Raw genomic sequence first — 126,332 nt, forward strand, 5'->3', positions numbered from 1 at the left:
GAGAATCCACCACGTTCTTTGGAATGCTAATAAGCCAGTTCAGGCACTGAACAATCTGATCCTGCTAAGGAAGCAGAAGCCACGGAGTGCCTGGGTGTGAGAGCACATCAATGGCATTGAGTTGATGGCTGCTATCATTGACACTGTAGTTGGACCCACTCCTGGGTGTCAGAGAGGCAGGCCTGCAGCTGAGACTAGATCTTGTTGCCTCCATGAAAAGGAGTTTTTTTCTGGGCTGCGTCTGTCACCACTCCCAAGTGTTGGAGATGTTGACTGAGGGACAGCAGACTCTTGGCCCTGTTGATGATGAAGCCATGACTTTTGATAATGGATGGTGGTCTCCAGATCTCATCTGGCTCCTGAGGTCATGGAAATGCACACCAGAAGGTCATCTAGATGAGGTAGATGTGCACCTCCCCAGGTGCAGAGGTGTGCTACTATTGCCACCATGAGCTTGGTAAACACCTGGGGGGCTCAGGACAGACCCAAAGGCATGGCCTCGTACTGGTACAGTTCCTGCTGTGCGCAAAGCAAATGGCTGTGCTGAGGTAGTATGGGGACATGCTACTACATCTCTGTAAGATCTATGGACCCCCAGGAGTCCCCTGGCTAGATAGCTTCTACAATGGATCTGAGCATCTCGACCTTGAACTTCCTGGTCAGGATGAATCGATTTGGGAGCTTTACATCCAAGTTGGCACAGAAATCGCCATTGCATTTGGGCACTGGTGAAGAAGATGCCAGAGAACCACTGATGTTCTGGTACACATATGGAGCCTCTCTCAAGAAGATGATAGAATAGTGTCCAGAGTCATTTGGAGCTTTTCCAGTCAACGTGACAGTGGGGCTGCCTGCCACCTCTCCTATGGCATAGGGGTAAATTCCAGAGAGTAGCCCAACAAGATGGTGTTCAAGAACCATCTGAAGTGGTGGCCATCCAGGCATGGGCAAAATGTTGAATGCTGTTCTCCACCTGGATGCCTCTGGCATCAGACCTGAGGCTGCTTGGTATTGGATCCTTGACAGTGCTTGGTGAAACTGCCTCCTGAGGAGGTAGGTCTGTTCTGTTCACCTGAAAAGTTCTTGGAGGAAATTCCAGGAGCCACGGAACTGACAAGTGATCCTGTACTTAGATGGGTATCCCTTGGAATGAAAAGACTTCTTGTGGGACTTGTCCTTGGGTGTGGAAGGAAGAGCTTTCTTTTTATCTTTGGTCTCCACCAGGTGTCAATCTAGAGACTTGCAGAAAAGTTGACTGCCAGTGTATGGCAGAACTGAAAGGATGGCTGTGGAATGATGGTCCATTTCTCACTGTTTCAGGCAGATGTTGCACCTCACTACTACAGAATATCCCACATGCCAAGTACTGTAGGCTATGCATTGATAAATCTGTCAGGAACTCAAGACATTTTTGTCAGTTTGTTCAACCCCTCTGTCATGTGTCTGGCATCTGGTGGAATTTCAGCTATGAGGGCCCTAGCCCATTTGACTGAGGCCTGGGACAGGAATGAATTGGCTGCAGAAGCTCTCATAGCTGATAGCTGAGGCTTCCTGGGTACACTTCAAGGCTGCCTTGCTGTCTGTCACTTTCATTAGACAAGATGTCCGCCTGCCCCCCCCCCGGGAATAACAGTTTTGGCCCCAAGAGCAGAAACCGTCTCATCAATGGCTAGGACCTTGAAACTGTCCATTACAGTAGCAGACAAGCCATTAGACCTTCTTGGAGAGTGAGAAGTGGGAGGGGGGACTTTAGTTGGTTGTTCCCACTCCTTAACAATATCCTTAAAGAACTTTGGCAATGGAATGTTTACATCTTGGTCACCAGATGTCGGAAGGCAGAGCTGGGGTCCCAATCCCGGGGAGCTGGATCCCGGAGAGTTGGGAAAAGAATATTTGGATGGATGGCAGAGGGAAGGGGGAGGAACTTCCCCCCTTTGGAGCGAAGATGAAACAGAGGAACTGCCAGTGATAAGGTCGCTTAGCAACGGCGAGCCTGAGCCCTCCCTGGACATTCTCACGCCTCCCCCTCTTTCAGGCTCAGAGCAAGAGGGGAAAGAGGGAGGGCTGCTCACAGCCGAAAAGCGGGGAGGCAGTTTACCATCAGCCCCTCCCCTATCCCCCATCCTGGAATCGGAAACTTCAGAAGAGGAGGGGGTGATGCTTCCCCCCTCACCGCGCACACGCAGACAGCTGAAAAGACAGGAGAGAAGGGGGGAAGGCGGGCAGTACCTGAGGGGCAGTTAAGGAGGAGCGAAAGATTGCGCGCCCGTTTGGCCCCTTCTTAAAGAACAGGCGGGAAGAAGTCCCTTGCTCTGTCAACTTTCTCCCAATGCCGCAGGACCTGTATCCCTGTATTGCTTCATGAGAAAACGCAGTCTTTGTTTGGACATTACCCTAATAAAACACGAATTAACTACAGCCGTTGGTCTGGTTCCTGAGTCACATCCTGGGCCTGACAGCTTGACAGAGCCACCTAAATCACCCTCAACGCTCTCTTCACTTGACTGGGACAAGATGTCAAAGGGAGCAGCGGGGGGGACGAACCCCACTTCTGAGACGGAAGAAGTGGAACTCTTGAGGACTAAGGTAGCTGATTTGCAGACGGATGTTCAAGCCCTGCTAGCAGCAGTCAAGGCGCTGAAGACGGATAATCAAACCTTGAAGGCCACGATAGACCAGATGCGAACTGCCCCTCCAGCTGCCGTAGTAAAGGTTCCCATTGGATTGCCCCCAAAATACGCAGGACAAAGTGATCAGTTGGCAACCTTCGTGACTCAATGTGAGTTATATCTGAATGTCAGGCACACGGAATTTCCAGACGATGGGGCTAAAGTAGCTTTCGTGATTAGCCTCCTGGAGGGAGAAGCTGCAAAATGGGTGACTCTGTATCTCGTGAGAAAGGATACTGTCTTAGGAAGGTACAGAGGATTTATACAGGAGATGACCGAGATGTTTCAAGACCCACAAAGGGCTGAAACAGTAGCGCGGCAACTAGGCGCTCTGAAGCAAGCTAAAGGGACTGTTTCCGAGTACACTAATGCTTTTAAAATTCTGTCCCAGGAAACTGGTTACAATGACGCCGCCCTGATGTTTATGTACCGGAGTGGATTAAATGCTGAAATCCTGGATGAGTTGGCCAGGACCTCCCCCCCCGCTGACCTACCAGGGCTCATCCGGCTATGCCTACAGATAGATCACCGGATGGAAGGAAGGTGCCTGGAAAGGAAGCAGGAGGTCCCGAGATACTCAGCCTCGGCATCCCACAACAAGACCCTTCCCACTGCAGGGATGGCAGGTAATGCAACTGAGGGACAGGGAGGGGCTAGGCCAAGACTGTCGGAAGAAGAAAAGGAAAGACGACGCCGGGAACGTTTATGCTTTTATTGTTCAAAGCCGGGCCATGTGGCCAGAGACTGTGGACTGAAAGGGGGGAAAGCCGAGCCGTCGGGAAACTAGAACACCCAGTCCACGTACAGGCCGGTGGACTGGGGGCAGCGTTGTATAAAGGCCCCCCAACGATCCAACCTCCCTCAAAGGGGGTGTTGGTCTTGCCTATTCGGATTACAACTTCCAGAGGAGTGGTGTTTAATTCCACTGCCTTAATTGACAGTGGAGCCTCCACAAATTTTATTGATGCAAAGTTAGTCAAGCGTCATGGAATTTCCTGGTGGAAACTGGACGCTCCCCTAGCTGTGGAGACTATCGATGGGAGACCCCTGAAGTCAGGAGGGGTGACACAAGTCACGGAGGAAGTGAAACTTCAAATCCCTGGTCACGAAGAGTTCATTTCGCTATACGTGTCAGATCTCTCGAACTTTGAGGTGATTCTGGGAATGCCCTGGCTAGCAAAGCATGAACCCAAAATAAGTTGGAAGGAGGCGGTGGTGTGGTTCACCTCACAGTATTGCCAGGAGAACTGTCAACCTGAAGGAATCAAGAACACCCTAGCGGGGGCAGTGCAAGGGATCGAGCAAGTGACCCTGCCGCCAAAGTATGAAGAATTCAAAGATGTGTTTGATGAAAAAGAGGCAGAGACTTTACCCCCCCACCGCCCTTACGACTGTGCAATTGACCTAGTGCCAGGAGCCAGCATCCCATCAGGGAGAATCTACTCTCTCACAGAGAATGAGAGGGAGGCCCTGAAGGAATTCCTGGATAAAAACCTGAGGCGAGGATTCATACGCCCCTCACAATCCCCTGCTGGAGCGCCACTATTGTTTGTGAAAAAGAAGGGGGGGGGACTCAGACCCTGTAACGACTATCGCGCATTGAACCAGATCACCATCCCCAACAGCTACCCCTGATCTCAGAGTTGCTGGACCGACTGCGCTCTGCAAAAATCTTCACGAAGTTGGATTTGAGAGGAGCGTACAATCTGATCAGAATGAAGGAGGGAGATGAATGGAAAACAGGATTCTTGACCGCTTACGGACAGTATGAATACCTGGTCATGCCGTTCGGGCTTTGTGGAAGCCCAGGAATTTTTCAAAAATTCATGAACGACGTGTTTAGAGACTTGTTGGACACGTATGTAATCTGTTACTTAGATATCCTGGTGTTCTCAAAGAACCAGGAAGACCACGACCAGCATGTGAAGACGGTGTTGAAGAGACTGAGAGAAAATCACCTGTATGCTAAATTAGAGAAATGTGGATTTGACCTCAAGTCTCTAGACTTCCTTGGATATCGAATCTCAGCGGAAGGCGTGGAGATGGACCCAGGGAAAGTAAGCTGCATATTGGACTGGGGCCAACCTGTCACCAAAAAGGATGTACAACGGTTTTTGGGGTTTGCCAATTATTACAGAAAGTTCATTCCAGGGTTTTCCAAATTAACAGCTCCTCTGACTGACTGTTTAAGGGGGAAGAAGAAGTTTCAATGGACAGAGAACGCCACCGAGGCCTTTGAGGAGCTGAAGAGAAGGTTTGCTACTGAGCCCATTCTGCGCTTTGCTGATCCGAACCGCCCTTTCGTAGTGGAAGCAGATGCTTCAGATTTTGCCATCGGGGGGGTCCTGCTACAATTAGACCAAGAAGGGAAGGAGCTGCATCCCTGTGCGTACTTCTCTCGGAAGTTAAAGCCTGCAGAGAAGAACTACACAGTTTGGGAGAAGGAGCTGCTGGCCATCAAGGACTCTTTTGAAAACTGGAGACAATACCTAGAGGGGATCTCTCATCGAATTGAAGTGCGCTCTGACCACAAGAATCTTGAAAGCCTCCAAACCGCCAGAAAGCTGAACCAGAGACAGATAAGATGGTCCCAGTTCTTCACTAGGTTTAACTTCCAGATTACTTACCATGCCCAAGCCAAAAACCAGAGAGCGGATGCCTTATCCAGACAGCCACAATACAAAGACAGTGAATCCGAGGACCAGCCTCAGTACGTAATCCCGCCAGAGAAATTAACGTTGGGAGTATGCCAGCCTTCATGGGAAGAGGAACTCAAAAAGGCACAACAAGAAGATGCAGACATGCTAAAATATCAGCAGGAGACGGGACAAGGTCAAGACTCAGAAGTAACCTTTCACTGGAGAAATGGACTGTTATGGTTCAAAACCGCCAGATATGTGCCAGAAGGGGAATTAAGGCTCAGAATCCTACGCCAGTGTCATGATTCCATCACAGCGGGACACTTTGGGATTTACAAGACCATTCAGAACGTGGCCAAGGACTTCTGGTGGCCTAAAATGCGTCGGGATATTGAGAGTTATGTAAAGTCCTGCTCTGTCTGTCTGAGGACAAAAACACAAACAGGGACACCAGCAGGACTGTTACAACCGTTGCCTGTCCCACACGAACCCTGGAAGGACCTCTCCATGGATTTTATAACTGATCTACCCAAGTCCCAAGGAATGACAGCCATCTTAGTAGTGGTGGATCTACTTACCAAAATGGCACACTTTCTTCCTTGTGCAGGGGCCTTAGAGGCTAAAGAAACGGCCAAGTTATTCATAAAAGAAGTCTACCGGCTGCATGGATTGCCAAACAGCGTAGTCTCAGACCGAGGAACTCAGTTCATAGCCAAATTTTGGAGAGCAATGTGGAAACAGTTGCAGACGGAATTAAAACTCTCCTCCGCCCATCACCCCCAGACAGATGGGCAGACGGAACGCTTGAACGCCGTTTTGGAAAGATATTTACGAAGTTATGTGTCCTATCAACAGACTGACTGGGTATCATATTTGCATTTTGCAGAGTTCGCCTACAACAATTCTCTGCACTCCAGCACTCAACAAACCCCGTTCTTCGCTAATTATGGATTCCATCCTAAAGTCTTTCCAAGCAGCTCAGAAGGAATGCTGGTACCGGCAGCTGAGAACTTCCTTAAGGAATTGCAAGCGGCGCAACAGACACTGAAACAGCAGTTAAACGAAGCCAAAACGGAGTACAAGTGAGTTGCTGACCTGCACAGGAAGGAGGGCCCCCCCCTTCAACCGGGAGACCAGGTATGGCTGTCCACCCGCTTCCTCCAGATGCCGGGCAAATGTAGAAAATTACAAGACAAGAGGGTGGGTCCTTTCGAAATAGAAACTCAAATCAATCCCGTGGCGTACCGACTGAAGCTGCGTGACACGTTTAAAATACATCCTGTGTTCCATCGATCCCTCTTAACGAAAGCCGCCCCTCCCAGTGAGTTACGGCCAGAGGAACCTCCCGGAGCTCCACTCCTGGTAAATGAGCAGCTTGAGTTTGAAGTTGAGGAGATCTTAGATTCCAGGATCAGACGCCACAAGCTGCAGTACTTGATTCACTGGAAAGGCTATGGGGTGGCTGACAGATCATGGGAAGATGCAGCTGATGCTCCAGAATTGGTAAAACTTTTCCATCAACGTTTTCACCACCGTCCCAAGCCAGACAAGGGGAGGGGGGCACAGCCTGGGAGGGGGGATGGTGTCGGAAGGCAGAGCTGGGGTCCCAATCCCGGGGAGCTGGATCCCGGAGAGTTGGGAGAAGATTATTCGGATGGATGGCAGAGGGAAGGAGGAGGAACTTCCCCCCTTTGGAGCGAAGATGAAACAGAGGAACTGCCAGTGATAAGGTCGCTTAGCAACGGGGAGCCTGAGCCCTCCCTGGACATTCTCACGCCTCCCCCTCTTTCAGGCTCAGAGCAAGAGGGGAAAGAGGGAGGGCTGCTCACAGCCGAAAAGCGGGGAGGCAGTTTACCATCAGCCCCTCCCCTATCCCCCATCCTGGAATCGGAAACTTCAGAAGAGGAGGGGGTGATGCTTCCCCCCTCACCGCGCACACGCAGACAGCTGAAAAGACAGGAGAGAAGGGGGGAAGGCGGGCAGTACCTGAGGGGCAGTTAAGGAGGAGCGAAAGATTGCGCGCCCATTTGGCCCCTTCTTAAAGAACAGGCGGGAAGAAGTCCCTTGCTCTGTCAACTTTCTCCCAATGCCGCAGGACCTGTATCCCTGTATTGCTTCATGAGAAAACGCAGTCTTTGTTTGGACATTACCCTAATAAAACACGAATTAACTACAGCTGTTGGTCTGGTTCCTGAGTCACATCCTGGGCCTGACACCAGACCTGGGAAAAACATCTGAGGATCACTGCTCCCCCTCCTATTTCCTCTGTTTGGATAGCAGTCTCTTTGGGGAGTTTTAACTATAGACAAGTCATGGCTTTGATGACCAAAACTGAATAAGACTCAGGTGAGTGCAATCTTTTATGCATGGGAGGGGGGCAGAGGGGAGTCTTCCTCCCATACGTCTCCCTCCTCCCTTTCTAGGCCCAAGGAACCAGATGACAACGGGGTGCCCTCCCCAACTGAATAAGTAAGGACTGAGGGAGAAGTTGGCAGGAACATCTCTTCCGTTTTTCCTTAAGAGAGACTTTAGACTTGTGGGGAATGGAATTCCTCTGCTTGCTCTACCCCCTCCCCCTATCCAGGCTGGAAGCCGAATCTTGAGCAGAAAAACTAGCCGTGGAGTGTTTGGAGCCCTTCTTCGTATTGGCATGGGGCCAATGCTTGGCTCGGGAAACTCCCACCTCCCGCATCCTTTCCTTGTTAAGCCAGGCCCACATGGCTGCTGAGGAAGAGGAGGATTCAAAACTGGGTTTGGGTGCACTTCCCCCCCCCCCGAGGATCCCCCCTTCCAGCTGTAGGGAGGGGAGCTGTGAAACCTCAGGTGGAAAATCTGAAATGGCACCTGCCACAGGCCCCAGCTTGACTAGGATTTTCCCGCTTGGTAGCTAGCCTCCTCTCCAGTTAGAGAGCCACTGTCTTCTTTGGCTGCAGAGCAGGGCAAGGAGTCTCTCCTGCAGTCCATTAAATACTACTGGTGGCAGGCGAGAGAGCGGTTAGGAGTACATCCGCCTTCTCCAAATAAGGGGATTGGAACCTGAAAGGCAAGGCAGCTGCTACTGGAAGCAGAGACACGTTTCCCCAAAGCCTGGCTGTGCCTCAAGTCCCAGAGGTCAAGGGCCTGTTCCCCACTACTCGGGCAGCCTCTGCGTTGCTCTGCTCCCTTCTGGGAGCTTCCCCTCCACAGATGAGACTGGACTGACAAAGAGGATCACAGGAGGGGCCCCCAATCCCGGTTATCTCCAACAAAGAGCTCCCCCCCACCTTCTTGCTTCCCCTTTCATCTGCCTAATCACTGAAGGGGAGGAGAAAGGGAAGCGAAAGAGAGCCTGCCTGCTGCTCCACCGAGAAAGGAATCAAAAAAATCCAGTGGAGAGAAAACCATTTTTTCCATTTGGAAAGAGCTGACTGTTACTTGCTGGAGGCAGAGACAAGGATTGAAAGTAGGGAGAAGGTCACCTCCCCTTGCAGCTGGCCACTGGCAATTTTTTCTAGGAATTAACCCACACCCGTATGCTTCACTCCTGCTGCCCAAGGATGTGCTTTTCAACAGGGATGGGGAACCCTTTTCAGTTAAAAGGGTCACATTCCATCATGGGTAGCCTTGGTCACATGACAGTGGGGAGGTGGGGTGAGAGAGAGAAGTGGGTAGAGCAAGAGCTTTGTTGGCTTTTGTACACACTACATTCCAACCATGCAAAATCCAGTTTTTTCCAGAGACTTGCTCGTTCACACCCATCCAACTCAGCAAGAAGTGTTGTCACTATTCACACATAACACTCGAGGCACCCAGAAGCACTCGTAGAGCAGAGCTGGCAGGCGGATGGAATGGACTGAAAGCCGCAAGGAGGCAGTTCCCCACCCCATGCGTCAACACGCTGGCCAGTTTAAACAAGCCAGCTGGTCTTCATGACACAGGGGGAGGTGGAGCTGCTGAAGTCCCCCCAGAGAGAGCACAGGGCAAGAACCCACAACTGATGCCAGCTCATTCTTTTTCATGCACGTCTGGCTAAATTAGCAGGGCATGCAAACTGGCCTGTTTGCCCTTTCCTGCTGGCTTAAAGCCACCACGGCCTGGTTTGAACATGACAGCCAGACCATGCCTTACTGTGGCCATGCAAATGTGTTTGCACCCAGAGGCGCATGCACCCACTTTGCTCCTCCCCAGGCTTTTTAGCTCAGCACAGCAGTTAAGCCAAGATTTGGTTTAATGAGTCATCTAAACTCAACTTGGGGCTGCAGTCAAGGTCTGTCTGCCTTAACCATGACCTGTTACCAAGGTTTGTTCTATGGTTACAGGTTGTGGTTAAGGAGAAGAGACCTTAACCACAATTCTGGGTTTGATTACATGCTAAGCCAATGGTTGGCTCCGCTGCCACACTAACTTAAAACCCCAGGAAGGAGCAAAGTAGCTGTGATCTCAAGAACCAGTGCATTTGTGCCAAGCCGTGGTTTGGCTTACAATGAGGTCAGCGTTTCTACTGGTGTCAGCTCCATGATGGGCTGACGCATGGTTTGAAAGAATGTTTTCTTTGTCTTAAACTGATCAGGTTTATAGGAGCCCCGGGATTTGTTTCTCTCTCAGCAAGAAAAATGTTTCTTTCCCCAGGCAGGCCATGCAAGATGGCAAAGAGGTTGCTTTTGGATCACTGAGGCACAAGTTGTGCTGTCTTTATGACCTCAAAATGAAGGGCTCTACCATCACATCTCATGAAGACTTCAACAAACCACTTGTGGCATCAAGCAAAATTCTATATAAATCACCTTTTTGAAAAACAGTTAAGGTTCAGAGTCTGCTTTGAGTGGCGGGCAAAGGAGAAAGGTTCTTACTGGGAAGCAAGTATTAAACATTTGGGAATGCAAGAGGCCACTGAAGTTGCTTTCTCCTTAACCGTACATGCTTTTTTTTGTTAAAAGTTAGCAAAACTTTTTTACTTTCCGCACACCAAGGATGGGTGAGATTAGTCCCCGCATGTCACCAAATATGTAGTTTTGCATCCACAGACATGATAATCAACTGAAACACTGGTGTGGATAAAGCTTTGTTCAAGCAATTTAATACAATAAGTAGTGGAGCTAAAAACAATTTTCCAGTTGACACTAACTAGACTTGCCTGTAGGTGGGGATACCTCTTTTCTGATGCAATTCTATTGTGTTCCAACGAGGTACAACTGCTTTACAGTCAAGGTGGTCCTTATAACAGGCATTGTTTACATTATTAGAGCAACAGCCAATTAAGGATGATTACCAAGTGGCTAAATTGGTGTCCAGAGGCATAGTTGACCATATCACCACAGGAGAGTTTCATCGCCACTTGGTCGTAAAAAGGTTCTATAACACACAGGGTGCATGTTCACTTTGCCCTTTTGGCTAGTAACTGATGGGTTGTTATGTGCCTTCAAGTCGATTATGACTTATGGCGACCCTATGAATCAGAGACCTCCAGTAGCATGTGTCATGAACCACCCTGTTCACATCTTGTAAGTTCAGGTCTGTGGCTTCCTTTATGGAATCAATCCATCTCTTGTTTGGTCTTCCTCTTTTTCTATTCCCTTCTGTTTTTCCCGGAGTTATTGTCTTCTAGGGAATCATGTCTTCTCATTATGTGTCCAAAGTATGATAACCTCAGTTTCATCATTTTAGCTTCTAGTGACAGTTCTAGTTTAATTTGTTCTGACACCCAATTATTTGTCTTTTTCGCAGTCCGTGGTATGCACAAAGCTCTCCTCCAACACCACATTTCAAAGGCGATTATTTTTTTTTACAGGGCCACACACCATATTTATCTGGAAAAGCAGTAAATGATCAGGTGGTCTGGAAGGCATTGACGTTAAGCCAAGGGTTTGTTATTAACACTGGCCCCTGGTGTATAGAGTATTTGTCATGCACATCTCAGCTTTCAACTGCCTGCTCATGACATAAGAATTGCTATCATGTAGTATTAGCTAACAGCAAAAACAAAGCCAAATCCTCTACTTTTTTCCCCAGCTAATCAGGAAGCATCTTTAGGCAAATGTTCCATTTCCTCTTTCCAAGGACAAAGAGTTGCCTTGGTTTTTCAGCTGAGGCTGTCCCCTAAGGCACCCAGCACTACTCCTCCAGCTGTTGCTGCACCTGGCACCCCTGCTGCACCTGGGATGAAAGGAGCCAGAGAAAAACAATGAGAGAAAGGAAGTCATAAAGGATAAAGCCAATCACTGCATCACACACATACCCCAGAATGGTAGACATACCAATTGATTGCAGTGTGGTAACAACACCCCCAGGGCCCACTCCTCCTCCATTTACAACAGCAGCTGCAGACCTCAGTTTTGCAGCCATGGATCCAGCTGCAATTCCGGCTGGGGTGTAACCCAGGGCTCCAACTACTACAGGGATACCAACTGCGCAAGAACAACTGCCATTTACAAGAACAACCAACTTATGTGCAGTCTTTTACTGGTAATATATTTGTAGACCATCTTTCAAGAAAAGTCCAGGGTAGTGGAAAAACGAACAAAACCTCAGCAATAAAATTCAGAATAATCAGCAGCAGACTACAGAATCACAAGACGCCATCGTCTTATTAACCCTCGTATGTCAAATAGAACAGACACGTTTTCAGTAGGTGATGAAAACATGTCAATGTAGCATCACCACCCAACAGGAAGGAATTCCCTAAGCAGGGAGCCATGTTATAGAAGGCTCTACCATGGGTGACGATGGCACATACAGTTAAGAATGGCACTACCAGTAGGGTATCCTGCATAGTTCTTTACAGGCTGGCATATACAGGGCGAGGTGGTATCTCTAGGTACCCAGACCCCAAGCTGCATAGAGCTTTATATACCAAAGTGAGCACCTTAAATTGGACCTGGTAGCTAACCAGCGGCCAGTGCACTTGTTTTTCACAATGGAGTCATGAATCAAACTTAGTTCTGCTGCCCAGTAGTCTAGTGGTAGCATTTTGCACCAGCAGAAACTTTTGAACTGTCTTCAAGGACAGCCCCATGTAGAACACACTGCAGTATTTTTTTTTACTCCATTTTTTACTCCAACTTACTAATCTTCCAAATAGTCATTTTTGGCCTAAGAAGAAGAGAACTATCTTTTGTCAAGCTGTCTGCTACTGACAAGTAGGCAATTCCTCCATGTCAGAGGCAGAACACAAAAAGCCAGAAATGGTCCAGCTGATAAATCTTGTTCACAATGACATTACGACCATGTATTCAGAAACCATTTAGAGGGACGAGCTACTCACGACTTATCAAAGCCAACGACAGCACCAAGTATGCTATCTATGGGAAGACAGACATGTGTTACATCCAAAACCTGAATACATAGGAAGTAATGGGTGCCCCAGCACAGAGCAGGGAATCTCTGGCCCATGGGCCTAAGTAGACCTACAAGGCCTCCTTATTTGACCCACGAGGCCATTTCGGTCAAATTACACTCACCTGTTGCATCTCTGACATCATATATGACATCAAGAGTAGGTCAGGTAAAAAGCTGGCTCAGCCAAGAGGAGATTTGCAGGCACAATCCTTGGGCGGATGGGCAGTGCCTGCTACATCCTATGTAGCACTCTGCAAGATAGTGCTTTGTCAGGACTTCGGTCAGCACAAATGTGCCTTGGCCATCCCCTACCACTGGCATGCAGCCCTCAGGGGGGTGGGCAGCCCTCAATATGACCTTCAGGGCAAAAAGGATTAGCCATCCCTGCAGTAACTCATGCAGAGATGTAACAAATGGCAACCCCATTCAAAGGTGGGAAATAAAGAGGAATTCTTGGAATGACTAGGTCAGAAGAACTCCATCCCATATGGAGACTCAAGGGGAAGCTACCTGCAGCCCTCTCTGGCCATCGCTGGGTGGAGCTGAGAACATCTAGAGGGCACCAGGTTCCCCAGACCCAGCTTAAGAGCTACTAGTCAAGAGACCCTCCAATCCCAAGCTACCATCTTTTGGGGTCCATGTACTCCATTTCTGGCACCATCCTTGTTTGAATTTTTGTTGCCCAGATTTGTGGTTGCTAGAGACAAATTTTGAGATGGCCACTCAAGTGAAAATGCTCCTGGCCTGTTCTAGTCCAATGATCTGGTTCTGGCAGTGGTCTGCGTCAGATGATCCACATATCTTCTACCTAGACAAGAGACGCCTTGCGTGCAAAACATCCCAAGATCAATAATGTAAATTTCCAAGTAGGCCTGAAGTGTCCCTGTAGGCCTGGGTTTCAGGCAATAGTCTTTTCCAGAAATGCGTCTGTCCATCAATGTAAACAAGCTTCTCCAATCTGGTATCCTCCAGATGTTGCCGGACTCCCACCTCCCATCAGCCTCTGCCAGAATGGCCAATAGTCAAGGAGGACAGGACTTCTAGTCTGCCCAACAGCATCTAGAGGACACCAAGTTGGGGAAGCCCAGTGTAGACAAAGCTAGACAGAAAATATTGGCTTGGATAAAGCAGCTTTTTATGTACCTACATCCTGGCTGGGTGTGGGAATGGGCAGAGGAATTATCCAAAGTGGCTGACCACAGAGCAATGCTCCTGGGAGAGGAAAAAGTGTTCCTACAAGCCCAGTTGAAGCTGGTGTGGGGACTATTATGCACCAGCCCCTATGATGTGAGCTGGCAAAGCAGAGCTGAGTAGAGCTTCCACTGGCTGGATGCCAACCAACCAACCACCTTACGAATGTAGGAAGCTGCTTTGTATCAAGCCATATGACACTGGAACCAATTACCTAGAGAAGTAGTGTGCTCTCCGACACTGGAGGCATTCAAGAGGCAGCTGGACAGCCATCTGTCAGGAATGCTTTGATTTGGATTCCTGCATTGAGCAGGGGTTGGACTTGATGGCCTTATAGGCCCCTTCCAACTCTACTATTCTATGAAGCCAGACCCTTGACCCATCTCAGTCAGTATTGTCTGTGCTAGGGGAACCTTTTTGGCCCAGTGGGCTGGATCACTATCCATTCCTACCCCTACACGGGCCAACTTTGGTTGCTGTAAACCGCCCAGAGAGCTTCAGCTATGGGGTGGTATACAAGTGCAATAAATAAATAAATAAATAAACGTTGTCAGCTGGGCAGGAAAACTCACTTGTCCATCATCTGACTGACAATCATCCATCATCCCTTGCACAGTGCTTCCCAAGCACCCAACAGCCGGCCAGCTGCAACCGGGAACCACAGCAGAAGGGGCTTTGCCAGCCCAATGCCCAGCAAAGGTGCTTTCGGTAGGGATCGGCTGCACTATTGAGTTCCTTTCTGGCAATTCAGTCGTGCAGCCAATCCAGCCACAGCTCTACCTGCCCCACACCTGTCATTAAGTGTGGGGCAGGTGGCTATGGCTTGGAGAAAGTGGCCTGCATGCTAAATAGGGGCCTGCGCTGGGCCACATCTGTCCTCACCCTGGTATTTACTGATTGCCAGTGGCTCTTCAGGATTTCAGACAAGGGCCTCTCCCAGCCCAACCTGAATATTAAACCTGGGACCTTCTGCATGCAAAGCAACTGCTCTGCTGCAGAGCGACAGTCTTTCCCAGACAGGAGCATAGGCAGCTGCCTTATATTGAGACAGTCTACCCAGCACAGTATTGTTGATGCTGGGGGTTGAACCGGGGACCTTTTGCATACAAAGCAATGGCATATTGGGACAGTCCCATGGTTGGCATGGAGACCATGAAATCCTGAGCCGCCCCGGATAAGGTGGCCTCAGCATGGATGTTGACATCCCTCAGAACCAACAGTCTGGGGGATCTCAACTGTACACCCGTGACCACCTCCATCAGCTCAGCTAGGGAGTCTGTTGGGCAGCGGGGTGGGCGGTACGCCAACAGAATCTCCAGTCTGTCCCGCTGACCCAACATAAGGTGCAAACACTCCAGACCAGTAGTCACATGGACAGGGAGTTTGCAGAGCGAGATGGAGCTCCTATAGACCACAGCAAAAAAAAAAAACCCCGACCCTCAGGTCTGTCCTGATGCTGAACCAGGTACCCTGGCGGGCATAGCTGGGAGAGACTGACTCCTCCCTGCTCACCCACCCAGGTCTTGGGTATACATGTCAGATCTGCTGCCTCATCCACAATTAAATCATGAATGAGGGAGATCTTATTATGCACCCATCTGGCATTTAGGAGCAGCATCCAGAGGGCCGAGAGCTGGCTGATAGGGCAACCAACAAACCTGCAGGTGTGGGGAGAACCAGAACAAGGCATAGCCATTAACTGCCTGGGCCACGCTCCCCTTACCTGGCAAGTCCTCCTCACAATGCTATACAAATTGGGGGGCCCTCAAGTCCCCCCACTTGGCTCTGAGTCCTCTCTCCCAGGCACATAACTCAAGACCCACAAAAAGCCAGGCAGTCTGCAAAGCAGAAGTCCTGGATACCTGGGGGCCTGGTCCTGCAGGGCGTGACAGCCTGCAAAGCAGAAGTCCAACAGGGAGAGGGCGATGGTGGTAGCCAAGCAGCAGCAACAAGCCAGCAAGCTGGCCGGCTGGCCAGTAGGCCAGCAGCAGCATACAGCTCTTCTTCCCTGGGCGGTGGTGGTCCCCTTCTTCCTGCAGGCACTGGGTCTCCCAAACCACCTCAGCCAGCCAGCTTATGTATCCCCTCCAGGGAAGAGACAGGTGGATGATATCAGCATCAGCTGGCTGAGTACCTGGGGGCCTGGTCCTGCAAGGCGTGACATTTACATTCATTGCCCCACCCACTTTTGCCTCTGCCCCTACCCACTACCAGCACGTGGCCCTCAGAAGGTTGCCCAGAAGGGAATGTGGCCCTCATGCTGAAAAAGGTTTCCCACCGCTGTTGCACCATGTCAGAATAATGCATCTAGTTATACCTGGAGAGGGAATCAGTGTGGTGGACCAGAGGTTGCCAAACCAGAGGTTCTCTGGACTACCAGTGGGCTGTGAGCTTCATTTGGGTGATCTGCAATATGTCCACATTAAATATACTATTTTTTAATTGCATTTTTATTGATTCTTTTATAGGCTATAGGCAGAGCTTGGCAAAGTTACTTTTTTGAACTACAACTCCCATCAGCCCAATCCAGTGGCCATGCCCTGATGCAGATTAGTGGGGGAGGGGCTTTTGTTGGCCTCGCTTCCTGTCAACTTCCCATCACTTGGCTCCATCACCAATGGAGGCAATGTCCATGATGGGAAGCCAGCCCTCCTCATCAAGTCTCCCTGTGCACCTGAGGACCTTTTCACCAGGGCTGTGGAGTCAGAGTTGGAAGCAATTTTGGGTGGAGTCGGAATCGAAAGAAATGTACCGACTCCGACTTCAAAATAAATTTTGATTGACAATTTTTTAAAATATAAATTCAAAATGTCAAAGAACATTCCCATGAAGTCAGCTGTAGTTGAGCATTTCACCATAACTCAAGATGGAAAACATTTTGTGTGTCAGTGTATGACACAGGACCCAGATGAAGACAAATGCTGTGATGCCAAGATCAGCGCATATTCAGGCAGCGATAAAAATGCTCCTATGAGAGCTTCCAATTTAAAAAGACATTTACAGCCCTTTCCAGGGCTGTGGAGTTGGAAGCAATTTTGGGTGGTCGGAGTCGGACAGTAGAAAAATAGAGGAGTCGGAGTCGAAGGTTTGGCGTACCGACTCCACAGCCCTGCTTTTCACAACCTTCCTCTGTCATTGAGCAGGCTTATTTTTCCAGGTGGGAGGCAATTTGATTGCTGTACTTTCATAAACTGGAATCAAGTGACATCCCCTGTGTGTTGTGGGATTGCACCTAATAGAGAGAAGATCAATAGCTGGAAAGGCTTTGAGCCGAGCACAAGGGACAAAGGGAGGCCCGTAGGTCAATGGTAGAGCATCCACTTTGTACACAAAAGGTCCCAGGTTCAATCCCTTGCATCTTCAGGCAGAGCTGGGAGAGAACGCTGCCTGAAAACCTAGAGAGCCGCTGCCAGTCAGTGCAGACAAAACTGAGCTAGATGGACCACTGGTCTGATTCAACATAAGGCAGCCTCCTATGTTCCTATGGTAGCTTCAGCACTGGTCCCTCTCTGCATAATAAAGGACCTTCCACAGATAAACAAGCTGAATTGCCCTACTTTCAGAACAGCAGAGTTTTCTTCCAGACTGGATCAGAGTTCCTTCAGTGGCAGAGAGTTTAAGACACAGTAACAGAAATATCATTAATTTAAGATATGCAGACAATACCATACTACTAGCAGAAACCAGTAATGATTTGAAACAAAAGCTGATGAAAGTTAAAGAGGAAAGCACAAAAGCATTAAAGAGGAAAGCACAAAAGCAGGACTACAGCTGAACGTCAAAAAGACAAAATGACAACAGAAGAGTTATATACCTTTAAAGTTGACAACAAGGACATTGAACTTCTCAAGGACTATCAATACCGTGGCACAGTCATTAACCAAAAAGGAGACAATAGTCAAGAAATCAGAAGAAGGCTAGGACTGGGGAGGGCGGCTATGAGAGAACTAGAAAAGGTCCTCAAATGCAAAGATGTATCACATAACATTAAAGTCAGGATCATTCAGACCATGGTATTCCCCATCTCTATGTATGGATGTGAAAGTTGGACAATGAAAAAAGCAGATAAGAGAAAAATCTACTCATTTGAAATGTGGTGCTGGAGGAGAGCTTTGCACATACCATGGACTGCAAAAAAGACAAATAATTGGGTGTTAGAACAAATTAAACCAGAACTGTCACTAGAAGCTAAAATAATGAAACTGAGATTATCATACTTTGAACACATCATGAGAAGACCTGATTCACTAGAAAAGACAATAATGCTGGGAAAAACAGAAGGGAGTAGAAAAAGAGGAAGGCCAAACAAGAGATGGATTGACTCCATAAAGGAAGCCACAGACCTGAACTTACAAGATCTGAACAGGGTGGTTCACGACAGATGCTCTTGGAGGTCACTGATTTATAAGGTCACCGTAAGTCATAACCGACTTGAAGGCACATAACAACAACAAAAACAGTTCTCCACAGTTCAGAAAATGCAATGTTGCCGTTCAAACCCATGCTAGTGAGCGCATAATGCAGACATATTGCCTGCAAAGACAGTGCTTTTTCTTGTCAGTGTTGATGATCTTGAACAAGATCATGTCCAGTATCCTGTCCTCACAGTGGCCAACCAGATGCCTGAGAGAAACTCACAAGCAGGACCTGAGCGCAAGAGCACTCTTCCCACTTGTCATTCCTACTCATTGGTATTGAATAGAAACATACCACCTTGTGACAGTAGAGACAGTATGTAGCCATTGAAAGCAAAACATAGCATGGTGTTTATGTTGGACTCACCAAGCTTGGCGTGTGTGTGTGGTGTTGGGAAGACAATTGGGAGGAGCAGGAAGCAAGAATTGGGGCCAGGCTTACTTTTCAGAAACTGAGTCCTTTCCCCCAAGCTGCTGTCCTCTAGGCCTCAAGGAGAGGCATGCTCCTTGACTCTCAACCTAGGAGCTCTCCTCTGCATTCATACCCATGCCCTTCTCCTCCATAATAACCTCAGAGCTGTCTTCCCGAAGGAGGGAGGACATTGTTTTTCCCCACCGTACGACACTCCTGGCAGTGAAGGGAACATTATTACCCTCCAGTTCATTGCTTTATTAGACATTGTTCCAGCCATTTCACTCATATAGGAGGAAATATGGGGTGCAGAGGGGGTTGCTTGCTGGTGAGCCCAGCCATGAAGAGATGGCCTGTTCCTTTGCATAGCCCCATCCTAGACTCCTGATTCTTGGTCATATGCAGGGGCAGGGGCTGCCTTCTATATTTAGTACTCCCACACACAGAAAACTCCTTACACAGAGAAAAAGGAAGTCGCAAGCAGAATGGTTTCAGCCTCCCCCTCTCTTTATCTTGCAGTGGTACAGTCCAGGAAAGCTTTGCCACTTGATTCTGATGATTGTCTAAATTGGTCATCAGAGTGAAAAATTAACCAAGGATCCTGGGAATCTCACAGAGCTACAATTCCCAGCGCCCTTAAAAAACAACATTTAGTTCCCAGGATTCTTCGTGGGATATCATTTGCTTTAAATGGATGGTGTGTACACAGCTCAAGATTTTTCTTTTTCGTCATTTCTGAATTGTGCCCACTCTTGTTTCACAGTGGCTCTCCTATTTCACCACTTCAGATTCCCATCTGCCTCTCCTCCATTTTGTCCCCCCAGCACTTGGCTATCCCCACCCACCTCCAGCATCTGAATTCCTCACGTCCAAAGGGCTACACTGGTGCACAGTGGCCTGGGACAGGGCACAGAAGTACTGCCCCATAGCCCCAAATGGTAGGAGTTAAACTGTATTGGAGGTCAAAGAGCTGGTGGCATGAGACTGCTTAATACATCCCAATCCCTCCAGTGGGTAAACCCAACACAGTTTGCAAACATCCAGCCAAAAGAAAATAAGAAAACGGTCATTTCTCCATTTTATTGTCCACAAAAGTTTGTTCAGATGCATAATACTGTCATAATGACTCTGAGCGCAACACAGCCCCAGCCATCGCACACACGCACACACAGAAACAGCAGCACCCCAAAAAAACCACAGGGTGTAGAACAACGGCAGTTGTTGAGTGGCTAACCGTGGCACGCACGCACGCACGCGCGCACACACACACACACACACACACACACAAATCCTGCAGGTATCCTGGCTGGGACCAATGATGAGAGTTTAAATTAGAAATCTAGACACTTTCCATTGGCTGTAACAGACACACACTTGCACACAGACCCCAACTGCGTGCAGAGATCCAATCGCCCCTGTTGTGACTCAGTGCACCTTAAAAGTAAAAAATAAAGAAAGAAACCCACCAAAAGCGTCTCCCACCAATACATGTTTGGGAGCAGCAGTGGCACAAAGGCAGCTGCTTGCGCCATCCCGTGCTAACACTGACGTTTTATGTACATTATTCACATCCTTTGTACCCAGCCAGTTAAATAACTATGTGATTATACAGTCTGTGGGATGAGCTATGGGTAGAGGGTCAGTCTGATAAGGTGCATATTAAAAAAATGATCATAATCATAAAATGAGAACAGTAAGAGGAAGAGGAGAGTCCGTGGCTCCCTACGCCTCCTCGATCCTTGCAGGGTGGGAGGCATCTGGCTGTTATCTTCTGGTTAGAGCTAGCCTGGAGTTGGCACATTGTCGCACCCGTCCTTTGGGGTGGGGGAGGGTGGCATCACTGCTTTACAGAACCTCTGGAACAGAAAGAAGTAAGACAAAACCCCCAAAGATCAGAGACTTGAAGGGCTGCAGAGGGTCCTTTCGCCTGCCTCGTTCTCCGAAAGATAAGTTGGCCCCCAAACCACTTTAACTCCCACCTGCCCTTTTCTAGGTGTGGATGGTGGCTTCTCAGAAGCTTGGGTTGCTGGAGTCAAGGTAGCAGGCAGTGGGGGCTGGTCTGTTAGGGCAAGTGGGGCACTGCTCCACCACCATCAGTCGGCTTTCAGACATCCCCCACCTGCTTGCCTTCTTACTCCTCCTCAGTTTCAGTGTTGCCCTCGTAGAACTCGGCAGGAAGGGAGGTGGAGGCAAAACTAGAATTAGTTTGCTCCGTCTACACCTATTGTTGGCCTTCCTGCCTTCTGCCCTACCAATCCCTATGGGCACCAGGCCCTACTGGCAGTGGGCAATACTGAGCTAGACAGATCATGGTTGCTACTGGTAGCTTCAAGGTTCTTGTGCTAATTCACAAAGCCCTCAACAACTTGGGCCCAAAGTACCTCGTCTGATCCCTTACACTCCACTCCAGGTCCGTCTGATGGGGCACTTCTCATGCCCCTGAGGTTTGGATGGTTTATTTCCTTGCAAGACAATCGGTGGCTGGCCCTACAAAACACCTATACGCCGCTTTTGTTGATCTTGTGGCGGCGTTTGACTCTGTTGATACAGATCGTTTATGGGCCAAGCTGTTGGGTACTAATATCAACAAACGTCTACTATACCTAATTAAAGAATTATATTCTAATAACACCCTTAAAATTAGAGTGGGTAACAACCTGACTGACCCAATAACAGTGGGGAAAGGTGTTAGACAAGGCTGCCTGCTGGCGCCTACTCTATTTAATCTATATCTGAATGATATAGTACATGAAATGGAGGGTTTAAAATTTTTTCCACCCTCTGCAGGTAACAGAAAGATCACCACTCTTTTATATGCAGATGATATGATCCTCCTTTCTCTTACTCCTATAGGTTTGAGAAGGCTATTGTCAAAGTTAGACTGCTATTGTAACAACGAAGGCCTGCAAATCAATTATAGGAAAACAAAAATAATGGTTTTCGGCAAGAGATATCAAAAGCATAAATGGTCTATTGGGAACCATCCAATAGACCAATGCAGATCATTTAAGTATCTTGGAATTAACTTTCAAGACACCTTAGCTTGGAAAACTCATTTGTCGGCCATTAAATTGTCGGCCGCTAAAGCGATAGGTTCCTTACTAAAATTTTATAGGACGGAAGGGGGGCATATGGTGGCCCCAGCTCTAAAAATTTTTCAAAATAAGATTTTGCCCCAGATTACATATGGGGCACCAATTTGGGGTTGGTCAGTACCTTCCTTTTCTGTGTTAGATGCTATCCAAAATAATTTCATTAGACGTCTTTTAAATCTTCCGCCGGGTACCCCATCTGCGTTTTTGAGAGCCGAAACTGGTTTACTCCCAGTTAGCGCTTATATACATAAATCTTTATTACGCTACTGGGCTATCTTAGCAAACTCGTCTTTAAGGATATTGGTGAGATCTTGTTTTGATGTGGCAGTAGTAAGTAACTACTGGTCCTCCAAATTTCGGTTGATCCTTTCACAATATCATATTCCCATACATACAATTTCTGAGCTTTATAGGTATAATATACATGACCATATAGTGAATCATTGCGTGTGGCTGGATGGCTTGTCAATTTTAAACTCGAAGTTTTCTAGATGGTACAGTTCATTTAAATTTGATCATAAACTGGCAAATTATTTAACATATCAATTCCCGGTAAAATTAAGATATTCATTTACTGCGTTGAGATTTCAAATTATGACAACTGCATGGTTAGCAGGGCGTTATCAACATACCTCATATGAACAATGCTTATGTATATATCAAACTGGGAATGTGGAAGATCTATCTCATTATTTATTTGATTGCCCGATCTACTCCCATCCTAGAGCTGTGTTCCTTAATATCTGAATAAATCACCAAGGGCCTGGCTTGGATGATCATTTTATTCCATTTCTTTTAGGAGATAATGATTATAGGGTTTCTTATTATGTGGCTAGATTTGCCTTCGCTGCTCAAAACCCTCAAAACCTGAGGGCTAAATACTTAACTACAATGGATTTACAGGCTGCTTAAGGCTTATTGGTTTTAATGTCCTATTTGGGTTTTATTTTCCATTGCAAATTTTAATTGTGTTGTTATTGCTCCGTTGATGTTTTAACTTTGTATGCACGTTGCGATGGCCTAAGGCCAGCAATAAAGTGATGATGATGATGATGATGGATGGTTTTTACTAGGGACCGGGACCGTTGTGTGGCAGGCCCCGCCCTGTGGAACTCCTGCCGTCTTTTAGATGTCTCCTAAAAATGGGTGTTATTCAGACAGGCCTTTAAAATGTGCATTTCTTTTTACCAGCTATTTATGGATGTTTTCATTGTTGCAATTTTGTATGCTGTATATCACCTTGTATGTTTACAAAACAGGGTGGTTTATAAATATTTTAACTAAATAAAATAAAAATGTTCCTACTCTCTGCACTGACTTCCAGGCCATTTGCCTGCTGCTGCTCCTTTTGTTCAAGGCACTTGCTGGGCCTGTTTTCGACACAGAAAGCATGGGCTTTACTTGCTGATGGTTCGAGGTGCCAGCTATTGAGGCCCTGAACTATGCCAGCTCTCAAGATGTGGACGGAGAAGGGGCAGTATCTTACCTGTGATCTGTGGGGCCTTGGCTACCGCTTTGCTGAGGAAGGGCTCCTTGTTGGTGAAAGGCAGGATGGGCTCGTCAGTCATGCTCAGTCCAGGGCTTCCAGAGTGCTCTCGCCCACTGGGCTCCTTGGGGGAGGAAAAGCCATTCTCATGTTTGCCGGGCTGCAGGCCGTTCACCAGGGACAGGGCAGCAGTCACAGGGGAGCTGCAACGGAACGAGGGTGGAGCATGTCAAACTGAGGTGTGACAAGCAAGCCCATGTCAAAGAGGGCAGAAAAAGCCAAGATAGGAAGAATTAAAAACCCTGTATAGTGGAGAGCTGAACTCTGCAATCATTATCAACCCCTCCACAAGTTACATACACTCTGCATAATCATTCTGCTCCTGGGAGTCACACTCGAAATCTTCCTCTGTGTTCTGAGATCCCACCAGGTATTGCCCACTCACTTTCCAGCCTATCTGCAGACTCCCTTGTCCCCACTAGAATAAAACCGCTTTCCAATGTTCATCAACAAGTATACCAGAATTATTCATCTTCTCTTTACAAGATAGAATCATAGAATAGTAGAGTTGGAAGGGGCCTATAAGGAAATCAAGTCCAACCCCCTGCTCAATGCAGGAATCCAAATCAAAGCATTCCTGACAGATGGCTGTCCAGCTGCCTCTTGAATGCCTCCAGTGTCAGAGAGCCCACTACCTCTCTAGGTAATTGGTTCCATTGTCGTATGGCTCTAACAGTTAGGAAGTTTTTCCTGATGTCCAGTGGAAATCTGGCTTCCTGCAACTTGAGCCCATTATTCCGTGTCCTGTACTCTGGGACGATCGAGAAGAGATCCCGGCCCTCCTCTGTGTGACAACCTTTCATGTACTTGAAGAGTGCTATCATATCTCCCCTCAGTCTTCTCTTCTCCAGGCTAAACATGCCCAGTTCTTTCAGTCTCTCCTCATAGGGCTTTGTTTCCAGTCCCCTGATCATCCTTGTTGGACTCCTCTGAACTGTTCCAGTTTGTCTGCATCCTAATTAGAAACTGTAATACAGATGAATCTTAAAAATAAAAATCTGTATGCTTATTCCGCAATCACCCCCCCAAAAAACCCAGTTTCTTTGTCCCCCTAAACTCTCAGGCAAGACACCCACCCCCCTGCCATATTCTGCTCACCCACGTATCTATCAGCCAGATGGCCTCTTATCTATTTTTTTTAACCATCTTCACTGTGGGTTGTATTCAGCTGAGACTTCCTCAGCACAGACCCATTGAAGTCATGAACTTAAGTTAGTCCTGTTCAGTGAGTCTGCTCTGAGTAGAACTAGTGATGACTATCACCCTGTGATTTCACAAAGGGGTTTAAAGCACGTTACGGGTATCTAAGGGCAGATTTGTATACTTCAGGGATGACGTGGCGGCTGAACTCAAGCTTGATAAGCTAGAAATTCTGTAGAGAGGGAAGTGGCTGACCCCCTTCCTCCAAGGACAATGCTAGCATCCACTTCTGCCCCAAGGTCATGTCACTGATGCCAAGGAGACTGCCTGACCTTGCAAGGGAGTCAAGGCTTAAGCTGAGTTGTCCCTTACAGAGCCCCAGGGAAGTGGCAACCGTGGCCACTCCTGCAGTGCGGGAGCTGGGGCTGATTTGAGCTGAGAACATTGCATTCCCACGGGAAGTTAGTTGTACCTGTGCTGTGTCCCCTCAGGGGCTGGCCTTTGGTGACTGGCTGGACTCGACCCCTGCATTTCAGGCAGTTCCTCTTCCTTGGGAAGGTTTCCAGGGCGTTTTTCTCCATCTAGGAAATGTAGGAAAGGGCTTTGTTATGGGCCATGAGTGGCCTTAGAGACCAGGGCCAGAGACGTTGGCCTTGAGGTTCAACAAAACCTTTCTGTCTTTCTCATGCAACAACTCATTTGCCACGTAGCCTTTCAACTGGCTTGCAAGTGCTACAAAGACTTCCCTCTGCAACCTGTGATTTCAGCTCCCACCTTTCCCTGGCTACTTGTTATTGACACAACCTAGAGAAAAGTACGGCTGACTAGAAAGCAACATCATTTTCTTGGAGTTAGGTCCTGATAACTTCTGAACCCAGAACTGCAGGTGGCCATGTTCCAAAAACATCCTTTGATCTTGCCCTTTCAGTGTTAGCAGAGCATCAGTTCCAAGAGGGGCAGTTCTCACCTGTGCCCATCTCAGCCTCTTGTTTCCCTTCCTTCCCATTCACAAGTTTCTTGTTCTCTTTCTTCTGCAAAAAAAACCAAATGCCACTGGTTAAGTATGCCTGATTCTCCAGAGTGCTTCCTTTTTGAATAATGGGGAGAAAATGTGTAGCTTGCCCATGGATGGGGACAAATACACTACATATGAGGTGTCTAGGATTTCCTTAGCAGCCCAGTGGATCAGACATGGGGTATGTTGTGCTGGGGACCACCTGGGCTAAAATGCACTTCTATGCTGCTTGTATTTTGTGATGGCCAATGGTTTCCAACAATTAAACCTGACTGACTGACCTATCTAGCATCCACCTGCAGAGGGCATGGAGTGAGCAAGTCTGGAATAAGCCCACAGGAGAAGTCAGGCTTGGTTTACGTTTTTTATTTTTAAATATATATTTGATTTCTTACCTGCCCTTCATCATAAGGTCCCAGGGCAAGTTACAACAATTTAAAATTCAGTATTAAAAACAGTTTAAAACAAATGACAATCGCAGGAACAGGGTGGGTTCTAAAAATGAATTATCTCAGGATTCAAAAGCCAGGGCAAAGAGGTGCATTTTCGGCATACGACAGAAACTATGCAATGAAGGTACCAGACGCACCTCTGTGGCAACGCCCCCTCCCCATACTTCTAAGGGCAGTGGAAACACCAAGCGGGCCCAAGAGGGTCTGTGGGGAAGGAGGTTGTCTTTCAGATATTTGGGGCCGAAGTGATTTAGGCAGTGGTTCCCAAACTTGTTTCCCCATGGACCGCTTCAGAATTGCTGAGGGTCTTGGTGGACCACTTCACTGTAATGCACTGTGCCAGCTGCTGTATGATTTTTAATTGTATTTTTATTGCTTTTTTTACATCTTATATTTTATTGTATTACAATTTGCTTTCCATAGAAGTATAAGAAACAAGGGAAGCTACACAAATACAATTTAAAAATCAGTATGCATATTTAATGTGGGCATGCCATAGACCACCTGAACGAAGCTCAAGGACTACTGGTGATCCACAGACCACAGTTTGGGAACCCATGGTTTAGGGCTTTAAACACTGTTTCCTTGGGGGGGGGGGCTTTGTTTGTGGGAAGTCCTGCAAAAATCCCTGAGATGAAGAGCTCAGGGGCCGAGAGGCAGTCCTACCATGAGATGGCAGATTATAGGTGGCATTAAATGGGGCATAAGAAGAGCCTGCTGGATCAGGCCAGTGGCCCATCTAGTCCAGCATTCTGTTCTCACAGTGGCCAACCAGGGCCTGGGGGAAGCCCGCAAGCAGGACCCGAGTGCAAGAACACTCTCCCCTCCTGAGGCTTCCGGCAACTGGTTTTCAGAAGCATGCTGCCTCTGACTAGGGTGGCAGAGCACAGCCATCACGGCTAGTAGCCACTGATAGCCCTGTCCTCCATGAATTTGTCTAATCTTCTTTTAAAGCCATCCAAGCTGGTGGCCATCACTGTGTCTTGTGGAAGCAAATTCCATAGTTTAACTATGCGCTGAGTAAAGAAGTACTTCCTTTGGTCTGTCCTGAATCTTCCTACATTCAGCTTCTTTGAATGTCCAGGAGTTCTAGTATTATGAGAGAGAGAGAGAAAAATTTCTCTATCCACTTTCTCAATGCCATGCAGAGTGGGAGGCAGCCAGCTGAGGTCCAAAAGGCCCTCCTGCAAACCCCCCATAGAAAAGCACAGAAGGTGTGCAAGGCCACTGGGTGAGTCATACCCCTGTTCGTTAACAATGAGGGCTGCCAACTGCTACCTCAGGCCCCAAAGAGTCTTTGTTGGCCCAGCAAACTGTGGCTCACCACCCGCTTAAGGGAAAGCCAGTCCCCGGATGCGTGGTCTGAAGGCACAAGAGGCCACTGCCTTTGTGAAGCTAAGCAGGTCTGGGTCTGGACGGTGCCTGGATGGGGGACCACTTGGGAACCACATCTATGCCACCACCGCCTTGGGTTCCAGAATGGAAGAAAAGAGAGATACAAATGTAAGTAAATAAAGTAAAACAAAACGTTGGCCCTGTCCCACTTCCTGGGGGAGCTGCTCACCTTGGGATCAGTTCCATCTGCTTTTCGGGTCCTCTTCATGATCTCCTCCAGCCGCTGCAGAGAGAAAGAGAGGAGGAAGGAAGCCATCAGGCATCTCCCTGTTCACGTATGCCACCTTCTTAGCCACAGCTGCGGATTGGGAGCGGGAGGAAGCTCCAAGATGCAGCCAGTGCAATCCTTTGCTAGTGGTTTGTAAATGGCCACTTTGTATTTTGCTGGCGCCAGACCACACACACACTTTAATACACCTTGCCACATCAGTGCATATGCCTGCCATCAATCAAAATGGTGGTGGCAGTCTCAACATGTCCCCAATGCCATTATGGGTGATGGCAGGCATGCAACAACACCAAAGGCGGTGCAACGCCCCAGCTGCACGTGTGTGGGGATGTAACCTGGGAGAGTCAGGTTGTGACCTGATGCTGGTGGGGATTGCGGAGCAGTAGCTCCATCCTCCCAGCTACAGGGGCCCTTGGCCAACAGGGGCCCAGGGCCAGTGCCCAACCTGGCCGCCCACTGGCGCCAGGCCTGTGCGCAGGGCTGACCCTACTGTTATGAGGTAAACGTTTGTGTGAGGCAGCCACCTGAGGCAGTAAATGGTGAGAGGCAGTTAGCAAGGGGAAGATGGAAAAGGACAGAGCTGTGTGTGCCATGTGGTCTTCCCTAAGCTAGCCTACTGCCTTCAGGGCCAGGAGAGGACACTGCCTTGCCTGCATTGTTGAAGCAAGATTCAATTATCAGCCCAGCTGTCTTTTGTAGAAGGAACATGGAGATCCACCATCTTATCCTTTGCTCAGACAGCAAAAGGCTTGGGCTGGCCCTGCAATTGGGCATGGATACCAGAGGACCCAACATACACATTTCTTGTTAAGCCTGAAGGGTAAGTGCAGGGAAAAATTGAATTTTGTTTCTCTTTGAAACACTAGGGAGTCGGGACCTGAAGAAGTATTAGACCCCTAATACAAAAGCATTTCACTGTTATGAAACTGGAAGCAGCAAGCCATAGCAAAGGTGTGGGCGGCATCCTCGCACATTCACTGCAGCCTCACAAAAGACAGCAGGTGGGAGAGGGCGATGGAAGGAGCAAACCACAGAGAGAAGACGAGGAGGAAAAGAGAGATAAGGAGGCAAGAGGGGGAGAACTTCTGGCCCAGTAACGCTGCTGGAGCAGAGTATCGAAAGGGAGAGGGACAGAGGGAGGACAGAGAGAGAACACTGGCAGTTACAGAGGCCAAGCAGGGCTGGAGAGCAAGACAGCTGCGAGAGGAACAGCTGTGAGAGAGAAAAAGGCAGGTTGGGATGAAGGTCTGAGGTTACAGCCTCAGTGGCAAGTCAGAGACAACAAAGGGAATTAACAAGGGCTGAGTATCATGGAAGGGACCCTGTGATAAGAAGAGCCCTTTCCTCCCTGGGGTGTTGAGGACCCACCAGGTGGAAACTGGTGTAATGAACCGTTTTGCAGCTCTGAAGTTCTGCCTAGGGAGTGTTACTGGGAACAATAAATCTCCCAAAGGCCTTCTCAGTGGTGGCACAGCTTTTGAATACTCTTCTTGTGAAGGCCTGCTAGTCTCTCTTTCTGCCTTCCTTTCATTGTAAGTTGAAACTTACAGAAAGCTCTTAGCTTTTTAAATCAGTAGACTAATTTTTATCTGCTGCTCCTGTGAATTGCTAGATTTATAATTTGTTTATTGCTTTGAATGGTTGCTGTAAACCACTTTGAGTACTATGGCAAAAAGGTGGGTATAAATTGATTAAATAAATAAGTGCAAGATTATCTATCCCACAGACAAACTGGTTTAATAGTTATTCCTTCTCCCCATGGAACTCTGTGAATTGTAGGCTTGGAGGGGGTAGGATCTCTGACAGATCACTTAGTATCTCAATTCCCAGGATGCTTTTGGGGATGCCTGGACAGTTAAAAGTGTACAAAACATGTTATTCATTATTAATTAATAGCTAATATGATTTTGGCAGCCACAATGCTTATTACTGACAACCAGCGATCTATAAAGTCACCTTCTTTACGTAATTGGCTTTATAAAAGACAGGTTGTCAACTTATTCAGCCAGGGCAATGGGAGGGGGAGAATAATTTGAATCACTCAGAGTAGAATGGAAACTCTGAACGCTAGAGATACATTTAGTGAAAGTCTGTAATACTTGTATTCCATATTTTGAATGTTATTAGGACATAATACTGACAGAATGCAGGTACTGAATTTGTTGTAATGCTTGTATTGCCCTCAAAGAAATCATTTTAGTCAATTTTGTATTGCATGATATGGCTGTCAGGGTATTTATGGTTTTTTTATATTGTTGCAGATCCTATTTGAATGTGTGTAAATATGTATGTTTGTGTGTGTGATGTTTGTGTCCTTTACTGCACGGGTCTTCAACTAGTGGGTAGGGACCCACTGATGGGTTGCAGCCTGACCTAAGGTGAGTCACAGCAGCAACACTAGCCCCCTACAGATATATGGCATAAAATTAGAGAGTGGGTCCCCAAATGTATGTTTGGACTAAAGGCGATCCTTGGTCTGAAAAGGTTGGGAAATTGCTTTAGTGTATCTATATATTATGAGATGTACTCAACTAAATTCTGCTCAGAGCAGACCCTCTGAAATTAATGAACCTAAGTTAGTCATATCTATTAAATGGGCTTGCTCTGAGTAGGACTAGCATTCAATACCACCCTGTGCTACAACAAGGGCTGTAGCTCAGTAGTAGAGTATCTGTCTTACTTGCAGAAAGTGCTGGGTTCAATCTCCAGCATCTCTAGGTAGGGCTGGGACAGAACCTTGCCTGAAACCATGAAGAGCTGCTGCCAGTCAGTGTAGACAATACTGAGCTAGACAGATCAATGGACTGACTCAACATAAGGCAGCCTCCCATGTTCCTAAGCCTTTTCAGTAGAGATCTTTCCCAGTCTACATCTGTATTGGAATTGTTTCTGAGATGTTTTTATTGTTTCATCCCTTGTTGTTTGCCCCTCTGGACTCCTTTGGGAGGAAGAGCAAGATATAAATTTAATAAATAATAATATACCATCCCCTGCCAGTCTCTGGTTTGCTGTGTCCCCATATGGGTGGCTATCTATCTCCTGTCACCTGCCCATCTTCTGTTCCATCAGCCTTGTTCTTTCTTCCGCACTTCCGCTCGCCCAGCCAGCCAGCCAGCCAGCCAGCCAGCCAGCCAGCCAGCGTTGTCCTTCTTCCAGCCACCCCATGAAATCCTCTGCAACATATGGAGCACTCACCTTCTTCCGCTCCAGTCGCTCTTGCTCCTCCCGCTGGAAATGCTTCTCACGCTCCACCCGCTGGCGCTCAGCCTCCTCACGCACACGGGCCTCAGTCTCCTCCCTCTGCAACCGACAGGAGGAGAAGTTAATATATTGCCATTTGGGTGAAGTTACCTGCTCCGCCACAAGGCAAGAGGGAAAAGGGGAGACTGAGGACTTTGTAGGTCTGACCCCCGTGGGGATGGAGGGCCACCACTACTCCTTGGTCCAATGCTGAACATTCTAGTCCGGGCTCAGTGATTTGTGTGCTAAATTGGGGGAGGAGGAGGGGTTGTTCTACCTCAGGGATAGCCAATATGGTACCCTTCAGATGTTACTGGATTATAACTCCACCCCTGACCATTGGTTGTGCTTTCTGGAGCTGAAGTCCAGCGATGTTTGGAGGCCACCATGTTGGCTATCCTGACTTTTAGAATTTCTGCCTCCCACAGCAGAAGGCAACAGTACATAAACAAAACCCGGTGAAAGCCTCCATTAACACAGATGTGGTTTAAACAGTAATAAGTTGTACAGACTAATAGAGGCGAATTGTTCTATAGGCATAGCTAGATATATTTGCTCATCAGAATCAAACATATGTCTACCAAAGCGAAGGAAAGGACAAAGTAGCCTCAGCCGCTGGCTAAAGGATCAAGAGCTGCTAGGACACAGCAGCTTCTCTCTCACAACGCTGCCAGCTTCTTTCTTTGGTCGCTTCCAGATGTCCTGTTTATGGAGCAGCAGTAGTAGTCGTCGTCGTAAAGTTTAATACGGTCACAGACCAAACAGGTTTATGGAGCAATTCATCTTGATCTGTTTGCACAAAGTCCGTGGGAAGGTTAGACAATATTGGCTAATTTATTGAGTGTTCATTCAGGTTTGTTTGTGGAGAAGTTCTACAACATTGCATTTAGCAACTCTTGGCCCACACTTCCCAGTGCAGTTTTCTGTCACGTTCCTTACTGCAAAAAGTCTGATATTTGGGGGTTTGTTGCGCAAAAGCACCAAATCAACTTTAATTGTGCAACCTGAATTTGCAGGCATGTTGTTAACTCGCAATGAGTTTTTTTTAATTTTTTTGATCACAGCTGTCCTTTTTTGCTTGCAGAGGACACAGGGATTAACACAGTAATCATCAGGAGAAGTTTCAGGGACCCCCCCCCAAATTTGTAGGGATTCAGACACTATTTCCACTGAAGGAAACAAAACCAGTTGCCACCACTAGATGTCAGTGCTTCTCCATCCTGTCTGGAGCCCTCCAGTCACTAACACTGGCCTGGAAAAGAGTCCCATGACCCACAAAGCACCCTCTTCCCCCGAAAGCACATCAACCCTGTATTGCAGGACCAGGCTAAGACATTTGATTGCTTCAGGCAAAATCCTCAGCCCCATCTCAATTTCTTGTACCAAAGCTAATCAGACTATTTTGCAGGAGGGATTCAAGCACATACCATAAAATTTAGGTTTGTGCAATTAAAGTGAATTATAGCACTCTGTTGCCCTAGCACAACAAGCCCACCTAAAAAAAAGAAAAGAAACAAACCTTTTGCATTTAGGAAAGTGACAGAGAAACACACTGAAAAGCGTGGAACGAAGAAATGATTAAACAGGAAGAGGTTTAAACACCCTGCAAGCGATTAATAAATGAGGATGAATGGCCTTTGTCATATGATCTCTCCAGAAACAAATCGGAACAAATGCAAAGACCGGATTTAATCTAATTTCCGAGTAAACTTTGTGCAAACTAATCAGGATGAATCTTTAATAGAGAAGTTGTCTGGAGGAGCCTTTACTTAAACATTAGCAATGGGACAACATAAGAAGCTGCCGTATCGAATCAGACTGCTGGTCCAGCTAGCTTGGTAGTGTCTACACTAAATGGTAGCGGCTGTCCAGGGTTTCAGGCAGGGGACATTCCCAGCCCTACCGGCAGATACCAGAGACTTAACCGGGGACTTCCTGCATGCAAAGCAGATGCTCTATGGCTTCCCCCTTGCCTGGAACTGACGGCAGCAGGCTGGTTTACGGGGTGCAGAGCAGGGGGTGCAGCAAATGGAGCATTGCCAGCACCTTGCTGCCACTGCCTGTCCCCAAGCATCAGCCACCAGAGGCAGCCGTCTCACTTTGCCCAATGATAGGGCCAACCCTGCTACATTGTAGCCTGCTGGGTACTTGACAGCCCCCTGTTACTTGCACTCCCTGACAGGCAGCCCCAAACCGGGAGCTCTGCCAAGCTTAGGGTACACAATCAAACCTGGCCGCCCCTGCACTTTCTCCTGCTGCAGTCCACCCAGCCCTCCCTCTCCACTTCCGCTCCCTCCATCCCCAGCAAAACACACTTGTTTCTGCAGCCGCTCTTGCTCTTCCTGCTCGGCCCGGGCCCGCTCCTGGGCCTCGTGCTCCTCCTGCTGGGCCCGCTCCTCCTCCTGCCTCCGCCGCTCCTCTTCCAACCTGGCCAGCTCGGCCTGTTGCTGCAGGCGTTCTTTGGCTTCCTGGTGGGCCCGCTCTTCCGCTAGGCGCCTGTGGGTACCAAATGCCCCCATCACACAAGCTGCTTCAGACCACCAGCCCCCTTCCAGGATGTGAGAAAGGAGAAGAAGGGAGCAGAGGGAGCTGCCTTACACAGAGAGAATCAGGCCACTGGTCCATCGAGCTCAGTACTGTACACTGCGCCGACGGGCAGTTTGGTCTCCAGGGTTTCAGAGCAGGGGTCTCTCCCAGCCTTGCGTGGAGATGCTGTCAGGGATTGAACCTGGGACCTTCTGCATGCAAAGCAGGTGCTCTGCAGGTGCTACGGCCTTCCCCTCATGGCAGTGGGGAGAGTGCAAAAGATGGGATTTGCTAGGATGGTAGCGCATCTGGGCTGCCTGGAAGCCACATTCCCTGTTCTGAAAAGATTTTGCCCCAGTTCTGCTATGCACATGCTTTTATTTACATGTTGTACACTGGGAAAAACAGAAGGGAGTAGAAAAAGAGGAAGGCCCAACAAGAGATGGATTGACTCCATAAAGGAAGCCACAGACCTGAACTTACAAGATCTGAACAGGGTGGTTCACGGCAGATGCTCTTGGAGGTCACTGATTCATAGGGTCGCCGTAAGTCATAATCGACTTGAAGGCACATAACAACAACACTATGGGGCTTGATAACAGGTTCACGAGCTAAACCCTGGTGAAGCCAACCTCAGAATTCTCTGTGTGCTCCCTCTGAGAGATGTCTGGGGGATGGCAACAAAAGAAAAATTCTTTTCTGCAGTAGCCCCTCCCCATGACCGTGGAATGCTCTCCCCGGGGAGCTTTGCCTGGCAGCAAACTTGTCATATTTTTGACACAAGGCAAAGACATATTTATTTAACCCCAGGCATTTGGAGAATGACTATCAGTCTAGAATTCAGTGGGTATTTTGTGATGTTCGCATTTGTGCTGGGTAGGTATGGATATCTTTGTTCTTAAGTCGTTTTTTTGGATGAAAACTTTAAATCTATTTATATTGTTTTACTAGATATATCGCCATAGGTGGTACTTTATGGTTTTCTCTTTCTGTGCCTTGCTTTGGGACTTCCTTTGGTTGTGGGAAGCAATGAATAAACCTAATAAAACTTAACTAAGCCCTCGGCTAAATTGCATGTGCCCTGCACATAAAATAAGTCCAAATTCTCCTCTGAAAACCTCCCAAATGATATGCCAAGGTAGCACACATTTTTGCAATCTCACGAAGATGTCTGCATTCATTTATTCTGGTAAAACATACACATTCCCCCCACCCTCGTCAAAAGAATCTGGAACCATTGGAAAAGAACTGAGTGGAGACTGGGAAATGGGCAGGTTGTGGGGGCAACACATCCACAAGCCACTGGCTCCAAGGGAAAAGGGGGGGGAACAACCCTAATAACTGGAAATCTTACTCCATCTGATTTGGGATTGTGTCATTTCACCAGGCACCAGGTATACGTTTTCAAAGGGTTCCACCCTCACAGACAATGCCATTAGGTCTAGAAACTTGAAGGTCTAGACACCTGCTTCACCTTTGCCGGAGGACTCACCGCTCTTGCTCCTCTTGCTCTCTGCGCTCTTGCTCCTCTCGCTCCCGCTGCTCCCGCGCCTGGCGCCGTTTCTCAGCCAAGAGCCGGGCAGCTTCCTCCCGGTCGGTGGTGCCTGCCATGGGTTTGCCCGGAGTTGCAGGCGGAGCTGGCACTGGGCTTGCAGCACCGGAGGGAGTGGCAGCATCTGCAGAATCCCAAACATATGATGATGACGATTAATTAATATGCCACTTAATGCCAAAGCAGTCTGCAAAGCATAAAAAACAGCTATACAAGGATTAAAATATATCCATCCATAATTAAAATACATAGTAAAACAATCCCATGAAAATAAACATCCATAATGAAACAATCCCATTTAAAATGATACAGCAGTTAGCACAGGGGACTCAGGTGGAGATGCTTGTGGGAAGAGATGTGTACTCAAAAGCCGGGAGAATGTCAATACTTGGTTTGACCACCTTACCAAGGAGAGGAGAAAGCCTGGGCGCAGCATTCCTCCACAACGGAGTCCAGGATATAGCCTGGGAATGCTAACACATTTTGCAGCCTACTTGAGGCCACTCTCCTAAAGAGACACAAGGCTTGACCCGTACTGTAGCCTGTAAGGCCTCACCTTGTGTCATTTCGCTGCTCCCCATGATCTTGGGGGTATCACTTGGAGCTGGGGAGGCCGACCCTCGTCCCTTCTGCTCAGCCTTGCGCTCATGGACCTTGGCCTGCCTGTCATGCTCCCTCCGAGGTCGCACCTTGGGTGAGGACTGGGCGCTGCGGTTCAGGCCAGGACGATGTGGAGAACCAGGGCTCGTGCTAGGTGAGGCTGGGCGTTGCTTGGCAACAGCTGGAGATGCAGGCCTGGGCTTGGGGCCTGGGCTGCCGAGAAACAAATACATATAGGAGTTAGATGGAGACGGAAAAGCGGATGGGCCTTTCCAGCCAACCAGCCCTGTCCTGACGCCAGCCTAGGCCAAGATGACTGAGAACCACTGACAGCAAAACTGTGATGAATCCCAGTTTGTTGAGCATGTGGTCATTGGCTAAAAGCAGGAGTGGTGAACCTTCTTCAGCCTGGGGGCTGCATGCCTTCACGGGCAACATTCTAGGGGCCTCACGCCAGTGGTGTGTGGGGAAACACATGCGGCTCCAAGGAGGCCACACAGAAAAGTCTTCTACACTTTTCATCCAGGTAAGCAAGAGGCTTGATTACAGTTGAAGGACACATTCCAGCAAGGCAAAAGAATTGCAGGAGGGTGTGGAGCACAGCCAGTGAGGGGCGTGGCCAGGGAAAAGGGGGTGTGCCCTGTGTTGTGGTGCTAAATTTGTTAAGCAGAGATTTACAGCGGTCTGAAATGCGAGTGTGCCAGCGTGTGCGCGCGTTTACCTAAGAAAGCAGGCTTTTACTCTGCATCAGGATCACTGAGACTTGAGACTTAGTGAAATAAGAAAAGCTACTTTATTTAGAGAAATACATAGTAGATAGAAAGGCATACCTAGTTCTAACTAAGTTGGAGGCGCAACACCCAGGCTTGGAAATTGCCCTCATGGCTAGGCGAGAGAGAGCAGAGACAAAGGCGTCTCCTCTCTCTCGGACAGTAGAGAAGAGGGGAAAGGGCGGAAGGAGGAGGGGCAGATAAGCTTCCTTAAGATGTATCAGTCTACAACGGGAAGGAAGTCAGTCAGAGCATCACAGGTAAAGGTATGTAAGCCTAGCCATCTGGAGGACCCTAACTCTATCTCCCTTCTGGAACATAAACAAACGAACAAAACAGGAGTTGCTCTTGCCCCACTTCCAACAGCCTGGGGAGAGTCCTGAAGACCAGAGAGAGATGCCTGGAGGGCCACATTTAGCCGGTCCCCATCGCTGGTAAAAGGGCCACCACAGTTACTGTCCTGGTGGAACTGTTCCTGAAGATAGACGGGGAACAGGACCACTGCAAAGCTGAATGCACAGAGCCCAGCTTGACTATACTAAACTAAGATCTAGCAGATCTCAAGTGAAGATGGGGCGGTAGAGAAGCCGCCAGGCACTCAGCCCCCAAGCCCCTACCTGCTTTCAGGTGCGTGCAGCTGACGAGCCTGGCTGGGAGGCATAGACTGGCGCTTGCGAAGGGCTAGGGCGTTTTTCTCTTGGGCGTTTTCCCGATCCTTATCCTTCTTCTCCTTCTTTTTCTGAGGTTGCGAAGTAGAGGGATAGAGCGGGTGGGGGATTGGTAGAATCAGCGAGAAAGAAAATGGAAGTCAGACTCAGACACAAAGAGATTTTTGTAGTCCAAAACATCTGGAGGACACCAGATTGGGGAAGGCTTGTCTACGCGGTCATCCAGAAGGGCTCTCCTTATGTGCTTATTTATTTTACTTTATTCGTATGCTGCCTCTTCCCAAGTGGTGTAAATGGGGTTCTCAGGCAGTCTCTCCTCCAGGAACTGATCAGACCCTTAAAATGTTTGACATCAAGGAGGCTCTATGCAGCTAAGAGGACTGTAGAAATGGAGAACAGATGGGCCTAACAGTTTACACTTGTGCTAGCCTTGTTAGTTTTTGGTTTCCATGGACTCCAGTTGCTGGGTCTACATCCCACTCTTCGCCCTGACTTGAACTCTGGATCCACCCATGTTCTCTTCTTCCTAGCCTTTCACTGTGCTACAGTTCAGCCTGGGCTGCTAAGCTCTTGTTGGCATCCAAACGTCTGCTGGCCCATCCATTGCCCTGTGGTGCTAGACAACTGTAAAATATTTGCTCTTCACCTATTCCCTAAGACCTGTAGTCAGTACTGAAGCACGTTTTAATACAGCCACAGACAAAGTTGGAATATAGCAGTGACTGCACAGTGCTCTAGAATCATAGAACTAGAAGGGGCCTATAAGGTCATCAAGTCCAATTCCTTGCTCAATGCAGGAATCCAAATTAAAGCATCCCCAACAGGTCCAGCAGCCTCTTGAATGCCTCCTGTGTTGGAGAGCCCACCACCTCCCTAGGGAATTGGTTCCACTGTCATACTACTCTAACAGTTAGGACGTTTTTCCTGATGTTCAGCCCAAATCTGGCTTCCTGTAACTTGAGCCCATTATCCTGTGTCCTGCACTGGGATGATCAAGAAGAGATCCTGGCCCTCCTCTGTGTGACAACCTTTCAAGTACTTGAAGAGTGCTATCCTATCTCCCCTCAGTCTTCTCTTCTCTTCTCAAGGCTGACATGCCCAGTTCTTTCAGTCTCTCCTCATAAGGCTTTGTTTCCAGTCCCTTGATCATTCTCCTTGCCGTCCTCTGAACCTGTTCCAGTTTGTCTGCATCCTTGTTAAAGGTGCAGTGTCCAGAACTGGACACAGTACTTAAGATGAAGCCTAACTAGTGCTAAATAGAAGAGAATTAGTGCTTCACACAATGTGAAAACTATACTTCTGTTAATGCAGCCTAAAATAGCACGTGCCTTTTTTGCAGCCACATCGCACTGTTGGCTCATATTCAGCTTGTGATCAACAACAATTCCAAGATCCCCACCAGCAGAGGGAGAGGCTCTGATGAATATGGCCTTGGGTATAGGCATCCTATTAGTGGCTGTGATGGGAAGAGAGAGCATTAGCCACTTACAGGGGAGGCCTCGGTCTTGCGCTGGGGCGTCACATCAGGGCTGCTGGTTGCTGGCCGCCGTCGCTCTGAGCAGCGGTGGTGCAAGCGCTGGTTGTTGCAAGGGCTGAGGGGACTGGCAGAGGCTGAGCGGGGGCACACAGGTACTGCTGTGGGGGCAAAAAAGAGAGAGGAGGTGTCAGCAGGCTGTCCAGCGAGCTGGGCCCTTATTGCTGAGGCCCAATAGCATATTTATTTATTTATTTAGAAAGATTATGAATCTTTCACAGAGCTGTCTGCGCAGTATAAATAATAACACTGTAGATAAAGCACAGCTAAAATCCACATAAATGTGTGTGTATATAAATACATTAAAATGCATAAAAGAGTTATCATTAAAACACAGATAAAATCAGTAAAAACTTTTAAATGAATATGGGTAGCAAAATAACGTGTCTGTATAGGGTTGCTGAAAGAAATTTTCAGCAGGCATCTGAAACAATGTAAAACGAGGGTGCCTGCCTAATGTAAATAAGCCAGGCATTACTATTCTATAGGAGCTCCTACAGGTGCTCTCCCACTAAAAGGTGAGACTCCTCACGCTTTACTTATTTATTATATATATTTATATATCACTTAATCCTTGAAGACAATCTCTAAGTGGCTTACCAAAAAACAAAACAAATACAACATACGTAACCAACAATGAAACTGAGAAACTACAATATAACAATGAAATGCAATATTAAACACATAGAACGCACAGAAGAAATAAAGAAATTTAGGCCCCATCTGCACTATACACTGAAAGCAGTATCATACCCCTTGAAGCAGGCATGGTTTCTCCCAAGGAATCCTGGGAACTGTTGTTTGTTAAGGAAACTGAGAGGCGACAGAGCTACAATTTCCAGAGTTTTGGGGAAGAGAGATTGATTGTTACACCACTCTGAGAACTGTAGCTCTGTGAGAGGAATAGGGGTCTCCAAACAACTCTCAGCGCTCTTAACCATCTACAATTCCCAGGATTCTTTAGGGGAGGAAGCCAAGATTGTTAAAGTTGTATCATAGTGTTTTAAATGTAGAGTAGATGGGGCCAAAGTCTGGGAATGAAACCCAACAAAAGCATAAACTAGACTGATCCCTCCCACAACTCTCACTGTTCTAACAGCAGAGGGCAGGTTAAGTGTAATGTTCAGAGGCAGTGGGTCTCCTTGTGATGTCGTTTGGATTAATCTTCCTTCAAAAATATTTCATTCTGAAAAATGAAGTGCTAATGAACCAGGATAACTGCATTAGAAACACCACTGAGCAAACATGCTAAACACACTTGGCCGATGTCACTCTGCATGCTACTCTTTCATCCTTGTCACACTGTAGCAGTGATTCATTAATTTTTTAAAAAAATATTAAGTTGGGATACAAGTTTCTTAAATAAATATAGGCGAGAGCTCAGTGAAAACTAACTCCTACAGTCCTTCATACTCACAACCTACTGGGAGAAAGGGCAGGATATAAATCTAATAAATAAATAATAACCACAGTGGTTAATAGTAAAAGGGTGCCTCTTAAATGGGGGTGGAAGATCTATATGGGTAGAGTGGGGAGGACTTAACGTGTGGGACTTATGGAAGAGGTAGCAGAGCAGCAAGGGGGCTGCAGTGGGGCCAGCTCTACCATTAGGCAGAGAAAGGCAGCGGCCTCAGGGGTCTGATTTTGGGTGTAATAAAAAGGGGCAAATCATTCAATTACATAATTTATCATTGTCCTTTTTGTACTGGCAGGGTAAAAAGAGGCTCTTCTGTCTCAGGTGCCAGAACAACTTGGTGGTCTTGGGGGTAGACTTCACCTTGATGTGGGTGGGTGGACGGGTGAGCGAGTGGCACCATTTGCTCTTCCACCTCAGGCAGCAAAATGTTGCAGGCCAGGCCGGTCAGAGTGTGGGGTATAGGCAGAACTTGGAAAAGTTACTTTTTTGAACTACAACTCCCATCAGCCCAATCCAGTGGCCATGCTGGCTGGGGTTGATGGGAGTTGTAGTTCAAAAAAGTAACTTTTCCAAGCTTTGGGCAGAAGAGGCCTGTGTACAAATCCATGACCAGTCATGCTAGCATTGACCCAGAGATGGGAAGAAGCCCTCCCTCTCATCATTTCCATTCCCCCCATGCTCCCACTTACCCTGGTCCTTGCCGTTGCCAGCAAGTGTCACAGCACTCCGGCTGCGTGCCAAGAAGGACAGCGTCGGTGTCATGAGCCGGTCCACAATGCTGCTCTCCCAAGGGCTGAGCTGCAGACTGCGATCTGGTGGGGGAAAGGGAGACAAGAAGCTTCTTGTTAGGCCAAGACCTGGTACTCTCAGGCCACATTCACACCTTACATTTATTCCATTATCATTCCACTTTAAACAGTCATGGCTCCCCGCAAAGAATCCTGGGAAGGGTAGTTTGTGAGAGTTATTAGGAGACTCCTATTCCGCCCACCGAACTACAATTCCCAGAGTTCTTGGAAGAGGAACTGACAGATAACCACTCTGGGAATTGTAACTCTGTGAGAATAGGAGTCTCCTAACCGCTCTCAGCACCCTTCACAAACGACACTTCCCAGGATTCTTTTGGGGAAGCCATGGCTGTTTAAAGTGGAATAATAGTGAAATAAATATGTAGTGTGAATGTGGCCTCCGTTTCAAGTTAGGCCTTGACCAACCCTCCAGCTCTCAGGCCCCATCTGCACTTTGCGCTTAAAAGCGGTATCATGCCATTTTAGACAATCATAGCTTGGTAAATGCTGATGAAAGTTAGAGAGGAAAGCACAAAAGCAGGACTACAGCTGAATGTCAAGAAGACTAAAGTAATGACAACAGAAGAGTTATGTAACTTTAAAGTTGACAGTGAGGACATTGAACTTCTCAAGGATTATTAATACCTTGGCACAGTCTTTAACCAAAATGGAGACAATAGTCAAGAAATTGTAAGCCGCCCAGAGTGCCCTATTATAGGGTAGAAGGGTGGGATAGTAATATTTCAAATAAATAAATAAATAAATAAAGAAAGAAAGAAAGAAAGAAAGAAAGAAAGAAAGAAAGAAAGAAAGAAAGAAAGAAAGAAAGAAAGAAAGAAGGCTAGGACTGGGGAGGGCAGCTATGAGAGAACTCGAAAAGGTCCTCAAATGCAAAGATGTATCACTGAACACTAAAGTCAGGATCATTCAGACCATGGTATTTCCAGTCTCGATGTATGGCTGTGAAAGTTGGACAGTGAAAAAGGTGGATAAGAGAAAAATCAACTCATTTGAAATGTGGTGTTGGAGGAGAGCTTTGCACATACCATGGACTGTGAAAAAGACAAATAATTAATTGGGTGCTAGAACAAATTAAACCAGAACTGTAAATAGAAGCTAAAATGATGAAACTGAGGTTATCATACTTTGGACACATCATGAGAAAACATGATTCACTAGAAAAGACAATAATGCAAAAATAAAAAAAGACAAAAACAGAAGGGAATAGAAAAAGAGGAAGGCCAAACAAGAGATGGATTGATTCCATAAAGGAAGCCACAGACCTAAACTCACAAGATCTGAACAGGGTTGTTCATGACAGATGCTATTGGAGGTCGCTGATTCATAGGGTCGCCATAAGTTGTAATCGACTTGAAGGCACATAACAACAACAAAAGCTTGGGAAGTGTTGTTAAGAGTGCTGAGAGTTGTTAGGTGACCCCTATTCCCGTCACAAAACTACAGTTCCCAGATTGGTTCAACAATCAATCTGTCTTCCCTCTCTGGGAACGTAGCCTTGTGAGGGGAATAGGGGGTCTCCTAACAACTCTCAGCACCCTTAACAAACTTCAGTTCCCAAGATGCTTTGGGGGAAGCCATGACTGTTTAAAGTGGTATAATACTGTTGAAAATGTATAGCGCAGATGGGAGCCTCAGTTATGGCAAATCTCAGTGCTATTTGGGTTTTTATTCCCCACTGACTTTGAAATGGGATACTAACTCCAGAGCCACATTCGCTTTAAAGGTAGGCCAGGTACCAAGCCTACTTTCTACAAAGTATTTTGTCCCCTAAGCAACACACGAGGCCAGCTGCAAACGAATGGGCTCAGAGTGGCCTCAAGGGAGGAGGAGGCTGTCAAGTGCAGGGCCTGTGCTTAAGCCCACTTGGTTGAACTAACAAGAGCCATTTCTTCCAGAAGATTAAAAAGCCTCTGCAGTGGTTATGGGGTAAACAGCAAGTTAGCTTTCTGGGCAGGGCAGACAATTTTGCAAATGATGTTGACACACCCCGAGAGTCAGACTAGCGGTTGTGATGCTCGTGTATGTCAAAGGGTTGGTGATATGGAAATCCAATAAAAGGTATGTAAGCTGAGCATGATCAGGATCTGACTCACAACAGTAGTATTCCATTCTCTTGGGAGGTTTTCCAGAGCAAAAGCATTTTCCATAAAGAAATCCTTGTATTCAGTGGCCACAGTTAAGCAGATAGGAGGAGATTTTAATTTACTTGAATACTGCAGGCTGCAATTTCATTTTTGTAGGCTATTTTTATATCTTCATTTTATCAGATGTAAGAATTGCTTCCTGGCCCACAATATCATATTAAAAAAGAGAGAAGATTACATTAAATTAGCTAAAGTAGGCAGACTTCCCAACTATCAGTTGGGACAAAAGAAATCAGGGGTCAGGTTAGAAGGGAGCACAAGTGTCAGAAATAATGCAAATATATCTTTCTATATATTTAGTAAGGGGTAAAGCCCCTTCTGTGGGTGTGGGGGGCACCACTCAATCTCACATGCCACATGAACAATCCTGCTGCGGATAATGACACTCCCCACAAGCTCTGCTCGGCTCAGACCCAGGCCTCTCCTCACTCCGCCACTCACTTAGCCTCTTCCGCCGTCTTGTTCAGATGCCCAGGGTATTTTTAATCATCACTAAGCAACCAGGAAACAAAACAGCTGGGGCAGAAATACTATCCTTTGCAGCAGAGAGAGAGAGAGAGATTTGGGGAAAGGCATGAAGAGAGCAGCAACTGGAGCCAGTAGATCCCAGCATTGCTGGAGCAATTTGCAAAAGTCAAGGCCCAAGATCCCAGTTCAGTGAATAAGCTGGGCAGGTGTAGATGCCTTTGCAGAGGGCGCTGGTGGCCATGTACGCTTGTTCTGCATGTGGAAAGTCCTGAGATTGTTCCCAACATTCTGGCTCAGGAAACGAACAAACCTCTAGCTGAGAACTTGAGGAATCGCTGGCAGTCATAGTTGGCATTATTGGGATAAAACAGACCAGCCTTCTCACCTCCTGGAGCCCTCCAGATGTTTTGGACCACAACTCCTATCAGACCCAGCTGTGTGCTGGCTGGGGCTGATGTGAGTTGTGGTCCAAAACATCTGGAGGGCTCCAGGTTGGAGAAGGCTGAAATAAACCAATGAGCTTGATTTACTAGAATTTTATTTATATATTTATTTAAAGTTTGGGAAGCTCCATCTTGACATGGCTCGGTGCCTGCCGCCCCTTCATCTTAGCATCATCCACACCCAGGATGGAAGAAGTGCGTCTTTGTAGCAGCAACACGGATGCTCTTCTGCACTAGCATGCTGGCGTGGTTAAGAGACTGAGCTGTGAACAGGAATGGACACACCCTGCTTCACACCTTTTGTGCCGTGAACTAATTTGCGTGGCTATCGACAAGCCCTAATTTCTTAGCCTCAGCCCAACTCCTCTGATCCGAAATAGTGAGACAATCATGCCAATATGGGATCAGGCCAGTGGCCCATCTAGTCCAGCATCCTGTTCTCACAGTGGCCAACCAGGTACCACTGGGAAGCCCACAAGCATGACTTGAGTGCAAGAGCACTCTCCTCTCCTGCGGTTTCCAACAAGTGGTACCCAGAAGCATAGTGCCTCTGACTGTGGAGGGAGAGCATAGCCAGGCTCGTAACCACCGACAGCCTTCTTCCATGATTCCGTCTAATCCTCTCTGAAAGCCATCCAAGTTGGTGGCCATCACTGTCTTTTGTGGGAGCAAATTCCAGAGTTTAACTTTGAGCTGCATGAAGAAGTACTTTCTTTTGACCGTCTACCAACACTCAACTTCACTGGAAGTCCCCAACTTCTAATGTTATGTGTGAGGAAGAAAATCCTCACTCTAGCCACTTTCTCCACACCATGCATAATTCTATATACTTCCGTCATGTTACTTCTTACTCACCTTTTCTCTAAACCAAAAACCCCCAAATGCTGCAACCTTTCTTCACAGGAGTTGCTCCATCCCCTTGATCATTTTGGTTGCCCTTTTCTGAACCTTTTTTGAATGCTCAGAAAGCACTAATTTGAATGCCAAGGTTGTTACTATTTTCCTTTCCAACAAGCAAAAGCTGGATGGCTTGATGCCACAGGTGTCCCAGCACCTGGTCAGCACCTCCACCTCCATCCGCACTACCCATCATCAATCCCGACCTCTTCCACCCTCAATCCACTTTCCCCCCAATATGACACAAGACTGTGTGGACGGTCACACTTTTGAGTTGCATTCAACGTTAGGCACATACACTAGGAGTGAAAACACTTGTTATTCACGTCCATTAATGTCAGTGTGTTTGCTCTGAATAAGCCAGGTGGATACAGCCCTTTTTCTTTCTTTGAACAGCACCTGCCAGCTAAAGATGATGAAAAGCGGCACAGCTAACTCAGAAGAGAGATAGCTTCATCCATTCATCGTAGGAGCAGCAAATGTTGCAATATGTGTCCCCCTCACCACCCACCCTGACAAGAACAGGGAAGCAAAAATGGTTGGAGCACCTCTTAGGGAATCGGGGTGGGGGGGGAGAGAATGCAAAGGCCTCCTCCCATATGAATTTGCCTCAGCCATAAATTCAGCAACAAAAATTTTGTTATTCCTCTCATTGGCATCAGATGTATATGGCTAAGCACAAGAAACAGGCCCTTGGATGGGGAACCTATAGTCCTCCAGATGTTGTTGGACTATAGCTCTCATCACCCTTGACCACTGGCCAACGACATCTGGAGGGCCACAGGTTCTCCATGCCTTCTGTAAGAACAGCTACCTTGTGGAACGCTCTTCCCTGGGACACCTGCCTGGCTCTGTCCCTCCTTACTGGCTTTTCAAAGGATGGAATTTAAACAGATGTATTGCTCTTTGAATGAATTTGATGCTTTTGAGTTCTGTGGATCTTGTCTCATTTCTTTTAAGTGCTTCTGTTCCTTCTTGCTTGTTTTTTTTTTTAATGATTTTGATACATTTTGGGGTATCTTTGTTTTTCAAACAACCTTGTCAGCCACTCAGAACTTTTTACACAGAAAAGCAGGGTACAAATCTAAAGAAAGATAGAAAACACAGAGGGGATATTGGGACCAGGACAGGACGTTTGGGCAGCAGTCAAACCTAGGACTGACTATAGAAAAAGAGCAAAACAAACTTATCCCGCTCTAAGGAAAAGGAGTTGAGTTACTAATGTGGCAAGAATTAAGCTGAAAAGCAGTGTTCAAGTAACAGCCCTGGAATGTAGTCCAGTGTTAATACTGCAGGTTGGGGGTCAGGCTGAGGCGAAGAGCATTTTAGAACAACCTTGCAGAGTGCTCCAGCGTTAACATTGCAGGTAAATATGTACTGGATTTCAGACGAGATCCATTAACAGACCCGCTGAAATCAATGAGCGTTAAGCCATGTCTAACTTGTCTCATGTAATTCAATGGGACTGAAGCATAACTAGTTTAGTCTGGATGCAAATCGCAGCAATCTCTCAAGCAATATTTTAAAATCAAACTCACACTTTGCCATTCATGCAGGGCCAATGCCTATTCCTCCCAAGGGAACAGCCTACTGGATCTATTCCTGTGACACGGGGGTATGCAGGGGTGAAAATGGCTCAGTGGGAGAGCATCTGCTTTGCATGCAGAAGGTCCCAGGTTCAATCCTTGGCATCAACAGGTGGGGCTGCAAGGCCTGTCCAAAATCCCGGACAGCCCCTGTCAGTCAGTGAAGACAATACTGAGGCAGATGGGCCAATGGTCTGACTCAGTATAAAACAGCCTTCTAACGCTGGGGGTGGTAGGGGAGAGGCTTTGCATGCATCTGTGTTGAAACGGTTGTGACTTGCTTTGGGCTTTCATGGTCACGGTGGGCTAGATCTAATGAAGTAATTAATACAACTTCTTATGGCATGTTTCCTTAGAATCAAAGTTGGAAGGTCGTTGTAGAGCAGCCTTTCCCAACCTTTCGGACTACAGTTCCCATCATTCCCTGACCATTGTCCATGCTGGCTGGGGCTGATGGGAGTTGTAATTCAGCAACAGCTGAAAAGGCTGTTGTAGAGCATCAACTCCTCCTTGGTGCAGGAGACCTAAAGCATCCCCAGCAGATGGCTGTCCAGCCCCCTGCTTGAAGACCTCCAGTGAGGGAGAGCCCACCATCCACTCGTCTAGATAAGTGGTTCTATCATCAAACTGCTCTTACTACCCTATTTATATTTAACAGAGAGTGCTCTCTTCTCAATGCTGTTCAGCATCCATCTTCACAGGTAGCAGAGGGCACGCAGAGAGGGATAGAAACTTGCTTTTTTAAAAAAGATTAGAGGTTCTTACAATGCTGAATTCCCCACCAAATTCTGTGCTTGTATGGAATTGCTGCCCAAATTCTTAAGGCGTTATCTCTCTCTCTCTCTGTATTGTTTTAAACACATTACCCAGCCCTGAGCCGGTGGGATTAGGAATGGATACAGGTTTTAGATCAGTATCGGCCCCTGCCCTCCCTCGCCCTAGCACTGCTGGGTGCTCCCCCAGGGGTCTCTTACTTCTACTGGGCGAGTTCCAGAGGGTGGCAGAAGATTTGGAGAGGCGCTTGTTGATTATAGAGTCCACATGTTTGGGGAGATTTACGGCAGAGAGGGAGCATCTGCCCGCACCTACGAGAGGGAAAAGACACACGGGTGTTAAGGGCAGCGGGGGCAGGATCTGGAAGTCATGCAAGCATGCAGCAGCGGCAGAGGTTATGCAACGGAGGGAGCAGGAAAGGAATGGAGATATTTGGTGGAAGGAGTGTTTGGATGTGGCGGTTGGTTTGCCAGCTTGCACCAGCTTGTGTCATGTCTGCAGGGGTATAAAACGACGGACCCTGTTAACATGCTGATCCACAGCCCAACTGCACTCGCTCAGCAACCACAATTGGTTCAACAGCACACTACCCACACCTGAAGCACAGCCCAACCTGAAGTGGGCACATTCACGGTCTGCAGGTCTATACAGGAGAGCCATTGGCTCTGAGTTTTGCCACACAGCGCCTCGATTAGTGATACAGGCCCCCATCTAAACTATAAATTCAAAGCAGTATCACACCCCTTTAAACAGTCGTGGCTAACCACAAAGAATCCCAGGAATTGTCATTTGTTAAGGGTGCTAAGAGTTGTTAGGAGTCCTCTATTCCTTGTAAAGAACAACAGTTCCCATAGTTCCCTGGGAAGACAGACTGACTGTTAAACCACTCTGGGAATTGTAGCTCTGTGAAGGGAATAGGGGTCTCCTAACAACTCTCAGCACCCTTGACCAACTACAGTTCCCAGGATGCTTTGGGGGAAGCCATGACTGTAAAGAGTGCTTTAAATGTATAGTGCCTTGGAAACTTTCTTTCTGCATCCAGGCAGCAGTAGCAGAAGGTGCAGGCACCAACTAACAGCCTGATTCTGCTGCACATTTACTCAGAATCAGGTTCCACCAAACGGAACAGCACTGACTCCCATGACAAGCGTGCATATGGTGGCAGCCTTAGTAGGAGATGGTAAATATCATTGTCATGGTTTATTTGCATGCCACCTTTCTACAGTAATCTATGCTCAAGGTGGCTCACAACATGAAGAAGTTGCATAATTCAATCAGAATACAAGATGGAGACAAGACTGTAGGACAGGAAACCGACATGTCCACTCACAAGTATGTCCCTCTTTAGTCTCAGAAACCACATAACCACACAATGTGGATTGAAAATGCACAAGACTTTTCACACCAAAATGGCAAGATTTGTGGTTTCCATGGCAGGAATCTCCATTCTCAAGCAGCAGCGATGAAATTCAGGCCTGGATTAGGGTTGCCAGGCTGGGCCTAGCAACCAAGAGGTCTTTTGTATCTTTAAACGTTGTACAGGGGGAAGGGAGAATTTCACCTTGTGGTTTTTCCCATTACAGTGTTGCAAGAAACCCTGCACTTGGCTGAATTTTCCCTTCTCTTAAAGATACAGAATCATTCTCAGGCCCTGAGCCCGGCAACCCTAATTGGGCAGGACAGCATTGACCAGGGGGTTGGACTTGATGGTCTTATAGGCCCCTTCCAATTCTACTATTCTATGATCATCTGAAGGACAGCAGGGTGCTCTATATTTGGCCTTGCGTAAAAAGACCCTTCATGCTGTGGCTCAAACACCAGGGTGGGGGGTGGGGTGTCACACAGAAATAAGAAAGAAAAGACAGAGAGTGGAGCAACATTGACTGGATGTGCGATTCCTAGGGTTGCAGCCAAGTAACTTCTAGTCAGAGCAGACTCATTGAATTAATGAACCTAAATTAACCCTGCCCATTAATTTCAATAGGTCTACTCTGAGTAGACTACTACTGGAAACAACCCCAAGGATTTTCTCTCAGGTGGAGGAACTCTATGCACATACATTGATATGGCCCCTTGACATGCACAGCCAGCAGGCGATGCGACGGGGACACATACCACTGTGTATGCTGCATGGCCAGAGGGCATTATCTACCTCCCCCTCAAATGTGTGTGTCTGTGGGTGGGGAGTCATGCGAATACCCCCCCCCCCTTGTGTGAGTCTATCAGTTAAGTCTATGGTTGAGAGCAGTTGTGACATGGTGTCAGTTAAGTGGGAGGGATGTTTTAGAGGGCACATTTTTCAGCAGGCATGAGCCCCAGTACCTATCATTTCAGAAATTTACTATTTTTAGTATTTATTTTGAAAAATGACATATCCTTTCCTTATTTCCAAAAAGTTTTTAAAAATCCAACACTACTAAAACTTTTAAAACTTTAAACATTCAAACTACAATAATCAAAGGAAAGCAATTAAATAAATACACAATATCAATCCAAAAGTACTTAAAGCCCCACAAGAGATTCATAACCAGTTCAATACCTGTGGAAATATTGGAGGGTTTGTGACTTTTTCGGAAAAGCAGGAATGTTTGGGAACTCATGACATTTCTTACCCAATCTTTACCATAAGGTCCCAGGGCAAGTTACAACAATAAAATATACAATTATAAAAGCAAATAAAATGAGTTACAGTCATAAAACAATAAAAGTGTAAAATCAGTTAAAAACAGTTTCGTATATAAAAACAAGGCAACGATTGTTTTTCTTAAAAAAGAATCCATATACACTGTTTTGAAATGTTTGCATTGCTTGGGGATCCATTCTTGGGAGCAGAGTTTTAAGACTTATGGCTCCGGTCCTTCCCTGCAGGAGTGATGGACAGATTAAGATGGTCTGCCTCCGGAGATTAATGGAATCCACTGGATTCCTGAATGTCCTGGGGGAGTTCCCAGTAGATAGAGCAGGTGACCCTGTTGAAGCCCTTGTCACGCTGTGGAACAGCTAGGCACATCAGGCTCCTGACACAGTTGACCCCGAGCACTCTCTCCTGCATTGTGGAGCCCGGTTTGCACCTTGGTACACCAGTGAGCTAAGGGCAAAGAAACAGCTGGACGATGGCTAGAGTGCAAGTGGCAAAAGACATGCTGTGAGGTTCATCGGCCACGAGTAAAACATCATAACCATGCCTACTGTGTGGCAGTGAGGGCGGTGAAGAAGGCCCACTTCTCTGCCTCCATCGCATCCACAAGTGGAGCTTTTCCATATTGTCAGGGGTCTGTTGACATCAGCTCCAGGAAATGGAGTTTTAGACCCTTCGGAGGCCCATTGTGAATTGTTTGCAAGGCACTTTGGTAAAGTTTCTCGCCTCCGCAGCAGTCTTGATGCCCCATCCACATCTACTGTAGTTCCCAATGAGGTGTCCAGTGCAATGTCTGCTGCAACTTCTTGGGAATGGTTTCATTTTTTTTTTTTTTTCAATAATTTTTATTCAAATTTTCATAAAACATACAAAACAAAATCATAAAACATTCAAAGACAAAAAACAAAATCAAAAATAGTTAAACAAAAAGAAAAAAAGAAAAAAAAAACAAAAATAAAAAATAAAGAGTAAAATATTGACTTCCCATTTGTCAAAGATCAAATCAGTTATAAGTCTATAATATATAGCAATCCTGTCTCTTAAGTCATATTATAAAATCACTTTCCTCCAGTAGTTATCTTACTTAATCATCAAATCTCATAAACATTACTTTATTCTTTCCACAAAAAGTCAAAGAGAGATTTCAATTCTTTAAGAAATATATCTATCAATTTTTTTTTCCAGATAAGCATATCGATTAATCCATCTCATTACTAATTATGATAATCTTATTGTCATAACCATAGTCAAAATAAACATTTCAATTAATCCATCACATCAGAATCTGTTAGGTTCAGTAATTTCAGTAGCCATTGTTCTATTATCTCTATTAGTTCCATTTTCCATCTTCCATCTTCAGTAGTCTTGTTAAGTCCAGTAATTTCAATATCCAATCTTCCATTATCAGTATTCCATAATAATCTTGCTGTCAAAGCCATAGTCATATAGTAAGAGTCTGATGGGAATTACCTCTATCCCAAATATTTTCTTGCCATCCATTCTGAATAGGTTGCTGAAATACTGCTGTAAAATCATATCTCTGTTCTTTTTTTCAAAACACACTGGGTCATCTCTTAAAAGTTTTTCCATTGTCACATGGCTGCAGTTAATTCCATAGATTTTCTCTATATTGGGCTCCATCACATCATTCCAGTCCAGAAGATAATCCATGCCATTGATAACTTTATCTCTAGAATCTTCATTAATTTCTTCAGAGATAACATTGAGTTCCAAACAATAGATTTTATTTCTAAAGTCCATAGACTCCAAATCTTGTTCCTGTTCCACGTTTGTTCCAATCTCCGGGATCTCCTCTCTCACAGGGACCCCTATTCCAGTCTCCAGGGTCTCCTCTCTCACAGGGACCCCTGTTCCAATCTCCGGGGTCTCCTCTCTCACAGGGACCCCTTCCAGGGTCACCTCTCTCACAGGGACCCTTATATCTTTAATCTCCTGCTTCATTTTACTCAATTCAATTTTCGTTATCTCAATCTCATCCATTATTTTCTGAAACATAGTTATTTCCAGATTCTCAGCCACTTTCTTAATTGCCATTTTAAAAGAAAAATATAGGAAAACCACTTCTTATTTCAGCAACAATTGGGTTAATACTCCAAACTTGGTGACATCACAGTATAAACAGAGCAGACAGCCTTATCTCTCCAATAGTTAAGTAAACAAAATGCAGTTCCCAGGATCGAAACAATTAATGGCAATCGTCAAGAAACAGATTCGTCAAAATAAAATAAACCAAAAAGAGAGTAGTCTCAAAACAGTATAATATTTTTCAAAATAAAAATCTGGAATAGAAATCCCTCTTCTGTGTGTATCTTTAGAATGCAAATCCAGGACAGCTTTTTGCAACAAAAACAGAGATAAGCTATTAATTAGTGCGTAGCAGAGAGAAGTTACGGCTCCCCAGTGAGATGTCAAAAACCGATCAATCTGGCAAATCTCTTTTAAACAGCAACAATTTAAGTCAAGTAAAAGAAAAATATAGAAAGAAGGGTGCTTGCCTGTTAGTGCGTTCTCTCTTAGAAGATAAGATGAACGTTCGCTTTAACAGATAGAGCTTGCTGTTGAAAATCCGTCCCACCTTCGTCGGCTGGACCTCGTCCCATAAATTAATGAGATCTGGTCGTCCCAACAAAAATAGGCTTTGAGGTTAATCTCTTCGTTTCTCCCTACCCGGGAGAAGTTTAATCAGTCAAAAAAAAAAGAAAAAACTGACTGATATATCTGAATAAGCTTCTTTTGAGGCAGGAGCCCGTCTCAAAAGCAGGCACAGGCTAAGTCACCCTTCCCGGAAGTCCCTTGGGAATGGTTTCAGTTGATGCGGCCTGATGACATAGACAAGGTGCTTGCAATGATGCAGCCAGCAATGTGTCCTCTCGACCCTTGCCCTTCTTGGCTTATTAAAGCTTGCCGAGGGGGTTTGACCGAGTGGATCCAGAGTATGGTCAACGCATAATTGCAGGAGGGAGTGGTTCCAGCCACCCTGAAAGAGGCGGTGATCCGACTGCTCCTGAAAAAGCCCACCCTGGACCCATTAGTCTGCGACAATTACCGACCGGTCGCAAATACCCCCTTCTTAGGGACGGTGATTGAGAGGGTTGTGGCGCAGCAACTGCAAGTACTCTTGGATGAAACAGATTATCCTGACCCATTCCAGTCTAGGTTCAGGCCCAGTTATGGGACTGAATCGGCCTTGGTCGCCCTGATAGATGACTTTTATCAGGAGAAGGACAGGGGGAGTGCGATCCTGTTACTCTTACTTGATCTCTCAGTGGCTTTTGATACCATTCACCATGGTAACTTTCTGGGCCGACTTGGTGAGATGGGTATTGGAAGCACAGTTTTAGAGTGGTTCTGATCCTATCTCCAAGGTTGTTTTCAGAGAATAGCATTGGGTGATTGTCTTTCGGCTCCCTGGCAGTTGTGCTGTGGAGTGCCACAGAGTACCATCTTGTCCCCCATGCTGTTTAACATCTAGATGAAGCCCTTGGCAGCGGTCAAGAGATTTGGGACGAGGTGTTAGCAGCATGCTGACGATACCCAGCTCTATTTTTTTTTAACATCTGAATCGGGAGAAGCCGTGCAAGCCCTGGACTGCTGCCCGGACTCAGTGGTGGGCTGCATAAGGGCCAATAAACTGACTCTGAATCCTAGCAAGATGGAAGTGCTGTGGGTTAGTGGTTTCCGAGTTCCGATAATTGGTCAGCTGCCTGCTTTGGATGGGGGTCATACTCCCTCTGAAAGAGCAGATCCATAGTCTGGGGGTGCTCCTGGATCCATCTTTGTTGCTAGAGGCCCAGGTGACCTCACTGGTTAGGAGTGCCTTTTACCAGCTTCAGCTGGTAATACAGGTGCAGCCGTTTCTGGACTGGGATAGCCTGGCCACTGTTGTCCATGAACTGGTAACCTCCAGTCTGTCTTACCGTAATGCGCTCTATGTGGGGCTGCCTTTGAGGTTGGTTCAAAACCTGCAGCTGGTGCAAAATGTGGCAGCAAGACTGCTCACTGGGGCAGGGTATCGCCAGCATGTCACCCAGCTGATGAAAGAATTGCACTGGCTTCCCATTTGCTACCAGGCCAAGTTCAAGTTTCAGTGTACAAAGCCTTATACAGCTTGGGACCAGGATACCTGAAAGACCATCTTACCCCTTATATACCCAGTCAATCACTGCGCTCTGCAGGTGAGGGCCTCCTGCAGATACCATCTTATCAGGAGGTCTGTTCTGCACAACAAAGGAAATGGACCTTTAGTGTGGCAGCACCTACCCTGTGGAATTCCCTACCCTTAAATATTAGACAGGCGCCATCTGTGTTATCTTTTCAGCGCCTATTGAAGACCTTCCTCTTTAAACAAGCCTTTTAAGTAGAGATCTTATTTCAGTCTGCATCTGTGTTGGAATTGCTTTTTAGTATGTTTTTTTAAACCTTTTAAAAAAACACCTATTTTTTTTTAACTTTTTTTTCTTTTTTAAGATGTCTTTCAAAGTTTTTAAAAAAATGTTTTTAAAGATGTTTTGTTTTAATGTATTTTAAAGTCTGTTTTTATGATGTTTTAAAGTGTTCTGGTACTTTTGTTTGCCACACTGGGCTCCTGCTGGGAGGAAGGACAGGATATAAATAAAATAATAAATAAATAAGAGGCAGAACCAAACAGGGTAGGCCTGTAACCTGTGCCCTGTAACCCAGTGAAAACATGGGAGGAAAACATGGTACTCACTGGTATAGTGCCCCTGATCATGGAGGTTCCATTTAACAGCTATTATAGGGAACACACCTACATTACAAGATTTTTATAAGGATACTAGAAAGATTAAGTATGTGAAATGTGTTGAACATTCCAAAATGCTTATAATAATGCTAATAACGATGGTAATTACGATTAGAAAGTCCCAGTCCCTCAGGACTTCAAACATCAAAATCCAACTGGGCATTGCAACCTTATTAATAAAACCTTATGAATAAATCCACAGACATTAGTAGCCCACAAGCATTTTTACTTGCTTGCCTGTCCACACATAGCCAGAGCTTGGAAAAGTTACTTTTTTGAACTATAACTCCCATCAGCCCCAGCCAGCATGGCCACAGTTCTAGCTAGATTATTATGTGGACCCGGTTTTAGCCTTTTAGCTTTCTCACTGTGCTACACTGTATTGTATTCTACCTCCACTCTGACATTCAGAGGATCTGTAACTATACCGCTGGTCTTGGACTGTAATAAAGATTTTACAGCATGGCCACTGGATTGGGCTGATGGGAGTTGTAGTTCAAAAAAGTAACTTTTCCAAGCTCTGCACATAGCTATGCTAATCATTTCTGGCCTGGAAGAACACAAGAAGCAACTTTTGTAAAGCTTCCTTGCCTGGTTGCCTGGAGGGAATCATTATTCAACATAGGTGACCAGACAGGTTTTGGTTACTGCCCTGTCCACTGTCTGCAGGAAGCCCTGCTAGCCTACATAAGAAACTGCACACTCTTTCCCAAGCTCTTCAACACAACATGAGGGCTAGAAACCTTAGAAAAAAAATAAAAGTTACAACACTTGTGATGGAAAATTCCATAGCGGATACTTAGCCCTTCTGTGTTTGTGCACAGAATTACTCAAAAGCCTTGCATCTAGCTTGTGCTGCCAGTGCTCATGAACATCTGTTTGGCCCCATCAGCATCATGTGACTCACTGCCCAATTCTAGCCATGCCTACGTTGTGTCACTCTCTTGCAAACCTTAATGTGTCTCTCACACCAGAAGCTGCAAACAGGTGAGATAATAGATGTGGGAGGTTCTGAGTTAGCACCCAGGCAGGAAAGGGGAACACCATAGAGTCACCATGCCAGAGCATCCAATGGCCAGTCACTGAATATTGGAGTACACACCCCATCAACAAAGGAAATTGCAAAGAAAAGCCCAGCTGCCCCCATGTGAACAAGGCTGGTTTGCAATTGATCTCTGTAATTACAAATCAGGATGCAAAGGACCCTTCTCAGTCAAGCACATGCACGTGCAAAATAGCCCAGCCGTGCAAAAGCATTGATCCCACCCCATGCTGTCAAGCGTGACCCTACTAAGCTTACCCTGGGCAGTCTACACGTGCTTATTGGCTCTCCTTCCAATGTACGCATGTGTGTGCCCACACAGACCCAAACTTGTGCCAGAGAGACTCTGTGCAGATGTCTCCACTCACCATCTTTGTGAGCTGGGGAGCCCTGGTGCAATGCACCAGCCCACGACCATCGGTGCTGCCGGATTTCAGCCCAGGTTTTCTTAGCTGAGCGCTGGATGACAGCTTCATAGCGCTCCTGATGAGGAAGGAGAAAGGGGAGAAGTCAGGAAGGACACCATTTCTGTTTGAAACCCTGGAAAGCCTCTGCCAGTCAGTGTAGGTAACACTGAGCTAGAAAGATGTGTGGCCTGACTCAAGATAAGGCAGATCTGCTTCCATTCCATATTTTTCTCAAATCACAAAATAAACAGAAAGAGGACTCCTTCGGAGAAAGGGCAGGGTATACATTTAATAAATAAATAAAACATCACCTGCTCCCTGATCCTTTAATTGGACATGCCAGGAAAGGGATCTTAATGCAGAGCTACAAGAAAATTGAAGGATTTTCCTTGTGGAAATATAAATAAGGATCGTATAAAGAAAATGACACAAATTTATATAAGGAATATGTTTGGGGTGGGCACAGAGGCAGTAGCCTATCCACATGCTGTGCGAGAAGAAATTCCTGCTCCCAAATTCATGGGTTCTAAAATTAAACTAAAATTAAATAACTTTAAATGCATCCCCCATGATCTCATGAGCACAGGAAGCTGCCTTCCATCAAGTCAGACTATTGGTCCTTTGAGCCCAGAGCCGCATCTATTGACTGGCAAAGGCTCTCCAGGTTTTCAGACGGGGGTCCTTCTCAAGCCTTCCTGGAGATGCCAGGGATTGGTCCACCCACACTGCAATGCAGGAGTACTACTACTGAGCTGCACCCCTTCCCCTTAAACATAGTGCCTGGTTTGCATGTCATAATGAGCCATAGTCTGAAACAAACCATGGCCTATCGCTACTGCATGCTGCTCAAATTGCACCCACTCTGCTTCTCCTTCCGTTTCTAAGAGGAAACAAACCACAGCACTGGGGGATGGTGGCCCAAGAGGGGCTTTCTTGGTGGCAGCCCCTAAGTTGTACAACTCCCTCCCCAAAAGATGCATCGGGCATATCTGCTGTACAGTTTCTGGTGAATGCTAAAGACGCACCTCTTTATTCTGGCCTTCAACACCCGAGATGTATATTTTCAGGACCCACCCTATTCCTGTGAGTGTAAGGTGTTTTCATTGTTTTTAATACTGTATTTTAAATTTCTGTAACCGCCCTGGGACCTAATGGTGAAGGGCGGGTGATGATGATGATAATAATGATAATGATAATAATCATCCAGGATCAAAGCCTTGGTAACTTGAAAAACAAATTGTGAGTGCTGGTTCATGCATAACGCTAAGCAAAGTGCTGTGCTTTGCTTCCTCCTGGGTCAGCAAAGGGAGAAGCTGCATGGGCCTGATTTGAGCAGCATGAACCATTGCGCTGCTCATTCACCATAAGCCATAGTTTGCTTCAGATGTGCAAAGATTACCAATGACTTGCCCGTAGCTGAGCAACAACTGAAGTAAAATCTCCAAAGATTTGCTGTGTGCCACAAGAATAAGGGCTAGGAATGTGAAAAACTGAAAACTTTTGATGCTCAAGAATCCAAATTTGTTACCAGACACCAGACTCCATGAGACATCACTACAGACAAATAACTTTGCCTATCCCCCTATGCCAGGGGTAGCCAAAGTGGAGGAAAGGTTGCAACATTTGGGGATTTTCAGTTTAGAGAAAAGGTGAATAAGAGGAGACATGATAGAGTAGGGTTGCCAGGTCCATGGCCTGAGACTGATCCTGTATCTTTAGGAGAAGAGAAAGTCACCCAAGTGCAGGTGTTCTTGCTACTCTCTAATGGGAACAACCACAAGGTGGAATTCTCCCTTCGCTCTGCACAACTTTTAAAGATACAGAAGACCTCCTGGTTGCCAGGCCCGGCCTCCAAGAGGTCTTCTGTATCTTTAAAAGCTGTGCAGGCGGAAGGGAGAATTCCACCTTGTGGTTTTTCCTGTTACAGGGTTGCAAGAACACCTGCACTTGGGTGACTTTCTCTTCTCCTAAAGATACAGGATCAGTCTCAGGCCATGAACCTGGCAACCCTATGATAAAGGTGTATAAAATTAGGCACGGTGTGGAGAAAGTGGATAGAGAAAAGTTTTTCTCCCTCTTGCATAACACTAGAACTCGTGGGCATCCAATGAAGCTGTATGTTGGAAGATTCAGAACAGACAAAAGAATTGAGCAAGGGGTTGGATTCATTGGCCTTATAGGCCCCTTCCAATTCTACAATTCTATGATAAGTACTTCACACAATGCATAGTTAAACTATGGAATTCACTCCCACAAGAGGCAGTGATGGCCACCAACTTGGATGGCTTTAAAAGGGGCTTAGACAAACTCATGGAGGATTAGGCTATCAATGGCTACTAGCCATGACAGCTATGTACTACCTACAGTATGCCTCTCAATACCTTTGCTCAGAATCACAAGGAGGACAGAATGCTTTTCTGCTCGAGTCCTGCTTGTGGGCTTCCCATAGGGATCTGGGTTGGCCACAGTGAGAACAGGTTGCTGGACCAGATGGGCCACTGGCCTGAGCCGGCTCTTCTGACATTCTTCTGTTCTACAACTCGCAACAGCCCCAGCCAGCATGACCAACAGTTAAGATGATAGGAGCTATAGTCTAGCAACATCCGCAGAGCACCACATTGGCTACCTCTGCCCTATGCAACCCCATTTCCTGCTGCCTGGCATTTGCTTGCCCACCTGGCTCAGCGATTTACAGCCAGCCTCTTTACACGCCTTCCTGCCAGCCCTCCTCCCTTTCTGCCATCCCACACCCACCTTATTCTTCTCCAGCTTTTGACGCTGACGTTCCTCCAGTGCAGCTCGCCTCTTCTCGGCGCGGACCCGCTGCTCCTCGAGTCGCCGCCGCCGCTCTTCCAGCTGCTTTTCACGCAATACCCGCGCCTTCTCCTCCTTCTCCAGCCACAGGGCCCTCTTGGCAGCTACCAGGGAGAAGACCAAGGGGGAGGGGGGGAGACAGACGCAAATGAGATAAAGCAATGAAGCACTTAGTCGGCCCTACAAACACACACACTCATGCCGTTCAGTCACTCCTGGGACAGATTGTATTACAATGAAACAGTGTGGTTTTCATTTTATGCAACAAGTCCCCCAGGAAGAGAGGAGGATAGTATTTTGTGGAAGTCTTGCAAATTGATCATACATCTGAAAGAAGAGCCTGGACAGTTCAGGCCAAAGATTTGTCTCTGCCACCATCCTGTTTATAGACAGATGTTTCTAGGAATCCCACAAGCACAGCATGAAGGCAACATCCTCCCTCATCACTTGCCCCTCAGCAAATTGTATTCAGAGGTATACTGCCTCTGCAGCTGGAGGTCCCATCATCATGTGTAACAGTCGCCAATAGACCTTTTCCTACATAAATCAGTCTGAAACTGTCTCAGCCAGTGGCCGTCACCCACATCTGGCTGAAAAGACTGGCTGCTTGGCTTTTTAAAATGGTTTTAATTAATTTGTTTTATTACTGCTATTAGCTGGTGTATGCCACCAAGGGAACTCATAACATGCTAGATATAGAAGGATAAATGTTCTAACATATAATACAATGGTCTTTGCCAACCTGATGCCCTCCAGATGGTTTGGACTACAATTCCCATCAACCTTTAGAGCAGAGGTGGGGAACTTCATAGCAGGGTCTCTCTACCTGGCCATTGGGCCTTCCTCCCCTCCCCAACCACACCCTCTCACCACAGGTCACACTCCCCACTGGCCTGGCTGTTTTTGCCCAGATGGAAGGCTTCCTTCCACTCCGATAATGGCTTTTGCTTTCCTGGATGGAGAATAGAGAGGAGTGTGTAGAAACTAGCCTATTGTACAATGGCAAAATTTAAATTTATTGCTCTGCCCACTTTGCCACTGCTGGCATGTGGCCTCCGGAATGTTGCCCAGAAGGGAATGTGGCCCCCAGGCTGAAAAATATTCCCCACCCCTGCCTAGGGGTTGACTGGAGTTGTGTTCCAAAATACCTGGAGAGCGCCGGGATGGCAAAGGCTGCAATAAGCTTAAAATTCCATCCCATATTTTCTCATGGCACAAAATAAACAGAAACAGGGCCAAGTTATTGGGGAAAAAATTGAGCTACTAACTGGGAAAGTTCTTGGTTCGAGTCTCGATTTGTGGCAAGCACAGCAAGTTGCTTGGGCTCGGTAATTTCTCTGTATTTCCCAGCTTCTGCCCCTCTTTCTACAGTATGGAATTAATAATACTGACCTACCTTACAGGGTTGTTGTCACAGCACATCAAGGTTATGTTTACATGAAGTGCTTTGAACATTGTAAAGGGCAATAATAATTATAATAGCACATTTATAAACTCTGAAGACTCCACAGCCAGTGCAAGATTTCCAGCAGAATGTCAGGGATGTGGAATCATTAGAGGCAAGCCCGCCAACAGTACCTGTGAGACTACCTTCCTTGGGTATTCCTCAAGGAGGAGATTGCTCCCTCTTGAATCTGGTTTCCCTCTGTGCTATTTGTGAAGAGCAACTCACCAGCTGAGCCTGGTATGCTAAATTAATTCTTCTCGCCTGCTGAGCACCAGACATGACAATCAGTCTCAGTTTCTGTGCTACACCAACAGGGCCAGTGTCAAGGGTTGGCTTGGTTGGGCATCTGATAAGGGACCACACTCCAGAAGAAGGGCTCTCTCTCTGGATCTGCTCCTCTTCTTCAGTATAAGAAGGTGTCTTCTACTGAGTCAGACCACTGGTCTATCTAGTGCAGTATTGTCTGCACTGACTGGCAACAACTCTTCGAGATTCCAGTTTAGGTACATTCCCAGCTCTATTGACTGCCCATTAGCTACCGGGCAAGTTCAAGGTTCTGGTTTTGGTGTACAAAGCCCTATACAGCCTGGGACCAGGATACCTGAAAGATTGTCTTACCCCTTATATACCCAGTCTATCACTGGGCTCTGTACGTGAGGGTCTGTCATCAGGAGATCCATTCCGCACAACATAGGAAACGGACCTTTAGTGTGGTGGCACCTACCCTGTGGAATTCCCTCCCCTTAAATATTAGTCAGGTGCCATCTCTTTTATCTTTTAGGCACCTACTGAAGACCTTCCTCTTTCAACAAGCCTTTTAAGCAGAGACCTTATCCTAGTCTGCATCTGTGTCAGAATTGCTTTTAAGGTGTTTTTAAAGCTCTTTTAAAAAGATGTTTTCAAAGATGTTTTGTTTTAATGTTTTTAAATAATGTGTTTTTAAAGATTAAAGCATATATTTGCTTTAATATATTTTAAAGTCTGTTCTTAAGACGTTTTAGAGTGTTTTTAGTGTGTTTGTTTGCTGCCCTGGGCTCCTACTGGGAAGAAGGGCAGGATATAAATTTAATATAATAATTACAACAACAATGCCTGGAAATGCTGGCAATTGAACCTGGGACCTTCTGCGTGCAAAGCAAATGCTCTACCACTGGGGTACAGCCCATCCTCTTCAACCTGCTTGCTTACCTCCCTCTTGCTCTAGTCCAGGCAAAGGAGGGTTAGTGGATGCTATTACCTCCTTGCTCACTGGCTTTCTGCCTGCCTGGCAGACAAGCAAGAAAGTGGTACTAATGATGATGATGAGGAGGAGGAGCTAACAATGGCAGTGAGAATGTTCTGCCCAGGACCCTCCATAGCCTGGAGTCAGCACCGTACACCGAACTCAAGAAAGTGTCTCCTAATAGGAGCTCACCTAACACTAATGTCATCTTTAAGGGCCTTGGCTCCAGGCTCCCGTAGTTTGGGAGGACGGACTGATGGAGGCAGAAGGCAGAAGTACCCAGGAAGCTGCCATATACTATTGGTCCACCTAGCTCAGTATTGTCTACACTGACTGGCAGTAGCTCTCTGGGTTTTCGGGAAGGGGACACTGCCAACCAATGCCAGGAGATACTAGGGACTGAACCCGGGACCTTCTGCATGGAAAACAGATTCTCTACCACTGATCTACAGTCCTTCCCCAAGCAATTAAGCTACCTCATGCTGAGCCAGGCCATTGGCCCATGTAGTTCAACTTGACTGGCAGTGGCTCTCCAGGGTTTCAGGCAGGGGACGTTCCCAGCCCTACCTGGAGATGCCGGGGATTGAACCTGGGATCTTCTGCATGCCGAAGCAGATGCTTTGCCACTGAGCCATGGTCCTTCCCTACAACTGCAGCCATTGCTTCCGCCATCATCTTCCTGATCCCCACTGCCTCTGGGCCCCATCCTGGGTGTGTCCCCCAGGAGCAAGGTCCAGCATCACTGGGGAGAAGGAAGAGATCAGCAGTTGCAACCTTGCCCAGTGCTGCTTCACTTCACAGCACCGGGTCATCAAACAAGTAAATATTAAGAGGAGGAGTAAGAGTAAACAGTAAGAGGAGGCTGGCATCAATCATAATAGGCTCCTGGCATTTAACCCACCACACTGGGAGCTGGTGCCAGGCTTGGGTAGAGTCCAGATTACAGGCTGACTGCTTCATCTGATGCTTCTGACAACTAGACTGCCTTTGCAGTACGGCCTTTGAACAAAAGGAAGAGGTATGTGTGGGAGGAGGTTTGAAGAGGTCTTAATATGAAAAGGAAAAGAAACAGAGAGCCAGTGTGGCGTAGTGATTACAGTGTTGGACTATGACCTGGGAGACCAAGGTTCAAATCCCCACAAAGCCATGAAGCTCACTGGGTGACCTTGGGCCAGTCACTGCCTCTCAGCCTCAGAGGAAGGCAATGGTAAACCTTCTCTGAATACTGCTTCCCATGAAAACCCTATTCATAGGGTCAGCATAAGTTGGGATCGACTTGAAGGTAGTCCATTTCTGTCCATTGCCCTCAATATAAGGAGGGAGAATGTCTACATTTTTAACCTAATTAACTTAAGGTTAATTTTACAGATGATACAAAATTGGGAGGGATAGCTAATGCCCTGGAAGACAAAAACAAAATTCAAAGGGATCTTGATAGGCTGGAATTTTGGGCTGAAAACAACAGAATGAAATTTAACAGAGATACGTGCAAAGTTCTACACTTAGGGAAAAGAAACTAAGTGCACAGTTATAAGACAGGGGATACTTGGCTCAGCAATACAACATGCGAGAAGGATCTTGGAATTGTTGCTGATCACAAGCTGAATATGAGCCAGCAGTGTGATGTGGCTGCAAAAAAGGCAAATGCTATTTTAGGCTGCATTAAAAGAAGTATAATTTCCATACTGAGTGATAGTTTCCCTCTATTTGGCACTGGTAAGGCCTCATCTTGAGTACTGCTTCCAGTTCTGGATACTGAGGAGAGACTGAAAGAACTGGGCATGTTTAGCCTGGAGAAGAGAAGACTGAGGGGAGATATGATAGTACTCTTCAAGTACGTGAAAGGTTGTCACACAGAGGAGGGCCGGGATCTCTTCTCGATCGTCCCTGAGCGCAGGACATGGAATAATGGGCTGAAGTGGAAACCAGATTTCGGCTGAACATCAGGAAAGACTTCCTGTTAGAGTCATATGACAATGGAAACAATTCCCTAGGGAGGTGGTGGGCTCTCTGACACTGGAGGCATCCAAGACGTAGCTGGACAGCCACCTATCAGGGATGCTTTAATTTGGATTCCTGTACTGTGCAGGAGGTTGGACTTGATGGCTTTATAGGCCCCTTCCAACTCTACGATTCTATGATTCTAAGGTGAGGGGAGAGGGGCTCTGACTTGCCACTAGGGCAGGGTTTCCCAACCTTTGAGCCGCAGATGTTGCTGGACTGCAACTCCCATCAGCCCCATTCAGCATGGCCAATGGTCAGGAATTATGGGAACTGTAGTCCAGCAACATCTGTGGCCCAAAGGTTTGGAAACCCTGCACTAGGGGATGTTGACTGTTTCCACCTGCCTTTTGGCCCAAGCCCTGGGAGTTCTCATAAAGAAGCTTCTTCCAGAGGGGAATTTCTGGTCTTTGTAGCTGAGGCATACAAGGTGGGTTTGTATGTGTTTGCTAGGTACTAAGGTTACCAGCTTTGGGGCTACTTTTGGATGTGAAGTTGTTGGACATTTTCATTTTATCTATTGCTAAGCTTTATGCTGATGGTACATTTTGATGTTAAATGAACGGTTAACTGTTTATTTATTTATTTAAGTGTTCTGTTGCAGTGATATTACGCTTTTTATTATTTGCCATTATTGTCCTGCTGTATTTAGACCATTTCAGGGGGGGGGGTTATGTGAACCACTTTGAGCACCAATGTATTTTGTGAAGAAGGCAGTACATAAATAAGCTATGATTTAAGGTTGTCATTTCATTATTTTTTATGCACTTTGCATGCATGATGCTTTAAATGCATGCGACCCACCTTGAAGCAAACTCTGAAAAGGCAGAGCATGAATATTTTAAACAGGGAAATAAAAACAGGAGCCTTCTGCAGTTGAGTGTTGAGTTGGCAGGCCTCGGCTTAGGAGGGAAGAAACAAGGGAAAATCCTGTTAGAATTCACTGGAGCAAGGCGTTGGTTGCAGTCAATGAATCCCCAGCTTCAGGAACGAAACCCAAAGCTGGTGACAGCAGGCTTATGGGCTGGAGGGTGGGTGGGGGAAGACCCCCAAACAACAAAGTGGATGAACATACTAGGAGGAGAGAAGGGGAGGGGAGGTGAATGCACAAAGGGAAGGGGAAGCGGGCCTGAAAAACACATTCAGCCCAGACAATGGGAGAATGAGGGTGGAAAGAGATTTAGACTGGAGTGGCCACAGTATGGGGCAGGCAGGGGAGGGAGTGACGTTGGGGAGGGGGTGCCGAGAGAAAGCAGGAGAGAGGCTGCTGGAACAGAGAGCAGCACCCAGCCAAATGACTAGAAATCTACTGCCTGGGAAAGGGCTGTTCTTTGCCAAGACATTACCTACATGACGGCAGGCGGGAGTGCATAATGGACTAAAGTCTGTGTGGTCGTCTGGACTTGTTAGAAGGATGGAAGCAATGAAAGAAGGAAGGAGTATGATGATTTCTCTGCCACTCATAGTTCTGTGCAGATGAAAGGAATTATTTCAAATTCTATCAGCTGTACACAGCCGTTCCCCAGGACCCCGTGCACACATGCACGCCACTACTGCTACAAGAAGCAGAGAGTGGGGATGAGTCCAACGGACTCGCCTCACTATGGCACATTCCTGTTGCCACACCTGGAGCCATCCGCATGTTGGGGGCTGTCTGTCTGCAACAGGAATCCTGCTTCGTTCATTCAGAGAGGCTCCTTGTGTGACTTAGAATCCTGGAGGTTCAGGGTCCTAAATCGTGCAGGAAGCCTACGAGACTGCAGCAGGGTCCCTGCTGCAAAAGGTTCAGTTACAAACATCTGGGGTGCTAAATGGATGGGATGGGGCTGCGCAGGAAGGGGCAAAGTTAATGAGTTTGTGCGGACTCTCCCCCTGGTGTGCTGGTAATTATGTGGGGATGGGGGACAAGACTGAATAGGGCACTTGTGTGCAAAAAAAGCATATTAAGTAAATCCACAGCAAAGAGGGGTGGAAAGATCTACTTATTCTGTTAAAATTTAGTTACTTGGCTATCCTTTTCCATGTTTCCAAACATTTATACTAGCCTGTTAAGAAGCTAGCAGCCTGCACTTCCATGCTGATGGAAGAGGAAGGAAAGCCCCCTGCTCCGATGGCTTGCAGAGGAAGGAAGAAGCAACATGTCCCTCTTTCAGCAGCCTATTTGGTTTTTGTGCTGGCTGCGAAGGAAACGGCTTTCCTTCCTCCACAACCAGCACAGGAACCAAGTCGACTGGTGGAGGAAGAACAGAGAGCGATCTCTTCTTTACCTGCCCGCTCACTCGCCTACATGGAATTCCAAGTCACCTATGGCAATGAGACAAGTTGCTAAGTACAAGGCTGGCCCGGGACATGTCAGGCCCAGAGGGAAAAGAGAGGCATGGGATAAGCAGCTTCTGTGACCATGAAACTGGGCAACAGACCTTTTCGAGGAACAGAGCGTGGTGTTTTGCCCCCATCCCCTGTAACTAATTTGTCAAAACTGACCCTCCATCATTTTGCAGTTTTAAAATCTCTCTCGCACACAAATACACGCACAATTTCATGAGTAAAACAGGACATTTTTAAAAACCACACTTTAACTAAAATGCTAGAGGGCTGCCTGTGTATACAGGTAAAAGTAGCTTCGGAGAGACCCAATTGTCCATTCCTGCCTAAACACTGGAGGCAGAAAAATAAATAAACCTTAGCTTCTCAGCTGCCCAAGTAAGGAAAATATTTAAGAGCCAACAAGTTCCTGCCCTTTAAGGATGCCCTGAAAATCTGCCACCTAAGGAAACTGCCTGATTCTACCTAGAGACAGCCGGCCTTGTCCTCTCTCTGACACAACAAGGTCCGAAAGCAGGTCCTTCAGCGGCACCTCCTTGAGGCAGAGCAAGGAGAAGAGAAAGAAGAGGCATCCTCCAGGCATACTCCCAACTTTTCCCAGCTTCTTTGCGGGATACATGGTCTTGCAGAGACTGGGTTGAGGTTTCTCGTTCCCTCAGGTTTAGCTTTATTAAATTTGTATATTGCTTCACAGAAAAAGCCCTAAAGCGATTTACAAACAAGTAAAAATACAATAATAAAATTACATTAAAAGCAGATTTAACAATCTAGTATCACATTGTACATTCTTCCATACAGGGGAATGCCCCTCTGCCACATGTGAAGCAGCAACCATCAGTTGCTTCAGATGTCTTGTAAAGGAAGACACACTGGTTTTCCCCCAGACTTTCCCGGATCCGTAAGACTAGATCTTAATTTACATGTTTGAATCCTCTGGTTTTCTGTTTTATTTACCACTGATTGCTTTTGTGTGTTTTTATGTTGCTGTTTGATTGGTTTTCGGTTGGGTTTTTGTTCTTGTTTTAAAGATCTATTGTTTGCTTTTTTGGACTGTACACCGCTTAGAGATTTTTGAAACGTTAAGTGGTTTATAAATGCTTTAAAATGAAATAAAGAAATAAATGTAATTGGTGCTGCCCAAATGTCCAGGAAAATAAAAAGATCTGGTGCTGAAACAACAACAAGGTAGTACCAGGCAGACCTCTCTGGGGAGAGCATTTCATGCCTGCTACAGAGAAGGGCCTCAGATGATGATCTCAGGATCTGGGCAGGTGCATATTGAGAAAGGCGGTCTTTAGGTATAGTGGTCCTGAGCCATTAATTGTTTAAAGGTTCTCTCAGAGGAACAAAGACAGATTCAGGGATGGCAATGGCAGGACACCATATCAGCACTAGTGCTGAGGGTTCTGGGACTTTGGTTGTGGCTTCTGTGCACCAGCATCCAACAAGTACATGGCACACAAGGAAGGGATTTAGCTCCTCTGCTTTGCATGCAGAAGGTCCCAGGTTCAATTCCTGGCAGCTCCAGGTAGGGCTGGGAGAGAACTGTCTGAAATCCTGAAGAGTTACAGGCTAGTTAGTGTAGACAAAACTGAGCTATATGGAACAATGATCATTCATTCATTCATTCATTATATTTATATCCCACCTTTCCTCCAAGGAGCTCAAGGTGGAGTACATGGTTCTCCTCCCTCTCCTCATTCTATCCTCACAACAGCTCTGTGATGTAGGTTAGCCTGAGAGATAGTGGTCACCCAAGAATCTTCATGGCTGAGTGGGGACTTGAACCCCGATCTCCCAGGTCTTATTCCAACAGTCTAGTCATTACACCACACTGACTGTCATCTCATCAGTATAATGGTCTCACCAGTATAAGGCAGTGGGCGGTATTGAATGAACTTCTTCCGTTACTGAAAGGATTGATGCTTGCGCAATGGAACTTTCTCCCCTCTCCTCCCTGCCCTGGGTGTGCCCGCACCCTCCTCAAAACTGCTCTGGAGGGCTGGGAGAGCCTCCTGAAAAGATTTAGAGGGTGCATCGGGGGAGGTGATGGGAGGAAGTTCTTTTGCACAAATGCAATCCTTGCGCTAACGGAATGAGTTAGCGCTATGCTGGATACAAGCCAGTGTCCTAAGGGAAGGGCCATAGTTCAGTGGCAGAACATATGCTCTGCTTACAGAAAGACCCAGGTTCAATCCCCATCATCTCAAGGTAGGGCTAGGAATGTTTCCTGCCTGAAACCCCAGAGAGCCATTGTCAGTGTGAGCTAGAGGAACCAATGGTCTGACTCTGTCTAAGGTAGTTGCCTATGTTCCTACGTTCCATAAACATACACATGGGCTTGCTTCTTACCTAGGTATTTGGCTCGCTCTTCTCGCCGCTCTCTGGCCTGTTTGTGCCTGGCTTGAGCCTTCTGGGCATCTGGAGAAGAGAGAGCGAGAGTGAGGTTATGTCAGTCATAAAAGTCACATGCAAGACCCGCCCCACCCCACCATCCCAGTTAAATCCTCTCCATATCTGTGCTAGTCTTTCTGGGCTGCTGATCTTCAACATACCGACAACTGCTCTTATCTGGACCTGACCTGAAATGGTGGGAGGTGCCACACCAGGGGCATCATGGCCTTTTGTGTGTGTCAGATTTTTTAAAAAACAAAGGACAAACAGAAAAAGTCTGTATTTATAGAGAAGTAAACAGGAGGGAGGGGGAGAAAGACAAGACAGGAGGAGCAAAATCACAGAGTGAAGAAAAATGGACATGCGGGGTTTTAAAAAAAGAAGAAGCTTAAAAGTGGGATTGAGCCTAAAAGTAGGCCCCAAAAATGGAAAAGGATGAAGATGACTTCATAGAAGATATTTGGGGGTAAAATTGTTACCTGACAAATTTCTGATCATCTGCCTGACCAGCTTTAGAGTTCCAGGCACCAGACACAGCCTCCAAACATACCTTGTTTGGTCCGGGGGCTGGCAGGCCCCTGGGCAGGGAAAGACTGTTCAGTCTTGGATGGCAGCCGGGTGCTTTCCTGGCAATGCACTTCTTCTGCAGGAGGCGCTGCCTGGGTACCTATTGGCAGGGGACGGCCATTCTTCGGAGGCAGGGCCTCAGCAGGAAGCATTGTGGCAGGCAACGGGCCAGCCTGGTTAATCTGAAGGGAAGGTTTCGTTTCCACAGGGGGCACCGCAGCGATCTCAACACCCGGGCGGCCATTTTGAGGAGGCAGCGTGGCTCCAGTGGGAGCAGCAGCAGTAGACGGCAGAGGGAGGGCAGAGAGAGCCTGGTTGCTCTGGCATGTTTCTGTCTCCCTCACAAGGGGCACCGAGGCAGGCGAAGGGCTAGTCCGTTCACTGAGGGGGAGTGGTGTCACTTCCGGGATTCCTTTGGGGGCTGTAAGACAGAAGAGAAGAACAATTAAGAGGAGACTCCCAAATGCCTCTCCACACACCTTGGTGCACCTTCAAGGCCTACTATCCAGGCAAGCTCCTCAGAGTTAGGCAAGGGATCCCTCCCCTCTCAGCTTGAGGCAGGGGTGACTGGCACAGCTCATTTCAAATAAACCAAATTGTGGGTGCTCTGAAGTCAGAGCCAGGCACCATACCAGCTGGGCACAAAAGTCCCTTTCTCTCTCAGATACAGAAAGTGGCATGGCCAGATAAGGCAGCGAAGGATTATTTAATGGGACTAGGGTTGCCAGGTTCTTGGCCTGAGACTGATCCTGTATCTTTAGGAGAAGAGAAGGTCAGCCACGTGCAGGTGTTCTTGCAACTCTGTAATGAGAAAAAACACAAGGTGGAATCCTCCCTTCCCTCTGCACAACTTTTAAAGATACAGACCTCTTGGTTGCCAGGTGCAGCCTCCAAGAGGTCTTCTGTATTTTTAAAAGTTGTGGCGCGGGGAGGGAGAATTCCACCTTGTGGTTTTTCCCATTACAGAGTTGCAAGAACACCTGCACTTGGCTGACCTTCTCTTCTCCTAAAGATACAGGATCAGTCTCAGGCCATGGACCTGGCAACCCTAAATGGGACCCATGTACTGTTGTCACCTACGGGGTGGTTGTCCCCACATCACCCCCACTGACAGGACTCCTGTACTTCTAACAGCTACATAGCAGCACCCCCCAAAACACAAAGGGTTGTATTCGACTAAGTCCTACTCAGAGTAGACTCATTTAAATGAATGAACCTGGAGAGCCAGTGTGATGTAGAGTGCTGGGCTGTGACTGGGGAGACCAGGGTTCAAATCCCCGCTTGGCCATGAAGCTCACTGGGTGACCTTTGGCCAGTCACACTCTTTCAGCCTAACCTACCTTGCAGGGTTGTTGTGAGGATAAAATTGGGGAGGAGCGAGAACCATGTTTGTACACCACCTTGAGCTGAGCAGGCATTGATGACCCGTGGGGAAAATGTTGGAGACCCGTGGAGGGGGAGGGAAGAATGTTGGCAACCCTTCAGGGGGAGAGGAAGGGCGGAGCTTTGATGACCCATGGGGGAAAGGGTTTTTTTTGGTGATGGCATGTGGGGTTGGCGAGCGAAGCAACAAGGGCAGAGCACCTAGTAAATAAATATAAACAAGCAAGTTAGTTGTGTCTATTAACTTTAATGGGTCTGCTCTGAGTAGGACTACCACTGAACACCACCCAACGGTTTGTATCCAATCCTAGTTCTACTCAGAGTAGACCCATTGAAATAAATTGAACTAAGTCAGTCATATCTATTATTTTCAATGGGTCTACCCTGAATAGGACTGGCATTGGATTCAACCCAAAATAATCTCCTGGCACTGAGCAGCACATTCTTCACTTCTGTAAGGGCTCCTGAGGAGGCTTGTTAAAGATTTTCACTCCTCTAATGGTAAAGTGGAGACAGAGGGCTTCGGAGGGGCTGTGGGACCCTATTCATCCCCCAACCCACTCGTCAAAGAGCATATGAAGGCGTCTAGATCATGGGCGTCCTCAGGAATTTTTCCAGAGAGGCAGAGAGGGCAAAGTAAAACACTGGGGGTTGTATACCATGTTACTCCTACTCAGAGTAGGCCCACTGAAATTGACAAACATGACAAAGGCCCCATCTGCACCATACATTTAAAGCGCTATTATTCCACTTTTAACAGTCATAGCTTCCTCCCCCAAAGAATCCTGGGGACTGTAGTTTGTTAGGGGTGCTGAGAGAGGTTAGGAGACCCCTAATCCCCTCACAGACCTACAGTTCCCAGAGTGGTTTAACAATCAGTCCCTCTTCCCAGGGAATTCTGAGAATTGTAGCTCTGTGAGGGGAACAGGGGTCTCCCAACGACTCTCAGCACCCATAACAAACTACAATCCCCAGAATTCTTTGGGGGAGGGAAGCCATGACATTCCATGTGGCATGATACTGCTTTGAATGTATAGTGCACATGGGGGCTAACTTAGGCCCATTAATTTCAATGGTTCTATTTCAAGTAAAACTTAGTTGGATACAACCCTTAAAAATGGGGGAGCAGGCTAGTTGCTCACATGCAAAAATAAGAGTAGGGCCTGTGCATTTTGCCTCATATCTCAGGTTCCACAAATACTCTTTCTTTCTTTTTTAATGAAATGAAAGCTTGGGATCTGGGGATTTAGGCTTCATAGGGGAAGCCCATGATCTGAAGTAGAAAGAGTCAACAACTCTCTCACTCCTGCTTCCAGTTATATAATTCAGCACCATTCCCAGGACACACACACACACTGTTCCCTCCCAGCAACAGAGTCCTTCACAGACAACAATTAACTAATGCAACAAGAATGTCCAGTGTGAGACCTGGTGGCAGCCACAAAAGAAAGCCAGAACTGCTTGCCTCGCCTTGTGCTGAGGAAAGCTCCTTGGCTGACTTCTGGAGGAAGGAAGACATGCGGAGGAGAGGCCTGGGCGAGACCGGCAGTCAAGAGACAAGGCAGACAGAAGGCCTGGGGATGAGTTGGGCCGCAGTGGGAACAAAAAGGCCTGGGGTGGACTGCAACTGAAAACAGATCCACGGGACTAAATATCCCCACGCCAAGTGATTTATTTTTGAACAGGGAGAGTGGGGGGTTGCAACGCCCCAAATCAGAAAAGCCCATCCCCAGCAGATCAGCCCACAAAAGCCACACTAAATAATCTTGCATCCATGGAAGGAGTGATTTCTGACCTCCATGGGAGGTCATGTAAAAGCCTTCAGGGCAATTGCTGTAAAGCAGCCTTCGCTGATAAGGCTGATGGGAGTTGTAGTCCAAAACATCTGGAGGGCCACCACTATACAGTAGGGACCCACTCTACGGCGCTTCGCTAATGCGGTGGTCTCAATTAGATACAATTAGACTAAAGCCCCACTCATTCGGCGCTTGTTCCACTTTTATGGCGGTTTTCAGGCGTTGCGCTCCATTTTATTCAATGAGTTCTGCTTTACAGCGGTTTTCGCTTTTCAGTGGGGGTCCAGAATGTAACCAGCCATATGAGTGAGGCCCTACTGTACCATCTCAGTTCCATAAGCCAAAGTGGCAGGCTCCTATTCCCATCCGGGTCCAAAGAGAGCTCCAAGGCTCACACATACCGTTCCACATGGCTCGCCATGTCCCAGCCTTAGGCGAGGAGGTTCCTAGTCCGAGTCCCCACCAGTAGTAAATAACGAAATACAGAGTCACAGGATCCCAAGTGACAATAAAGTGATATAAAAAATGATGATAATTTAAACATAAACAACTATATATGCATAAAATATGAAATTACAAAATACTTTCCCAAACTATAGTCACTATATAAGCAATAAAGCTCTCCAAACAATACAGGTGATAATGACAAGATCTCCAGGATTAAATCTCGCTTCGTGCTTCTTCAAAATCAAATTGGGGAATTACTCATGGATGGCAGCCATTAACCCCCTTGTTGCCTTGATTTTTTCTTTCAGGAATTCCTGAAAAGTGATCCTTCTATATGCACATAGCCATTTGAGTTCAACCTAAAAAGTTGTTACTCTAAGTAAACTGTAACACAAACGTGAAGAATTTTCAAATTGTAGACCAGGAGTGAATACTAATATGTATGTCCTACTGCTTACCACCAGTTGTAAGCCTTTGCATGGTAACTGTCTTGCCAGGCACATATGGGTCCCAGAGACACCCATAGTTAGCAATGGGAAAGCAACAGAAGAGCCATAGCTCAATGGCAGAGCACGTGATTTGGATGCAGAAGATCCCAGGTTCAATCCCCGGCATCTCCAGCAAGGGAACGTTCTGCCTGAAACTCTAGAGAGCCCCTGCCAGTCAGTGTAAACAATACTGAGCTGGATGGATCAATGGTCAATTCTTTGTATATTGCTTCTTCCTATGTTCCTAATGGTGGGCAGCTTAAAAAAAAGGCACGGTAGTGTAATAAAATCCTAGCCTCAGATAGTTGTTCTTTCAATGCTTGGAAGTCACTTGTCATGCTGAGCTTTTGGAATGAACATTCCTCAGCCTGGACTCATCAGTGACTAAGTTGTTATGCTGCTGTTTTCTGCCTACTTCATGCAGAGCATTGCAGCAAAGATAATTTGCTTGAGGAAGCTCAAATTGGTTTTGCTAAACATACTTCTCACCTTGCAGGTATTCCTGGTCTGAGTCACTTTCGTCCCTAGCATCTCTGTGCCACCACAACCCTCCATGGTCAGAGGCTCTGCTTTCTGACTGTAAACAGCCAGGAGTGGTTGGCTGCAGAGAATCCTCCTTGAAGGCATGGGATCATCCTGTCCTCACACATCATCTCTGCTCTTAAATCTGGATACATTTCTGTCCCTCAATCAAGTGGAGTTGTTGCTGTGCTCAGGTCCTGTTTGCAGGCTTCCCATGAGCATCTGGTTGGCCACAGTGAGAACAGGATGCTGGACTATATGAGCCTATGGCTTGATGTTCATGCCTCCAACTTGACCAGCCTCACTTCCGACAAACAACTCCATTCTTTATTCTATACCTTCCGTTACGCCCAGAACACCATCCACAGGACACCACCTCCCTCTATTTCTTCAGACCCCAACACAAAACATATTTTTCCATGAAGCCCATAACTTAACCTTTTACTCGTTATTCCATGGTGAAAGAAATCCTAAGTACCGTAATACCTCAGTTAATGAATCCTCCAGGAATGAAGCACCTTTCAAGGGAGCCTTTTTTTCCAAAGGTGAAACTGACTACCTTTGCTTTGCTATGGATAAACTTTCAAGCCCATGCCTTTGCTTTAAGGTGAAACTGAACATCCTGTGTCTTCTGTTTTGCTATGGATAAACCTTCATGCTTGTGCCTTTTTTACAGGTGAAACTGACCAGGCTATGTCTTTGCTTTGCTATCAATAAATTGGTATGCCTTTGCTTTGCTAGGATGAAACTGACACGCATGAGTGTTGCTGTGCATTCAAAGCAATCTCTTGCTTTCTCCCAGGGCTGGGGAGTGGAGGATCCAATGTGATTCAGAGGAGGAGGAGGGGAGTGGGAGGGTGCCAGGTAGGCACCCTCAAAGCCCCTGTTGAAGCTGCGCCCACCATCTATAAGCGGGTGTAGGAACCTATCCTTATTTTTTCCATGTTATTCCTACCTCTGGTACCAAAATTTCTGTTAAAGAAGTAATGTCCAGGAACGCATCTACTTTGTTAACTGAGGCATTACTGTACAGTACCTGAAACTGATGCCTCATCTGCACTACTCATTTAAAGCAGTATCCTGCCACTCTAAATAGTCACGGCTTCCCCCCAAAAATCCTGGGAACTATTGTTTGTTAAAGACGCTGGGAGTTTTTAGGTAGGGTTGCCAGGCTCAGGGCCTGAGAATGATTCTGTATCTTTAAGAGAAGAGAAAATTCAGCCAAGGGCAGGTTTTCTTGCAACACTGTAATTGGAAAAACCACAAGGTGGAATTCTTCCTCCCCCCCTGCACAACTTTTAAAGATACAGAAGACCACTTGGAGGCTGGGCCTGGCAACCAAGAGGTCTTCTGTATCTTTAAAAATTGTGCAGGGGGAAGGGAGAATGTCACCTTGTGGTTTTTCCCATTACAATGTTGCAAGAAACCCTGCACTTGGCTGAATTTTCCCTTCTCTTAAAGATACAGAATCATTCTCAGGCCCTGAGCCTGGCAACCCTATTTTTAGGAGACCCCTATTTCTCTCACAGAGCTACAATTCCTTTTTTTTAAAAGTGAAGGAACCCAGGTTTGAACCTGGGACCGTCTACCGTCTGAGCACATGGTCCTGCCACCTTGCCATTCAAAAGTAGACATGCAACCAACAGAAAACAGATGAACAGTTGTCATATATTTTCCATTATCCCAGCCCCATCCCTTTAAACCTTTAACCACCTCTGCATCATGTAATTAGCAGCCAGAAGTTGCACAGTCAACAGTATCATTTTGTTGGGTAATGATGGATGGTGCATCCATGCAGGAGACAAAAAGAACCTCAGCAGACAGAAAGTAAAGAGAAGGAGGTGGGAACAGGCAGCAGAGGAGAGGACGAATGGCGGAGTGGCAAGCAGGGCAGGGATGGTGGTTGGCAAGGAGATCTGGAGACAACCAGTCCCCAAAGCTTTTAAGAAATCAATTCCAACAGCATTACACATTTATTCCAAATGGCATTAACAAGTTTCCTTTTTATTGTGTTTCCCCTTCACAGCCAAATCAGTTTACCATGCCATCCAGGAATGTAAAGCAGGGGCGATTTGGGCTTTCCTGCACTGTCATAATTAACATTTTGGCTAACAAAGCCGTTCTTCCGATCCATGCGCTCTTGAGGTTTAGTTGAGACCCAGACCACAGCTATTGCGGAGTGATTTGGGGCAGCTTTCGGGGGAACGCATCTGCTGCCTGAAAATTAGGTAGTGGGGTGGGCGGAGACACAAGACTGTAAAAAGAAAAGCCATCAGCCCAGCTCTTCCCACACATTCCTGAATGGCATCTGCCCGGTGTTTGCTGAAGAGGGCCATTCCTGCAGCTGGGCCACTTGCCTCAGTCAAAACAGGCCTGGCTTGCCCTTCACCAATGGCCTCCTGCCACTGAGCAGTGACCTTTCATTTCCAAGTTGCGAATTTTATGAACCTTATAAAGAATCCAACCATTGGTCCATGGAGCTCAGTACACCAGGGGTGCAGAACTGTTTTTGGCCTGAGGGCTAACCTTGGCTAACTTTCTGGGGGCTTGCATAGCAGCAGTTGGCAAGGATGGGTGAATCTGTCAATTTTGGCTTTTCATTTTTCCAGTCTTGTTCCATTCTCCACATTTCCACATCAGTTTGCAATTATTTTTTTAAAGTCCTCATGAAAGTTCACCAGCATTTTAGTGTGAATTTCTCCTAAGATGCACATATTTGTATGCAATTCTGCCTAATGTATAATTTTTTACAAAGCAATATTCCCTATAACACATTTTTACAAACCAAAATTTCCCATTTTGGTATGCTATTTTCACTAATATATGCATTTTTATGCACACTGTACCCAATATATGCATTTTTGTACCCATTACTTGGTTGAAGAACTCCATTGCAAAATTCAGAGAAGGGCCAATTTCAAAGAATGGCTGTTTTGGTTTTGGTATTGTTTTGGGAAGTGTGGACAGTTTGCATCCCCATCAAGGCACTGAGCTTGGCAGAGGGTTTCCCCCGCCCCTCTTTTTGCTGCTGTCACCACCAAAATCAGTCAGTTCCTTGGGGGGGGGGGGCAGAAAAAAATGCTGAGGGGAGGAGTGGGCAGTGGCTGGCAGGAGTCTTTTCTACCAGTCACTGCAGACAATACTAAACTGGATGAATCAATGGCCCAACTTGGTATAAGGCAGCTTCCTCTGTTGGTATGTAACAGTAGACACTCATAAGCACTCCTGGCTCTAGATTTGCCAATACCGTGCCCTTTGTTTATATAGTTAGATCACTGGCAATACCTGCACGCACACACACACAAATCCTTCTTTGGCACCTGCTGCAACTCAGGCTGCATGTGGACACATTGGCTGGCAAGATCAAAGTGGAATCTGTTTGCAAGCTGAGACAGGAATGTCTTGCTTATGTGATTGTGTGGGTACCATATTCATGCACGTAGCATGATCTGGCTTTGGCAGTGTTTCCCAAAACTGGTCACACTAGACACTAGAGCACCTGGCCAATAAAATGGTATCTTAAATTTTGCTTCTCACCCCCAGTTTTGCAGCTGGAGAGGAAAGGGTCATTACTTAGTTACCTCAGCATGATTTATACAGATTGCAAAAATTGTGGGTTCCAAGCTAGCCGTTTCTCCTGGAATCTCCATCCTTTCTTCACTCATTTGTGGCGTTTCCAGACAATATCATTGTCATCCCATTTTCTGTGTTGTCCTGTTGTGATCTTTTCAGAAAGGATTTATCGCAAGGTTTGGGTAATAAAAGACAATTGCTGCATCAATTAGGTGTAATGCTCTTGCTTAGGTCAGGTGTGTAAAACTTTTGGCCCTCCAGATGTTGCCAAACTATAACTCCCATCAGCTCCAGCAAGCATAGCCAATGGCCAGGGATGATGGGAGTTGTAGTTCAGCAACATCTGGAGGGCCAAAGGTTCCTCACATCCGGCATTGTCAAGAAGATAGGTGAAGTGTTATTGAGTCTCTTAATGGCTACTGTGCCTTTAATTAAAAAATCCTGTTTGCAGTTTCAGATCATGTTATTGCCTCATATTGAGCATGTCAGTGAAATTAAGAGAGGAATAGCCTCTTTTGAATAGCCACCCAGTGTCAGTTTCTCTTCCCAAGGGGATGAGATGATTTCATATAAATGAAAGAAAATAATGAATTAAAGCTTATCTCCTTGTGGGAACAGAAACTGACATGAGAGGTGTTATGAAAAGCTATTCGAGGGCCAATAAATCCATCACTAATCCATTGTCACACTCAACACGAAGCAGTAAAAACAGCAAAAACTGTGTACAGACAACTCTTGATTAAGTTTGGAAAGGACCTCTGCTAAATGGGACTTGCTTGTGAATAAATATTACAGGAAGGATCTTGGCAATGGGGAAGGGTACTGTGGGATAATCTAGCACTATGTGCTTGTGTGGAACCTCTATTTTAATTCTACTTCCAGAAAATTGTGGAAAAGCACTGCATCAGTAGACTAAAGCTCTAATTTAGAGCTAAGTAACAATAGTATTTGGAATGTTTTGTTCTAGCTTATACCAGAGGAAGGGTCCATGGAGCTTGCAGAATGGGGTGGGGATGGAATTGGTATCATTTAGAAGGTTCCTGGTGCAAAAGGAAAGTATGATTTCCAACAGAAGAAATTGGATTGCATGAAGCACCAGACTAATTACTTAGGTGTTTTTTTTTAAAAAAGGGGGGGGTAACAATCTGGGGAAGGGCAAGGAAGTGAATGGGACCTACGTTGAACTACTAAGATATTATATCCTGTGGCCAGTGGAAGGCCTATGTAAGCCAACTGTTTCCTCCAAATCTTTTGCTCAAAACTGCGCACACTGTGTTTTCTGTAACCACAAGAACTAGAAGCACTCTCTTGAAAAGAATTAAAAACTACAAAAAAGGAAGATAGCTTGGAGTGCCAAAACCATAAGATCTGTCACAGTTTCTAATCTCTGGTGTGTTCATGGTTGACTCTAATCCCCGTCTCAATGTATGTAGTGCGAATGCAGTTTTAGTGTCCAAGCTCCAGCAAAGCGGCATAGGGAAGACGGCATTTTGGTGCTGTGCTCAAGAGTTACTTTCCATTGACTTTAAAAGGCCAGAGGCAGAGTGCTGAGCTCTTCCAATCTGACCACACACACGCAGGGGGAAAAAAGACACATGCAATGGTTGAGTAATCTCCTCCGGTTATTTTTCCACCAAACGACATTCAATTAAAACATACATTTCAACAAGTGCAGGCAGGTTTTGGGTACAGGGTTCCCTTCCACCACTGGCTGACGTCGGCTCAAGTATAAAGGAGGGGGGGAGCTACACTTTCTGCCCATGAACTACATACAGCATGATGGCTTTCTCTAATGGAAAGATGTAGCTCTGGGGTAGCCTGCAAGACTCTGAAGCTGGGACTTTAAATCGGTCACAAGATCTCCCGTCTTTCAGTTTTCATTCCATACCCGTGATCTTTTCCAGTTTACAGCAGCGGGACGGGGAGGGAAGGTCCTTGCTGTTCATCTGTGAGCACGTACACATGGAGAGACACAAACCAAGGCTAACGGAGCAAGATGGGAAAAGTCCTGGGGGGGGCAGGAAAGAGGGTGGGGCACAGGAACGAGAATGATGGAACTGCCTGATGTAAAGCTTCAGATGGGTCATGGGAACCTTGGGCAACTGGTGTGGGCAGGAGGTGGAAGAATTAAAAAAAAAGATGTCAGCGGTACAGAAGAATAGTTGGCATTAGGAAGGGCTTATGTTTTCACAATTGCCACTATGACACAAAAATTACATAAGGTTGTCAACTAACTCAAAAATGCATGGTTAATTGAATCAACAAGCCTTTTAAGCGGAGACCTTTCCCAGTCTGTGTCTGTGTTAGAATTGCTTTTAATATGTTTTCTTTAATAATATGTTTTTAACCCTTTTTTAAAAAGCTTTTAAAAAAATGTTCTTAACATTATTTTGTTTTAATGTATTTTAAGTTCTTTTTATGATGTTTTAGTGTTTTTAGTGTTTCTGTTTGCCACCCTGGGCTCCTGCTGGGAGGAAGGGCGTGATATAAATCTAATCATCATCATCAACTGCTTACCTCCCCGTTTTATTTTATTTATTTATTTATTTATTGACAAGCCTGAGCCCGAAAGCAATCTAGAGAGGCACACACACCGGAACAACAGAAACATACAAGGAGACCACAAGGGATGCAGGCTGTGGGGTCCATAAAATACACTTTCCAATATTTTGCAGTTGGAAAAAAAGAGTCGTTTTTGTACCATACCTGCCCCATGGCAAGGATCAGCTGCTGCTGAATGCCACCCCCACTCCTGCTAAATGGCTATGCATTCCTGATGCCTCTGCTTCAGAGATGGGGAGCCTGTGGCTCTCCAGGTGTTGCTGGGCTACAACTTGCATCATCGCTGACCAAAGAGGATTTAGACAAATTCACAGAGGATAAGGCTGTCATTGGCTAGCAGCAAAGATGTCTTATGTTCTGTCTCCATTCTCACAGGTAGTATGCCTCTGAAGCCCAGTTGCTGGGAATCACAAGCGAGTGCTGTTGTGCGCAGATCCTGCATCTGGTTGGTCACTGAGAGAACAGTATGCTGGGCTAGATGGGCCTTTCCTCGATGGAAATCCAGCACACAGGCTCTTCTCACGTTCCTATCGCCATTGGCCATGATGTCTGGGACTGATGGGAGTTGGAGTCCAACAATATCTATTTATTAATTAAATCTGTTAGTCACTTTCCTGCACATGTATGTGCTCTCAAAGCAACTTACAGGATAAAAAAAATTAAAATAAGAAAGTAAAAGATTTTAAAAAATATTAAAAAGTTAAAAACAAAACCAGAACATAAGGTGGTGCAGCAACCCGTCTCAGGAAGGCTGCACAACAGAAGCCTTCAAAGTGCCTGGGATAAATGTTTTTGCCTGGTGCCTAAAGATGGATAACGATGGCACCCGGCATACCTCCCTGGGGAGAGCGTTCCACCAATGGGAGGACACCACTGAGAAGGCCTGTTCTCATGTTACCACTCTCTGCACCTCCTTCGGAGGGGGCACATGAAGAAAGGCCTCCAATGCCAAGCGCAAGATCTATGTTGGTACATATAGGGAGAGGTGCTTCTTGAGGTATTGGGGTCCTGACCCTATAAGGCTTTATAGGACAAAACCAGCACTTTGAACTGAGCCAGGAAACTAACTGGTAGCCAGTGCAGTTGTGCCAGAACTGGTGTTATGTGCTCAAACTGCCTTGCCCCGGTGAGCAGTCTGGCTGCTGAATTCTGCACCAGCTGCAGCTTCCGAACTGTCTTCAAAGGCAGCCCAACGTGTAACGCATTGCAGGAATCTAACTTAGAGGTTACCAGAGCATAGACAACAGAAGCAAAGCTATCTCTGTCCAGATAGGGTCATAGCCTAGAGGACTACAGGTTCCCCATCCCTGCTCTATATTGCTGGATTATTTTTATCCTGCAACAGTCTGCCCCCCACTGATTAAAAAGCCAAGAAGGAAGGTTGCTCTTTGGGTTTAAACATATACTAGGAAAATACCATTGTTCTGTACTACATTACTGGCAGATCAAAATCCATCTCTGCAGCTACAAAGGGTAAAATGACAAGGGTCCTTAGCATACATGGATGTGTGCTACAGACAACATGATGTGTCCTCCATAGCTCAGTACCAGAGCGTTGCGTGCAGAAGGTCCCAGGTTCAATGCCCAGCATCTTTGGTTACAAGGGTTAGTTATCAGGTGATAGGGAAGATGCCTCTCTGTCTGGGACCCTGGAGAGATGCTACCAGTCAGTAGTGGGCCAAGGGGATAGACAGTCTGACCTGATATAAGGCAGCTATCTATGGTCCTCCCCCATGCATAAACTTCCCAGATTCCAGGAGAGGGGCTCAAGAATGACAACTAGCCAGGCATCCCTAAAGGGCAAAGATAGGAGCACGATTTATTTATTTATTACATTTATACCCCACCTTTCTTTTCATGATAGAAACCCAAGGCGGCTTACATATGGTTCCCAGGCGGTTTCCCATCCAGGCACTGACCAGACCTGACCCTGCTTAGCTTCAGCAGGGAGCTGGCCTCATGTCCCTTCAGACCACAGCCTGGGATTTATGCAGGGACAGAAAACATGGCCAGTCCTTAGTAAATAGGGGCAGCTGGGATTGTCTGATGTAAGCGCCTTGGTGCAGAGACCTTTTCATTTTACCCCCCTTTTTTCTTAAGCAACTATAGAACTCTTCCCAGGCCGCCACCACCCCATTGGCCCTGCTTCACATTTCAAGTCTTTTTTCCAGCCTGGAATGCACCCTTGAACTCTATAATGCTTCCTGCTTGGAGGATAGAGAGGTGTGCGTGAACATCTGTAGAAGCCAGCCTACTGTACTAAGGTAAATATTAGTACAGTGTTCCTCTGCCCACTTTTAGCTCTGGCCCCACCCATCACTGGCACATGGCCCTCAGAAGGTTGCCCAGAAGGGAATGTGGTCCTCGGGCTACAAAAGGTCTCCCACCCCTGGTTTAGAAAGAACAGAGATCCTGGAGCTTCAGAAAATCAGAACGAAACATGCATGTGCCTCTACTCCTCCCCCCTTTTCTTTTCTGAACACTAAATGTCCTGCTTAATCTCCAATTTCATTGCTGAGTTTTCACCAAACACTGCCCACATACGCTCATGTTCTCTTCCGCTATCATATGGACTAGAATCTTCCTGAACTTTGAAAATGCACATTCAGATTCTCCTGAGGACATGTTCCAGGCCAGATAATCTGGTCAACTGCCTCTTGCAGCAAATCCAGGGAACATTCTTTATTCTAAATTTAGCGGCACTCAGCTAAACCATCGCACTCAGGAGGCTGCTGTTTCTCTGTCAGACTGCTTCTGAAACACAGATTAGATGCTTCAAATAGACACTTTTACCCAGCTCAACCCTTGCGGTCATCATTCGGCAATAACTTGAGGCAATTTCCTGAGCAGTGGCATGGTTTTGTGAATATTTTGAGAGGCAGGCAAGCTCTAGTCAATCTCAGGGGACCCCAGAGATTTTCTGAATGGAGGCACCCTTCCTTCTTAATGGAACTCAGCAACAGAGTAATTGCAACCTTCAAACTGAGAAGCTAAGTGAGCTGGAAAGGGTCTTGGGACCCTGTGTAATGTGTCCAATGTACAGTGACCTCTCATGTTAGAGATCTGCCTTGTATTCTGGAGGTTAGCTTTAAGAACTGCCTTACTGCATTTGATCTAGTCCAGCAGTCTGTTTCCAGCAGGTGGCCATGGGAAGTCAGGTGAGCCTGGGAAGTTGAGGGAGCCCTGGGAAACTCGCAAACTGGATGTGACTGTAGCACTCCTCCCTAGTTGTTTGTCCCTAGCATCTGGTTGCAACTACATCCACATTCAGCAGCTTTTGCCACCAAGGGCAAAACAGACTGCAAAACAGAAGGCAGCAAATTGAATTTTGATAATTTAATGAAACGCAACTGAACATGATTCTGCATATTCTGTGAAACACAACAGCAGGTGTCCTACAAAAGTTGGCAGACATAGTAGGCTTGAATCAGGAAACCCCCTTCCCCAGCAGTGTTTACCCGCAAAAGGCTGAGCATGCTTCAGTCAAGCCTTTTTTGAGGGGAAGAAGGAAGAGATCCAGAACAAGCAACGCCAAAGCATCTCAGCTCTACAGCGGAAGTGCATCTGGGAGATTATTGGAGGAACTGAACAGTTTTCAAAGCAAAAAAAACACCCACTTGTTAGGATTCTTCAAAATGCAGTGCTGGCAGCCGGGGGTAGTGAGAAATCAAGAGAAAAACTGTGCTATTTGGAAACATGGATCTTGAAAAGAAAGGACTGGCAGCAATGGTTGCTAAATTTGCTAATCGGCAAATGATTTTTTTAATTTATTTAACCATATTTATATATTGCTCTAAGAGCCAGTGTGTTGTAGTGGTTAGAGTGTTGGACTACGACCTGGGAGACCAGGGTTCGAATCCCCACACAGCCATGAAGCTCCCTGGGTGACCTTGGGCCAGTCACTGCCATTCAGCCTCAGAGGGAGGTAATGGTAAATCCCCTCTGAATACCGCTTACCATGAAAACCCTATTCATAGGGTTGCCATAAGTCAGAATCGACTTGAAGGCAGTCTACTTCATTTCATATATTGCCCAATAACAACAGTGGTCTCTGGATGATTTGCATTTAAAAAAAAGACATGCCATTCAGGAAAATATGTCACCCAGTGTGGGACAAGTGAAGCTGCTGCCGCAGAGAAACAATTAAGAGCCTTAGAATGAACTCCCGATTGTTCTTTTGCAGTTCAGCAATTTCAGATTTGGCGCCAAGTGGAAGCCCCCCTGGGATTAGCTCCTTCTGGGAGATCCGAATCGGAGCTGATCCCTGCCAAAAGCGGGGCTTGCATCTGGCGCCAAATCTAAACAGTGCCAAATGCAAGCCCCGCTGCATATAGTTAATAAACTGCATTTATTAGCATCAGACCAGAACTTTTGTGGTATAAAATGTTAAGAGGATTTGAGCAGGAAATTACAGCACATGCACCGACTGTAAACGAAGCAGTATGTCTGCCCCCAAACCTTTGCGTGTGCAAACAATATTGAAAGTGGGATTGTGTATAATCGCCCCGATACCATCATGAGCAACAATCATCATGAATGCACAATAACAAGGGTGTTTGGAGGGACCCTTAGAATCGCACCATTTAAAAAAATAAAAACTAATAACTGGTATGACCATGGCACACAGAGAAGGGGATTCAATTCTTTCCCACACAAACAGCAGTAACAACACAATTACACACTCAGCCAAGATGTTGTTAGCCCCAGAAGAACATAGTGGGAGATTTCCTTCTGGGGCTGCCAACAGTTTGGCAGGCTCTGTGTTGAAAGATGCATCCCTGCCTTTTCAGGATGCATTTATGCACAAAGGCATGGTTCCTAATCCATATTAGTCACAGAGCACTGAAAAAGGCTTGGTACCTACTCCAGATCAGTTAATGCGGAAGATTCGGGGCATGATCTTGACTACATGGCACCAGAAAAGCCCTAGGAGGCATCAGATAGGATTTTGGTCAAGGGTGTCTGGACAGAACAGAAGACTGGGCTCAGCAATCAACCTGATTGTGTCCTCCTGTGATCAGGGACAAGAGTGTAGGGAGGCAAGGATATCATGAGATTTTGTTTTTCCAAAAAAATCAATAGTGGCAGCCAGAGATTCAGTAACACGCAAGAAGGGAAGAGAGCCAAGCTTCTTTACACAGGGATCTCAAGCAGCATTTTTCTCTATGCCTGGTCACCAATTACAGGGCAGAAGAGCCAGCCAAGCCATCACTGAAGGGTGCTTCCAAGACCTTAAGTATACAGTTTGCAAAACCACAGCTGCAAGAGCAGCCAAGTCCCTGCCCTGCCTCCAGCCCAAAGAGACACGTGTAGGGGCAAATGGATGGGTGCTTCTTAAAAAAAGAGGCGTAGCATGGCTGCAGTTTGCTGTGGGTCCAGGCAGATTCTTCCCACTGCACCCCACCCAGCTGCATCGACAGGGCCAGAGCTGTGCTTCCAGAAAAGAGATACATACTTGGGACACAAGAAAGCTTCTCTGGCGCTGGCTGCTTTGAAGGGAGCAGGCATGGTGCCAGAGGGTGATGCCTGCATTCTGATACAACTCCCATTAGCTGGAAATGAGGCTTGCACAAGGGAGATGCACTGTGCTGTGATTCAGCAAGAGAGAAGCTGACCAGACTGTGACTTACTTGGCTTACTGTCTTTCGTAACCGATGCAGGAACAGCACATTGTGGATTGATACTGGACCATCCACATATCATTCCATTTTATCAGTTGTTCTGCAATGCTTTCCCAACGTTACTGCATGGCCCCATCTGTGCTACACATTTAAAGCAGTATTCATACCACTTTAAACAGTCATTGCTTCCCCCAAAGCATCCTGGGAATTCATGTTTGTTAAAGGTGATGGGAGTTGTTAGAAGACCCCCTAGTCTCCTCATAGAGCTACAATTCCAAGAGTGGTTTAACAGTCAATCCCTTCCCCCAGGGAACTCTGGGGATTGCAGCTCTGTGAGGGGAATAGGGGTCTCCATTAACAACTCTCAGCACTACCGTTCCCAGGATCCTTTGGAGGAAGCCATGGTATAATACTGCTTTAAATATATAGTGTAGATCGGGCCCACTACTGCCATCTGGAGAGGCATTTTTGCCCAATAAGTGCAACCAACATGAGATCAAAAGTTACAGGATTTCAGCTGGAAGTTACAAGACGTGCACTGATTGGAAACAAAGCAGTATGTCTTCCCCAAGACAGAAGTAAACAGTACTGAAAGTGAGATAGTGTACAACTGAATCATCATGGACATCTGAAGGGGCCCTTCCTCCATTTATTACATTTTTAGTCTGCTTTTCCTCCCAGGAGCTCATATATGGCCTCCCCATCCCCTATTTCATCCTCACAACAACCCTGCAATGTAGGTTAGGTTGAGAGTATAGTTGGTGGCCTAAGGTGTCTTCCCCCCCCCCCATGAGCTTCATGGCTGACCAGGGATTTCGACTTCTTCTGAGTTCGGCGTTAACCACCCTGGCTCTCCAACTGCTTGATTCTCTCTTGAGCCAACCCAAAGAAGGAGCTGGTCTAAGTGCAACAAAGGAAACTGTTATTGGTCCAACTAGCTATTCTACACCAACTGGCGGTGGCTGTCTAAGAATGCAGACAGGCGTCTATGGAGATGCCAGGGACTGAACCTGGTGCCTTCAGCACTCAAAACATGTGCTCTACCACTGAGCTACGCCACTCCCCAAAACCAGAAGATGCTAATTTTTACAGGATAGGAAGCTGCCTTATCCTGAGTCAGACCATTGTTCCATCTAGCTCAGTACTGTCTACACCAGGGATAAGGAACTTCAGGCCTGGGGTCAAATGCAGCCTTTCAGACCTCTCTCCCTGGGCTACACCCCTTTCCCCCTGACCCACCCAGTACATCTCTCATCAGCCCTTTTCTGCACCCTCCTTGAGTGTTTCTGCCTGTCCGGAATGTCTGCTTGAATTCTGATAATGCTTCTTGCTTGCCTGGGATGGAGAACAGAGAGGGGTGTGCCTAAAACTAAGTCCACATCCATACCATACATTTAAAGCACAAGGCTTCCCCCCAAAAAAACCCCAGAAAGTGCTTTGGTCCTCACTGAGCTACAATTCCCAGCACTCTTAAACTACAGTTCCCAGGATTCTTTGGGAGAAGCTGCATGCTTTAAATGTACGGTGTGGGTGTGACCCAGCTTACTGCACTAAAATAATATTTACATTTGTTGCTTTGCCCACTTTTGCCTCTGGCCCCATGCACCAGTGGAAAGTGGCCCCTGGAAAGCTGCCCACGAGGGAATGCAACCCGCGGACTGAAAAAGATCCCCCATCGCTGGTTGTAGGCAATGGTCTAAGGCAGCCTTCTCCAAGCTAGGGCTGATGGGAGTCATAGTCCAAAACAGATGAAGTGTACCAGGTGGGGAAAGGCTTGCCAAAGGCAGGTTCCTATGCAACAGGTGCCTGCAGTTAAGAGAGGAAGGTCACATCTGCACCATACATTTAAAGCCCTATTATACCACTTTAAACAGTCGTGGCTTCCCGCAAAGAATTCCGGGAATTGTAGTTTAAAGATACTGAGCATTGTTAGGAGACCCCTATTTGGCACACAGAGCTACAAGTCACAGAGTGGTTTAACTATCAGTCCCTCTTTCCAGAGAACTCTGGGACTTGTAGGTCTATGAGAGGAATAGGGGTTTCCTTTCAGCACCCTGAACAAACTGGAATTCCCTTGATTCTATGGTGCGGGTGGGGCTTTAGGGCTACCTGCACTATACATTTAAAGCCCTGTTGTACCACTTTAAATAGTCATGGCTTCCCCCAAAAGAATCATAGAAACTCTACTTTGTTAAAGGGGTGCAAGGAGACCCATACTCCTCTCACAGACCTACATTTTTCACATTGGTTTAACCATTGATCCCTCTTGCCCAGGAAATCTGGGAATTGCAGCTCTATGAGTGGGAATAGGGGTCTTCTAACAACTCTCAGCATCCCTAACATGGCTTTTGGGGGGAAGACTTGAGTGTTTAAAGTGGTACTGTAGTGCTTCAAATGCAAGGTGTGGATGAGGTCTTTGAGCCTCAAAGAGGAAATTCTGGCAAATGTCGCTTCTGCTGCCTCTTGCAGCATTGTGGCTTAGCAATGAAGTCCAAGAAGCAAGGGGAAGGGATGCCAGATTCTACAAAATGATTGACAGTCTCAGTATAAGGCAGCCTGTGTTGCTCCTAAGCTCTGCAACAGAACTGTGGCCACCGCCTTAAGGCACAAAGAGAGGCAAATATTCCCTTTCGCCGGGGAGGCCGTGTTTTCGTCACAGCAAGGAAGAAAGGAGACAGACGAAAACAGACGAAAACAAGAAGACAGACACAAGGCAAAAGGGGATTTTGAGATAAACATTTCACGCTGAGCTTGGTTAACAGTGCCATGCCCTTGACACCAGCTAGCTCGCTTTGCCATGCGTGTCTACAGACACAGTCTTAAAAAGGTGCTAGACGGGAAGAAATGTCAAGCGGCACACACTCTGCCCTTGGTACACAAGCCAGATTGGCTGTTTTTAAATCTTCCCAGGGTATCAGACTACTGTGGTGATGTTCCCTCCATCCCCAAACCTGAACCTCCAGACCCACATCCCATGCAAAGGTCACCTCAGGAGCACAAGGCTGGATGTAGACTGAGGCCCCATCTGCACTTTACGTTTAAAGCAGTTTTATACCACTTTAAACACCCAGTGCTTCCCCCAAAGAATCCTGGGAACTGTAGTTTGTTAAGGGTGCTGAGACTTGTTAGGAGACCCCGATTCCCCTCACGGAGCCTGGCTGCTGGATCAGGCAAGAGACCCATCTAGTCCAGCATCTTGTTCCCACAGTGGCCAACCAGCTGCCCCATGGGAAGCCCGCAAGCAGGATCAGAGTGGAACAGTGCTCTCTCCACGTGCAAGTCCCCCTAACTGGTATTCAGAGTCATACTGCCTCCAGCAACAGAGGTAGAGAACTTAGTCAACATGGCTAGTAGCCATTGACAGCTTTATTCTCCATTAACTTAGGTCCCACAGAGTTCACTGTCATGACTTCAGTAAAAGCTCCCATTAAAATCAATGAGACTAAGAGCAACTCAGTCTGGATCCAAGCCATAGGAAGTTGCCTTTTAGCAGAGCCTAGCCAACTGTCCATCTAGCTCAGTATAAGAACATAAGAAGAGCCTGCTGGATCAGGCCAGTGGCCCATCTAGTCCAGCATCCTGTTCTCACAGTGGCCCAACCAGGTGCCTGGGGGAAGCCCGCAAGCAGGACCCGAGTGCAAGAACACTCTCCCCTCCTGAGGCTTCCGGCAACTGGTTTTCAGAAGCATGCTGCCTCTGACTAGGGTGGCAGAGCACAGCCATCATGGCTAGTAGCCATTGATAGCCCTGTCCTCCATGAATTTGTCTAATCTTCTTTTAAAGCCGTCCAAGCTGGTGGCCATTACTGCATCTTGTGGGAGCAAATTCCATAGTTTAACTATGCGCTGAGTAAAGAAGTACTTCCTTTTGTCTGTCCTGAATCTTCCAACATTCAGCTTCTTTGAATGTCCACAAGTTCTAGTATTATGAGAGAGGGAGAAGAACTTTTCTCTATCCACTTTCTCAATGCCATGCATAATTTTATACACTTCTATCATGTCTCCTCTGACCCGCCTTTTCTCTAAACTAAAAAGCCCCAAATGCTGCAACCTTTCCTCGTAAGGGAGTCGCTCCATCCCCTTGATCATTCTGGTTGCCCTCTTCTGAACCTTTTCCAACTCTAGAATATCCTTTTTGAGATGAGGAGACCAGAACTGTACACAGTATTCCAAATGCGGCCGCACCATAGATTTATACAACGGCATTATGATATCGGCTGTTTTATTTTCAATACCTTTCCTAATTATCGCTAGCATGGAATTTGCCTTTTTCACAGCTGCCGCACACTGGGTCGACATTTTCATCGTGCTGTCCACTACAACCCCGAGGTCTCTCTCCTGGTCGGTCACCGCCAGTTCAGACCCCATGAGCGTATATGTGAAATTAAGATTTTTTGCTCCAATATGCATAATTTTACACTTGTTTATATTGAATTGCATTTGCCATTTTTCTGCCCATTCACTCAGTTTGGAGAGGTCTTTTTGGAGCTCTTCGCAATCCCTTTTTGTTTTAACAACCCTGAACAATTTAGTGTCATCAGCAAACTTGGCCACTTCACTGCTGAAGATGCCAGGGGCCGAACTTGGGCCCTTCTGCGTGCAAAGCAAAGCTCTGCCACTGAGCTATGGCCCTTTCCTTTTTCCCACTGGCCCATCTAGTTCAGTATTTTCCAACAGTCACTGTCAGCCTAACCTAACCTACCTCACAGAGTTGTTGTGAGGATAAAATGCAGAGGGGAGAACCATGTTTATACGCTGCCTTGAACATACAGGTAATAAACAAGTAAGTAAATAAATCCAGCTGCCGGGAGCATTCCAAATTCTCACTTGGGGGTCTTTCTTACTGCCCGAGAACCTTAAATGCAAGAGATGCAAGAGCTGGATGGCCTAATGGTCTGATCTGGTATTAGGCATCATCCTACGTCACTCTCCGTATGTTATCTCATCATGGCCTGTTGCCAGGTGCTTGGCTCAACAATAGAGTCACACAGATGGGCACAGGCAGGATTTTCATACCATCTTAGATGCAGCGATCTTCAGTGGACTGGATCCAAACATCCAAATGCACGTTATCGAGTGTCGAGCAATCAAGTCAAACGTGAGAACCGGTCCGCCAATTTGTGTTTTACAACCGCAACTACTCTAGAAACTCTTGAGAATACCAAGTCCCATGTGGGAGTTTATGTTTAATTCAATTTTAGTTGCTACCCCCAAAAATAGAGCGCGATCCCTGGGAAGCAAACGTGACTGTTCTGGGACCTAAAGGAATCATTCCTTTCCTGCAGGACAGAATAGTTTGCTAGAACATCCTCCGGTCCCCGTTCCACCCTCACAGGGAGAATTGGGTTAGCTGCTCACAGCATGAAGTAAGCCAACCAGTTCACATAGACCAGCTGTGGAGAACTTTTGGCTTGAGGGCCAAATGCAGCCTCTTTCTCTGGCCCTTGAGACTCTCCCCAGCCCACACCAGCCTGCCTTCACACCTTCCTCGAGTGTTTTTCCCTGGCTGCAATGCTTTCTGGAACTCCAACAATGTCTCCTGCTTGCCTGGATGGAAGTCAGAGAGGGATATTATGAGAGTGAAGAAAGTGCAAAAGCAGCGTTTTCATTCATTGCTCCGCCCACTTTTGCCTCTGGCCTTCTCTCAGCCTAACCTACCTCACAGGGCTGTTGTGAGGCTAAAGTAGGGAGGGGGGAAACCATGCACGCGCCCTGCGTATCATAGAGGAAAGGCGGGATTTGAATGTGGTAAATACAAAGTTTTTCACAAAAAGAAAACCCTAATTTGGAATAACATTTCTTTGCCCCTCACTGTTTATTCTGAAATGGCCTCCTGGTAATCTGTCATCCTTTTCCCTGCTATGGGGAGGTATACAAACACAATAAATAAATAAATACACTGACTGGCAGCAGCTGTCAAGCAGTGGGCTTACCCAGCCCTACATGGAGATGCAGGGGATTGAATATGGGATCTTTTCCAGGCAATGCAACTGCCTGTCACGGCGACTGGCTGCTGATTGAATTCCATGATTCTTCTCTAACCAGCCATCGAAGGGAGTGGCCATTGCTTCATGTTAAAATGTATTCACAGGGGGTGGGGGAGAACATTTCCTTTTGTTTGTCCCAAACCAACTTCTGCAAATTGCCTTTAGATCAGCTGGCTCAGAGATGTGCTGTTATTTGCAGAAGGAAAGGCTCCTTCCCCCAAGACTTCAGTTCTATAGCAAAAGGAAAGTGCCTTTCCAGATGGCAGCACCTCTCTGCACGCAAGCAGGTCAAGAGAGTTATTTCTGGGGGACCAGGAAAGACAATGTAATTGCTTAGAAAAAAACACAAACTTCAAAGCAGAGTGGTTTTAAGGAAGAGAAACCCCAAGGGGGACCCTGTACAGAACTCCGGCCGAGTCTGAAATTGCCACGCTGCTGGAGCATCCTTTGTGGACGGATGGCCTGTGCATGCAACACACCCTGGAGATAGATCCAAAAATGGGAGAGAAGTGCAGAGGGCCAGAGCCATTCTGCACCTGTGGTTTGGCATGACTGAGGGGCCAGCTTTGGCTCTCGGGTGGGAGGCAGGTGTTGGCTTACACTCAGGTTAAAATATACATGAAGGGAAGCCGGCCAAGGGACCTGAGATGCACGGCCTGTCACTCCCAATCACAAATGTTCCATCAATGCACAGCTGTATTGGAACTGAAAGACATAGGGAGTCCAGGGAACGCGGCGCCAAGCCCTTGACCACCTCTTGGCTACTCCTGGCAAAGAGAAAGGTTCAGGCAGCTTTAGGAAGAGCACCTTGAAACGCGGCAGCAGTTGCTGCTGCAGGGTTCGTTCACACACCCCTCAAAAAAATATTCTGGAGTGCAGGCAATCGTTCCTTGCTGCAGGACTGCCTGGCATCTGTGCCCTCTCTTGTGGAAATCTTCAAGGACTCCAGTCCTTGAAACAGGAGACCTGATCCTTAATTCCCCAGTAGGGCTGGCCCAACACATTTTACTGCCTGTGGCAAAGGACAAGATGGAGCCTTCTCCCCCACCCCAGTGCACTAGGAACTGAGCCTTACTCCAATGGGATAGTGTTCTCTGGTGCACTTGAGGGCAGCAGACTAGTTTAAGGGGGTGTAAGACAGACCTATGGCTCCTATAGCTCTGATCACCAACAGAGGTGAATGGCCAGCGGGCTCAGGAGGAACGGCTGGGGGGGCTGCTGCTCTTGCAGCAACCCCCCAACATCTGCCGCCTCAGGTGATTGCCTCACTCTGCTTAACGGTAGAGCCGGCCCTGATCCCCCCAGTACATATGGTGGCCGAGGGAAAGGGAACGCACTCTGTGTGCAGAAGCATCTTTGGGCAGGATATCAAGCATGTTTGAGCAGGAGTGGAGCGAGGGTTAAAATATACATCAAGGAAAGCTGGCCAAGGAACTTGAGATGCCCAGCACGCCCAGTCACTCCCAATCAAAAGTGCTCCATAACGGCAATCGGTTGTGCTGAGCTTTGGAACCATCCAGAAAGCAAATAGAACCTCACCGCTTTCTAAGCACCTCCAGAGTACAGTGGGACTTTCAGGACTATCCCTTCCCTTACTCCCCAGCCTTCTTAGGCCCAGACTAATCCCCAACTATTTCACTAAGGTTCGGAGGTGCTTGGTAAGAGGCCTGCAGACGAAAGAAGCGAAAGATTTCTTAGGCAACGTCAAACAAGTCAAATCACACACTAGCTGCATTCACACATAAAGCTAAGATGTGGCTGGTTCAACAAATCCCGCGTTGTTTCACAGATGAGCAAACAAACCATGGTTTGTTTCTTCAAACCCTGGTTTTGTCCTGCCCGAAGTTGAGAGATCCAGACTCAGACGTGGCTGTGATTTTTTCCTTTTTTAATTAAAGTTACAGTTACATCAAGAGCAGCGCGCCTCATTAACCTAACTTAGCTTTTTAGGAACTTTTGCCCTGGCTAACTCTAAGCATGACTTCGCAGTGCGCCGATGTTGATGCAACAACTGGCCCCTCCCCTGAGTCAACTTAAGTAGGCTTGGCTTTCACATGTAAATGCTGGCTCCACCTCAACGTCTGTTGAATCTCCCGCTTCAGCTGCTGCCGAAAATAGGGCGAAGGGGGCTGGCTCTCAGCTTCCCCCTCCAAGAGTTGTGAGCAGTCGGCTTGCTCAACCATGGGAAATTGTGGTGCGCCCGGCTGCAAACTGTCAGGTGGAGCAGGCAGCCCCACTGGCGCAAGCGTAGGCACTGGGGGGGGGGGTGTCTTTCAGAGCAGTCTCCAACAGGGCAATCTCTGACAGCTCTGATTGCTCTTCAGTGGGGCGGGGGGACAGAATCGGGGAGAGTCGAACTGTCAGTGACAGGGGTCTGAGAGCTCTGTGGACTCCAACACTGGAGGCATTCAAGAGGCAGCTGGACAGCCATCTGTCGGGAATGCTTTGATTTGGATTCCTGCATTGAGCAGGGGGTTGGACTTGATGGCCTTATAGGCCCCTTCCAACTCTACTATTCTATGATTCTATGACTCTCCCTGCTGTAAGTCCCTTCCCCAGCACATTGTCCCAGTCCTCAGTGTCGGAGTCAGGCATCCCAAAGCCTCCCCTCCCAACCTGGGTCACACCATCATTCCCCCCTCCCATGCCAATTTTCCCCCACCCCAGAGGCTTTCGCTTGTCCGGGTAAGCATCATGAAACTCTCTCACCAAATCCGGCACGTAAACATTGGCAACCACCTTTCAAGATCTTTCTTCCAGACTAAATCCCCTCCAGTAGATCAGGTATTGCAACTTTCCCCAGTGCCGGCGAGAGTCGAGGATCTGCTCCACCTCATACTCCTTCTGACCATCGACCAAGATGGGAGGAGGCAGAGTCTCAGGCTCTCGGTGGGGGTCTGGCGGTTTCTCTGGGGTTAACAAGGAGCAATGAAAGACGGGATGGATCTTGAGAGAAGCAGGTAGATGTAAACGAAACGCCACTCGGTTGATTTGAGCCTCCACTTCAAAGGGTCCCAATCTTCAAGCCTCTAGTTTATGGCTGTGAACTCATGTGGAAAAGTAATGTGTGGAAAGCCACACCTTGTCTCCAACCTGTATCTCTGGGCCGGGCTGGAGGTGTTGATCCACCACCTGTTTGTAGTTGGCTTTTGACCGCGAAAGCTGCTCCTGTAGTAATTACTGCATTGCCTGCAATTCTTGCATGAACTCTGCTGCCACTGGGACAACCGGGATAGAACCGGGGGTGGCAAAAGTGCGTGGGTGGAATCCAAAGTTGGCAAAGAACAGCATCTGCTGCATAGATGCATGCACAGAGTTATTGTAGGCAAACTCTGCCAAGGGCAATAATGACACCCGGTTGTCTTGCTGATAGTTTACATAGCAGCAGATATTGTTCAAGGTAGCGTTCACTTTCTCTGTCTGTCCATCTGTCTGGTGGTGGTGTGCAGACGACAGCCTTAGCTCACTCTGCAGCAATTGCCATAAAGTGCACCAGAATTGCACTGTGAACTGGGCTCCCCAGTCCGAAACAAAACTGGTGGGGAGACCATGCAGACAAAAAATGTGCTCTACAAACAGTTGGGTGATCTCCCGGGCGATTGGCAGCTCAGCACAGGGGATGAAGTGAGCCATTTTGCTGAAAGCATCCACTACCACCAAAATAGTAATCTTCCCCTGGAAAGTAGGCAAGTCTGTGATGAAGTCCAGAATCACCACTTGCTAGGGTCCCTTGGGCGTGGGAAGAGGCTCCAGCAAACCTGCAGGTCGCCCTGAGGCATGTTTTGCCCTTGTGCACGTTTTACAGGATTGAACATACCTCTCTACGTCATGTTTAATCCGTGGCCACCAAATGTCTTGTGTGACAGCCAGCAAAGTTTTAAAAAAAACCCAAATGTCTGGCAATGGGGGTTTCATGACACTGGTGGAGAACCTTGGCTCACAACTCTCCTGGAGGCACATACAGAGTCTCATAGTGATAAAGCAGCCCAGCTCATCGGGAGAATCCTGGCGCACAGTCTTGCTGTGATTGCTCCAGTTCTTGCACCCGCTGCCGAGCATACAGGTCTTGTTCCTGGGTTCTGTTCAGTTCCTCGAAACACAGGTCAAGGCAACTGGCTACGACCATCTTTTCCAAGGGGATGATGTGACGTAATTGCATGGCAGGCTGAGTTTCCTGATATTCAGGCTTGCAGGATAATGCAACCGCCCGGTGATTCTGCACCTGAAGAATGTAACTGATGTGGAAATGGAACCTGGAGAAGAATTGAGCCCACTGAACCTGCTGCTAATTCAGTTTATGGGCTGTCGGTAAACTTTCTGGGTAAATGTGGTCAGTACGAACCTCCACTTCGTGCCACGCCACCTCTAACAGATAATGCCAGGTCTCAAAGGCGTCTCGAATGGCCAACAGTTCCTTCTCCCAGACAGTGTAATTTTTCTTGGCACTTGTTAGCTTCCTGGAGAAGTAAGCACAGGGTTGTAAACCCCCCTCCTTTTTGCCTGGCTGTAATAATACCACTCCAATGGCAACGTCTGACGCATCGCTTTCTACCACAAAGGGTTGCTGGGGATCAGCATGCTGGCATACGGGCTCTGACAAAAACAGCCACTTCAGTTCCTCAAATGCTTGTTGAGCCGCTTCAGACCAATGAAAGGGTCCAGAACCTTTCAGTCAGATTCAAGAAAGCGACGGCAGCAGCAATCCCCAAGAAATGCTGGAGGTCCTTCTTGGTTCTGGGAGGGTGCCAAGAGAGCACGCAGCACACCTTCTCTGGGTCCATCTCAACTCCTGAGGGAGACATGTGGTAGCCAGGAACTCCAAAGTGGTCAGGTCAAACCTGCACTTCTCCAGCTTGGCATACAGGTGATGCTTTCTCAGTATCCGCAGTACAGCCTTCACATGTGCCTCGTGCTGTTCGAGGGAGTCAGAGTAAATGTCATCTAAATAGACAATAATGAAGCGGTCCAGGTAGTCCTGAAAGATGTTGTTCATGAAATTGTGGAAGACTGCTGGAGCATTAGACAAGCCAACTGGCATGACCAGGTATTCAGAGTGTCCATAACGGGTCTTGAAGGCAGTTTTCCACTCAACCCCCTTCCTGATCCTGACCAAATTGTAAGCTCCGCATAAATCCAGTTTGGTGTAGATTTTAGCCAAATGCAGGTGCTCTGAGGCAGGGAGTATCTGTTGGGGACAGTAATTCTGTTTAATTCCCTGTAATCCTGACAAGGATGTAGCTTGCCATTTTTCTTCTTGACAGACAGCAATGGGGCACCGGCAGGGGACTTGGTTGGTCGTTTGAAACCTCGCTATAAATTGGTGTTCAGGAACTCCCTCAGTGCCACCAACTCCGGCTCTGACAGGGAACAGAACCACCCTGAAGGGATGCTAGCCCTGTAAGGGCGGTGAGGGGGCAACTGGTCAGCTTCTGTTTTGTCAAACACGTCTTTAAGGTCTCAGTACTTTTCAGGCAGCCATGTCTCCTCTGGCGGGGATGTAGCTGCCAAAGTTACAGGGTTGGGTTTCTTGGGGGGCTGGCAGTGCTGCTCACAGTATTCCAATTGAAATGTCACAGTAGCCTCTTTCCGAGAGATGACAGGATCATGCTGGGCCAGCCAGGTCATGCCCAACACCACAGGGAAGCACTGCCAGATAGAATGACATCCTTTCCACATGTCCTGGTATCTCCACTCTCAGGGGCTTGGTGGCTCTCGTGACAGTTCCTGACTTCAGCGGCCGACTGTGTGTGGTCTCAACAGGCAGCGGTGACTTGAGCTCTATGATTGGCACATTGTGTTTTTTAACAAAGTTCAAATCCATGAAGTTGGTGGAAGCAGCTGAATCCACCACAGCAAATACTTGGAGGTCTGGATCCTCTGGCAAGCTCAAGTAAATGGGTAGATGCAAGGCAGACTTTGGCGGAAGAGGCTGTTCCTGAGGTCTCTGACTCAAAGTCACTCCCAGCTTTCGGACCTCTACCAGAGCTGAGATTTGTAGTTTTCCTGCACTGGTGCCTTCTCCGACTTGGATGGGCAGGATTTCGCCATATGCCATATAAACACAGCCCCTCCTTTCAACGTTTCTCCTTCTCAGCCTCTGTCAGGTGCGGCCGAGCCCCCTCCCCCCCCCCCAGCTGCATGGGCTCTGCCTCTGACTGCGGTGAGGTTCCCATGCTGGGAGTGAAGCAGGCACAAGGGAGGAGGGTTGCAGGCACGGCTCTGGCCAATTCAGCTCAGCGCTCCTGGCGACCACCTTCAAGCCGACTGTCAATCTGCAGGCACAGCTGGATGAGAGCAGATAAGGAATCTGGCAGTGTGGTACATGCTAACTCATCCAGAATCTCCCCACTAAGACCTTCATGGTAGTGGTACATCAAGGCGGATTCGTTCCAGTCCACCTCTTGAGCTAGGATTCGAAAGACACTGGTATAAGTTGCCACTGAGTCTTTACCCTGCCACAGTTTTCCCAGTTGATGGGACACAGTAACTTTTCTCTGAGGGTCTCGGAAGATCTCTGCCATCTTCTTTACGAAACTGTCAAATTGGTTTAGCATGGGGTCATTCCGAAGCAACAGAGGAGTCACCCACTAAGCTACCTCCCCCTCTAGAAGACTGACGCCGAAAACTACTTTAAAAGCATTGTTAGGAAACTCCGACTGTCTTACACGGATATACAGCTCACATGGATATACAGCTCCTTGTTACCATTGTAGCAAGGGGGCAAACCCACTGAAAGCTTAGCTCGAGGTGCAGGAACTGGTGGAGTGGTTGCTGCCCCCTGTTGCAGGTTAGCCATTTGGTTAGCTAGCTGGGTCATTTGTTGGCGCAGTCTCGTTCTCGGCACAGAGTTGCTGGAGCTCAGTTAACACATTCTGAAATGCGCTCTGGAGACCTTCCCCTTGCCCGCCGCACGCTTCCATCTCTGTCATGGGATTGTTGGGTGGAAAAGTAGGGGGCTGAATCAAACTGTCCTGCCTGACATCGAGAGATCCAGTCTCAGATGCGGCTGTGATTTTTTCTCTTTTTATTAAAGTTACAGTTACATCAAAAGCAGTGCGCTTCATTAACCTAACTAAGCTTTCTAGGAACTTTTGCCCTGGCTAACTCTGACTAAGCATGACTTTCCAGTGTCCAATGTTGACTCAGCAACTGGCCCCTCCCCTGAGTCAACTTAAGTAGGCTTGGCTTCCGTGCGTAAACGTTGGCTGCTGCTCAACGTCTGTTGAATCTCCCGCTTCAGTCACTGGCTCTCAGCTTCCCCCTCTGAGAGTTGAGGGTGATTGGCTTGCTTGACCGTGCAAAGTTGCGGGGCACCCAGCTGGGAAACGTCAAGTGGAGCAGGCGGCGCCTCTAGTGCGAGCGTAGGCACTGGGGGTGTGTCTTTTGGAGTAGTGTCCAACATGGCAAACGTCACGGAGCAGGGTCTCTGACAGCTCTGATTGCTCTTTGGGGGGGACAGAATCGGGGGGGAGTCAAGCTGTCAGTGACAGGGGTCTGACCACTCTGTGAACTCTCTCTGCTGTTAGTCCCTTCCCCCAGTTCATGGTCCCAGTCCTCAGTGTCGGATTCAGGTGTCCCAAAGCCTCCCCTCCCGACCTGGGTCACAACAGGTTTGTTTTCCAACTGCTCTTTCTTGTGCCTTTGTAGCTTGGCAAGCATCTGAGGTAAGACACCCAAAGAAACCACAGTTAAGCAAGGGTTCAGATATAATTCAAAACCATAGTTCCAACAAGGCGTGGTTCGTAAGCCAACAACAAAACATGGCTTCACATTGTGGTTTGTTGGCAGAAAACAAGCCACGGTTAAGTCTACTGGGCTGGATTTGCTTGCTGACACAAACTATAATTTAGGCTAAGTGAACCATGGTTTAGCACTGTGTTAACCAAGCCACTAATAGCCAATCCGAGCCAGGTGAAAAAACATTTCCATGTTCAAGTTACCACAACCCCACTTCACACGCTACACTCCTCTTTCTTCAAAAGCATTTCTACCGGAATCTTTCACAGCCGTAGCTGGAGATGCCGGGGACTGAGTCAGAAACCTCTAGCACGTGCTCTGCCACAGAGTAACAGCCTTTCCTCTGCTTTGGCGTTTCCCTGCAATAGCTCCCAGTGGAGCCCTGCTTGGCTGCCCAGACATACTCTGTGCACAGATACCACTACCGCCTGTGCCTCCCCCATCTGGAGGAGATCTTCGAAACAGGAAAGGAAAGGAATGTCCTGCTTCATTTTAAACAATGGAAAGCTCAGAATTTATCATCTGCCCGAGAAACAGGCAGCGAGGAGAGTAAGCACAGAGCTTTGATTGACGACAAACAAGTTTAATAATAAATAAAGGCAGCCATCTAACGCAGCAGTCGCAGGTTTGGGGTGATTCAGCCTTCTCTATAACAGCAACAGCTAAATGGGAGGGTTTGCTCACCTCCTTCATTTCAGACAAGGGGCCACAAAGCCAGGCTTAGCCACGTCTTTTTTAGTAAGAGCTGCTGGGTGGAGCTCATGAAGCATATGCAAAGTCAGCCTCAGGACAAGCCCTGACTACACAATGATTGTGCTCCACGTCCATTGGGGGCTTGGTCGCTTCCCTACCAGGACAACTGCAAGACCACAGCAACAAGGGCTGGGGGCCTGCAGCGGCCAGGACCACTCAGGCAGTATACCAAGCCCTTTCTTTTTTATAGCATAGAAAGCTGCCTTACACCAGGTCCAACCCAGATGTTGACCCAGTGCGCGGCAGCTGTGAAAAAGGCAAGCCCATGCTAGAGAACATTAGGGAAAGTATCGAAAATAAAACTGCCAATATCGTAATAAACCTGCCATTATACAAATGCATGGGGCAGCCGCATTTGGAATACTGTGTGCCGTTCTGGTCGCCTCGCCTCGAAAAGGACATTGTAGAGTTAGAACAGGTTCAGAAAAGGGCAACAGAATGATCAAGGGGATGGAGGAAAGGTTGCAGCATTTGAGGCTTTTTAATTTAGAGAAAAAGTGAGTAAGAGGTGACATGATAGAAATATATACAGTAGGGCCCCATTCATACAGCAGGTTCTGTTCCAGGCCCCCGCCAAAAAGCAAAAACTGCTGGAAAGTGGGGCCCTACTCAGCTGTAGCGTGGGAGCTCCCCGCCCTACAGCTGATCATGCAATCAGCTATAGCGCAGGGAGGAGCACGAGAGCTCCCCACACTCCAGCTGATCGCATGCTCCAGCTGATCAGCTGGAGCATGCAATAAATTGTAGTGTGGGGAGCTATAGCCGCCGCACTCCAGCTGACAGAGATTAGCTGTAGCACAAGAGCTCCCCATGCTCCAGCTGACCCCTGTCAGCTGTAGCACGGGGAGCTCGCACGCTCCAGCTAATCGCTGTCAGCTGGAGCATGGTGGCTGGAGCTCCCCTTGCTACAGCTGATCGCCCCACTGGCGCCACCGTATTAGTGGAACGCCGACAAGCTGGGCCGTACTGTACAATTCCATGGCATGGAGAAAGTGGAAAGAGAAAGGTTTTGCTTCCTATCTCATAATACTAGAACTTGAGGACAGCCAGTGAAGTTGAATGTTCAGGGCAAACAAATGGAAGTACTTCTTCATGTAGCGCATAGTTAAACTATGGAATTCGCTCCCACAAGAGGCCGTGATGGCCACCAACTTGGATGACTTTAAAAGAGGATTAGACAAACTCATGGTGGATTAGGCTATCAATGGCTACTAGCCATGATGCCTATGCTCTCCCTCCAGTCGGAGGCAATATGCTTCTGAATACCAGTTGCTGGAAACCGCAGAAGGGGAGAAAGAGAAAATAAAATAAAAGAGGATTAGAGAAATACATGGAGGATAAAGCTATCAATGGCTACTAGCCATGATGGCTATGTTCTACATCCACTGTCAGAGGCAAGGCTCTGGAGTCAGTACGTCAAACCTTTGACTCCGACTGCTCTATTTTTCTACTGTCCGACTCCAACTCCTTCATAAATGGCAAATGTATATTAATTTATTAATATTAATATTAGAATATTAATTTTATTTTGAAGCCAGAGTCAGAGTCGGTACATTTCTACCAACTCCGACTCCACCCAAAATTGCTTCTGACTCCGACTCCACAGCCCTGGTCAGAGGCAATATGTCTCTGAATGCCAGTTGCTGGGAGACAGCTGCTATACTCAGGTTCTGCTTACGAGTTTTCCATGGTCATCTGGTCGGCCACTGTGTGAACAGGGCATCGTACGAGATGGGCCTTTGGACTGATCCAGCAAGGTTCTGCGTATGTTCAGGTTTCAAGAATCCTGAGTACCTTGAACATTAAGATCCACATAATGGAGCATTAAAAAATTCTGAGCCTGGGGAGTTCCTGGAAAACCAGAAGTGAATTGAGCTCATAGTCCTTCCTCACAAGCATCCATTCTTGGTGCAACTAGGTGGACCAATGTACAGTAGTTTCCTAAATTCCTAATCTAATGGATTAGGATGGTGTGTAGCCCGCTAGGACTACAGGCTGGAACATCTTCCTTGACTGGAGGAAGGGTCGTAGCTCAGGGCAGAGCTTATGCTTTGCATGCAGAAGGTCCAAGGTTCAATCCCCGGCATCGCTAGATAGGGCTGGGAGAAACCCGTGTTAAACTCTAGAGAGCTGCTGCCAGTCAGTGCAGACGGTACTGAGCTAGATGGACCAATGGTCTGCCTTGGTTTGATGCAGCATCCTATGTTCTTAAAGATGGGCGGTTCTAATCCTTCTACCCCCATTTGGTGGTGGCCTTGAGTGAGACTCAATAGCTGAGTTAGCTTGGTTGATGTAGGGTGGGAGAAGAGCAGCTATTTGGGAGGGGTGCTGCTGTGCCCGAGCCCAGCAAGGATGCCCACCAGGCTCTCCTCACAAAGCCACACTACTGTCCCTCAGGCCAGTGGAGTCACTTTTGGAGCAGCTTGGGAAAACGTTAGCAGGGAGCCAGCTCTGCTGGATATCTTTTGGAAGGATTTGGGGGCACCTTTGGCCCTCCAGGTGTGACTGGACTGTAACTCCCATCAGTCCCAGTAAGCACAGCCAGAGATCCAGGATGACAGAAGCTGTAGTCCAGCAACACCTGGAGAGCCACAAATTCCCTATTCCTGCCTCATGAGGGAAGCCTATTATGGGATACACCCCTACCCCATACTCCAGCCTCCACATCCCCCATTCACAATATCCAGTTGTCTCGTGTTTCCTTTTGTGTAAGAGCTTAACAATTCCGATCAGTGGAGGGTGGTGGCTCCATGTCACTGGGGCAGTGGAATCCACTCCAGGTTTCAGTCCAAACGTTCAAGGAACTGTCCAAGGTGCCACCAGTCACCACTGATTCTGATATTTCACTCCCGGGGGGATAAAATGGTGAGAGCAGTCGATAACTGTTTGGTTTTCATAGCAGTGGGAACCAACGGCAAGAGGTATGGCTTGCCTTTGAGTTTGTAGCTAAAGAGGGGGTTTGAAACCTGGTCCAAGCTTGGCCCTCAGGTCCTTGATCAGAGCCTAAAGCAGGCAAGTGCCTGTCTGGAAAAACAGGTTGGTGGGCCTCAGTAGGCTGCACAACCTGCAATTAACGGATGGCAGGCAGAGAAACGTAGGCAGCCAAGTTTAGATAATGCAATGGCTGGTTACTTTCAGGGTTGAACTAAAAATGTAAAGCACGACAGCAATCAAACCCATACAAGTAGACTTGTCAAGGGAGGTGAGATCTACTGAGATGGCAACAATGGGGTTATTATAATTATTAAATTGTTATTACTAGACCAGCACATAACTCCAGTGCTAAAAAAGCTTGCACTGGTTGCCGATATGCTACCGGGGCAAGTTCAAGGTTCTTGTATTAATTTATACGGCCTTTGACAACGTGGGTCCAGGATACCTAAGGACCGCATAGTGTCTTACATCCCTGCCTGATCACCCAAGTCTTCAGGGGAGTTGCTGTTTGTGGTCCCCCATGGCTCAGAGGCACAGTCCACAAGTACAAGGTGCTGTGCGTTCAGTACTGTGGGCCCACTTCTGTGGAACTCCTTCCCGGCTGAGATCAGATGGGCCCCCACCCTGTTGAACTTCTGGAACCTGGTGAAGACTTTTTAAGTAAGCTTTTCTGATGCTCTGATTTTACGACGAAATTTGACTGATCTTATCCTTCGTATCTTTTCATTGTACACTGCTCAGAAACTACGGTGTTTAGCCGAATATAAATGGTTGAAATGAATAAATAAAAATTACTATTTCAATTTGTATGCCGCTTGTCCACATAAATGTGCCCAAAGCAGCTCACTACAGCAAAAAAAAAAACAAGTCAATATATAATTGCAATAAATAGTCAAAATGCCAACTCATTTCAAAACACAACAGAACAACCCAAATAAACAATTCAATTTTGATAGTGCTATTGGTATGCTAACATTTAAAAGTTGTTATAAAACAGACAACATCCATCATTTTAAACACGTATCACTTGATGTCGATGTTATTTTATGGGTCTGTTGCTACGTAACAGGCCAGAGTCACAGGTCATACAAAATAAGGGGAGCCGATAAGCAGGAACGTGGACGAGATGAGATGCCATTCACTCAATTTGCAATGCCATGAATGGCTTTTTTTAAAAAAAAGTAAACTGCAGGTGCGGGGATCCCAATCCAGACTGAAGCCCTGAAGTGGGGAGTCGGGGGCTTTAACTCTTTGATCCCTGCTGCGGTACAGCTCAGATCCCTCCCCCCATTCCCAAAGTTTGGCACTTGCTTTTTAAAAGCCACCCACGCAATTGCTAATTCTGCTGCTGGCATCTCATCTAGTTTGACAAACATACAAAGCTCACTCAGACTGTGCCAGACCACTGGTTCACCTAACTCAAGGCGAGGAAACCTCAGATTCAGGGGGCAAGCATGGCCCTCCAGGCCTCTGTATCTGATCTCTGGTACTCTCTCCAAGTCACACACCTCATCAGGCCTGCTTGCACCTTCCTTGAATGGTTTTGCCTGGCTGGAATGTGCCCATGCACTCTGGCCATGCTTCTTGCTTGCCTGGAGGGTGGACACAGAGGGCTGTGTGTGTGCCTGCATAGAAACAAGCCTACTGCACAAGGCAAAATTTACATGTGTTACTCCACCTATTTCTTCCTCTGGATCCACTTACCACTGGGATGTCAGCTCCAGAAGGATGTCTAGCAGGGAATATGGACTTCAGGCTTTAAGGGGTACCCTGGGAGGACAGCCTGGCTGGGAGTCCAGAGTCTGGGAGTTCAAATCCCCGCTCGTGTCTCCTGAGTGTCAAGGGCCAGCTAAAGATCACCCCCACAGTGAGTGGCTCAAGGGTTACGTGCCCTGCCACCTGTGCAGCCGTGGGCAAGCTGCATAGTCCCAAGGAGCCCAGTTGCCCCCCAGCTGGCAGTTGCGGACAAGAAAGGGGCTGGCTTGTGCAGCTGTGGCAAGCTGAGCAGGCCCTAGCCAGTTGGGGAGGACTAGCCTCAGAGGGAGGCCATGGTAAACCCCCTCTGAATACCGCTCACTATGAAAACCCTATTCATAGGGTAGCCATAAGTCGGGATCAACTGGAAGGCAGTCCATTTCCATTTTCCAACCCTGGTCTACTCTGATTGGCGGCAGCTCTCCAGGATTTCACACAGGGGTTTCTCCCAGCCCTATCCAGAGATGCTGGGGATTGAACATGGGACCTTTGGCATACAAAGCATGTGCTCTGCCACTGAGCCACAGCCCTTCCCGTCTAGCTCAGAATTGTCTATACTGACAGCAGCAGTTCTCCAGGGTTTCAGAGACAATTCTTTCCCAGCCCTACGTGGAGATGCAGGAGATCAAATCTGGAATCTTCTGCATGCAGAGCAGATGCTCTGCCACTGAGCTCTCTTGTCCCTAGTGCACATGCATAGATGCGCATGTGGACAAACACTAAAAGGTACCGTGCAATGCACAGCCTGCTATTTCCCACACCGCAGTTGCCAAGATACATTCTGAACCATTGGCAACTTACTGGAAGGCTATTATGGTTTTCTCATCTATCTTTAACCAAAAGTGCAAAACGCTGTCCTGACTTTCAGATCAATGCAGGACAAGCCACTGCATAGGGATAAGTCATAAGGAGCCGGGCAACAAGCATGACCCTGTTGTCATGTTGGAGATTATGAGCTTGGTTTCATGCATACTACCCGTCACCAACACACAACCCATGTTGCTTAAGACAACAGCAAACCACACTACAGAGGCAAGAGCGCACATACATACAATGTTTAGGCCCAGAACACAGCAACACAGAGCTTACCAGCCACATACTGGCACAAAGGACTGAGAGGTCTCTCCAAGGGCATGGAAACCATCACCAGGCACTCAAGAGAATCAAATTAACACCATGGGGCCTCCTGTAAAGCAACTTCCCTTTAGGAGAGAGGGAAGGATGGGCGAGCACCAGACCAGATTTCCTAGCTGCCTTTATTGACCTTTGTTCATATTCCAGGCCTTTTCTGAAACGTTTTCAGACATTTTAAATCCCACAGCGTGCAGTCAGTCTGGCCTCAGATCCCTTCTGAAGTTTCTATGGAAGTATCAAGCTGGGGGTGCAATCTTCTTCCGCCATTACACCCCCAAAATAGAGAGCTACTCCCCATTTCCCCCTCCTCAAGCATACACACCAGAAGGGATCCTGGAAAATTGGGATGGGCCTTCACAAACCTAAAAGAAATGCACCCTGGGACCTTGCTCATGTTGATTTCCGCATGTTTGCATTCTCAGTGGTAGCTCAGTGGGAGGGCATTTGCATTGCATGCAGAAGGTCCCAGGTTCAGTCCCCGGCATCTCCAGGTAGGCTGGGAGAGACCCCAATCTAAAACCCTGGAGAGCAGCTGCCAGTCAGTGTAGACAATACTGAGCTAGATGGGCCACTGGTCTGACTCAATATAAGGCAGCTTCCTGTGTCTCTTGCCCTCTCTGCCTCCATTCTGGGCTACCAGACCAACAAGCTGGCAACCACTGGCCCTTGCCAACATCTCCATGTAAAGCCTCCAGGCCTTTCCAGAAAGCACACTACCCACTGCATATAAATACATTCAGCACCATCATCGGTGGTGGGTGATGGTAGGGAAGTTCCCAATATTTTATTTATTTATTATTTACTTATTTATTAAATTTATATCCCATCCTTCCTCCCAGTAGGAGCCCAGGGCGGCAAACAAAAACACTCTAAAGCATCTCTGAAAACAGGCTTTAAAATATATTAAAACAAAACATCTTTAAAAAACATATTAAAAACAACTTAAAAAAAATACTTTAAAAACATATTAAAAAGCAATTCCAACACAGATGCAGACTGGGATAAGGTCTCTACTTAAAAGGCTTGTTGAAAGAGAAAGGTCTTCAATAAGTGCCGAAAAGATAACAGAGATGGTGCCCGGCTAATATTTAAGGGGAGGGAATTCCAAAGGGTAGATGCCACTAAAGGTCTGCTTCCTACGTTGTGCGGAAGGGACCTCCTGATAAGATGGTATCTGCAGGAGACCCTCACCTGCAGAGTGCAGTGATCAACTGGGTATACAAGGGGCAAGACAAACTTTCAGGTATCTTGGTCCCAAGCTGTATAGGGCTTTGTACACCAAAACCAGAACCTTGAACTTGGCCCGGTAGCTAACAGGCAGCCACTGCAATATCCCACTAGGTTTTGCACTCCTCTTCCTCACTGTTTCTTCCCTGCACTCCGAGTCAGCTGTTACTTGGCAGAAGCCGCCAAAACCCAAAAATAAGACAACTCACAGACGCGTTTGAGCTGGCTAGGTCCCAGGCATGCTGTGGAGGCCTCAGAAACTAGCCACTCTCCTCTCTTCTTAACCCATCACTTGACCATTCCATGGCGTTCTGAATGGCCCCCTTATCACTCCCAGGCCACATTCACACGGTGAGATTCCCCAGTGGGTAACTACTCCAACTTCACCTTACCAGTATTTAGATGACCAAAAAAAAAGTTCACCAATGGAGGAGAGATAGCCCCACTTCAGTTCAATCTTCAATCCCACATTGACTCTCAAATGAACTTTAAAAAAAAACAAAAAAACAAGCCACTTCTCTTTTTTGTCTGTTTTAGACTGCAATCCTAACACCATTTACTAAGGAATAAGCCCTATTGAACTCACTTGGGCTTGCTTCTGAGTAGACATGGTTAGGATTCTGCTGTTATTCTGTAAAGCAACAGCAAGCTTCACTTATTCTTGAGTAAAGGGTGGTGTGATCCAGTCCCCAGTTAACACTTAAATGAGGAGGGGAGACCTGAGAGCCCCCCAACCTCCTCAAAGTCGGAACAACGAAGCATTTGAAACCTTAACTGTGTAAAATAAATTGCAGGACTAACAGAGATCCATAAGATCCTTAACCCTGGACCCTGCTGATTTGCTGTCATCTTTCAAAGTGTATATCTACAACCAAAGACAAAAGAAATCACCAAGCCCTGCCATCTTCAGATGAACTTTAAGAAGGCCCACATGATTGTAGTAAACAGGGCTTTAAAGGGCTCTGGGCAGAAAAACAAAGCATAAATCCTAAAAGAAATCTAGAAAACAACATCTCCGCAAATAAGCCTAAAAACACAGGCAAAAAAAGTAGTGTCCAAATTCTGACCAACAGAACCCACCACGTGCTGGGAGGGAAAGAAAACCAGATATCGATAAAGACAAGATATTGTCCTTGTGGACAGGCAGAGAACTGGCGTCTAGACTAGAGGGAAAATGACAATTATCTATATATGTATTCATAGAGATACTCACCCAACTTGTAAGAGGTTAAGATTATGACAAACCTCACCCAGAGGGCCAAAAATCCCATCTCCTAACTTTTGAGAAAAAGCTTTTCCCCATTTGCCACAGGAGGGGGGGGGGAGGCCCGTCAACCTGGAGGATCAGCCCCCAACTTTTCCCTCCAGGCAGCGGCAGGGAAGTTTCATCCATTGTGGGGCTGGGCCCAACACCCCCGCTTTCCTTTGGACTCCATCCGCCCACCAAATCCCAGGCGCCAAGGCTAGGCAAGAGCAGAGGAGATAAACCCACGACGGGAGCCCCTTTTTCGGCCTGGCCCTCTTCAGACGAGGCTAGACCAAAGTGGATCCTTTACAGCGGCCAGGGGGGTGACCCCCAAGGTCAGAAGGAAGGGGCAGGTGGTCTGCTCGAGGGCTCGGTCGTCTCCCAAAAGCAGCTGTCGGGAGGAATACCAATCTGGGCCTGGGTAGGGACAGAGGGTTATTTATAAACCCCACATCCATGACCTGTGCAGTGCCCGGACACCCCCTGCCTCTGGGGTAACAGAATCAAGATCGACGTGGCTTTTCCCACCCAACAACGCACCTCTTTTCCCCCACCCCACCGCAAACCCCCCACAAAATGCATCCTTCGTTGCATGCGGGATGACAAATCCTCGTTAGGCTCAACACCCTTCTTCGCATTACCATCCCAGACTTTTTTTCGTCCATGCATCTATCCCCCCCCCAGTTTATTTCCAAAGGCCCCTGCAGATTCCAACATGTCCATCAGGCAAAGGCAGCCACACAGACACTCGCACACACACAATGGCCAGACGATCAGTCCGTGCTTTTGGAAAGGGGGGGGATTAGAGAATGGCTCTTTTACAACTTGCTGCAGCAAATACGCATCCACCCCCGCCTTTTTCTGTCCTCCACTCCCAGATCTGGATGGAAATCAGGAGACAGATTCAAAGTCGGCTGGCTTTCCTCCTTTCCCGCTGCCCCCCCCTCCGCCCCGCTTCAACGCCGCCCTTTCAATAATGTGCAACATCATCCCCTAAAAGAGTCTTCTCGACCGTGCAAATATTTACCTCGGGCATCAGCCGGCTGTTGCTTCACTGAAAAGGCCTTCTCTGTCCCTTCCGTCTTCTCCATGGTGGCTTCTGGTTTCGAGGAGGGGGAGGAAGAAGGGGGGGGTGATGGATGGGGTGGGTGTGATTTTCCTCCCCCCTCTCTTTCGGTCTCTCTTGATTCTTACAAAGCGCTTCCTCCCGATCCTCTATATTTTATCTATATTTTATATAAATAGCAATAATAATAATAATAATAAAACGAACACATCTATTTTAAACAAAATCACATCAAGGTCCTTCCTCTTTTTTTCATTCCTTCTTCAAGATGATTCCAGCTTCCACCACAGTTTCCGACGGGGGGAGGGCGCAGATAATATCCAACAAACTTGCTTAGAAATGCTTCTCCCAAAAGGGGGGAGGACTCATACAATTCTCCTCCCCAAATCCAACAATATTGGGGAGGGAGTCCTCCCCTTCCCCAAAAAATAAAAATAAAATCCTTCTAATTTCTCCTCCCAGTGCTGCTGGGATTTTGAAAGCAGGGAGGAGAAGAAGAAGAAAAACTTTCCAACGAGGTAGTTTGGGAGCAAAGCAAAAATATAGGTATATATTAAATTTGAAAGAAAAACCGCCCAGCATAAATCCAACTCCCTCCTTCCCCTCGGTCCAGTTGCAGCAACAGCAGCAGCTGATATTGCAAAGAGAGACCCAACTATTGTACCGTCCCTGCCTAGTCTGGCCTCTGAAGCTGGGAGCTACCATGGCCAGAGAGAGATAGAGATAAGGGGGAGTGGAAGCCTTAATTCCATTCACGCCATGCTCGCTTCACCCTGAGCAGGCTATAAAGGGGGATCCGTTTTGGGGAGGAGAAGGAAACTTTTTTGGGGGAAAGCCAAACAAAGGATGTTTGGGGAGCCCAGCTAGAGACGCGCTCGCGCCCCTCTTTGTTTCTGCCACTTGGTCGCGCCCATGAACATGTCGAGACTATGAAAGGGTGACTCATTTAGAAAAAAGAAGAGGAAAGTTGGATGGGGGGGGAAGAGAGAGAGAATGCAAGATGAAGCCCGTTTGGAGGAATGTCCAAGGCAGATGAGGGGTGGGTGTCTTGGGGGGGACACTCCACACCACACCACCTCCTTTAGCCGTCATAGCACTAAAGTATGTACAGGCATTAGAGTGGGACAGACGGGGGTCGCTTGATTTCCTTCCAGGGACCCCTGACCGCAAGTTTTCTGAGCTACATCTGGCCTAGTAGCATGTGCTTCCCCCCACTTTCCCATTTGTCATGCTGTTCTCATCCTGGTCGGGTGACTAGGACTGTCAGCTGTTGTGCTCCAAGAAAACAAGCCCTCTCTGCCACTTCGACACAGGTGCTTCAAAGTACGTGCAGAGTTGCCTTCCCCACTGGAAGCAACTTAAAAAAAAAACATCCAAAGGCAAAGTGTCTGTGATGGTTGTGGAGAGTGTCTTTGGTTTGAAAAAAGAATGGTCTTTTAAAAAAAAATTTTTTTTTAATGAACAGGACCTCTGACCAGGTCTGTTGGACACTGAATTTTACCAGACAAGAAGTTAATTCTCTGTTTAAAGAAAAAAAGAGAAGCCCTGAGCATCTGCAGAGTGCCCTTGCGCTTGTTTAGGAAGCAGCTTTCCAAATCAACTGGTGTAAAGAAAGAATTTCCCTGTGTTTTTATTTATTTATTTAAAATATTTCTATCCCGCCCTTCTACCCTACAACAAGGCACTCAGGGCGGCTACAATAAAATAGCACACATATATAATAAAATACACAATAAAAACACAAAACATTACAGTAAATTAAAATGCATAAAATACTATTAAAATACATAAAATGCATTATGCATACACATACAAACATATTTATATGTGTGCATATGTGCCCAGATCTTCTGGAAAGGTAACATCATTCATCTTCATCCCTACATTTGAGTTTGCCAGAATGAGAGTTTATTGTTATTGTTTACATGGGTCTTATTGGCTGTAGCTCAGAGGTAGATCTGCTTGCATGCACTAGACTTCTCCAGGCAGGGCTTAGAGAGACCCTTGCCTGAAATCCTGCAGAGCTGCTGGCAATCTATGTCGAGGTAGATGGACCAAGGTCTGACTCAGTATAAGGCAGCTTCCTCTGTGCCAAAATCAACAATACAAAATGCCAAACATGCAGATGTTTTTTGTCTGTGCATCTTTTCACCCTTTCCTGTAAACCAGGCTGAAAAGTGAACCCTAATCATGTTTCTGCCAATCTGCCTTTCTGTCTCTGTGTAGCTTACACCTTGACTTGAGAAGCCACATTCCCTCACTGGCAACTTTCTGGAGGCCACATGCCAGTGGGAGGGTGTGTGTGGCAGAGGTAAAAACAAATTTAATTGTTTTTTAAAATGTGTTTTTAAATTTGTATATTTGTTTTTAATGTTTTTAATTGTTGTAAACCGCCCAGAGAGCTTCGGCTATGGGGCAGTATACAAATTTAAGAAATAAATAAATAAACGTGGGCAGAGGAATACAGTAGGGTCCCGCTTTTCGGCGTTCAACTTCTCAGTGTTCTGGTTGTACGGCGGTTTTCAATTACAGTAGGGCCCCACTCATACAGCGCTTGTTCTGCTTTTTTGGCATTTTTCGGGGGTCGTCAGGCGCCATTTTATTGTCGGTGTTCCACTTTTTGATGATTTTCACTTTTCGGTCGGGGTCTGGAACCTAACCTGCTGTATGAGTGGGGCCCTACTGTAGGTGTGACTGTTACTTTTGTACAGTAGGCTACATTCCATACTGTTTTATTTCAGCATTTCTTATTACTTGCTTTTAACTCTTTTACTGATAACTGTACTGGTCTTTTTGTAAACCTCTTAGAGGTTTTCTACAATCAAGCAGTACATAAATCTTGTTAAATAAATAAAATATTCCAGCCACACAGAAGTCAAACAATAGACACACATTTGTCCCTCCATCCAGGCAAGTGAACAACATAGGCAGAGGAACCTAGGAAGCTGTCTTGTACTGTCAGACCTTTAGTCCATCTAAACTCAGTGTTGTCTACACTGACCGGCAGCAGCTCTCCAGGGTTCCAGACTGGGTTGTCTCCCAGCCCTACCTGGTGATGCCAGGATTGAACCTAGGACCTTCTGCATGCAAAGCAGATGCTCTGCCATTGAGCTATGGCCCTTTGCCATATGCTTAAACAGTTTAAGGATACATACCAGCTAGGCAAAAACACCTGAGGATGGCTTGGGGCAGGGATGGTCAGGGACATGGCCTGGGGAGACTTCCAAGGGCCAGATACAAGGCCTGGAGGGCCGCATTCAGTTCCCAGGCCTGAGGTACCACTTCTAGTTTCAGGGCAGGTGACATTATTGTAAATCAATGCTATCGTGTTTTAACTATACAAGGCACTTTATCTCTTTTAAAAATTAATTTTCCACATTATTTACAACACACAATATTGCCGTGAGACAATAAACAGCACTTGTTTTGTGATGGAACTCACCGACACAGAGCAGCAGCACCTCTTTTCTGCAGCCCATAGAAACTATTTTGTGCTGGCTCACACCGCTCTTATCAAGGGATGCGTACTGGCACCTCGTTTTTTTACCAAAAAACCCCCCAAGCATTAGAGATAATAAACAATGCCCTTAAAATGTTTTTATTGTTTTAAAATGCACATTACAACATTTAAATCATTGCAGTGTTGAAAGAAAGGCATATGAAATTAAAGATAATGTTCGTCAGTCTTATACCAATTTCAAATATTTAGAACTCTGAAGAAGACATTGCAACTCAATTAGTTGTGTGAGCCACAAATCTCCTCCAGACTTCCAATTGTTGTTGTTGTTTATGTGATACTAGATTATGGGTAAGTGGTTAGTTTTTAATGTATCCATCGCTTCCCACATTTTGCTCAACTGTTCCTTTATCCCTGATGCCTTTTCCCAAAATAAAACCCACACTTGTAACAGAATAAGATGCAGTTATTAAAACATAGCAAAATGGCTTTGTCTTCCTTCAATTTCTCGCTAACCCTGTCCATCCCCTCTGCAGCCCTGTAAGGCAAGCCCTCACTGTTCTCATGCTATTGCTGGGAAATGCTGGCTGCGAGACAATGCCCTGTCCATAGATTCCCAGTTAGTGCATGAATGAGCCTTGGCTGTGCCCTGTTCTCCAAATCCTCACAATCCAAGGGTGTTCATGATAATCTAAAGTGGAGTAGTTATCCCTTAACACTACTTCCACCATTTGCTTGTACTCACGATTATGGAGGTAAACCCCATCACCTGTTTGTAGTACAAGCCTATGTGTCAAATGGGGATTCTAATGCATATTGAAAATGTGAGTATGGAATGGGGTGTGGCTGTTCTTCAGGAATAATGAGCACAGAAGGCATGGGTAGAATTATAATTATTTATTAGATCAGCCATCAGGGCAGGATTTGATGAAAAGGGCACACACACCCTGAGATGTAGCAGGGTTGGCTTAGTACGTTTTCAAGTAATACAAGTTGCCATCTAAAGAGCCCCAGCCTCACCCCATAAGACCGTTAAGTCTAGAATCTAAAAATAGCAAACTACAGCACTAGGTATAATTTTGTGTTTGAACATTAGTCAAAGGAGAGGGGTGAAAGAGCTTCCACAGCTGCACATGAGCTGCGGAGATGCACTGATGCATATGAGCTATGGCAGAGCATCCTCTTTACATGCAGAAGATCCTGGGTTCAATCCCCAATATCTCTAGGAAGATATTGGGAATGCTTTTCTGTCCAGTGGTGGCTGGTGGCTCCATGCCAGTGGGGCAGTGGAATCTACTCCAGGTTTTTATCTGAATTTTCAAGGAGCTGTTCAAGGTGGTTGCGTCTTCGCCACCTCCTTGAAAGTTCAGACTAAAACCTGGAGCGGAGTCTACTACCCCACTGACATGGAGCCGCCACTGCTTCTGTCTGAAACCCTGGAGGGCCACTGCTACTCAGTGCTGAGCTAGATGGACCAATAATCTGATTCAGTATGAGGTGGCTTCCTGTGTTCCTATCGATACCAGCAAACAATACTCTGCAAGTATAGATTGATCTGTTCCTTGCTGCCCCTGCAAATCTCTCCCTCACCCAATCGGAGGTGGATTCAAGAACAGCAACGATGGGGAACCTGTGCTCCTCCAGCTGTTGCTGGACTCCCATCAACCCTAGGCAGCTTGGCCAACCGTCAGGAATGATGGGAGTTGTAGTCCAGCAACAACACCCTTGCATTCCATCATCAGTGTGGTTTTGGTCAAGTCTCTGCCACACTGTTCTGAGGCAGACCATGTCCAGAGATTTGAATAAGGTACATGACTTCCCCCAAAGAATCCTGGGAACTGTAGTTTACCCCTCACAGCTACAGTTCCACGCACCCTTAACAAACTACAGTTCCCAGGATTTGGGAAAAGTTATGTACTTTAAATATATCGTGTATATGCAGCCTAGTAGAATATCCCTCCTTCCCTGCCTTTAAACCAGGCTTTCCCAACCAGTGTGCCTCCAGATGTTGTTGGACCACAACTCCCATCAGCCTCAGCCAGCATTGCCAATGGTCAGGAAAGATGGGAATTGTAGTCCAGCTACATCTGGAGGCACACTGGTTGGGAAAGGCTGCTTTAAACCATGAAAATAATGGACTCATGTCTATTTACAGAGGAGTCCAGTAGCAGAATAAGCCAAAGGGGCTGTGTTTAAGAAGAAAAAAACATGGAAAGGCATCTGCTGAAGAGATCCTACAGTGGAGCCAGGAAAAGGACTAGAAAACTGCGGGGATCCTTCCAGTTTTACGATTATCCATAGGTGAGGGGAGATATGATTGCACTTTTCAAGTACTTGAAAGGTTGCCACACAGAGGAGGGCCAGGATCTCTTCTCAATTGTCCCATAGTGCAGGACACGAAATAATGGGCTCAAGTTGCAGGCAGCCAGATTTTGACAGAACATCAGGAAAATCATACCTGTTAGTCTAGGGAGGTGGTGGGCTCTCCCATGCTGGAGGCATTCAAGAGTCAGCTGAACAGCCCCCTGTCGGGTATGCTTTAAGTTGGATTCCTGCATTGAGCAGAGGGTTGGACTCGATGGTCTTACAGGCCCCTTCCAACTGTACAGTTCTACAATTTTATGGGCCTGCTGCCTGTAGGACCTGGCAGTGGAGAGTATTAGCAATGGAGAGGCAGGAATTAACCACATGGGAGAAATTGATCTTTCTGGAGAGTGCTGTTCAAAATCCAATCAGGGCAGTTTAGTACCAGTAATTGAGGAGGAGGAGGAGGAGGGGGATGCTAGAGGGGACAATGCCTCTGGGGTGGGATGAAAGGGAGTGGATCATACATGTGGAGCAGAGGAAGTCAAATGGATAGCTGGTATGAAGCTTACTCCCGACAGCACAAGAATAAGGTCAGAGGAAAAGCAGAGTTCAGTGGTTCATTTAAAACAAAGGTGGGGAACCTATGGCCCTCCAGATGTTGTTGGACTCTAGCTCCCATCAGCCCCAGCCAGCATGGCCAATCATCAGAGATTATAAGAGCTGTAGCCCAACAAGGTCTGGAGGACTGCAGGTTTCCTTCCCATTATTTAAAATTGTTTAAAAAATGTCTCAGCTGAAGCCTGGATATCATGTTGGAAGCCTTTTACCTAATTCCAAATGATGACGACATTTCACTATCATTATCTTACTCACCCTTCACCAGAATGTCTCAGGGCAGGTTGCAGCCATAACAGAGCTTGGAAAAGTAACTTTTTTGAACTACAACTCTCATCAGCCCAATCCAGTGGCCATGCTGGCTGGGGCTGATGGGAGTTGTAGTTCAAAAAAGTAACTTTTCCAAGCTCTGAGCCATAATAACAATAATATATTTATTTGGAATACAACACAGTATTTGGAAGGACCATAACTTGGTAACAAAGCAAATGCTTTCCAGGCAGAAGTTCCCAGGTTCATCTCCAAGTAAGGCTGAGACAGGCTCCTGTCTGAAACCCTGGCGAGCCACTGGCAGTCAGTGCAGACCAGGGATGATGAACCTTTGTCCATGGGCCTAATTAGGCCTGCCAGGTCATTTTGGCCAAGCCACACCCACCTGCTAATTGTCAGGTGTGAGCAGGTAAAAAGGTGGCTGGGCTAGATCAAAAGGGGCTGTTGAACAGTTGATAGCACTTCAGAAGTCCCCTGCACAGTGCTGACGTCCTGACAATCAGCTGGTTGGCACTCTCACCCACCTGTCAAATCTGGCCCATGGGAGGTAGGGGGGGATTCCCTGCTTCTGGTCTAGACAATGCTGAGCTAGATGGGCCCAGGGTATGCCTCAATACAAGGCAGATGTCCATGTTCGTCATATAATTTCCAGAGGGGTAGCCACTGGAGTCTGTTGCAGCAAAAACAACAAAACTTCTAGTGGCACCTTAAAGACTTAACAAATTTATTACGGCGTAAGCTTTTATGGACTGATCAGATGCACCAAGTATTATCCTGAGTTGCAGGTGCATATGGGGTGGGAAATGTAAACAGGGAGGTTGGAAGGAAATGAAATGCAGAAAAGTATAGATGGTGATCATTACCTATACAGTGACCATTCACACACAAAAAAGTAGCTGATAACACGAGCATGCTGCCATTCGTAAGCCAATTAACACAAGCAGTGATAAAAATCACAGACTTTGTGCCAATTCAGTCCACAAGTAAGAGTACTAAACCTCTTAATGACAGTTTTCACACTGTAGTCTCCTTTTGAAGTTCCTTTGTTCAAGGATGCCCACTTTATATGCCGACATACATCCTATATAGCCTTTTTACATACCACTTTTAAAGTGCTCAGTCTCTTTCACATCCATTATCTCACAACAACCCTGTTAGGTAGGTCAGTATTATTTCTATATTGCCGCTAGGGAGCTGAAGCTGAGAAAAGAGGCTTGTTTAAGCCCCCTCGCCGAACTGAGGTGGGCAGACTTGTTATTTGTGGGGCGTAGGGTGATCTGCTTTTTGCTATAATCCTTATGTCCACCAAGTAGAGCCAGGTGCAAAATAGTGGCAGGGTGGTGAATGGGTGGGTGGAACCAGATGCAAAAATGGCGGCTCATGGGATGGAGCTAATTGCCTACTGCAACCCACAGGTTAACCTGCATATACAAGCAGAAATGTACACCCATGCTACAGATCAGGGATTCTAATGCAAAATCTAAACAAAACAAATTAAAAAACAACAACACAGCTCTAAAATTTGCCAGCAGATCTTCAGGAAGTCCTGGGCTGTGGCAGCCAAGGAATACTTGTTTTTCAAGAGCATAGAGGCTGAGAAATAACCATTTAACACAGGAATGGTGAACTCTGGCCCCAGGGGCCACATGTGGCTCTCCAGGCCTCACCATTTGGCCCTTGGGACCAGTAGCATAGTGGCAAATTCAGAAGTGCAGGGTCCCTTCATGTTAGCCACGCCCATGCCCTCCCTTATTTGCTGCTGCGTTGAGAATGAGATCCTTGTTAATGCCTTCTCCCACAACAACAGACATCCCTAGAAGCCAAGAAGCATGAATGGGGAGAGCTGCTGAGAAGAGCTCAATAGTCGACTCACCTCCTTTCACTCTGATTGGCTCCAATCAGCAGGAAAGGACAAGGAAGCATGTTAGAAGACTCTTCTCAGTGGCTAACACACTACCCTTTCCTGCAGACTGTCTCATAGGATGCTAGAGACATAGGAAACTTGCTGGGATACTGCTCCCAAAAAAGTAAAGGGTCTAAACCCCCACCGAGACCCTGGATGACTACACCCCTGCTTGGGACTCTTCCCCAGGCCCCACCCCTCACCAGCCCTGCTTTGCACCCTCTTTGACTGTTTTTGCCTGGCTGAAATCTATCATCCAACTCTGATCATGCTTCTTGCTTGCCCAGATGGAGGACAGAGGCATGCATGTGCAGAAACAAAGATAAAATTTACATTAATTGCTCCGCCCACTTTTGCCTCTGGCCCCACCCACAACTGGCATGTGGCCTCTGGAGGTTTGCCCACAAGGGAATGCGGCCCTCAGGCTTTAACACAAGACTGTTCATGGCTGAGCAGAGGTTTTTTTGTTTTTTTTACAATTGCCATTCAAAAATTACAATTTTTTTTAAACATTGCCATTCAGCCAGAGCTCCAGCAGAAGATACTGGTGTACCTTCTACCCACCTCTGCCCTAGAGAGTCCACAGGAAGGGAAGCCTTTTTAAATTGCCTACGTCTCCTTCCAGCTGCAGATGTTCCAGCTGAGTTCCCCATCAACAGGCACATCCCCCTGGCTGGGAACGTTCCCAAAGACACTAACCAGACAGGTTTCCCGATCCCTAAAGCCCTACTTTCCGGAAGTGTGGGTGCTTGGGAATGATTCAGACAAAAGGCACGACTAGGCACTGATGAGCTGGCACACTCAAGGGGCTTCCTACTGGCGGAGAGAGAGAAAGGGAATGCCACACCACTTGCATGGTGCAAAACACATCAGACTCGGGCAGCTTCCACATCGCGTGGGCAGCATGTTCAAAAGGGTGCTGAATGGGAGCTTGGGCAGGGCAGCCACTAGCCAACCTGGTGCCCTCTAGATGTTGCTGGACTCCAGCCCCCATCAGTATGGTCAAGGGTCAGGACTGATGGGTTGTAGTCCGACAATATCCGACAATGAGCTTGGCTACCCAATGAGGTGGCCTAAACAGCAAGGCCTAACCCTGCTGTTCCTAGGATTGCCATCGTTATTAATTAGCCCTCTGCCTGTACCTTTCAACAGCAGCAAACATTTAGCTGTTGATGCTTTACCTGGTATGGGGATAAAGTGATGGGCAAAGCCTTGCCTGCTTCATGTCGTGTGTGCCAGACAGCAGTTCAAGCACAAATGGAGAACGTCAGGCCCAAGGGCTCCAACGCAGTCCTCTTCTGTCTGGCCTTAGAGAATCTCCCCCAGGCCACACCGCCTCCCAAGCCGCACCCCTCATCAGCCTTGAACTCTGATAATGCTTCTTGCTTGCCTGGATGGGAAAAAGAAAGAGATGTGGGAGAGGGTATAGAAACTAGCCTGTACACAGGAGAAATTTACATTTCTTGCTCCACTCACGTTTGCCTCTAGCCCTGCTTCGCGTTTCCACGTGGCCCCGGAAGTTTGCTCAGAAAGGCCCTTGGGCTGTAAACGTTTCCCCACTCCCTAAGCGCGTGATCGGGTCTGTTTTTGTTTTTGTTTTAAAGCTGCAATCCCCCAAGTTGTGCCTTTCAGCGGTTTTGAAGGCAACTTCTCCACATTCCGCATCTCTGAACCAGGCATCCGTTCTGAAACCGCCTTTCAATTCACACTGAGGGCCTTGGTGGGCCGCTTAATATTTTTTCTGCTTGTTGTAGCAATCGTAATGCAGTGTGCTAGATGCTGTATAGTTTTTAATTGTATTTTCACAGAAATGCCGTGGACTACATGAATGAAGCTCATGGACCAGTTTCGGAACCCCTGTCTTAGGCAACGCGTAAGGACAGGAATCGCCACATCTTGGGGGCTGTGCTGCTATGCCTGTGATAACGACGCGACAAGCAGAAATTTAAGCAGCCGAAGCTTTTTTTGTGCATGTCAGGCTCCTGATAAAGGCTCAAGGGTAAGGCCAATAGAAAAAAAGTGACAACCTAATCCACGTGAGATCCATCCTCCACCCAGCTACGGATTGAAAGTATGATGGAGGAATGCCAAGCTCGCTTATTTGAGTATAGGAACTCCTGAAACAGATAAAAAAGTTCTGAGGCACAGGGACTACACAGCTTTTTTTGTAGGACTTCTGTCCTTTTAAACTACAGAAGAGGCTAATAAAAAAATATCACAGAACTAGAACTCATGCTATCAACAGCATCCTTCTGCAGGCACCTGTTGAACTTCTGTCTGCCACACAGGTGTGCCAGCGCTCTGAAGGGCCAGCCTACCCTGCTCCTGTCTGACCTCTAGCAGCGCAAAGCTCTCCCTCTCCTCCATACAGGAGGCAAAGGTTTCCTGTGAAACTCTATCCGGCACCGTCTCCCAGCCTGAGTCAGTGCCAAGAGAATGTTGTAGGCAGGGAAGCAGGTCAGGATGAAACCTGACTCACCCAACAGAGAGAGAGAGAGAGAGAGAGAGAGAGAGATGGGCCTATTCCAGAAGCATTCCCTTCCCTCACAGAAGGTGGACTGCAAACAGCTTTGCTCCCTAAGCAAAATTAACATTCCAAACTATCACAGCAGCTCGGCCAACCCATTTTCACAATGTCTGTATGTGCTTGAAGCATGCAACTAGTACCAGCTTTGGCTGGTAAAGACAGCTGCGGTCGTTTCTGGAATAAGATAGCCTGACCACTGTTGTCCATGCACTGGTAACCTCCAGGCTGGATTACTGTAATGCACTCTGTGTGGGGTTGCCCTTGAGGTTGGACCAGAAGCTGCAGCTGGGGCAAAATGTGGTGGCACGACTGCTCACTGGGACGGAATATCACCAACATGTTACCTCACTGCTGAAAGAATTGTACTGGGTGCCCATTAGCTACCAGACCAAGTTCAAGGAGCTGATTTTGGTGTACAAAGCCTTATACAGCTTGGGACCAGGATAAGTGAAATATCTTTTATACAAAGTTGATCTCTACATGCTGAAGGTGAGGGCCTCCTGCAGATACCATCTCATCAGGAGGTTTGTTCCGCATAACATAGGAAGCAGACCTTTACTGTAGTGGCACCATATTTTGGAATTCCCTCCCCTTACATATTTGATAGGTGCCATGGGTTATCTTTTCGGTGCTTATTGAAGACCTTCCTCTTTCAACAAGCCTTTTAAGTAGAAACCTTATTTCAGTCTGTGTTTGTGTTGGAATAGCTTTTTAAGATGCTTTTAAAGCTTTTTTAAAAAAGATGCTTTTAAAGCTGTTTTATTTTAATATGTTTTGAAGTCTTTTGTTTTTTTAAAGATGTTTTAAAGTGCTTTTAGTGTTTTTGTTTGCCGCCCTGGGCTTCTTCTGGGAGGAAGGGCAAGACTTAAATTAAATTAAATTAATTCCGATGTTAATCATAAATAGTGTTTACACAGCACTGTCAATAAATAGGACACTACAACATATGCAAAAAAAAAAAGAGACTCTTGCTCTCAGGAGCTTGCAGTCTATACCTGTTTGATGAATTGTTTCAACCATGTTGAAAAAATGGAAATGGACTGCCTTCAAGTTGATCCCGACTTATGGCTACCCTATGAATAGGGTTTTCATGGTAAGCGGTATTCAGAGAGGGTTTCCCATTGCCTCCCTCTGAGGCTAGTCCTCCCCAGCTGGCTAGGGCCTGCTCAGCTTGCCACAGCTGCACAAGCCAGCCCCTTCCTTGTCCGCAACTGTCAGCTGGGGGGCAACTGGGCTCCTTGGGACTATGCAGCTTGCCCACGGCTGCACAAGTGGCAGCATATGTAACCCCTGAGCCACTCACTGTGGGGGTGATCTTTAGCTGGCCCTTTACACCCAGGAGACACAAGTGGGGATTTGAACTCACAGACTCTGGACTCCCAGCCAGGCTCTCCTCCCCACTGGGCTATACCATGAAGCACTTAATTAAGCAGTGATGCTTAAGTGCTCGTAGAGAAACCTGTACCCTTCCCCCATTCATTCCCCAGCTCCCCATTATTCCATACAGATGGCTTTGCTTGAGTGAATCAAAATCTCCCAAAGCAACATGCTCATCCCCATTCATTCCTAGATATAGTGGGAAAGAGAGGCTCACGCACTTACAGAGCAATCTTGCACCAAGGAACCCGGCATAATTTAAGACAGCTGAAGTTTTGCCATCTTAAAGGTATGCCAGATCCTAACTCCATTCCAGAGTCCTTGGGAGGGAAGAATGCCAGGTCAGCCGGCAGAGACTAGCAGAAAGGAAATGAAAGCAGCCAAAAAGAGAGCTACTGCATGTTTTTACTCAGACCATCCTGTTCCCTGTCTTAATTTATGCCGGGACTGGAAGTCACATGACTGAGCTGTAAGTGCCCCTCCCTTTGGTTCTGCCCCAGCCGCACCCCTGGAATGCCCTTTTGGGGGGGGCTTACACCGGCTTAATTTACTCTGGTCTTGGCCGAGCCAGGAGGGGCAAGGTTTTGCCAGCTGAGTGGTGTCTGAGCCAAGATGAGGGACTTATGCCAGCATAGCCCAGCTAAACTGGGAGGGACCCAGCCAGGTCAGCCAGAGATCCACCAGATCCAAATTGTCCTTAGCCTGGTTTAAATGCCTATAGGATTGTGCCCTGAATATTCACCCAGTCATCACATTTATTTATTTAGACAATTTATGTACTGCTTATATAAGGGTGTGTTGCTGGTCTATGACCGAAATCAATAAATTCATTCATTCATATAAGGGTGTTGTGAGTAGATCTGTGAATGGCAAACTACAGTTGCTGGGATTCTTTTGGGGAAGTCATATACTTAAATGCGCTTTAAGTGTGTGATGTGTATGCAGACCTGGTGGCTTAAAGACAAGTGCTTCAAATGTGCTTTAACTGAGCTTTAACTCAGCAGCCCACACACTGGCTCCTCCCATAAGCTCAGCATGTTCATTGCCCACATCTCAGGGTTGACCTTGCCTGGTCCCCACACTTCAGAGAAGACAGAACAGCTTGCATCTCACGTGATGTCCTGGGCATCATAGATTTTTCTGTAAGTCCCAGAAGGTCAGCTGCTTCTGAGAGGAGGAAGGGCAGGAACTCAATCTACAGAAAAGCTATATTGATTCCTATTCCGGTCATTATATAAACCCTGCTGATTGGCTATACTTCCAGTCACCACTCTGGCACGCGCTGCAGGCAGTGGTCATCCTAGAGCCTTGGCAGCCAGGAATGTATATGAGGGTAAGCTTTCCCCATCTCTTTATTGCCAGCAAGCCAGGAAAAAGCCTGATACCACATTTCTGCCTGGAAGGATGCTGTTAATTACAGTGGAACAGGTCCAGTAAAAAAAATAAAAAGGTGACTTAATTTTTTTCTACATATGGAGCACTTTCATGTTGTTTCTAAACCGCATGAAAAAGCCACATTATGTTTGTACAGATTAGTGGGGGAGAGCCAGTGTGGCATAGTGGCTAAGAGTGCTGAACTAGAACCTGAGTGACCAGGGTCCTAAGCTCCACTCAGCTAAGAAGCTCACTAGCCTTGGGCCAGTCACTCTCTCTCTCGGCCTAACCTACCTCACAGGGTTGTTGTGAGGACAAAATAGGGAGGGGGGAGAACAGTGTACTCTGTGTACTTGAGGTAAATGGAATAACAATAATACAGTCTGGAGGTTATGATGAAGCCATGAAACTCACTGGGTGACCTTGGGCCAGCCTCTTGCTCAGTCCCACTGACGTAACAAAGTTGATAGTACATAGTACAAACATACATTTTCCTTAGTAAAATAAGGGCACAAGCAGGCCCAGAGCAAGATATGCTCCCAGGGTATGGTCTGGAGGCACAGGAGGCCACCCCCTTGCTGGAGCTAAGTAAATCTGGTTCTGGTCAGTGACTGGATCACCTGGGAACCACATGTATGCCACTTTGGGTTCCTTGAAAAGAAAGGCAGGATATATATATATATATATATAATAAAATATTTTGCTGCCTAAGGTGAAGGACAAGATCCTCACCACCACCACTCCTCCTTCTGCAGAAGCTGACTGGGTTGGCAGTTTGCTCCCACAAGGTGATTGGATGGCCATCATCTTGGATGGCTTTAGAATGGGTGGGGAGTCTCCAGCCCATGGGTCAAACCTGGTCCACCAGGGGTTCAACTGCACTCATCTGCCACACATCTGGCATATGTGATATAAGGTGTAGAGGAGGTACAGAAGCGGCTGCCAATGCACAATCTGGTGCTCTCCCGATTATGCACTGGCAAGCAAATGCCGATGGCCAAGCCCGTTGGATTGGCTGCATGTGGTGCTTTGAAGTCCTGACTTCAGGACATCAAAGCACTCAATCAGCTGACATCATTGTGATGTCAGGCAATTGACAGGTGGTCAGCACCACCTACATGCGAGGCTAGATCCTGATAAGTATTTGCTCCCCAGAGCCAAAAAGGCTCCCCATTTCTGCTTTAAAAGAAGATTAGTCAGTCATGGAGGAGAAGACAATGGCTACTAGCCACAATAGTCCTCTTCTCCCTTCCACTGTTGGAGGCAGTATCCCCTGAATACCAGATGCTCAGAATCACAAATGGGAACAGTGCTCTGGTGCTGAGGTCCTGCTTGCAGGCTTCCCACTGGGTCATATGATTGGCCACTGTGAGAACAGGATGTTGGACTAGGTAGGCCTTTGGCCTTATGTAGCAGCAAGACTCTTCTTATGCAGTTGGAACTTGTGGTGATGGGGCAGCATCCTCCACTTGAGACTAACTAAGGGGGCACTGGACAAGCACATGTGGCACACCGAAGTCTGTCCTTCCAACACCTCGCCACTACTCCTCGTTGCTCTGCCCAGTCCTCAAGTTCAAACAAAGGCTGGAATGCAACAGAGGTGGGGCTAGTGTGCATCCTCATCTGAGCATAGTGCAAGGACAAATGTGCAAAGTGTGGCTTGGGCAGTCTGTGGCACTTTGGGAGAAGGCAATGCCCTGCCCAGCAACAAGTAAGGACCATCTTTGCTGAGACATAAGTAAGGAAGATGAGGACAGCTCAGGAGATACAACCGGGGCTGTGAACACACTAGTTGTCTATAGCAAAGTGTTTCCATTAGCCTCATCTGGAGGGGGAACGGGTTGATTTGCCGATCAGTTGTAAAACCTCTTTGAAGCTGATTAAAATAAATTTAAAAAAGCACTCCAGCTAATCTCATCAGTTTTACAGAAAAAGGGGGGGGTCTAGCATCTTGACTAGAATCATGTGCCCGTTTTCAGAAGAGAGGTGGAGAAACACTAGAGCCAACGTAACAGTGAGGGTGTTTCTACCCCAGGAAGACAGATGCTGCCTCACTCTGCCTAATGATAGGGCCAGCCCTAACCACAAAAACATCCTAATGCTAAAAAAAAATTACTACAGTTCAGTCTGGACCTTCCCTTGAACAGGACAGTTCTTCATTCATGGAGGCTCCCTTGGACAGATGGTCTCAGCAGCAACTTAAAGTCTCCTTGGTGGTGGAGGTGGTGCTGTAAAAGGTCTTCTCCCTGGCCCTCTCATAGTTAGCTGTTGTGACCAAGGAACAGAAACCAGAGTTGTGTGAGTACGCAGGCAGGAGCCCAGCTGGATTCTGAAGGATGCCAGAGTCCACCTCAATGGTGACCCTGTGAATACACCAGCCATTTCACTTCCTTGCATAGAAGCACATGCCTTCCATTCATTCCTACGGTGACAAAGCAAAGCACTCTTGTAGGGAGAGAAACTTGCCCTCTAGCCCTGACATATTGGTGGCCTGACCAGCAACGATAGGCACACTGTGAGATGTCTGTGCAATGTGGCGTGGTGCAGAGTCCACCTCACCTTCAAGGGATCTTTGCAAAAACAAGCCTATACAAACACAACCTAATGACAGGCATTCTTCGAGTAGATAATCAGCACCTTAATTCCTGGTGTCAGCTTCCTACTCCTCCATGTGACATCATCTCTCTTTCCCTGCCACAGGCAGGTCCAGTTTCTCTTCAGGAAGGCATCCAGCGTGATCCTACCTGCAAGCTACCTCACACTCGCATACTTTTAAATAAGAGTCAGCACTTAGGTGTACACCCATCCTTTGTGGAGCAACACATCAGTCATCCCTGGCTCACTAAGGAAACCTTCCAGAGCTTGGAAAAGTTACTTTTTTGAACTACAACTCCCATCAGCCCCAACCAGCATGCGCTGGCTGGGGCTGATGGGAGTTGTAGTTCAAAAAAGTAACTTTTCTGAGCTCTGCTTGGGGCACCCCCTCTTGAATTCCACACTGCTTTACGGACACCCTTAAAAATATCACCCCCAAGTGACCACTTGCTGAAACAGTTTGGCTGGTTCTGTATCTGAACAGCAAAAGGTGCTAAGAAATATTGTGTCATTTGCAGAACTTGGCCTTGATGATGGCTGATGGCTTCCTACTCTCCCCACCCTATGCTGGTGCAAGACATGCTTTAATATTCCTGTGGGAAGGGCCCCAAGAATCCAACAACAAAACAAAAATCAGATGCATGAATCAGCCAGCTTGGCTAGTCAGCACTGTCCCAAACATTTGAGATCCTGCCATTGTGTTGTCCTGACTCCCCTCTTTCCAATGATCATTTTCTACCAGCCACAAATAAAGATGTAGAAAAGAGTGTTGCCTTCATTTTAGTGTAATTACACCAGAAGGTGTTCAAATCATTTTTTCTGTCTTGATTTGGAGAGCTGAAAAGGTAGCCCTTCTGGGAGGGAGGGAAGGATATACATTTAATAAATAAATAGCCTTAATCTAGGTGGATTTGGCTGCTGGTCAGGTCACTGGCTTGGGGAAATTTTGTGGTCTCTCAGCCTCACTTAACCATTTTACCAGCTTGTAGGTGAGGAATCAGCAACCGCTGGCTCCTAGGCCAAATACAGCCTCCTGGGGAGTGAAACTAGGGCCCTTCCAACCGTCCTTTTTTATTGGGCTTTCATGATGATTTGTG

At 47.0% G+C, this 126,332-nt stretch overlaps 1 protein-coding gene across 5 annotated transcripts; it reads right to left on the reverse strand.

The window, feature by feature from the left end:
- Window positions 1-10,389: 10,389 nt before the first annotated feature.
- On the reverse strand, window positions 10,390-109,495 carry MAP7D1 (MAP7 domain containing 1). 5 transcript variants are annotated; one of them, XM_061596926.1, is made up of 18 exons: window positions 107,712-108,116; window positions 68,564-69,001; window positions 67,972-68,040; window positions 58,565-58,728; window positions 55,772-55,886; window positions 47,141-47,251; window positions 40,509-40,631; window positions 38,358-38,503; window positions 36,818-36,939; window positions 35,387-35,643; window positions 34,771-34,954; window positions 33,068-33,248; window positions 30,708-30,812; window positions 27,453-27,506; window positions 25,389-25,452; window positions 24,894-25,002; window positions 23,222-23,424; window positions 10,390-11,440 (listed from the first exon to the last, which is right to left on the reverse strand). In XM_061596926.1, the coding sequence occupies exons 1-18, from the start codon at window positions 107,767-107,769 to the stop codon at window positions 11,367-11,369; spliced, it is 2,577 nt and encodes an 858-aa protein (XP_061452910.1). In that variant the 5' UTR covers window positions 107,770-108,116; the 3' UTR covers window positions 10,390-11,366. The 5 variants fall into 5 exon arrangements, with proteins under 5 accessions (XP_061452910.1, XP_061452908.1, XP_061452912.1 ...); XM_061596924.1 differs by lacking the exon at window positions 107,712-108,116 and adding an exon at window positions 84,982-85,069; XM_061596925.1 differs by lacking the exon at window positions 107,712-108,116 and adding an exon at window positions 108,772-109,495 and having other exon boundaries at window positions 10,391-11,440.
- Between the last annotated feature and the right edge of the window lie 16,837 nt (window positions 109,496-126,332).

Source organism: Rhineura floridana, chromosome 15 (genome assembly GCF_030035675.1).
Source record: "Rhineura floridana isolate rRhiFlo1 chromosome 15, rRhiFlo1.hap2, whole genome shotgun sequence".
NCBI lineage: Eukaryota > Metazoa > Chordata > Lepidosauria > Squamata > Rhineuridae > Rhineura > Rhineura floridana.

Coding starts and splice junctions, on each gene's coding strand:
- MAP7D1 (XM_061596924.1), bottom strand. CDS start 85,054: ATGATATGTGGATGGTCCAGTATCAATCCACAATGTGCTGTTCCTGCA. Junction 40,632..47,140: donor CTGGAACTCGCCCAGTAGAA/GTAAGAGACCCC, acceptor TTCCCCCACCAG/ATCGCAGTCTGCAGCTCAGC. Junction 38,504..40,508: donor TGGCAACGGCAAGGACCAGG/GTAAGTGGGAGC, acceptor TTGCCCCCACAG/CAGTACCTGTGTGCCCCCGC.